The 122756-nt window shown below is 43.7% G+C and overlaps 3 protein-coding genes and 1 pseudogene across 8 annotated transcripts in view; 2 read left to right on the top strand and 2 right to left on the bottom strand.

Moving 5' to 3' along the window:
* Positions 1 to 21890, top strand: part of OPTN (optineurin) — a 27758-nt gene extending 5868 nt beyond the window's left edge. Inside the window, exons 3-12 of the mRNA XM_058435710.1 lie at positions 696 to 808; positions 3621 to 3773; positions 7088 to 7190; positions 8995 to 9110; positions 10415 to 10564; positions 10941 to 11034; positions 12727 to 12885; positions 17035 to 17165; positions 18473 to 18552; positions 21713 to 21890. Of these exons, the coding sequence (XP_058291693.1) occupies positions 696 to 808; positions 3621 to 3773; positions 7088 to 7190; positions 8995 to 9110; positions 10415 to 10564; positions 10941 to 11034; positions 12727 to 12885; positions 17035 to 17165; positions 18473 to 18552; positions 21713 to 21834 (1221 nt within the window). The 3' untranslated portion in view covers positions 21835 to 21890. The remainder of the gene's footprint in view (positions 1 to 695; positions 809 to 3620; positions 3774 to 7087; positions 7191 to 8994; positions 9111 to 10414; positions 10565 to 10940; positions 11035 to 12726; positions 12886 to 17034; positions 17166 to 18472; positions 18553 to 21712) is intronic.
* Positions 21891 to 50276: 28386 nt separating this feature from the next.
* On the bottom strand, positions 50277 to 51733 carry LOC116474521 (BTB/POZ domain-containing protein 7-like; annotated as a pseudogene).
* A 3656-nt stretch (positions 51734 to 55389) lies between these two features.
* Positions 55390 to 104402, top strand: MCM10 (minichromosome maintenance 10 replication initiation factor). Of its 2 annotated transcripts, none has more exons than XM_032159954.2 (20): positions 55390 to 55438; positions 57971 to 58052; positions 65057 to 65395; positions 66505 to 66609; positions 66757 to 66894; positions 69667 to 69838; positions 73610 to 73775; positions 76108 to 76275; positions 79070 to 79186; positions 81758 to 81957; positions 84168 to 84268; positions 85128 to 85238; positions 85326 to 85443; positions 87895 to 88123; positions 90796 to 90940; positions 91865 to 91983; positions 94755 to 94868; positions 97343 to 97488; positions 102348 to 102390; positions 102484 to 104402. In XM_032159954.2, the coding sequence occupies exons 2-20, from the start codon at positions 58046 to 58048 to the stop codon at positions 102565 to 102567; spliced, it is 2622 nt and encodes an 873-aa protein (XP_032015845.1). In that variant the 5' UTR covers positions 55390 to 55438; positions 57971 to 58045; the 3' UTR covers positions 102568 to 104402. The 2 variants fall into 2 exon arrangements, with proteins under 2 accessions (XP_032015845.1, XP_032015756.1); XM_032159865.2 differs by having other exon boundaries at positions 66754 to 66894.
* A 15444-nt stretch (positions 104403 to 119846) lies between these two features.
* The window catches only part of LOC116472859 (phytanoyl-CoA dioxygenase, peroxisomal), a 77824-nt gene continuing 74914 nt past the window's right edge, over positions 119847 to 122756 (bottom strand). For 3 of the 5 annotated variants that reach the window (XM_058431826.1, XM_058431836.1, XM_058431845.1), the window contains one exon: positions 119847 to 120282. In XM_058431826.1, the coding sequence (XP_058287809.1) occupies positions 120185 to 120282 (98 nt within the window). In that variant the 3' untranslated portion in view covers positions 119847 to 120184. Of the gene's footprint in view, positions 120283 to 120378; positions 120575 to 122367; positions 122465 to 122756 lie in introns of those variants that run through there. The other 2 variants (XR_009211178.1, XR_009211179.1) reach the window with 2 other exon arrangements.

Below are 122756 nucleotides of genomic sequence, written 5' to 3'. Positions count from 1 at the left end.
ATAATGTTGTATATATAACATAACATTATATATTTATATATAATGTTGTATATATAATATAACATTATATATTTATATATTATAATATATATCTATATTTCTATATATACATATATATATTTATACATATATATCTAGAACCATCTTTGTGCATTTTTGAAGATTTTCCCTGGGAGCTTATTGGAATATAAATGTCTTTCAAATCCTGTGGGTCTTAGACTATCTTGTTCCCTAACTGACCTGCGGTGCATACACATTTCTAATGGGAACCAACTTGGCGAAGATGGCGCTTTGTGAATCTCATTCACAGAAACTGCCTCTTTTTTAACTTTACCTCAGTGAGTTATAGCATTTTGCATTTTAAAGGAAGGATATGTGGAGTTGTCACCAGCTCTGTATGACCTTAACCTTGAGAAAGAGGGAACTGCCAAGGAAAGAGAGGAGCAGATAAGCTTTCATGTTTACAGAGTCAGGTAGAATGTGTATGGCCAGAGGAAACTGACCTTCACGCCTTAGCTGGGGTATTTATAATCCCGACAGGGTGTGCCAGGTGAGGGGAGGGTACGTTTCCATTGCATTTGAGCCACCCAGTTTAAACAGTGCACATCTGAATGTTTGGAAGGTTCTTTGGGTTGCATGTCACAAAAATTCATCTTTTGTCTTTTTTTTCTTTTGACAAAGAATTTGTCTTGTAGACATATTGTGTTAAATCCCTTGCATTTCTGTTTTTACAGGAAGGAGAAGCAGAAGGGTCAGTAAAAGAAATCAAGCATAGTCCTGGGCCCACGAGAACAGTCTCCAGTGGCACGTATGTGAAGGAAGACTTGGGCTGTCAGGCAGACAGGCTGGGCAGGCTTGTCACTGGGTGCTTGTCACTGGAGGTCAAATGTAGTGACCTGCGGAAGTAACTTCTTTATGATTTATACCAGGATCTTTCAAGAATATTTGATTTGAATGCTATTTAATGTTGCAGCTCAAACTGGCAAAGATTAAAAACTGTCTGGTTCCTGTTTGGCTCACACTGACTGCTCTGTTCTGGTGGTGTCTCACCTCCAGCAGATGAAGAGTGAAAGCAAACTGGTTCTCAATCAAGTCAATGATTTGTTCCTAATCAAAGACATGTTTGCTCATTGGTTCCCCAGTGCCATTTGACCCAGACCAGCCTGCCCAGCTTCCATAAGTGAAATATTTTCATTTTCTTTCCCCTCCTACTTCCCGGTTATAAGCTAGCATGACCAATACTGGAACATCTTTTGTAACAATGACTGATAGCACTCTCAGTCATTGTGGGTGTCGCCTGAAAGTGCCCAGATTTCTTACCTGTGGAGTCTCAAGTGTACCTGTCCTACGTAGACGTGAGGAAACAGACATCTTAAATAGTGGCGCGGCCTTGGGGAGGGAGGCAGACCTAGAACTGAGCGCCTGAACCTCTTGACTCTCACAAGCAGTGCTCATCGAGGAGACTGCTAGCTCGCCTTCTGCAAGCTGCTTACTCCTGTAATCATCTATTCAAGAGATGATTGTCTGAAAAGAACTCAAAAGATCTCTCTCTTTTTTTTTTTTGAGACGGAGTCTTGCTCTGTTGCCCGGGCTGGAGTGCAGTGGTGTGATCTTGGCTCACTGCAAGCTCCGCCTCCTGGGTTCACACCATTCTCCTGCCTCAGCCTCCTGAGTAGCTGGAACTACAGGCGTCCGCCACCACACCCAGCTAACTTTGTATTTTTAGTAGAGATAGGGTTTCACCGTGTTAGCTAGGATGGTCTCGATCTCCTGACCTCGTGATCCACCCGCCTCTGACTCCCAAAGTGCTGGGATTACAGGCGTGAGCCACTGCGCCCTGCCGGGATCTCTTATCTCATAGATTTTTTTTTTTTTTTTTTTTTTTTTGAGATGGAGTTTCACTCTGCCACCAAGGCTGGAGTGAAGTGGCGCAATCTCACCTCACTGCAACGTCCGCCTCCCGGGTACAAGCAATTCTCCTGCCTCAGCCTTCTGAGTAGCTGGGATTACAGGTGGCCGCCACCACGCCCAGCTAACTTTTTGTGTCTTATTTTTTTTTGAGAAGGAGTCTCGCTCTTTCACCCAGGCTGGAGTGCAGTGGCGCGATCTCGGCCGGCTCACTGCAGGCTCCGCCCCCCGGGGTTCACACCATTCTCCTGCCTCAGCCTCCCACGTAGCTGGGACTACAGTCGCCCGCCACCACGCCTGGCTAATTTTTTGGATTTTTAGTAGAGACGGGGTTTCACCGTGTTAGCCAGGATGGTCTCGATCTCCTGACCTCATGATCCGCCCGCCTCGGCCTCCCAAAGTGCTGGGATTACAGGCATGAGCCACTGCGCCTGGCCAACTTTTTGTGTTTTTAATAGAGACAGGGTTTCACTATGTTGACCAGGCTGATCTCGAACTCCTGACCTCTGGTGATCCGCCCGTCTCAGCCTCCCAAAGTGCTGGGATTACAGGCGTGAGCCACTGCGCCCAGCCATCTCATAGATTTTTAAAACCTTCTTTGTATAACTTGACGAATGTGCATATAGATTGACTTACAAAACGTGAAAAAAATTGTCTTCCATTATGTTTCTAAGCCCTTGTATAAGGAAGAAAGTAAATATTAGATAATATTCTTTCATCAAACAGAGTAACTGGCATAAACAAAAGTAATTCCCGTTTTTGGTTAAAAATTCCTCACGTTTCCCCCAAATTGCTTTTTAATATTTAAAGACGTTCCTGGAAGTAGTGGGAAATAAAAAAGCCCTGGTTGAAAGATCAAAGCCACTTCCTCATCGTTCATATCCAGATGCAAAGACCGCTTCCTCTTTTAAGCCACATGGCTATTTTTAAAATAACAGCTCTGTACCATTTGTGAGTATCGTAATTAGTCTGAGATTGATTTCCAGGTTTGGAGTTGGAGCTTCAGAGTCCTGGAAACTGGGATTTAATCCTGGCTGTTTATTAGCTATGTGAACCCGAGTCGGTGACTGAAAGAGTAGCTGCCATTAGCATCATCATAGTCATCCCTCATGTTTTGTAACAGTGATCATGATTCTGTTTGTCACTGATATGTCTCTTGATTTAGTCAGATTTTGAAATCAAGAAAAATACTTGACATATCAACAGCGCTTCCATTTCTCTGCTCTCATTATTCGAAACCACAAGTGAAAAAGGTTTTCTCCCCTTGACTTAAGCTGTGATGGTCTCTGTTAACTTGGAGAAAGGCTAGTGGTCTGTACAATGTGCCTTTATCTTTTGTCTGACTGCAGTCCCCTTTGAGACTAGATCTCTGGAAAGCTGGGCACCTTCAGCCACAGCTGCCTCTGCTGAACTGTTCCGTGGGTTTTGTGGTCTGGTGTCAGGTATACAGTGACTGTTTGGAGGAAGTGGGTGTGTGCAGTGTAAGGCTGGCCTCTCCAGAGACTCACTGAGTCTCCACAACTTCCCTAGGAAGCATGGAGGAGCTTGGCACTGGGGGTCCAGGACAGCTTTGCTTGTTCACTAGTTGAGAATCAGTTGGAGAATGTTCTGGAAAGCAGTTCCTTTAAGCTGGTCCCAGTTATATTGGGTTACTCTCTTCTTAGGCTTTGGTATTTTTCTGATGAAAATCTTTTAACCTTTATACTGAACAGGGCATTGTCTAAATATAGGAGCAGATCTGCAGAGGGGGCCAAGAATTACTTGGAACATGAGGAGTTAACTGTGAGCCAGCTCCTGCTGTGCCTAAGGGAAGGGAATCAGAAGGTGGAGAGACTTGAAATTGCACTCAAGGAGGCCAAAGAAAGGTATGAAATAGGTTAACTTGAAATATGTGTTTTTTAAAACAGCTTTCCTGAGGTATAATGAAGATACCATACAGTTCACCCATTTAAAGTATACATTTCAGTGTTTTTTAGAATATTCCCAGGATTGTGCAACCACTGTTACTACAATGTAATTTTAGAACATTTTTTTCCCCAAACAGCACTCACTGTCTGCTCCTCCAAGCAATGTGCTTTCTGTCTCTATAGACTTGGCCATTCTGGACATTTCATATAAATGGAATTATACAGTCTGTGGTCTGTTGTGACTGGCTTCTTTCACGTAGCATAATGTTTTTGAGGTTCTTCTACAATGTAGCATGTATCAGTACTTCCTTTTCCTTGCTGAATAGCCTTCCATTATCTATATATACAACATTTTGTTTACTCATTCATCAGCTGATAAACATTAGAGTTGTTGCCACTTTTTACCTATTAGGAATAATGCTGCTATGAACATTGTGTACAAGTTTTTGCTTGGATATGTGTTTTTAATTCTCTGGGGTATATCGTTATGGGTGGAATTGCTGGGTCATATGGTACCTCTATTTCATATTCTAAGGAACCAGCAGATCATTTTCCAAAGCAGCTGCGCCATTTCGCATTCCCACCAGCAGTGCATGAGCATTCCACTTTCTCCACGTCCATACCAATGCTTGTTTCCTATTGTCTTTCACTTTGACTTCAGCCATCCTAGTGGATGTGAATTGGTATCTCATAGTTCTGATTTGTATTTCCCTAGTGACAGCGACGTTGAGCATCTTTTCATGTTGACCATTGTTTGCTTTGGAGAAAAGTCTATTCAGAGCCTTTGCCCATTTTTAAAAATTGGGTTGTCTTTTTATGTTGAATTATAAGAGTTCATTTTACATTCTGGATACAAGTCCGTTATTAAATGTATGACCTGCAACTATTTTCTTTTTTTTTTTTTTTTTTGAGATGGAGTCCTGTTCTGTCACCCAGGCTGGAGTGCAGTGGCACAATCTCGGCTCACTGCAAGCTCCGCCTCCCGGGTTCACGCCATTCTCCTGCCTTAGCCTCCCGAATAGCCGGGACTACAGGCGCCCACCACCACGCCCGGCTAATTTTTTTTTTTTGTATTTTTAGTACAGACAGGGTTTCACCCTGTTAGCCAGGATGGTCTCGATCTCCTGACCTCGTGATCTGCCCGCCTCAGCCTCCCAAAGTGCTGGGATTACAGGCGTAAGCCACCGCACCCAGCAGATCCGCAACTATTTTCTCCCATTCTGTGGATCGTCTTTTCACTTGATGGTATCATTTGCAGCACACTTGTTTTTATTTTGATGTAATACAGTTTATCTCCTTTTTCTTTTGTCACCTGTGCTTTTGATGTCCCATCTGAGAAACCGTTGCCTAACCCAAGGTCGCAAAGATTTACTCCTATGTTTTTCTCTTAAGAATTTTGTAGTTTTGGCCTGGCGCAGTGGCCAAAACTACAGTTGGCCACTGCACTGCAGCCTGGGTGACAGAGCGAGACTCTGTCTCAAAAAAAAAAAAAAGAATTTTGTAATTTCATCTCTGACATTTAAGCCTGTGGTCCATTTTGAGTCTGTTTGCATGTATGTTGTGATATAGGAGTCCAACTTCATTAGACTCTCAGTTCTGTTTCATTGATCTATGTTTGTCCTTATGCCAGTACCACGATGTCTTGAGTACTATAGCTTTGTAGTAAGTTTTGAAATCAGGAAGTGTATTAGCCTGTTTTCATACTTCTATGAAGAACTGCCTGAGACTGAGTAATTTATAAAAGAAAGAGGTTTAACTGACTCACAGTTCAGCATGGCTGGAGAGGCCTCGGGAAACTTACAATCCTGGCAGAAGGCGAAGGGGAAGCAAGGCACCTTCTTCACAAGGCGGCAGGAAGGAGAAGGAACGCAGGAGGCACTACCACGCACTTAGAAAACCATCAGATCTAGTGAGAACTCACTATCACCAGAACAGCATGGGGAAAACTGCCCCCGTGATTCAGTTACCTCCACCTGGTCTCTCCCTTGAAACGTGGGGATTATGGGGATTACAATTCAAGATGAGATCTGGGTGGGGACACAAAGCCTAACTGTATGAGGAAGGAGTTAACTGTGAGCCAGCTCCTGCTGTGCCTAAGGGAAGGGAATCAGAAGGTGGAGAGACTTGAAATTGCACTCAAGAGATAGTGCCTTCCAACTTTGTTCTTCTTTTTAAAGACTGTTGGCTCTTCTGGATTCTTTGCTGTTCGATAAGAATTTTAGGATCAGCTTGTTAATTTGTGAAAAAGGCCAGCTGGGATCTTACTAGGGATTGCACTGTATCCCCATATCATTTGGGGAGAATTGCCATCTTTGGGATTGTGCCATCGCAGAGATAGTCTTGCTGCTTCCTTTCCAGTCTGAATGCCTTTTATTTCTTTTTCTTGCCTGATTATCTTGTAAAAAAAAAAAAAAAAAAGGTGTTACGTAGAAATGGAGAGAGCAGGCATCCTTGTCTTGTTCCTAATCTTAGGGGGAAAGCTAAGGCCCCACCTTTGTCGTCACTTTCAGAGGTTCCTGGTATCACTTATGCTTGAGTGTCCTGGAGTTCCCACAGTGTGAATCTGGTTGCTTCTTGGCTGTGCCTACTGTTGGCTCAAAGGTCGGCCTTCTTGGGCTGGTAAGGCCCCACTCAGACCTGTACTTCTATATTTTCCTACTATTATTTCCTCTCCCTTTTTCTTTGTTCCTGTAGGCACATGGCTTTTTGAAGGTCCTATTAGTAGAGTTTGGGCTGGAAAAAAATTATATGCATCTATTCAACCCATTATCTTTAACCACAGTCTCTATTGTTTCACTTGGATTGGGATGGCTTTCCTGTGGTTATGATTTGGTGTTAAGAATGGTGTTACTTTTTTTGTTGTTGTTTATTCGGTGACTTTTAAACTTAGCTGTGTCCTAAAAGGAAAAGTCTTTCCTTCTCCACTGAATTCTTATAAATGAGATACCATGTTCATGGAACACACATGCATCCACATGTATAAACACACAATTTCAAAAACATTGCTGCATAGTACAGTTACATGAAAACAGATGGTGTTCAAGATGAGTTTCACTTGCCTTTTACCTCTGTGTGTATTCATCTGTGAATCAATTCTAGCCAATTTTAGGATGAAAAATAAAACTAATGCTAATATAGTGAATGTGTAGAGATTTTGAAAACCCTGATCCTTTATCCCAATTGTAAGCAATCTTCTTTTTAGTGCTTCTGTAATTGCTATTTCTCTTAAAGCCAAAGAGAAAGTAACTTTTCTACCTTCTGTGATTTTCCAGAGTTTTAGATTTTGAAAAGAAAGCAAGTAATCGTTCTGAGATTGAAACCCAGACAGAGGGGAGCACAGAGAAAGAGAATGATGAAGAGAAAGGCCCAGAGACTGTGAGTCCTAAGCTTCCACGGCCACTGTCACACCCATACACACGACAGTAGTCCAGCCACTGAATTTGAATCTCGTGATGTGTTATTTGCTTTAGAAATATAAAAATCATGTTGATGTTGAATATTATCTATCTGTTCCTTTTGTATTTCCTTGTCCTGGTCTGTGTCAATTGTAGCGAGATGTATTTCTTTTTTTTTTTTTTTTTGGAGATGGAGTCTGACTGCCTACCAGGCTGGAGTGCAGTGGCGATCTCAGCTCACTGCAACCTCCGCCTCCCAGGTTCAAGCAGTTCTCCTGCCTCAGCCTCCCAGGTAGCTGGGATTACAGGTGCCCGCCACCACGCCCAGCTAATTTTTGTATTTTTAATAGAGACAGAGGCCGGGCGCGGTGGCTCACGCTTGTAATCCCAGCACTTTGGGAGGCCGAGGTGGGCAGATCACAAGGTCAGGAGATTGAGACCACGGTGAAACCCCGTCTCTACTAAAAATACAAAAAAAAATTAGCCAGGCGTGGTGGCGGGCGCCTGTAGTCCCAGCTACTCGGAGAGGCTGCGGCAGGAGAATGGCGTGAACCCGGGAGGCGGAGCTTGCAGTGAGCCGAGATTGCGCCACTGCACTCCAGCCTGGGCAACAGAGCGAGACTCCGTCTCAAAAAAAAAAAAAAAAAAAATAGAGACAGAGTTTCACCATGTTGGCCAGGATGGTCTCGATCTCTTGACCTCATGATCCTCCCACCTCGGCCTCCCAGAGTGCTGAGATTACAGACATGAGCCACTGCACCCAGCTGCGAGATGTATTTCTATCAGTATTCTACAAAACCATTTCCTATGTCTCTTCTTGACTGATTTCTTCTCCTCAGTCCTTCAATGAACAAGCCTACTGTAGGAAAAGGAATGTTGTCCACTTTATAATGAGATCATTTGAGGATATGACTCAGAAACTTGAGGGAGAATTGAAAGATTTGGGTTCTATCCCATTACTGGTTTGAATAAAGTAGTTTGAAAGAAAAAGGTTCAGTGTTGTCTTGTTCAGTGTTGTCTGGTAATTGAGAGAGGTGCCTTTGAGTCTGCAGAGAGTCTTCAGCTTTGAGAAGTTAATGAAGCCGTGAAGGTTGATAGCCATAGTGGCCCACGTGAAAGGCATTTACATAAAATACTCACTTTAGGTAATTAATTTATTCAACAAATATGTACATTGAATGCCTACCATATGCCAGGAGACTGAGACCTTACTGTTGAAAGAAGAGAGAACATTTAGAAAACAGATGAAGAGACCACCAGTGAATAATAGTTCCCTGTTGACTAAAACGAATTCTACAGCCAATAGCAGGGAAGTATGGCCTTTCAAGGCATCAGAAACTCATTTACAAAAATTATAGAGCTGCCAGGAAAAAGGCTGCACAACAAAAATACTTGAGTAAACTAGAAACACACTGGGAAGGGAGTATGGGGGCAAGTTGTTAGCTGGATAGATAGGACTGTGCTTTGACACCTCTGTGGTCTATGATCTCTGAACCTGGAATAGGGTTCATTTTAATAGCGATAAAGTCATTATCACAGTGCATCCAAATTGATTAGTTCATGCTTTATTAGGAAACAGAAGTTACCCAAAACTTAGCAAACCTAAGTACCAAGTATCCAAAACATTCTTTTCCTACACTATGTTTGGGGTATTTTCAAAGTTGGATCAATTCACCAGCCAGTCTTAACTGGCTACTAATGGTTCAGCCTGTTTTCTCCCAAAGAGGTTTGTTTAATCTCTGATAATAATTGTACACATATGTTTGGGATTTCCCGTATGATAGGTTGGAAGCGAAGTGGAAGCACTGAACCTTCAGGTGACATCTCTGTTTAAGGAGCTTCAAGAGGCTCATACAAAACTCAGCGAAGCTGAGCTAATGAAGAAGAGACTTCAAGAAAAGTAAGAACGCGAGAGCAATTTTATCCTCCTTTGAAATACACATTTTTACAAATTATCCTACCATATAAAAACATAGTTTTTTTAACTATGTTATGACTAAAAGAAAAATAGACACCTAATTAAAATATGAATTCAGAAAATACTTATGTTCCAGTTAATGTGTGAGCATGAAATACTTGTAAGATGGGGGGTTGGGGACTGGAGAACTTTAATTCTGCCATTTAGGGGCATTTGTTAAATGTACGAGCCTGTGTGAGATCTCTACAAAGCTGTGAGCTAGTTTTCCTGTTACTGACGTAAGCTGATGACATTGATGTGAGTAAGCATAAAGAAAGATGAAAAGAGCATAAAGATCTTGAGTGACATTTATTTGGAAAAAGGTCAATTTCAATTTGTTATTTCAATCAGTTAATTATTTCAGGCTAACATGTAGATTGAGAGTTTGGCATGTGTTTGTTTCTCTTGATGTAAGAAGTTACCCAAAACTTAGCAAACCTAAGTTGATGTTGTTCTATTGGATTCATTGGCAAACATGTTTCTAGCACAATACGGAGGTGTGTGTGTTTTCTTGAGGTTATAATTCCCAACACTCTGTAGTATTATGGTAACATGATACAACATGGCAGCTACAACTAAGGACTTTGGACAAACAGACCTAGATTTGACATATGAGTCTGCAACTTATTTGTGTTGGGCAAGGTATTTATTTCACTTCTCTGAGCCTGTCTTGTCATTTGTAAACTGTGTGTTATAATTTCTTCTACATACATTGTGTTAAATGATATGTCCAATGTGCTGGGCATTAATGCTTTGTGCATAGCTGTCATTTATTTGTATTATATTGAAATTCTCTTTCTGCTCTTTAAGAAGAGTTAGGGGAACTTCCTTTTTCCCTTATTGAATCTTTGTCGGAAACTAAAGTCTTTGCAATTGACAGAACCTATAACTTTTTTTTAATATAAAAGATATCCACTCATCACTACATGAGAAGCACCTTTAGCTAATTACTACTGTGGTCTGTGTTTAAATACTAAAAATGTATCTGTATGACTAGTTAAAACAATTATTCAAAGAGGACAGTACTGCATGTGAGCTTAGATCTATACTTTTTTATGTTTAGGCGTAAGGGTTCAGAAATACGGCCAGGTCTAGTGAAGAAGCAAGGAGGAGTATGTATTTCATTTTGCATTCATAAACCCTATAGCCCTAAAATTCTTGTATTGTACATAACCTTGGGGTTTGTTTAAAAACCACTGAGCATAAAGGAGCATTGTTTATCCTCATGAAACCTTGACCTTTCTTAGGTGTCAGGCCCTTGAAAGGAAAAATTCTGCAACTCCATCAGAGTTGAATGAAAAGCAAGAGCTTGTTTATACTAACAAAAAGTTAGAGCTACAAGTGGAAAGCATGCTATCAGAAATCAAAATGGAACAGGCTAAAACAGAGGATGAAAAGTGAGTATGCTGAGTCAGAAGGGCAGCGATGGGGCAGAGGAGGGAGAATCGCCTTTTTATACGGATTGGAATTCGCCTTTGAGAATAAATTTTTAAAAATTTCTTTTTCACTTATCTGAAGGAGTCCTAGGAGACTTCTTCAGAGGGGATAAAGTTTAAAAGTTTTGTCATAATAAAATTATGCTGATTGTTTGCACTCTGTCTTGATTTTTCAGAAAAGATTTTTTTTGAGAGTAAGAAATGCTAGTAGGTGGTGGGATGATAAAGGTAGGCGAGAAGATTTTTCTACTTGAGTGTTCAGAACGTTGGGAGGCAAGACTGTAAGTTTCTATGATATTTTCCCCAGGATTCCATTTTTTAATATCTTTTTTAATAGGTCCAAATTAGCTGTGCTACAGATGACACACAACAAGCTTCTTCAAGAACATAATAATGCATTGAAAACAATTGAGGAACTAACAAGAAAAGAGGTATTCACTGAAAAAAATTACTTCCATAGCCTAATAATGAACAGAAACTGTTGAACCTTTTGTATATAAAATAGTTGCATGAATCCTTCACTAAATCTGGTTTCAGAGGTGGTTTTCCAGTGTATCATTATTTCTTGCATCTAGGGTTTATAACTTCTGATGTTCCACATATGTGTAATGTGCTTTATTGCGTACAAAGATGATGTTAATGTCCTATGGTCAGGGATTAAGCACTTCGTATTTCTTTTTTTTTTTTTTGAGACGGAGTCTCGCTCTGTCGCCCAGGCTGGAGTGCAGTGGCGCGATCTCGGCTCACTGCAAGCTCCGCCTCCCGGGTTCACGCCATTCTCCTGCCTCAGCCTCTCCGAGTAGCCGGGACTACAGGCGCCCCACCACACCCGGCTAATTTTTTGTATTTTTAGTAGAGACGGGGTTTCACCGTGGTCTCGATCTCCTGACCTCGTGATCCGCCCGCCTCGGCCTTCCAAAGTGCTGGGATTACAAGCGTGAGCCACCACGCCTGGCCAAGCACTTCGTGTTTCTAAGGGTAGGTTTGTAGGAGAGCTAAGAGCATGGGCTTCTATGGGTAGGAAGGGCCATCTGCTTTGGGGAATTGTGCAAGACCAGCGTGCCTGTTGTCAGTGAATTTAGGACACTGGAATCATCAGCCTGCAGTTTAAATTCATAATAATGGGCCAGGTGTGGTAGCTCATGCCTGTAATCCCAGCACTTTGGGAGGCCAAGGCTGGAGGATCATTTGAACCCAGGAGTCTGAGACCAGCCTGGGCAACGGGGAGGCCCTATCTCTGCAAAAAATAAAGAGTTAACCAAGTGTGATGTTCGTGCCTGTGGTCCCAGCTCCTTGGGAGGCTGAGGCAGGAGGATCACTTGAGCCTAGGAGGTCAAGGCTGCAGTGAGCTGTGATCACACCACTGCACTCCAGCCTGTGACAGAGTGAGAACCTATCTCTAAAAAAAGAAAAAAATAAATAAATTAGTAATAATGCCAGCATGGTGTGATAGAGACCACAGAAGCTTGTGAATTAGAAGGGATCTTTGAATTTTTAGCCTCGTAAATATACTCTTTGTTTTTCATTTATTCTCTTTTAAAGAGGAAGTTTTGCCATGTTGCCCAGAATGGTTTTGAACTCCTGATCTTAGGCAATGCACATGCCTCAGCCTCCCAAAGTGCTAGGATTACAGGTGTGAGCTATCATGCCCAGCAGTAGTGTTCCTCTCTTGAACCTAATAATTTTAAATTTAAAACATGTTTTTTCTTTTCCACTGACTTCAAGAAGTAAGAGTAACAAGTGGAAAAATAACAGTATCAATGAGTCACATCCTTATCAAAATTGGAGTTTGTTATTGTATCCCTGATTTTGGCGTTATCTTCTTTTTTTTAGGAATTCATTATTTGCAAGCCACAACTTAAATACAACTTTCTGAATAAGTTAGCATTGCTGATGAACAGACTGGTTAGAGCTGATACATTTTTTAGATCTCACGGTGTTGCCCAGGCTTGTCTCCCGCTCCTGGGCTCAAACGATCTTCCCACCTCAGCCTCTCAATTCCGGCATGAGCCACCACACCCAGCCAGAGCTGATAATTCAAAAAATAAACCTTTTCCTAATATTTTACTAAAATAGGCAGAATTACTTCAAAACCATTTTTAGAATAAATGTTTCTTTTTCAGTCAGAAAAAGTGGACAGGGCAGTGCTGAAGGAACTGAGTGAAAAACTGGAACTGGCAGAGAAGGCTCTGGCTTCCAAACAGCTGCAAATGGATGAAATGAAGCAAACCATTGCCAAGCAGGAGGAGGACCTGGAAACCATGGCCGTCCTCAGGGCTCAGGTGAGGCACCTTCTGAAACCCCAGCTGAGCGAGGCCAGCCCTGACTGTATTCTCGCATTGGAAAGTGATGGGGTTTAGAATGTTTCTAATTTTCCATTTTATATTTTTTTCACCCGTGAATGTATTAAAACTTTAAAACTGAAGCATTTGGAAAGTGTTCAGTGGATCTTATCTGTTCTACATTTAATAGGTAATTGGATTCTTTCCAGTTTGTGGCATTATGATTAATGTTGCTAAGACATTCGTGTGCATGTTGCTGTGTTCACATGTGGGTATTTTATATTTCTGTTGGGTACACACCTAGGAGTAGAGTCGCTGGATCATAGGCTCTGCATGTTATTCACTTTTAACAGGTAATGCCAAACAGTTTTCCAAAGTGGTTGGACCAGTTTCCACTCCCATCAACAGAGAGTTTCCATGGCTCTACATCTTACCAACACTTCTATTATCAGTCATTTTCCTTTAACCACTCTGGAGGGTATATAGTGGTATCTCATTTAATTTGCATTTCCCTGATGACTAATGGGAAAGAGTACTTTTTCAAGTGTTTTTGGCCTTTGAGGTATCCTCTTTTGTGAAGTGCCTGATCAACCCTGCCTATTTTTTTTTTATTTTTTTTTTTTGGTTTAGTTTGCCTGGATTTTTTTTTTTTTTTTTTTTGAAACAGAGTCTTGCTCTATCGCCCAGGCTGGAGTGCAGTGGTGTGATCTCGGCTCATTGCAACCTCTGCCTCCTGGGTTCAGGCGATTCTCCTGCCTCAGCCTCCCATGTAGCTAGCACTACAGGCACGTGCCAACATGCCCTGCTAATTTTTGTGTTCTTAATAGAGATGGGGTTTCACCATGTTGGCCAGGCTGGTCTCAAACTCCTGACCTCAGGTGATCCACCCACTTCCATCTCCCAGAGTGCTGGGATTACAGGCATGAGCCACCACGCCTGGCCTGGGTTTTTTAAAAAATGTAAGGACTTCTGTATATACTGCACATATAAGCCCTTGTCAGTTATTTTTGCCTTTTCACTCTCATGAAGGTGTCATTTGAGGAACAAAAGTTCTTAGTTTTAAGGTAGTCTAGTATGTCAGCCTTCTTATTTATGATTAGTACTTTTTGTGTCCTGTTTAAGAAACTTGTACTACCCCAAGGCCAGGAAGATATTCCCTGTGTTGTCTTCTAAAAATTTTGTTGTTTTACCTTTTACATTAAGATGTACAAACCATTTGAAAATGGCTCTTGTGTATAGAAAGTGAGGTAAGGGTAAATATTTATTTTTTTCCTATATCAATATCCAGTTAACTTGGTACCATTTAAATCATCTTTTCTTAAGTGCTCTGCTGCCCTCTTCATCATAACTTGTGTCCATGTATGCATGGGTCTGTTTCTGGATTTTGTTCTATTTTATTGGTCTACTCATGTATCTTTGCTCTGGTACCATGCTGTCTTATTATAAAGCATCAAATTTTTTTTATTTTTTTGAGACAGAGTCTAGCTGTGTCACCAGGCTGGAGTGCAGTGGCACGATCTCGACTCACTGCAACCTCCACCTCCCGGGTTCAAGCCATTCTCCTGCCTCAGCCTTCCGAGTAGCTGGGAGTACAGGCACGCACCACCATGCCCAGCTAATTTTTGTATTTTTAGTAGAGATGGGGTTTCACCATGTTAGCCATGATGGTCTCGAACACTTGACCTCATGATCTGCCCCGGCTGGGGTTACAGGCGTGAGCCACCGTGCCCGGCCAGCATCCAATTGAATGGTTGGATCATAAGTTATGTCCATTTCTCAGTTAAATAAATATTACCAAGCTGTCTTCTAAAAATGCCTAACCAAAATTATACTCTCACCAAAAGATAAGCACTCCTATGTCCTCGCATTCTTGCGTTATTTTAAAAACCTTGGCCAATCTGATGAACATACTATTTTTAATATAATAATGTCAGCAGTTTGTTATCCCCTACATACAGCTTCATTATCACCAGCTGCCCAGAGTGGCTGACCCCTGTGAAATGCAGCCAGTTGACTGGTACTTATAGCTTCAGTTTTATTTCTCCAGGAATAGAGCCTCAACCTGCATTCTCAGCTCTTCAGAGCATTTCCTTGCTTGGGTAACTCATGTTGTTGGGTTCTTCCACTCTGCTGCAGTCATGTATTTTCACTCATTCTAGACATAGACATTTGTTTTCTCTTGATGGATACTCCTGCTCGTTCATTCAATAACTTCTTTTTTGAGCACTTATAATATGTCAGACACGGCCGGGCATGGTGCTGTAATCCCAGCACTTTGGGAGGCCGAGGCAGGCAGATCACAAGGTCAGGAGTTCGAGACCAACCTGGCCAATATGGTGAAACCCCGTCTCCACTAAAAATACAAAAATTAGCCGAGCGTGTTGGGGGGCATCTGTAGTCCCAGCTACTCGGGAGGCTAAGGCAGGAGAATTGCTTGAACCTGGGAGGCAGAGGTTTCAGTGAGCCAAGATCATGCCAGCCTAGGTAACAGAGCGAGACTCTATCCAAAAAAAAAAAAAAAAAATATATATATATATATATATCTATATATCTATATATCTATGTCAGACACTGTTCTTACTGCCTGGGATATAGGAATGGACAAAACAAAGACTCTATCCTTACTGGCTCAGAGCTAGTAAGTGACAGAAGTGAGACTAAATCGAATTTAAGTCATACTCCAAAACACCCATGATCCACCGCCAACACTGTGAGATGCTGGACCACTCACAATTGATAGGAAATCCCTTAAAATGATCTCTTTATTACATACGTTTAAGTAACCATAGTTTTGATAGAAGATTTAGATTTTTAATTTTACTTTTAAAATAATGGATAATAATTTATATCTCAGAACCAGCAAATTTGAAAAGAAAAAATTAATTTTAAACATAGAACGTTAAAAATTAGTATTAAATTCCAATACCAATGGAACAGTTCACTCAATTAGCTGACACCATTAAATATTAAAGCACTATTAAGTGTTTTGTTATTTATAATTTTAAAAAAGTATTTGATTTTTAAAATGTTGTGTTGTTTTGTTTTGTTTTTTGAGGCAGGTTCGCACTCCTGTCACCCAGGCTACAGTGCAGTCACGTGATCGTGGTTCACTGCAGCCTCAACTTCCTGGGCTCAGGTGATCCTCGTGCGTCAGCATCCCAAGTAGCTAGAACTACAAGTGCATGCCATCATGCCCAGCTAATTTTTTGTATTTTTAGTAGAGATGAGGTTTTGCCATGTTGCCCAGGCTGTCAGCAGGAGGCCTTAGTTCCTCACCATGTGGTCCCCTCCAGAGGGATGCTTGGGTGCCCTCATGTCATGGCAAGTGATCCAACAGAGAGCAAGGAGTGACAGTGTCTTTTGTGACCTAGTCTCAGAAGCCATACACCATCACTTCTGCAGTATCCTAGAGGTTACACAGGTTGGCCTTATTCATTGTGGGAGGGAAACATACAAGGTGATGAATTCCAAGAGGCAAGGATCACCGGAACCATCTTAGGAGGCTGGTGACCACACATGGGACGTGGATTGAATATGGAAAAGTCCATGGGAAATGGTCTTCTGTCTGGTTCAAATGCTGATTTGGCCACTTAACAAATTTTCTCAAGATTAAGAGCCATTAAGTTTGTAAAATGAGGATGGCAATTCTATATTCTCAGGATTTTTCATAAGGTAAAATAAGATAGTAAATGTAAAGCACCCAACATAGGACCTCACACATGTTTGGAATTTAACAAATAGCATCTATTTGTGATGATTATTCTTTTAAATTTAGCTTAAGACCAGCCTTCATAAATACACCTGGCAGAATGAATAAGCCATTTACTATATTAAGTTGATCCTGAATTGTTTATTATCTAAAAGTCCGGATAATTTTGCTGAATTAATGGTACCTACAGTATTTAAACTACCTGTATCAGTGCAGTTGCAGGATTTGTGTTGTTTAAAGCATACACAAACACAGCTTGTATCTGCTATTGGAATGTAACTGGAAAGTCATGGTCATTATACTGTTTTCTAGCAGGATTATGCATCTGTGATTCACAAGGGCTATTGAAGGATACAGCACTACCTCCTCATCGCATAAACACTGTAGAGAATCTGCATTCATCTAGGTACTAAATTCTGTATCTTTTTTTCCTCTAACAGATGGAAGTTTACTGTTCTGATTTTCATGCTGAAAGAGCAGCGAGAGAAAAAATTCATGAGCAAAAGGAGCAACTGGCATTGCAGCTGGCAGTTCTGCTGAAAGAGAATGATGCTTTTGAAGACGGAGGCAGGTAAGGAAAAGAGAGAGGAGGACCCAGAGCTCACATCGGCATGGCTGTAGAAGAGGTGCCTGTCCAGATATTCCTGATATGAACTATAAGAATAGCTGTGTTCACACCACTACACTCCCGCCTAGGTGACAGAGCGAGTCCCCTGTCTGAAAAATGAATAATAATAATAATAATTGCTTCACTTACACTTCATGGGATCATGTTCCCAACACTTACTTTGTCTTACAGGAAAGCTTGACAGAGACTTGTGGGAGCTTGATCAAGCTCCTTGCTTACAGATAAGCAAGGATTTTGATTTTTAAAATGTTGTGTTGTTTTGTTTTGTTTTTTTGAGGCAGGGTCTCACTCTTGTCACCCAGGCTGGAGTGCAATGGCATGATCATGGTTCATTGCAGCCTCAACTTCCTGGGCTCAGGTGATCCTCATGCCTCAGCCTCCCGAGTAGCTGGAACTACAAGTGCATGCCACCATGCACTTCTAACAATAATGTTACGTGTCCCAATGACCTATCTTGCTATTGTCATGGATGAAATATTCATAGCACTTTAAATTCCTAAATATTCTTTAAAAAATATTGCCAAAAATTACTTCTGACTTTTAGAAATTTATTTTGAGAAAGTTTTAAAACACAGCAAAATTCAGAGAATAAAATAACAGACTCTACTATGTACTCCTTCCTGCACTGACAGCTGCTTTTATTTCCTTCAAGTATTTTTTTTTATTAAAGGAAAAAGGGAGTTGTAGTTAGAGTTAAAGTCTCCTTTGTTCCCCATCCATCATTATATTCCTTTCTTCCTTTACCTTGTGCTGTTAGGAATTTGGTGGGTAGCTTCCCCATCTATTTTATACTTTTACATATCACACACACACCTACCCCTATATCATGTCTCAAAACCAGATAATATTGATTTTTCTGTGTTTAAGTTACAAAATGATCACTATAGGTATTGTTCTGCAACTTACTTTACATTATATTGTGATTTTGAGCTCTGTTGATATGTGCGGATGTAATTTATTATACTTCATTGCTGTGAGTATTTTGATTTATAAATATGCCACTTCTTTCTAATCTGTTTCCTATTGATGACAGTTTGATTATTTCCTGATTTTTTTAACCGTAATTATTTACTTTCACAACGTAGTCTCCTAGTGCCAATAGTATTTAAAACTAAAATTAGTCTGGTTTTTATGAACCTTGGCAGCGTAGTTTGAGTCTTTTTTCCCTACTTCTGTTGACTGTCTGCTCAGCGTTGTCATGTTTCGGGGTTGTAGAACATCACACGGCGTGTTGCTTTTCGTCCCGGCAGGCAGTCCTTGATGGAGATGCAGAGTCGTCACGGGGCGAGAACAGGTGACCCTGACCAGCAGGCTTACCTTGTTCAAAGAGGTGAGTCCCGTGTGAGCCTGGATTTTCAGGAAACAGCTATCCTATGAAAAAGATGCCTGAAGGAAAATTCCACTTCATTCTCTACAATGGATTCCAAATCAAGGCACCAAAAATATAGCACCCGTCTGTCTCATTTCCACAGCACTCCCATCTCCATCCATTACCCACCGAATCCAGACCAGACCCTTCAACCTGCCAGAAGGTGCCTGGCATGGCCACACTTTTTCTTTTCTTTTTTTTGAGACAGAATCTCACTCTGTTGTCCAGGCTGGAGTGCAGTGGCGAGATCTCGGCTCACTGCACCCTCCGCTTCCCGGGTTCAAACAGTTCTCCTTCCACAGCCTCCCAAGTGGCTGGAATTACAGGCGTGTGCTGCCACACCCAGCTAATTTTTGTATTTTTAATAGAGATGGGGTTTCACCGTGTTGGCCAGGCTGGTCTCGAACGCCTGACCTCAGCTGATCTGCCTGTCTCAGTCTCCCAAAGTACCGGGATTACAGGTGCAAGCCACTGTGCCCAGCCTACAGCCACACTTTTAAACCGTGTCTCCCTCTGTTCTCTTACAGATATTAGCCAGACTGAATCATCCGCTTGAACTTGTCCTAAGCTTGTATTTGCTTGTATTAGTGCCCTTCACATAGGCGCCCTTTTCTTTTGCATATTCCTGTTTTCCTCCAGTCTCTTTCCAGTGACCTCTTACCCCATCTTTAAAATCTATTTCAAACTCCATCTCCATGAACTGTTTCCATTTTGAACTTCCAAAGTACTTTATTCCTCTATGTTGATACCTGTCTGCTATTTTATAGGTGTTTGTGTGTTCTAGGTAGATATTTAAGTACTTTATTTTTATTTCTATTTTTATTTTGAGACAGGGTCCCACTCTCTTAACCAGGCTGGACTGCAGCGGCATGATCGTGGATCACTGCAACCTCCACCTCCCGGGTTCAAGCGATTCTCCTGGCTCAGCCTCCCAAGTAGCTGGGACTACAGGTGCACGCCACCACGCCTGGCTAATTTTTGTATTTTTAGTAGAGGCAGCGTTTCGCCATGTTGGCCAGGCTGGTCTCAAATTCCTGACCCCAGGTGATCTGCCCACGTCGGCCTCCCAAAGTGCTGGGATTATAGGCATGAGCCACCACACCCGGCTAATTTTGTGTTTTCAGTAGAGACAGAGTTTCGCCATGTTGGCCAGGCTGGTCTCAAACTCCTGACCTCAGGTGATCCACCCACCCAGGAGAGGTCTCCTAGAACAGAATGTACCTTCTCAGAAGCAGAGGCAATGGTCTCATTTATTCAGCAGATACTTTTGAGTCCTCCAGGATGTGCAAGACGTACTGCTTATGCTAGGAGTCAGAGAGCAGAGGCAGCCCTGCATCCTGACCCCTCTTCTCTGGCAGTGGGGTGATTAGAAAGCTCCTTGCTTTGGAAATCATCCTCTATGATCAATACATATCTCTTCAGAAATGCTTCTTAAGGCTGCTGAACACAATCTCAAATATTCATACATGTTACTACATCCAAGTAATGTACTTAGAAGCAAATAAAGGTTGCCTCCAGAAACAAACATTTTGAGAGCCTAACCAAAGTCTAGGCTGAGACCAAAAAACCAAGATGGTTTGCATTGGTCCAGAAAGGTCCGAACAGAGAGATGCCTGGGAGCCAGAAATAATTTCCTGCATCAATCACAGTTTGTATGGATCCAGGACCTAGCTAGGGTCAGGGTTTATTTTGAACATGCTGTGATTGAGGCTTGAACCTCAGTACTACTCCAAAACTGGGGGAAATGATAGAGTGCATTCTTCCATCATTCCTCCTTGTTAACTTCCTGTTCATTCTCAAGGCCCCTCTCAAGTTAATTGGTTTCATCTAGGAGGCCTTTCTGCACCAAGATCTAAACTAGGGGCCCTTCCCTTTCTCCCCTGGATGCCCTTGCAGCTAACACTCACCTGGCCTAACACTCATGCCTAACACCTTGCCATGACACTGCTGCCACATCTCTCACCTGGCTTCTCCACCATGTCTGTCTCCTGGCACACAGCAGTGTCTCTATACATCCCAGAGAACTCAAAAGTGTCTGCTGAACAAATGGGATGATTGCCTCTGCTGCTGGGAAGGTACACTCTGTTCTAGGAGACCTGTCCTGGGCTCTGGTGGATTTCTTTCTCCACATTCCCTCCCTCTTTTGCTATATCCTCATTCATCCCTTTTCTTCTCCCAGATATCCTAGTATTTACTAGAACATGCGTTGTCCTGTACCTAGAACTGAAACCATGTATTTTCACATACCTTGAAACTGGGATACAGTTTAAATCCTAAAAGAATGCACCAACGCACCTGTAATCCCAGTACATGGGAGGCCGAGATGGGAGGATCAGTTGAGGCCAGGAGTTCAGAACCAGCCTGGGCAACATAGTGAGATCCCATCACTACAAAAATTGTAAAAACTAGCCAGGTGTGGTGACATGTGCCTATAGTCCCAGCTATTCAGGAGGCTGAGGCAGGAGGGTCACTGGATCCCAGGAGTTAGAGGCTGCAGTGAGCTATGATTGTGCCACTGCACTCTATCCTGGGAGACAGAGCGAGACTCCATCTGTCAAGAAAAAAAAAAAAAGAAAGAAAAGAAAAAAAATCCTAAAACAGGCCAGGCATGGTGGCTCACACCAGTAAGCCTAGCACTTTGGGACACTGAGGCGGGCAGATCATGAGGTCAGGAGTTCAAGACCAGTCTGGCCAACAGTGCAAAACCCCATCTCTACTAAAAATACAAAAATTAGCTGGGTGTAGTGGCACGCACCTGTAATCCCAGCTACTCAGGAGGCCAAAGCAGGAGGATCACTTGAACCTGGGAGGCAGAGGTTGTAGTGAGCCAAGATTGTGCCACTGCCCTCCAGCCTGGATGACAGCGAGACTCCATCTCAAAAAAAAAAAAAAAAAAAAACTAAAATAATAGGGAAGCAGGTATCACTTGGAGAGATTTTTCTCTATGTGCATCGTGATGACTTCAGTTAAAGACCAAACACCTGTGCTGATGTCCCACTACGTGTTGAATACAAAGTTGAACTGATGTTAAAACTCACCATCTGTTCTTCAAGTGAAACAAACAAAACTGCCTGCAAAATGGAACTAATGGAATGATATTTCATTTCATACTTATTACCAGGAGCTGAGGACTGGGACCGGCGGCCACAGCTGAATATTCCGATTCATTCCTGCCCCAAGTGTGGAGAGGTTCTGCCTGACATAGACACGTTACAGATTCACGTGATGGATTGCATCATTTAAGTGTTGATGTGTCACCTCCCCAAAACTGTTGGTAAATGTCAGATTTTTTCCTCCAAGAGTTGTCCTTTTGTGTTATTTGTTTTCACTCAAATATTTTGCCTCATTATTCTTGTTTTAAAAGAAAGAAAACAGGCCAGGCGCGGTGGGTCATGCCTGTAATCCCAGCACTTTGGGAGGTCGAGGTGGGTGGATCGCTTGGGGTCAGGAGTTTGAGACCACCCTGGCCAACATAGCAGAACCCTGTCTCTACCAAAATTACAAAAATTAGCCGAGCATGGTGGTGCATGCCTGTAGTCCCAGCTACTCAGGAGGTTGAGGCAGGAGAATTGCTTGAACCCAGGAAGTGGCGGTTGCAGTGAGCCGAGACGACACCACAGCACTCCAGTCTGGGTGACAGAGCGAGACTCTGTCTTGAAAGAAAGAAAGAAAGAGAGAGAGAGAGAGAGAGAAAAGAAAGAAAGAAAAAGAAAAGGAAGGAAGGAAGGAAGGAGAAGGAAGGAGAAGAAAAGGTACTTGTTCTACTTAGAACACCTTTGGTGGAGTTCTGTCAACTCGCAAAGTAGAATCCTTACCTACTACTCTTCTGATAATAACTTTAGTATTTTTTATGTTTGGTTGATGCGAGCAGCTGCACTGCTCATGCAGTTAGCTAGCATGTGACATCATGCAACAAAGTTCATGTAATTAGATGGAAGAAACCTCACTGATTAATTTTAAGAACCTTTTAGGGATGCAGGAACAATGAAGTAGCCACAGATTTAATCAAGAAAAATGTTTTTGAAGCATTTTTAAAAATAAACTGTAGTTATTTTTCTTCATTTAAAATGGATCTATTGGAGGTTATGTATGTTGTAGTTTTATTACAGCCACAATAATTGTACCAAAGTTTTCACATAGGCACTGTGAGCCTTCACTTAATATCAAGACAAGTGAAAAAATATTGGCATCGATGAAACAGATAACATTGGCCTCACTGGATTTCTTTACCCATTCACAGTGTAAAGAAGTTACCTTCCTTCTTTCATTGTACCTGCAGGCCTATGGGCTTGTACAGTAGATAATTAATTTCTAAAAAGAACAGCTGCCTATTTCTTCCTAGGTTAGGTTATATCTTCATAATCACAAGAATTAGTGATTGCAAAATAAAATTTTGCTTGTGAATCTGTTACTTTTTTTTTTTTTTTTTTGAGACGGAGTCTTGCTCTGTCGCCCAGGCTGGAGTGCAGTGGCGCAATCTCGGCTCACTGCAAGCTCCGCCTCCCGGGTTCACGCCATTCTCCTGCCTCAGCATCTCCAAGTAGCTGGGACTACAGGCGCCCGCCACCACGCCCGGCTAATTTTTTTGTATTTTTAGTAGAGACGGGGTTTCACTGTGGTCTCGATCTCCTGACCTTGTGATCCGCCCGCCTCAGCCTCCCAAAGTGCTGGGATTACAAGCGTGAGCCACTGCGCCCGGCCTACATTTTTTATGTATGATTAATATCATCATATATATTTTCTGTATTAAGCTCATTTGGCTTCATTTAAGCTGAATACTTAGTCATATATCTTTCATTAGTTCTATGAATATGAGCAGATCCCTTTACTAGAGCCCAGTATGTGCTGTTTGAATTAGAAGTCATTCTTGCTGAGAAGGTGAATAGGTAGGGATTTGCCTTGTTTTGTAAGTCTACAATTTGCCAAGAGTAAGTAACACTGGACCAGCTGTAAAAGTAAACAGTGTGTTTATGCATTGAGATACTAAAGCATATAAGAAAAAATTAAAAGATCTCTTTTGTTTAAATTTGTCTTAAGAGTCTCTCCTAGACAAACTTGACTATACACACACACACACTTCAATAAGAATCAAAATAGTTCATTATATCTTCATGCCAAGAGAACACATGACACAAATTCAACAGTAATTTCAATTAAACGAGTCCCCTACCACACCTCAGGGAGAATATTTGTTAAAGACATTTCTAAAGTAACTCTGACATTTTTACTTTTCTTCGTTATGGTTTCTAATGTACATTTTTTCCCTTATCATCTTATACTGGAGGAAATATATTTCTATAGTCTCCTAAATAGAGAAGGAAATCAGTTGGTTTCACATTTAAAGTTATTGGACATAATCCTTTTACTTTGTTCAAGTCAAAATATTCAGCAAAGCCAGACTGAAATAATAACATGAATGGGCTTATTAAGCTTGTGACCAAATCGTTTGTTTAATAGTTGGAAGAATTACAAATGAAGGCAATTTCATGTAGTCAGTTTAAATTAAGGCTGTTGTTTCCAGCTTGGTAAATAGCTTATATAACTGTGCACATCTTACCTCATTTATTTAGTCTGATATCCCTTCAAAGGCTCTGTTCCATGTGACCAGTTAACTATACCTCCTAGGAATTTTGTGTCTATGTGTGGTAAAAATACATGGTTGAGGCCGGGCGTGGTGGCTCACGCCTGTAATCCTAGCACTTTGGGAGGCCGAGACGGGCGGATCATGAGGTCAGGAGATCAAGACCATCCTGGCTAACACGGTGAAACCCCATCTCTACTAAAAATACAAAAAAAAAAAAAAAAAAAAAATTAGCCGGGTGTGGTGGCAGGTGCCTGTAGTCCCAGTTACTCAGGAGGCTGAGGCGGGAGAATGGCGTGAACCCGGGAGGCAGAGCTTGCAGTGAGCCGAGATCGCGCCACTGCACTCCATCCTGGGTGACAGAGCGAGATTGTGTCTCAAAAAAAAAAAAAAAAAAAATACATGGTTGAAGATTACACTCTTAACAGGTTTACAACTATCCTGGATAGTATCGTTAACTGTGTGCACATTGTTGCACAGCAGATCTCTAGAACTTTTTCATCCTGCGTGAATGAAACTCTATACCCATTCAACTGCAGCCCCCATTCTCCCCTCCCCAATCCCTGGCAACCACCACTCTCCTTTCTGCTTCTGAGTTTCACTACTTTACATACCTCCTATAAGTGGGATTACATAGTATTTTTCCTTCTGTAACTGGCTTATTTCATTTAACATAGCTCCCTCATTCAAACCATAACTTCCTGGATGAAAGTTGCAGGCAAAAGCACCTGGGAAACCACGCCTTTGCCACTCGTTTACCCCCTGCCCCAGTCCCATGCCTCCACCTGCTGAGCACCGTTCCATTTGCTGACACTCTCATGTTATCCTGAGAAACATAAGGTAGAAGAGCCATGGGGATGCTGCTCGAAGGTGGTATAAGGTATTTGAAACTAAGCCTCTTCATTAACCCAATCCATATCACAGAGAGGCAACATGGGTGCCCCTAGCCCAGTGGCCAGGCTATTTGCTGCTGCAATAATAGGTTTCTTATAAACCGTCAGCCTCTGGAGTAGCTGGCACCACAGGGACACCACAGGCTATTTTTAAAAAAATTTATGTAGAAGTGGATTGTCACTGTTTCTCAGGCTGGTCTCAAATTTCTAGGCTCAAGCAGTCCTCTGGCCTCAGCCTCCCAAAGTGCTAGGATTATTGGTGTGAGAGGAATCCCTTTCAACCCTTGAAGATAAATCAAGTGGTGATGAACTCCCTGAGCTTATATTTGCCTAGGAAAGTCTTTATTTTTCTTTCATTTTTGAAGGACAGTTTGGCTGGACATAGTATGTCTTATTTGGCAGTTTGTCTCCTTCTGCACTGTGAATATATTGTCTCAGTCCCTTCTGGCCATCTGGCAAGGTTTCTGCTACGAAATCCAGTGTTTCATGAAGGATCCCTTGTTCGTGACAAGTTGCTTTTTGATTTTAAAATGACTCAATGCGGATGTCTTTGGGTTCATTCTAGTTGGAGTCCTTTGGAATTCTCAAATCAGGATGTCTATTTTCTTCCCCAGATTTGGGAAATTTTGAGCCATTATTTTTTTAAAGAAATTTTCTGTCCCTTTTTCTATTTCTTCTTAAATTCCCATTGTGTTTATATTGGTCCACTTAATGGTGTCCCAGAAGTTCCTTAGACTTCCATCGTTTTAAAATTATTTTCCCTTTTTGATCCACTGACTGGATAATTTCAAATAACCTGTCTCTGAGTTCATTCTTTCTTCTGCTTTATCAAATCTGCTGTTGAACCCCTCTAATAAATTTTTCAATTTATTTTATTCTTCACTGCCAACATTTCTGTTTGGTTCTTTTTTATACTCTCTCTTTGTTGATATTCTCATTTTGTTCATACATCATTTTCCCGAGCTCACTGAACATCTTTTGAATTCTTTTTCAGGTAATTCATATACCTCTAGTTCTTGGGGTCAGTCTCTAGAGATTTCATTTGCCTCTTTGGGCCGTATTTTTACATGTTTCTTCATGTGTCTTGTGATTTTGTGTCGGGATCCATGTATTTGAAAAACAACTCTGTCTTCCAGTCTTTAGGGACTGGCTTCATACAGGGAAAGATCTTTACCAATTATCTTGGCTAGAGATTCCGAGATCTCCCAGACCTCTTCCATAGATATATCCCCCCAGACCTGTGCGTGCAAATGTTCAATTAGATTTGCTAGTCTCGTTTTTCAGAATCTGTAGCCTCTTGTTCCTTCTGGTGTCTGCCTGCAGCCCTGCATATTCCCTGGAGCTGCCACAAGCCATCCCGCACTCATCTTATTCTCAGCAGCCTCCAGGTTTCTCTCTAGAGCATTCTGGGTTCTGTCAAAACTCTTTAAGTTGGGCGAGATAGAACCAGTTCCCTGGGCAGCAGCTTAAAAGCCAGAACATTTGAAACACACTCCACTAGTCTCTTTCCCTCCACAAGGGAGAGGCTGGCTGAGCTGTATCAACCTCTGTATGCTGCACCATGAGTCCTGAAGCAGTAGCAGGTCAGGTCACCCAGCTCTCTCTCTTTCCCAGTGTCCTCCAGGCATCTAGAGTATGCTGTGTTCCATCAGCACTCCAAGACAAAACAGAAACGAGTCCCTCAGACAGCCTCCCAAAAGGGCAGAATGTTGGACACACTTTGCTCTTCTCTTTTCCCCTGTATAGGAGAGGCTGCCAAGATGTACTGGCCTCTGTTGGACTGCAAGATCCTCTACAGCAGCAGCAAGCTGCCATGCTCTTGTTCTCAGTAGTCCCCAGGCATCTATGGTATATCAAGCCTTTCAGTGCTCAAGACAAGAGAAACAGTCCCTTGAGAACCCCCCTGAAAAACTGGAAATTGGATTCAGGCTCCAACTCTCTCCCTCCCCAGGGAAAGCCAAAAGCCAGGTGTTTTCTCCCACTTGTTTCACACTGAGCTGGGGCAGTGGGTATGGTGACAGAGTACATGCCAATCCCAGTCTCCTCTTTTGTTCTGAGTGGTCCCTAGACTGATACCCTTTTCAGTCAGTTCCTAAATTCAGGCAAGATAGAAACTAATCCCTCAGGCAGCCCCCTGAAAAGTCTGCACATTGGGCATAGGTATTAGGCTTCTCTTTGCCTTCCCAGGGAGAGCTCGGGAGCTGGGAGCTTTCTCCTGATTGTGCCACGCTGAGCCACAGGAGGTACTATGGCAAGGGAGTGCCACGGGTTCTCCTCCATGGCTGGTTTCATGCTCATCTGGAGTGGAGGAGCCTGTTAACTATTTTCTTGATTTCTTACAAAGGGAATTCATCCATGTATTATTGAACCAGTGTCTTCCCGGCAGGGAAGGAGGGCCTGGGGCTTCCTGTTCTGCCATCTCCCTTTTGTAAATGCTGCCATGCTGTATTCTTTTTTTTTTTTTTTTAAAGCAGGATAAACATTCAACTTTAACTGGAAATGAAAAGGAGATGATTTTTAGTCTGATACTTGTAACGCAATATTATTTGCAATTCTGTATAAATAGATTTCAGAAACTTTGATTTCAAATCCCAATTAAAGAGAGGAAAATTACTGAGAGGAACTGCAGTTCCAAATTTTTCCTTTCAGGGCAGTCAATAAAATTAGCTTTTTGTTTAACTAAAAGTAAGATTTCAACTCTCTAACTATATCAGAAAAACAAAGTACCTGTTTGTGATTTTGGGTAGTCAAGCCACAATTCCTTGCAAATCATCCACATGCACCTTCATCTCTTTCCATTGCTTTTCTTTTTTGTCTCTTTTCCTACATCTATTGAAACTAGGCCAGGTGCAGTGGCTCACGCCTGTAATCTCAGCACTTTGGGAGGCCGAGGTGGGTGGATCACCTGAGGTCAGGGGTTCAAGACCAGCCCAGCCAACATGGTGAAATCCCTGTATCTACTAAAAATATAAAAATTAGCTGAGCGTGGTGGTATGCACCTGTAATCCCAGCTATTTGGGAGGCTGAGGCAGGTGAATCGCTTGAACTCAGGAGACAGAGGTTGCAGTGAACTGAGATTGTACCACTGCACTTCAGCCTAGGTGACAGAACAAAACTCTGTCTCAAAAAAAGAAAAAGAAACTGTAATTACTGAGGCACACTCTATTTCTGTCAATTCCTTTTCATTTGGCTTTCTGGATGAAGATAGGCTAGGAGCTGGAAGAAGTCTTCTCTAATGTATTTCTGGTTTTGCTTGACCCGAAGACGTTTTTTGCAAGGCAAGGAGATGCTACTGGTTCTGGCCTGGTTCTACTTGCTGGTTGAGGCTTCTGTTCAGCTGTGTGACATATCTGCATTTGAGGAAGCTAAAGTGCTGAAATGTAATCCACTTCTTACTGGCATTCCTAAAAAGATGCATGAACTTGTGAGGGGATTCCTGCATGGCTCTTCTTCTGAGATACCAGACACATCCTCCTACTCAACCTGTCAGGAGGTGTGAGGAGAGCATCTGAAGGGCTATGGCCATAACACAAGAGACTGGCCACTCCTCAGATCCCCATGTCCCTCTCTCCTCACTGGCTGTTGGGTGCCACCATCTTCCTTCCCTACCCCGATCCATGCCGTACATATTCTTGAAGTCTTGTTAAATGGGAGCAATAGAAAGATTGGGAACTGGGAAATATGAATGAGCCAGTGAAAATTTAACTGAGTTACAGCCAGGCACAGTGGCTATGCCTGTAATCCCAGCACTTTGGAGGCGGAAGCAGGCGGATCACTTGAAGTCAGGTGTTTGAGTCGAGCCTGGCCAACATGGTGAAACCCTGTCTCTACTAAAAATACAAAAATTAGCCAGGTATGGTGGTGCACACTTGTAATCCCAGCTACTTGGGAGGCTGAGGTGGGAGGATCACCTGAACCCAGCAGGTGGAGGTTTCAGTGAGCTGAGAGCCAAGATTGCATCACTGCATTCCAGCCTGGGTGACAGAGTGAGACTCTGTCTCAAAAAAAAAAAAAAGAAAGAAAAAAATTTAACACAATTATTTTAAAATATTATCTTAAACTTTTATATTTGAAAATAACTTTGACTCAGTCTAAGTGAGGAGCTGAGAAGTCATCATTCCTGTTCTCATAGCAAGAAAAAGGCTGAACAAATTGCGTATCAACAACTCATTTTTAAGTCTGTCAGTGAATTGAGCTTGCAGGGCAAACCACTATCCCCAAAATTGGAAAGACAGGATAATACAGAGAGTTGCAGGATATCAAATCCGAAGCTCAGAAGCAGAAACCACCACTGGAGCCAGTGCCATGGTAGAAAAACTTAAGCTAGCTTAATTGGTAAATGGCTGGAAGTTCTGTGTGGACAAGCTTGAGAGTTAGAAACTCCTGGAGGGCCAAGTCTTAGAAGAACTCTTACACTTTTGTGATTTTTACCTCCAGGAGTCCTGCCAGATTCTTAAGTGAAGACTGGAGAAAAATCCCCTCATGCATCTGGGTGGGAGTAGCCATTTGGAAATATGCCAGAGCATTCTGTTCCTCTTAAAAAGGCCTACTGTTGTGAGAAATTGTTTTATCAAACCCTGTTGACCTGGAGGAAGGGAAATATCCAACCCAGCCCTGCATAGGCTTCCTCCTGTCACCTAAGAGGGAGTGGGGAGAAACCTAAGACGTACTGTTGAAGGTCACAGCCTGGAGGCACAGGCTCACTAAAAGACTGAGACCTTACTTATCATAGGATTGTAGAATGTTTCTCCTCCCCTCTACACCTTATCACCACATCAGTAGGGCTCCTGTATAATAACAGGGTTACAAATGAAAAAATTGTGTGTCTCAGATCTTATTTAAGAAGATACCTGTATGGAAACCCAAATCAACAAGGGAAACAAAAACAATAACTTCAGAGGAAATTCTAGCCTCTGATACTTGTGGAAAAAGCAAATAGTAAACACATCCTAACTCCTGGCCAAATAAATGTAAAACCTCACACTGAAGGCCTATTTACTTACATTCCTTTTAACCAGTGTATCTTGCCAGGCTTTCAACAGATATTGTAAGGCATCATAAAGACAAAAACACCCCACACCATTTGAAAAGATAGACCAAGCATCAGAACCAGACTCAGTTATGACAGCTATGAGATTGGGTATTTAAAATAACTATGATGTATACTCTTAAGCATTCTAATGGGAAAAGTGTTTAAAATGCAAGGAAAGATGGGTAACATAACCAGAGATGGAAATTTTAAGAAAGAATCAAAAAGAAGTACTAGAAATCAAAACATTGATGGGAATGAAGAGTGGTTCTGATGCACTCATCAATAGACTGGACACGGCCAAGGAAAGAATCAGTGAGCTTGAAGAAATATCAATAGAAACTTCTAAAACTGAAATTCACAGAGAAGAATGAATGAAAAGAGCAGAATATTCAGGAACCATGGGTTAATTATAAAAGTTATGCATGTAATGGAAATATCAGAAGGAGAAGAAAACAAAGGAAGTATCTGAAGTAATAATGGCTGAGAATTTTCGAAAATTAATGACAGACACCAATCCACAGATCCAGGAAGCTCAGAGAATACCAAGCATGATAAATACAAAACAAAATCTATACCTAGGCATATCATATTCAAACCATAGAAAAGCAAAGACAGAAAATCTTGAAAGAAGCCAGAGAGGGAAAAAACCTTACCTGTAGAGAGGAGAAAGGACAAGAACTATCAGACCTATGTTCAGAAACCACACAAGCAAGAAGAGAATAAAGTGAAATAAGTGTTGAGCAAGAACAACCACCAATTTAGAATTCTCTATATATGGACATAATCCTTCAAAGGTGATGGAGGAATAGACTTTTTCAAACCGTAATTAAGAGGATTTAGTGCCATTAGTTCTTCCCTTCCAAGAAATGTTAGAAGAAGTTATTCAGAGTGAGGGAAACTGATATATATTAGAATGATTGATATGCTAAAAGAGGAGAGAAAATTATATAAAATGCTCAGTTGAAACCATAAAAGGCAGAAATACAGTGGAAGACAATAAAAAAGATTAAAGGCAACAAATAGAAAACAGCAATAAATATGGTAGACGTTATTCAAGTTATATCAATAGTAACTTTAAACATCAGTAGTCTAAAGATACCAATTAAAAGAGACTGTTAGAGTGGATTAAAAAAAAAAAAAAAAAAAACAAGACTAGGCTGGGCACGGTGGCTCACGCCTGTAATCCCAACACTTTGGGAGGCCGAGGCAGGTGGACCATGAGGTCAGGAATTCAAGACCAGCCTGGCCAACATAGTGAAACCCTGTCTCTACTAAAAATACAAAAATTAGCCAGGCATGGTGCTGCACACCTGCAGTCCCAGCTACTTGGGAGGCTTAAGGCAGGAGAATCACTTGAACTTGGGAGGCAGAGGTTGTGGTGAGCCAAAATCACGCCACTGCACTCCAGCCTGGGCAACAGAGTGAGACTCCATCTCAAAAAAAAAAAAAAGACAAAAAAAAACAAGACCCAACTATAAGTCGTTGACAAGAAACTCACTTTTAATATAAAGACATACATAGATGAAAAAGGTGGAAAAAGATATGTTATACTAACACTAATCAAAACAAACCTGGAGTAGTTAACATTAATCTCAGATATGCCTCAGAGCAAAGAAAATTACCAAGGATAAAGAGGGACATTACATAATGATAAAGGGGTCAGTTCTCCAAGAAGACACAACAATCATGAGTGTGTTTTCACCTAACAATGGAATGTCAAGACATATGAGGCAAAAACTGATAGAACTGCAAGGAAAAATAGATGAATTCACTAGTATAGTTGGTATTATGGACTAAAATGTGTCCCCCAGAATTAATATGTTGAACCCCTAACCCCAGTGTGATGATATTTGGAGATGGGAGGTTTGAGAGTTAATTATGTTTAGATAAGGTCACAAGGGTGGGGCCTTGATGATGGAGTTAGTGCCCTTACAGGAAGACATACCAGAGAACCCTCTCTTCCTCCCTCTCTGTGTGCATGCACCAAGGAAAAGCCATGTGAGGACACAGCAAGAAGCAGCCATCTGCAACCCAAGGAAAGAGCCCTCACCAGACTCTGACCCTGCCCACACCCTGAGCTCTGATATCTAGTCCCCAGAGTTGTGAAAAATAAATTCCTGTTGTTTAAGCCACCCAGACTATGGTATTTTGTTATGGCAGCTTGAGGAGACTGACAGTTGGAGGCTTTAAAACCCCTCTGTGAGTAATATCACAGGTATAGGAGGCGGAAAACCAGTAAGGACAGAGTTGAACTGAACAACACTGTCTTAGTTTGTGTTGCTATAAAGGAATGTGTGGGACTGGGTAATTTATAAAGAAAAGAGGTTTATTTGGCTCACATTTCTGCAGACTGTAGAAGCATGGCATCAGCATCTGCTTCTTTTTTTTTTTTTTTTTTTTTTTGACACAGAGTCTTGCGCTATCGCCAAGGCTGGAGTACAGTGGTGTGATCTCGGCTCACTGAAACCTCCACCTCCTGGGTTCAAGCAATTCTCCTGCCTCAGCCTCCTAAGTAGCTAGGATTACAGGTGCATGCCACCACACCTGGCTAATTTTTATATTTTTAGTAGAGATGGGGTTTTGCCATGGGTGGTCCCAAACTCCTGATCTCAGGTGATCCACCTACGTCAGCCTCCTAAAGTGCTGGGATTACAGATGTGAGCCACTGTGCCCGGCCAGCATCTGCTTCTATGAGGACCTCAGGCTGCTTCCACTCATGGCAGAAGGCAAAGGGGAGCAGGCATTGCATGGTGAGAGGAAGAAAGAGAGAGAAGGGAGGTACGTGCCAGGCTCTTTTTAACAATCAGTTTTCCCAGAGACTATTAGAGTCAGAACTCATTACCATGAGGATGGCACCAAGCCATTGATGAAGGATCCACCTCCATGACCCAGACACTCCCACTAGGCCCCACCTCCAGCACCAGGGATCAAACTTCAACATGAAATTTGGAGGGGACAGGTATCCAAACTACATTAAACACCATCAGTCTACTAGATCTAATTTACACCTATAGAATACTTCATACCCTGCATATAGCAGAATTTATATTCTTCTCATGTTCATATAGAATATTCACCAAGATAGGCCACATTCTGGGCCATAAAATGCAGCTTAACAAATTTAAAACAATGGAACTCAAAGTATGCTGTCACATCAAAATGCAATTAAATGAGAAATCAATAACAGAAAGAGCTGGAAACTCCAAAAATACATGGAGATTAAACAATACACCTATAGGCCAGGCATGGTGGCTCACACCTGTAATCCTTAGCACTTTGGGAGGCTGAGCAGGCAGATTGCCTGAGTTCAGGAGTTCGAGACCAGCCTGGACAACACAGTGAAACCCTGTCTACTAAAATACAAAAAAAATTAGCTGGGTGTGGCAGTGTGCACCTGTAGTCCCAGCTACTTGGGAGGCTGAGGCAAGAGAATTGCTTGAACCTGGGAGGCAGAGGTTGCAATGAGCCAAGATTGCACCACTGCACTCCAGCGTGGGCAACAGAGCAAGAGTCTGTCTAAAAAAAAAAAAAAACACCTACAAACAATACATGGTTTAAGGAAGAAGTCCCAAGCAATATTGTAAGCTAAATGAAAATATAACCTATTAAAATTTGTGGGATTCAGAGAAGACAGTGTTTTGAGGGAAATTTGTAGCATTGAATATATATATATATATAGAAAAGAAGAAAGACTAAAATCAGTAATATAAGCTTCCGCCTAGGAAACTAGGAAAGAATAGCAAAGTACAAAATAAGCAGGAGAAAAGAAATAGTAAAAATTAGAGCATAAATTAATGAAACAAACAAGGAAATCAACAGAGAAACCAGAAGCTGGTTATCTGAAATAAATCAATAAAATTGATGAACTTCTAGCCAGGTTAACTAAGAAAAAGAGACAAGGTACAAATTACCAATACCAGTATACCAACAATGAATCATTGCCCCTTGATATATAAAAACATAGTACTACTAGCATTAGCACCAAAAAAATGGAACACTTTGGTATTCCTAAGTATTCATTTAAGATCTATATGAGGAAAACTACAAAACTCTGATGAAATAAATCAAATAGGCTGGGCGTGGTGGCTCACGCCTGTAATCCCAGCACTTTCAGAGTCTGAGGCAGGCAGATCACCTGAAGTCAGGAGTTGGAAACCAGCCTGGCCAACATGATGAAACGCCGTCTCTACTAAATATACAAAAATTAGCTGGGCATGGTGGCAGGCACTTGTAATCCCAGCTACTTGGGAGGCTGAGGCAGGAGAATCGCTTGAATACAGTAGGTGGAAGTTGCAGTGAGCCGAGATTGCGCCACTGCACTCCAGCCTGGGCAACAAGAGTTCTGTCTCAAAAAAAAAAAAAAAAAAGAGAGTAAATAAACCAAATAAAGTCTATTAAATGGAGAGATATTCCATGTTCATAGATAGGAAGACTCAATATAATCAAGATGTCAGTTCTTCCAGCTTGGTCTATAGATTCAATGTAATTCCAGTCAAAATCTCAACAAGTTATTTTGTGGGTATCAACAAACTGATTCTAAAGTTTATATGGAAAAGCAAAAGACCTAAAATAGCCAACACAGTATTGAAGGAGAACAAAGTTGGGAAAGTGACACCACCGGCTTAAAGACTTACTATAAAGCTACAATTATCAAGACAGTGTGGCATTGCCAAAAGGACAGGCAAATAGATCAGTGGACGAGAATTGAGAGCTGAGAAATAGGCCCACGTGAATACAGGCAACTAATCTTTGACAAAGGAGCAAATCCAATTCAGTGGAGAAAGGATTTTCGATAAATGTTTCTGGCATAACTGGACATCCACATGCAAAAAAAAATTAAAAAGAACCTAGACATAGTCTTTACATCTTTTATAAAAACTAGCACAAGCCACAGACTGCGTGAAAATGTTTACAGGATACATATCTAATAAAAGACTGGTGTCCAAAATATACAAAGAATTCTTAAAACTCAACAGTAAGAAAACTCAATTTTAAAATGTGCAGCCAGGTACAGTGGTTCACACCTGTAATCCTAGCACTGTGAGAGGTCAAGATGGGAGGAAAACTTCAGGCCAGGAGTTCAAGACCAGCTTGAGCAACATAGGGAGACCCCCATCTTTACTAAAAATTAAAAAATTAGCAAGGTGTGGTGGTGCATGCCTGTAGTCCCATCTACTCTGGAGGCTGAGGTGGGAGAAGCATTTGAGCCCAGGAATTTGAGGTTGCCATGAGCTATAATTGCCACTGCATTCCAGCCTGGGCAACAGAGCAAAACCCTACCTCAAAAAAATAAACAAAAATGGGCAATAGATCTGAACAGATACCTCACCAAAGAAGATGTACAGTTGGAAAATAAGCATATGACAAAGATGCTCAACCTCTTATGTCATTAGGGAATTGCTAATTAAAACAAGAAGATACCACCACACACCTATTAGAATGGCTAAAGTTCAAAACATCGACAAGACTAAATGATGAAGATGCGGAGCAACTGGAATTCTCATTTATTGCTGGTGGATATGCAAAATGGTACAGCCACCTACTGTAGAAGAAAATTTGGCAGTTTCTTTAAAAAAACCAAGCATACTCTTACCATATAATCCATCGATCATGCTCCTTGGTATTCACTGAAATCAGTTGGAAACTATGTCCACACAAAACCTGCACATGAATATTTATAGCAGCTTTATTCATACTGGCCAAAATTTGGAAGCAACTAAGATGTCCTTCAATAGGTGAATGGATAACCAAACCGTAGTGCATCCATAAAAAGGAATATTATTCAGCAATAAAAATAAATTAGTTAGCAGGACATGAGAAAACATGGAGGAGACTTACATGTGTTGGGGTGAAGGGAAAGCTTCCCCTTCACCCTCGAAAGATTCGCTGAAAAAATCAACTCAGAATAAAGCAGATTAATAAAAGGCAAGCCAGGTGCGGTGGCTCACGCCTGTAATCCCAGCACTTTGGAGGCTGAGGTGGGCAGATCACCTGAGGTCGGGAGTTCGAGACCAGCCTGACCAACATGGAGAAACCCCGTCTCTACTAAAAATTCAAAATTAGCTGAGCATGGTGGTGCATGCCTGTAATCCCAGCTACTCAGGAGGCTGAGGCAGGAGAATTGCTTGAACCTGGGAGGCAGAGGTTGCGGTGAGCCAAGATCGCACCATTGCACTCCAGCCTGGGCAATAAGAGCAAAACTCCATCTCAAAAAAATTAAATAAATAAATAAAAATAAAGGAAAAGCATACAAATTTATTTAACCATGCATGTGGAGAGAATCACAGAGTGATTACCCAATATCCCAGTGGGGCCCAAATACTTACATAACCTCATGCTAAAAGGGAGGTAGGGATGAGGAATATAGGTAATTCCGTTGAGGGGCAGTAAATGATTACTAGGGAGAATGAGTGGATACTTAGGAGGGTGAATAGATAAGGGAACAGAGACTGATTTGTAATTGGTTCTCTCTGGAAAATGAATGAGCCTGAGAGACAGACATTATTTTGTAAAAAGGTTGGGCCAAGTCTGGTTATATTCTTGATCATCATTCCTGCAATAGACAATGAAATGACATGGCAGAAAAAAACCATTGTTCTTCTTGGTGTATCTGTCAGGTCTTTGTGTAGCTAGGAGAAAAGTCTCTTCCAAGTCCTATCAATCTGTAAGGACTTTTAATTCAAAATGCTTATTATGCCAAGGAGTCATATTTTGGGGTGGAATTCCTTGCACTTTTTAAAATGCAGATTGCTAAGTGAAAGAAGCCATTCTGAAAAAGTATGATTTCTGTATGATTCCAACCATCTGACAATGCAAAAAGCAAAACTATGGAGATGGTAGTGGTTGCCAAGGATTGCAGGGAGGGAGGCATGAGAGTATGGGAGACTTTTAGGGCAGTGAAACTACACTGTAGGATACTGTAATAGTGGACGCCATTGTCAAAACCCATAGAACTGTACAACATAAAGAGTGAACCCTAATGAACTGTAGACTGTCGTTAATAATAATGTATCAATGTTGATTTATCAATTGTAACAAATGTCCCACACGAATGCAAGATGTTGGTAACTAGGGAAACTGTGTGTGAGGAAGGGGCTATTTGGGGACTCTCTGTTCTTTCCAGCTGATTTCTCTGTAATCCTGAAGCTGCTCTAAAAAAAAAAAGTCTATTATTTTTTTAAATGAAAAAAACTTTGAACTATAAGATTATTTAATATGAACACACCTAAAATTTATGTTTGCATCAGAAAATCAAGGTTGTTGTAAAGATTAGTTAACACTTCCATGTGACCCATAAGGAATGGGCTAACTTGGATTATTTTTAATGAAATATTAAATTTATTATGCTATCATTAATTCAGTGGGGGAAAATGGATATGACACCTAGTTGCAGCTATTTTTTTTTTTTGAGACAGAGTCTTGCTCTGTTGCCCAGGCTGGAGTGCAATGGTATCATCTTGGCTCACTGCAACCTCCACCTCCCAGGTTCAAGCAACTCTCCTGCCTCAGCCTCCCAAGTAGCTGGGATTACAGGCGTCTGCCACCATGCCCAGCTGATTTTTTTTTTTTTTTTTGAGACAGAGTCTCTCTCTGTCACCCAGGCTGGAGTGCAGTGGCGTGATCTTGGCTCACTGCAACCTCCGCCTTCCTGCCTCAGCCTCCTGAGTAGCTGGGATTACAGGTGCGCACCACCACACCTGGCTAATTTTTTTTTTTTTGTATTTTTAGTAGTTATAGGGTTTCACCACGTTAGCCAGGATGGTCTCCATCTCCTGACCTCGTGATCCACCCACCTCGGCCTCCCAAAGTGCTGGGATTACAGGCGTGAGCCACCGCACCCAGCCACGCCCAGCTAATTTTTGTATTTTTAGCAGAGACAGGGTTTCACCATGTTGGTCAGGGTGGTCGCGAACTCTTGACCTCAGGTGATCCACCTGCCTCAGCCTCCCAAAGTGCTGGGATTACAGGTGTGAGCCACTGTGCCTGGCCTAGTTGCAGCTTTTAAGTCATAAACCAAAAATAAAATACTAAGCCCCCCAACCAGCTGGATGGAAACTCCTCTTGGCCAACTGGATTCCAAAGTAAACCTGAAAAACTAGTTCAAGCCATGAGGGGAAGCAGAGATCTTATGACTGATGAAGCAGACTCTTTGTAGCAATAAGATACAAGATTCCAACCTGAATCTAGTATAGCATCACATGACAGCAGGCCTGGACAGAAACTTAAGTATTTTACCCGAAAATGTGTTTCTTTGACATATTTTGAAGTGGCCCTGCAAAGCTGTCTCTTGTGGGGTAATTTACATTCTGTAGAGAATCCCCTTCCCTTTCCAGGTCTTTTTCTGATCCTGAACAGATTAACCGAGACTCTGGCCTTTTAAAAGATCTGAATAGGAAACGTGCCATCTGTTGCCTCTAAGGGTGGCTAGACTCTTTATTGGCTTCCTTTTGCAAAACATCAGTCAAGGTAACTAGATGGAAGTAACCTCCAGGTTGGCTGAAGAGCAATAGACATCTATTTGGGCAACAAAGACAATATTCTGTTATGAAAATTAAAGAGGTTGGGTTTTCTTCTTTCTCAAGAAGGCCACTTATCTCTAAGCAGAGATATAGGTCTTTGTCCAGTCAGCTGGAAAAATTCAAGTTTGGGATAAAACTCTAGAGATTTCTGCACCATCCAGCATGGAAGATGTGAAGTCAGACATATACAGGGGCCTACAAGAGATGGTGGCGGCAGGGTGGGTTGCAGAAACCAGGCTATTACTCCCAGTAGGTCTGACTCTGAATAACATTGCCTCCTGCTGGGCCTAAGGATGGAATCATTGTTTTAACGATCTGGTGCATTAGCTAAGGAAACACATTCAGAGATACTCTGCAATGTCTACTTGGAGAACTCAACTACGTTCTCTTTTTTTTTTTTTTTTTTTTATGGAATTTCGCTTATTGCCCAAGCTGGAGTGCAATGGCTCAGTCTCGGTTCCTGGGTTCAAGTGATTCTCCTGTCTCAGCCTCCCAAGTAGCTGGGACTACAGGTGCACACCACCACGCCCGGCTAATTTTTTGTATTTTTAGTAGAAATGGGGTTTCACCATGTTAGCCAGGCTGGTCTTGGACTCCTGACCTTAAGTGATCTGCCCGCCTCAGCCTCCCAAAGTGCTGGGATTACAGGCGTGAGCCACTGCACCAGCCTCAACTATGTTCTCTAAACCCACACCCCAGACCTACATTTGAAACCCAGATCCCCCTGGCTTCAGTCACAAACCTGAAGGAGGAAATCTCCACGCCACAGCCTGGGACTGAATCCCCGTCTGGTCCACAGTAAGCTCCTCTGTCAGACTCCTCATCTATTTCCATGGTTCTGCCAGTCTCCTGGGCATTGCCAACCTGCCCACTGTCCTCTCCTTTTCCTACCCAAGGTAACTTTCCTTTGGTCAGTTACCAAAGCAGATAGGCTTTCCCAGATACATTTTCCATTTGTCTCTTCCTTTCTCTGCCTCCAGTCTGTTGTGTTTTCAGTGCCTGAGCACCTGCCTTTGTTAGCTTAATCTCCCTAAACAGTGCCTGATGGAGCAATGAGAACATAAATGAACACACATTTAATGCTTACAAGTGCCAGGCACACTATTGCGTATTTCCAAATTTTTCTCATCTAATCCTCATGATGGCCTATGAAATAACTGTTACTGTCCCCATTAAGCAGATGAATAAGTGGAGGCTTTGAGAGGTTAAGTAGCTTACCCAAGGTTGCGCATCCCTATTGTATGTGACAGTTAAAAACGTGCAGTCTTGGCCAGGCTCGGTGGCTCACGTCTGTAATCCCAGCACTTTGGGAGGCTGAGCTGGGCAGATCGCTTGAGCCCAGGAAGTCGAAACCAGCCTGTTCAACATGGGGAAACCCCGTATCTACTAAAAAATACAAAAATTAGCTGGACATGGTGGTGCACACCTGTAATCCCAGCTACTCAGGAGGCTGAGGCAGGAAAATGGCTTGAATCCGGGAGGCAGAGGTTGCAGTGAGCCGAGATGGTGCCGCTGCACTGCAGCCTGGGTGACACAGTGAGACTCTGCCTCAAAAAAAAAAAAAAAAAAAAAAGTGCAGTCTTGGACCAGGTGCCAGTAGCTCACACCTGTAATCCCAGCACTTTGGGAGGCGGGGGCAGGAGGATTGCTTGAACCCAGGAGTTCAAGACCAGCCTGGGCAACATAGAGAGACTTCAACATAAGGAGATAAATAACAGCTGTGTGAAAACGTCCTGGAAAGTCTCATTTGATCTTCCCCAAAACCCTCAAATCCAGGTATTGCTGTCATCAGCTCAGTGGAAAAACCGAGCTCCCAGATGCTAAGTGACTTGTCCAGGAGCAAATATGCTATTCAGTTCTTTCTTTCTATTAGCATCTATTGTGTGCCAGGCACTGTGGGCAAGACAGAAGACAGAGGGAGAGAGAGAGGAAGAGGAGCAAGACATAGTTCCCTTTTCTCTAGGTGCCCATGTTATAGAGGGAAGAAGCAGAAGTCGTGAAGAATTAGGGTGGGTTGTGGAAAGGTCTGTGTGCGAGCTGCTTGTGCGCAAGCACTGTGTGCAAGCTCTAGAGCTCCAGGAAGTAGGAAATGCTTAGCCCAGGGGATCCAGGAGAGCTTTGTAAAGGAGAGGAGGCCCCAACGGAGCTTAGGTGGGAGAGGAGGAGTCGACAGGTCATTGGGAGTTGACCTCATGGTTAAAGGCATTCCGGGCAGATGGATTGGCAAATACGAAGGCTCAGATGCATGCTAGAGCCTAGAACATTTGAGGAAGAGGGAATAGTTCAGTATGGCTGGAAGACTCATTCAGTGGGGAAAGACGAGAGTTGAGGTTAGTGGAAAAGCAGGCAGGAATCAGGTCTGTAAGGAAAGATCTTCAGTGGTGAGAAGTTTGGAATTAATAGGACCTGAGAAGTTATTAGCAGATTTATTTTATTTTATTGAGACAGGGTCTCACTCTGTCACCCAGGCTGGAGTGCAGTGGCACAATCTCAGCTCACTGCAGCCTCTACCTCGCAGCCTCAAGCCATCCTCCCACCTCAGTCTCTCGAGTAGCTGGGACTATAGACGCTTGCCACCACACCTGACTAATTTTTGTAATTTTTGTACAGATGGGGTTTCTCCATGTTGCCCAGTCTGGTCTTGAACTCCCGGGCTCAAGTGATCCACTTGCCTTGGCCACCCAAAGTGCTGGGATTACAGGCATGAGCCACCACACCTGGCCTATTAACAGATTTTAAACAGAAAAAGGCCATGCCAAGATTTTGTTGTTAGTGGAGGCAACAAGAGAAGTGGATTGAAGGTGGGTGAGATTGGAAACAGGCCAGTTGGAGGTAAAAAGGAGAGAGATGACAAGAGCCTGAAGAGGCTTAGGCCCTCACCTCTGGACCCATCCACCCATAGCAAGCATGGCGCGATCTCAGCTCACTGCAACCTCCACCTCTGGGGTTCAAGCAATTCTCCTGCCTCAGCCTCCTGAGTAGCTGGGATTACAGGCACCCGCCAGCACGCCTGGCTAATTTTTGTATTTTTAGTAGAAATGGGGTTTTGCCATAGCAAGGAGGTAGAGGAGTGGATGGGTTCCAGAGGAAAGAGACACACAGTCTGTGAGGCAGGATAATTGGATGCAAGGATGAGGAACTTCCCCATATTGGCAGAGGTGACAAGGAGAGGGGCTTAGCAATATAAGCCAGAGGCATTTGGGGGAAGGAGACCTGAAGCCAACTCACCTTCTCCCCCCTCCTGCCTGTTTCACTGTCTTGCACCATGCCATGTTTCCAAGGCCCTCCTGGTGATTCTGATGCACTCTGAAGTTTTATGAACCACCGCTGTACAGCAACAAAACCTTCCAAAGGCGGAACATGCAATGCTGGGTCCCACCCCAGAGTCAGTGCTTCCGAGGCTCTGGAATGAGGCCAAGCATGGGACTTCTAACAGGTTCCCAGGTGACACTGCTCCTGCTGGCCCAAAGACCAGGCTCCAGGATGCACCGCTGTCCTGCTGCAGTGACGTTTGTCATGTCCTTCCTAAAACTCTCCTTCCCTGGCATCCTGTGCCATCATTTTCCCGCAGGCCCACACCTTTACATTGGAAAAACCCCGGGGCAAGAATACAGACATAGGCCCACATCCTCTATGTGTAAAATTTTTAAGTTTATAGATAAAGCTAACAATCTCCTTGGAGTTACACACTGAAACATAACAGCTTAAGGAGAAGGGGGCCCCAGCCCTGCAAACCCTTCTTCCCTTCCTACCAGTGTCAAAGGCATGTGAACCAGAGCAACTCCATCTTGAATGGGAGCTGGGTAGAATGAGGCGGAGACCTATTGGGCTGCATTCCCAGATGGTTAAGGCATTCTAAGTCACAGGGTGAGATGAGAGGTCAGCACAAGATACAGGTCATAAAGACCTTACTGATAAAACAGGTTGCAGTAAAGAAGCCGGCCAAAACCCACCAAAACCAAGATGGCAACAAGAGTGACCTCTGGTGGTCCTCACTGCTACACTCCCGCCAGCACCAGGACAGTTTACAAATGCCATGGTAACATTAGGAAGTTGCCCTATGTGGTCTAAAAGGGGGAGACATGAAGCATCCAGTCTTTGTTTAGCATATCATCAATAAATAACCATAAAAATAGGCCATCAGCAGCCTTCGGAGCTCCTCTATTTATGGAATATCCATTCTTTTCTTTTCCTTTTTGAGACGGAGTCTTGCTCTGTTGCCCTGGCTAGAGTGCAGTGGCGCAATCTTGGCTCACTGGAACCTCTGCCTACCGGGTTCAAGCAATTCTGCCTCAGCCTCCTGAGTAGCTGGGATTATAGGCACCCGCCACTGCGCCTGGCTAATTTTTGTATTTGCAGTAGAGATGGGGTTTCACTACATTGGCAAGGCTGGTCTCAAACTTCTAACCTCGTGATCCACCCGCCTTGGACTCCCAAAGTGCTGGAATTGCAGGCGTGAGCCATGGCGCCCTGCCTATTCCTTTATTTTCTTAATAAACTTGCTCTCACTTTACTCTGAGGACTCACCCTGAATTATTTCTTTCGTGAGATCCAAGAACCATCTCTGGGGGTCTGGATCGGGACCCCTTTCCTGTAACACCAGGGCTGAGTTCTGTCCAGCCTTTGCTGGCCTCTCTCCCAATTGTAGGGATACCCCAGACTGCTGTCCAAGCTCCCTTCCCTCACTCAACCCTCCAATCACACCAAATGGCCACTCCTTAGAACGATAACCAGAGAGAGGGGCCCACACAGGTCTCTGAAGCAGGCTGAGGGCTGTCTGGGTAAAACATCCCAGGGTCCCAGGACCTAGAGCGTTGACCACATGGAGCTGCCCAGGATCCAGATGGATACATCCCCTTGGCCCTGGGACTGGTCATCCCAAGGGGAGGAATGCAGCTGGAAGAGGAGGAGAGCTGGGCCCTGTGAAAGGCAGGCCCAGGCCAGGGTGCTAGAGCTGGTTCTGCTTTCTGAACCACCCTGGCTGCTCCCGCTTGGTTCCTGTCTTTGGCTTCTCTTCTTTGCCTTGGCTGCTTGACCCTCAAATGTTTGTGCTCCCCAGGGTTCTGGCCTTTTGCACCAGAAGTTCTTAATTTGGAGGGGTGTCTGTAGATGGGCTTCAGGAGAACACATGTATCCCTTGAAAGGGCATACAGAAACTTGAGTGTATGGGTGTGCATTTTTCTGGGAGAAAAAAAAAAATTTCACTTTCATCACATATATATCTATATAGATATATAGATCTAGATCTATAGATATATAGGGGGAGGAGCCAAGATGGCCAAATAGGAACAGCTCCGGTCTACAGCTACCAGTGTGAGCGATGCAGAAGACAGGTGATTTCTGCATTTCCAACTGAGGTACCAGGTTCATCTCACTGGGGAGTGCCAGACAATAGGTGCAGGACAGTGGGTGCAGCGCACCGTGCATGAGCCGAAGCAGGGCAAGGCATTGCCTCACCCGGGAGGCACAAGGGGTCAGGTAATTCCCTTTCCTAGTCAAAGAAAGGGGTGACAGACGGCACCTGGAAAATCAGGTCACTCCCACCCTAATACTGCACGTTTCCAACCGGCTTAAAAAACGGCACACCAGGAGATTATATCCCGCACCTGGCTCAGAGGGTCCTACGCCCATGGAGTCTCACTCATTGCTAGCACAGCAGCCCAAGATCAAACTGTAAGGCGGCAGCGAGGCTGGGGGAGGGGTGCCTGCTATTGAGTTAGTTGTTTGATTAGGTAAACAAAGCAGCCAGGAAGCTCAAACTGGGTGGAGCCCACCACAGCTCAAGGAGGCCTGCCTGCTTCTGTAGGCTCCACCTCTGGGGGCAGGGCATAGACAAACAAAAAGACAGCAGTAACCTCTGCAGACTTAAATGTCCCCCTCTGACAGCTTTGAAGAGAGTAGTGGTTCTCCCAGCACGCAGCTTGAGATCTGAGAATGGGCAGACTGCCTCCTCAAGTGGGTCCCTGATCCCCGAGTAGCCTAACTGGGATGCACCCCCCAGTAGGGGCAGACTGACACCTCACACAGACGGGTACTCCTCTGAGACAAAACTTCCAGAGGAACGATCAGGCAGCAGCATTTGCGGTTCACCAATATCCGCTGTTCTGCAGCCACCGCTGCTGATACCCAGGCAAACAGGGTCTGGAGTGGACCTCTAGCAAACTCCAACAGACCTGCAGCTGAGGGTCCTGTCTGTTAGAAGGAAAACTAACAAACAGAAAGGACATCAACACCAAAAACCAATCTGTACATCACCATCATCAAAGACCAAAGGTAGATAAAACCACAAAGATGGAAAAAAAACAGAGCAGAAAAACTGGAAACTCTAAAAATCAGAGCGCCTCTCCTCCTCCAAAGGAATGCAGCTCCTCACCAGCAACGGAACAAAGCTGGATAGAGGATGACTTTGATGAGTTGAGAGAAGAAGGCTTCAGGCAATCAAACTACTCTGAGCTACAGGAGGAAATTCAAACCAATGGCAAAGAAGTTAAAAGCTTTGAAAAAAAATCAGACGATTGGATAACTAGAATAACCAATGCCGAGAAGTCCTTAAAGGACCTGATGGAGCTGAAAACCAAGGCACGAGAGCTACGTGACAAATGCAGAAGCCTCAGTAGCTGATGTGATCAACTGGAAGAAAGGGTATCAGTGATGGAAGACGAAATGAATGAAATGAAGCGAGAAGAGAAGTTTAGAGAAAAAAGAATAAAAAGAAACAAAGCCTCCAAGAAATAAGGGACTATGTGACAAGACCAAATCTACATCTGATTGCTGTACCTGAAAGTGACGGGGAGAATGGAACCAAGTTGGAAAACACTCTGCAGGATATTATCCAGGAGAACTTCCCCAATTTAGCAAGGCAGGCCAACATTCAAATTCAGGAAATACAGAGAACGCCACAAAGATACTCCTCGAGAAGAGCAACTCCAAGACACATAATTGTCAGGTTCACCAAAGTTGAAATGAAGGAAAAAATGTTAAGGGCGGCCAGAGAGAAAGGTCGGGTTACCCACAAAGGGAAGCCCATCAGACTAACAGCTGATCTCTCAGCAGAAACTCTACAAGCCAGAAGAGAGTGGGGACCGATATTCAACATTCTTAAAGAAAAGAATTTTCAACCCAGAATTTCATATCCAGCCAAACTAAGCTTCATAAGTGAAGGAGAAATAAAATACTTTACAGACAAGCAAATGCTGAGAGATTTTGTCACCACCAGGCCTGCCCTAAAAGAGCTCCTGAAGGAAGCACTAAACATGGAAAGGAACAACCGGTACCAGCCACTGCAAAAACATGCCAAATTGTAAAGACCATCAAGGCTAGGAAGAAACTGCATCAACTAATGAGCAAAATAACCAGCTAACATCATAATGACAGGATCAAATTCACACATAACAATATTAACTTTAAATGTAAATGGGCTAAATGCTCCAATTAAAAGACATAGACTGGTAAGTTGGATGAAGAGTCAAGACTCATCAGTGTGCTGTATTCAGGAAACCCATCTCATGTGCAGAGACACACATAGGCTCAAAATAAAGGGATGGAGGAACATCTACCAAGCAAATGGAAACCAAAAAAAGGCAGGGGTTGCAATCCTAATCTCTGATAAAACAGACTTTAAACCAACAAAGATCAAAAGAGACAAAGAAGGCCATTACATAATGGTAAAGGGATCTATTCAACAAGAAGTGCTAACTATCCTAAATATATATGCACCCAATACAGGAGCACCCAGATTCAAAAAGCAAGTCCTTAGTGACCTACAAAGAGACTTAGACTCCCACACAATAATAATGGGAGACTTTAACATACCACTGTCAACATTAGACAGATCAACGAGACAGAAAGGTAACAAGGATACCCAGGAATTGAACTCAGCTCTGCACCAAGCAGACCTAATAGACATCTACAGAACTCTCCACCCCAAATCAACAGAATATACCTTCTTTTCAGCACCACACCACACCTACTCCAAAATCGACCACATAGTTGGAAGTAAAGCACTCCTCAGCAAATGTAAAAGAACAGAAATTATAACAAACTGTCAGACCACAGTGCAATCAAACTAGAACTCAGGATTAAGAAACTCACTCAAAACCGCTCGACTACATGGAAACTGAACAACCTGCTCCTGAATGACTACTGGGTAAATAAAGAAATGAAGGCAGAAATAAAGATATTCTTTGAAACCAAGGAGAACAAAGACACAACATACCAGAATCTCTGGGACACATTCAAAGCAGTGTGTAGAGGGAAATTTATAGCACTAAATGCCCACAAAAGAAAGCAGGAAAGATCTAAAATTGACACCCTATCATCACAACTAAAAGAACTAGAAAAGCAAGAGCACACACATTCAAAAGCTAGCAGAAGGCAAGAAATAACTAAGATCAGAGCAGAATTGAAGGAAATAGAGACACAAAAAACCCTTCAAAAAATTAATGAATCCAGGAGCTGGTTTTTTGAAAAGATCAACAAAATTGATAGACCGCTAGCAAGACTAATAAAGAAGAAAAGAGAGAAGAATCAAATAGAGCAATAAAAAATGATAAAGGGGATATCACCACTGATCCCACAGAAATACAAACTACCATCAGAGAACACTATAAACACCTCTACACAAATAAACTAGAAAACCTATGAGAAATGGATACATTCCTCGACACATACATCCTCCCAAGACTAAACCAGGAAGAAGTTGAATCTCTGAATAGACCAATAACAGGCTCTGAAATTGAGGCAATAATCAATAGCTTACCAACCGAAAAAAGTCAAGGACCAGATGGTTTCACAGCCGAATTCTACCAGAGGTACAAAGAGGAGCTGGTACCATTCCTTCTGAAACTATTCCAATCAATAGAAGAAGAGGGAATCCTCCCTAACTCATTTTATGAGGCCGGCATCATCCTGATACCAAAGCCTGGCAGAGACACAACCAAAAAAGAGAATTTTAGACGAATATCCTTGATGAACATTGATGCAAAAATCCTCAATAAAATACTGGCAAACCGAATCCAGCAGTACATCAAAAAGCTTATCCACCATGATCAAGTGGGCTTCATCCCTGGGATGCAAGGCTGGTTCAACATACACAAATCAATAAATGTAATCCAGCATATAAACAGAACCAAAGACAAAAACCACATGATTATCTCAATAGATGCAGAAAAGGCCTTTGACAAAATTCAACAACTCTTCATGCTAAAAACTCTCAATAAATTAGGTATTGATGGGACGTATCTCAAAATAATAAGAGCTATCTATGACAAACCCACAGCCAATATCATACTGAATGGGCAAAAACTGGAAGCATTCCCTTTGAAAACTGGCATAAGACAGGGATGCCCTCTTTCACCACTCCTATTCAACATAGTGTTGGAAGTTCTGGTCAGGGCAATCAGGCAGGAGAAGGAAATAAAGGGTATTCAATTAGGAAAAGAGGAAGTCAAATTGTCCCTGTTTGCAGATGACATGATTGTATATCTAGAAAACCCCATTGTCTCAGCCCAAAATCTCCTCAAGCTGATAAGCAACTTCAGCAAAGTCTCAGGATACAAAATCAATGTACAAAAATCACAAGCATTCTTATATACCAATAACAGACAAACAGAGAGCCAAATCATGAGTGAACTCCCATTCACAGTTGCTTCAGAAAGAATAAAATACCTAGGAATCCAACTTGCAAGGGATGTGAAGGACCTCTTCAAGGAGAACTACAAACCACTGCTCAGTGAAATCAAAGAGGATACAAACAAATGGAAGAACATTCCATGCTCATGGGTAGGAAGAATCAGTACCGTGAAAATGACCATACTGCCCAAGGTAATTTATAGATTCAATGCCATCCCCATCAAGCTACTAATGACTTTCTTCACAGAATTGGAAAAAACTACTTTAAAGTTCATATGGAACCAAAAAAGAGCCCGCATTGCCAAGTCAATCCTAAGCCAAAAGAACAAAGCTGGAGGCATCACACTACCTGACTTCAAACTATACTACAAGGCTACAGTAACCAAAATAGCATGGTACTGGTACCAAAACAGAGATATAGACCAATGGAACAGACAGAGCCCTCAGAAATAATGCCACATATCTACAACTATCTGATCTTTGGCAAACCTGACAAAAACAAGCAATGGGGAAAGGATTCCCTATTTAATAAATGGTGCTGGGAAAACTGGCTAGCCATATGTAGAAAGCTGAAACTGGATCCCTTCCTTACACCTTATACAAAAATTAATTCAAGATGGATTAAAGACTTACATGTTAGACCTAAAACCATAAAAACCCTAGAAGAAAACCTAGGCAATACCATTCAGGACATAGGCATGCGCAAGGACTTCATGTCTAAAACACCAAAAGCAATGGCAACAAAAGCCAAAATTGACAAATGGGATCTAATTAAACTAAAGAGCTTCTGCACAGCAGAAGAAACTACCATCAGAGTGAACAGGCAACCTAGAGAATGGGAGAAAATTTTTGCAACCTACTCATCTGACAAAGGGCTAATATCCAGAATCTGCAATGAATTCAAACAAATTTACAAGAAAAAAACAAACAACCCCATCAACAAGTGGGCAAAGATATGAACAGACACGTCTCAAAAGAAGACATTTATGCAGCCAAAAGACACATGAAAAAATGCTCATCATCACTGGCCATCAGAGAGATGCAAATCAAAACCACAATGAGATACCATCTCACACCAGTTAGAATGGCGATCATTAAAAAGTCAGGAAACAACAGGTGCTGGAGGGGATGTGGAGAAATAGGAACACTTTTACACTGTTGGTGGGACTGTAAACTAGTTCAACCACTGTGGAAGTCAGTGTGGCGATTCCTCAGGGATCTAGAACTAGAAATACCATTTGACCCAGCCATCCCATTACTGGGTATATACCCAAAGGACTATAAATCATGCTGCTATAAAGACACATGCACACATATGTTTATTGCGGCACTATTCACAATAGCAAAGACTTGGAACCAACCTAAATGTCCAACGATTGTCTGGATTAAGAAAATGTGGGACATATACACCATGAAATACTATGCAGCCATAAAAAATGATGAGTTCATGTCCTTTGTAGGGACATGGATGAAACTGGAAACTATCGTTCTCAGCAAACTATCGCAAGGACAAAAAAACAAACACCGCATGTTCTCATTCATAGGTGGGAATTGAACCATGAGAACACATGGACACAGGAAGGGGAGCATCACACACCGGGGCCTGTTGTGGGGTTGGGGGAGGGGAGAGGGATAGCATTAGGAGATATACCTAATGCTAAATGACGAGTTAATGGGTGCAGCACACCAACATGGCACATGTATACATATGTAACAAACCTGCACGTTGTGCACATGTACCCTAAAACTTAAAGTATAATAATAAAATTTTAAAAAGATATATAGTTATCTATATAGATATAGATGTATAGAGAGATAGACATATAAAATATTTTGTAGTATTGAGTGCTTGATTTTCATAGTAAATAAAGAACCACATTAATACTGATGCTCAATCTGTCTCAGATGTCGTAACCGAAGGTTCAAAAAAACTGACCCTGTAACATCCCAAACACTGAAATCATAGATTATGCTAGTTGTGTTTTCAGTTTGGAAGATAAATACATAATTCTAGAAATCAAAATTAAAAATCAGAACTTCATACCTTGTGTAAGCATGTTAAATTCCAAGAACGGTGCTGTGTGGTAAAGTTCCATGGCTTTTTCTGCCCTGGTCATGTTTGGCTTCCCTGCGACGAGATCCTGAACTTCACTGAGACTCCCCACAGAGGGGCTACAGTGCCAGACAGAGATGTCCACCGCGTCGGTATACATACAGTGTAATATGACTTTTGGATTTTTTTTGGTATAATGGACTCATCTAATATAATCCTTGTGCGAGTCCTCAAAGTTCCATCTGTGATTTCTTCAACAGTTGGTATTCTCCTTTGTAATAAATTTTGAAAAAATGGGGACCATGCAGAAATAACAGCCTTGTGGGCTTTGAGGTCTTCATCTAAACAGTTCTGATTTCCACCAAAAGCTTCAACCAGTTCAGAGTATGAAGAAAAACTAAGGACGACATCATAATAACACATGTAATCAAAGAGTCCAGGCATATCTACATCAAGGGAATTCTTCACTAAGCTGAACAAGGATAATGACATTTTGAAACCCTGAGTCTTCCATTCCAAACTCTCCTGTATAAAGATAGTGTAACAAAGCAGAAAACATGGGCATATGAATACCAGCTGTATTGATGTCCATTATTATCTCTGCCCCATACTCAGGTGAGGAAGACAGCATTGTTTTAAAAAATGGACACCTTGCTGCCAAAATGGCACGATGAACAGGATAACAAGTTTCTTGAAATATGAAATCTATATCAGTACGATACTTGTACTCATAAAGATCAGCCATATCTTTCTGCAATGTCCGGGCTTCCGGTCTAGCCAAACTGGCTTGTAGGGAAAGCTCCTTTAATGCTGACCTTCCCTCATATTCCTCCACTAATGCATTTACGTCTCTAATATCCCACCCAGAGAGGAGTTCTCGCATCTGCTTGGCATGATTGGCAGACCTATCAGATTTTCGACGCTTAATTAAGTTCTTTCTGAAGGTAGAAGGGCCAGAGGTCCTCTTTTTTTTTTTTGAGACAGAGTCTGGCTCTGTCGCCCAGGCTGGAGTGCAGTGGCGCGACCTCGGCTCACTGCAAGCTCTGCCTCCCGGGTTCCCGCCATTCTCCTGCCTCAGCCTCCCGAGTAGCTGGGACTACAGGCGCCCGCCACCACGCCCAGCTAATATTTTGTATTTTTTAGTAGAGACGGGGTTTCACCATATTAGCCAGGATGGTCTCGATCTCCTGACGTCGTGATCTGCCCGTCTGGGCCTCCCAAAGCGCTGGGATTACAGGCGTGAGCCACGGCGCCCGGCCTCTTTTTTTTGTCTTGTGGTTTCTCATGGCCATGGTCAAGGCTATACAATTTTGGTTCACAACCATAGCCTTGCTGAGAATAGGATGACGTTCCTATAAAAGTCTGTTGGGCCTGTGAATTTCCCCCTACCTTTGCGGAACATGAATGAAGATAATGAGATGCATTAGCACCCATTTTCTTCAGTCACTCAGGCATTCCGTCTGCGGATTCTTCAGAGTATAATCCCGGAGGCCATTACGAACCTTCAACCCTGGATCCAGCAGCCTCTTTCCATGTATTTCTATGAGAACAGGGCCATTAGACCTTACTTCAGTGCATACTACTGGAAGTATGAAAGGCTGTGGGCAGCCAGACACACGGACAGTGCGTTCTGTAAGAACCACACAGCAAGGATCCTAAAGGGTTTACTATACAGTCTGCCCTTCGTATTCCGTAGGTTCCGCATCCATAGTTCAACCAACCCGGAGGCTCCTCCCGCCGCTGCTTCTGCTGCCGCAGGGACCTCTGCCGTCGCCCCCGCCGCCTCCGCCACCAGCACCGCCGTAGGCACCGGCGCCAGCACACCGCCGCCATCCTCCTCCCACCGCCGCCGCCGCCCTCTCCTCTCCTGTCAGTGGCTCAGGCTCCGGGACTGCGCCGGGTTTCCCTCGCCGCCATTTTGATTCCTAGAGGGAGCAGGAGGGGCTCGGCTTGGCCTTTTTGTGTGTGTTTTTTGTTTTTTTGAGACGGAGTTTTGCTCTTGTTGCCTAGGCTGGAGTGCAATGGCCGATCTCGGCTCACTGCAACCTCCGTCTCCCGGGTTCAAGCGATTCTCCTGCCTCAGCCTCCCGAGTAGCTGGGATTACAGGCATGCGCCACTACGTCCGGCTCATTTTTGTATTTTTTAGTAGGGAAGAGGTTTCACCGTGTTGGCCAGGCTGGTCTCGAACTCCTGACCTCAGGTGATCTGCCTGCTTCGGCCTCCCAAAGTCCTGGGATTACAGACATGAGCTACCGTGCCCAGCCCACCTTTATTACATCAAAGGGCTCTGTGATAAACACCCTCCTACCGCCCAAAAAAGGATAAGGACCACTGCAATATGGGCTGTTTGCTTTAGATTTCATTTTAGATAGGTGTTGATGACTGTCAGAGCTGTTCTTTTTTGGCCTTCGTTTGTATTTTAAGGAGAGTCCAGGCCTCTCCTTAGAACCCCAGATCTGGAGATCAAGCTGGCTACCGTGCCTTTCTTAATCAGTATCCCTCATACATCTCATTCTGAAATAGAAAACTAAATCTATCTTCTCCCCTAAACCTGTTGCGTTCTTCCTGTGTCTCCTACTTCAGTGCACAACCTCAAAAACTACCCTATTGTATAAATCAGAAACCTAACAGTCATCCTAAACCTGTCTCCCCATCCCCTCTCTGCTTCCTTCTCGCTAATATCTCCACATTCAATGGATTTTTTTTTTGTTTGTTTGTTTTTTGAGACGGAGTCTCGCTCTGTCGCCCGGGCTGGAGTGCAGTGGCGCAATCTCGGCTCACTGCAAGCACCGCCTCCTGGGTTCACGCCATTCTCCTGCCTCAGCCTCTCCGAGTAGCTGGGACTACAGGCGCCCGCCACCACGCCCGGCTAATTTTTTGTATTTTTAGTAGAGACGGGGTTTCACCGTGGTCTCGATCTCCTGACCTCGTGATCCGCCCGCCTCAGCCTCCCAAAGTGCTGGGATTACAAGCGTGAGCCACCGCGCCCGGCCGGATGTTTTTAAAATATAAACTCAAGATTTTATAGTCTTCATAATAAAAGAAAATATGACACTTAGAACTGGATCACTTGGCCGTTTCTCTTCTTATCTCTTTCCAGTTCAAAATGCTTGCATATTTTAATAGCCAGCACTCTCTTAGAGCTGCAGCTGGGCTCAACGCACTCAAGCCTTGGCACAATTTTCTGTAGTTTTAGCCTTTTCCCGGAAAATCGGCTTAGTTTGCCCACGATAGCCACGCTGCTTCCTGTCATAACGCCGCTTTCCCTGGGCATACAGAGAATCCTTGGCCTTCGTGTACTGTGTCACTTTGTGGGGTTGGTGCTTGCCACACTTCTTACAGAAAGCCTGGCGGGTTTTAGAAACGTTCATAATGTTTGTGTGAGCACTATCGGCACGGAAAAGCCACATTCAATGGAGTTTTAAAAATCTGTATGCCTAATTGTTTCTCAAAATCACCTCCACTTCTTTTCTCAAAGTCACCACCATACTAATTCCAATAAAAACTGCTTGATTCCTCACTTAAGGAAGGTTTGCGGGCTTAGATTGGTTCTGTTTCTGACTCCTTGCACGGAACTGGATGCAAAGAGGACCTGGAAAGTGAAGGTGAAGAAAAGAACTTCAGAGTACTGATCAGAATTGGTCAAGGAATTTCTGCATAATGGCTAAGAATAAATCTATGACAAGCCTTTTTTTTTAAATAACTAGATGTAGTGATGCATTTATTTATTTATTTATTTAGACAGAGTCTGGCTCTGTCGCCAGGCCAGAGTGTAGTGGCGAGATCTCGGCTCATCACTGCAACCTCCACCTCCCGGGTTCAAGCGATTCTCCCGCCTCAGCCTCCCCAGTAGCTGGGATTACGGACGCGCACCACTACGCCCAGCTAATTTTTGTATGTGAGTGTTTTTAGTAGAGACGGGGTTTCACCGTTTTGGCCAGGCTGGTCTCGAACTCCCAACCTCGTGATCCGCCCACCTCGGCCTCCCAAAGTGCTGAGATTACAGGGGTGAGCCACCGCGCCCGGCCGTAGTGATGCATTTAAACATACTTTTTCAATTTGATTACTAGAGTTCCTCCATTACTATGAATTTTTAACACTAGCAGCTCTCAGAAATGGTTTTATTCCTATTCCTCAGCCAATATAGGTTTAAATAATAGGGCTGAGCTCATAAATGGAGCAGTAATATTCCACTAGGACAGAGAAAAAAGTCAACGTAGATGGCATCAGGACTGTTTATCCTCAGTCTTCCTAAAGTCGATTTTAATTGTTCTGAAAATGAAAGTAGGTAGTGGATAGAGATAGGATCTTATACCAAAGGGATTATTACTGTGGGAACTGCAGTGCCTGAATACTGTCTGCAAGGAGGGAAAGGGGGGAAAGACTTAAAGTGGTCTTTTGGTCCATCAAAGTCTCTTCTGCTATCAATCCCTTGAAATTATGTAAAAGCTAAGTGTTATTTTGCATTTAGAAACTCTGTTGTTAGTATTATGTACAAACACTATTTTTTAGAATGTAAATACATAAAGAGGCCTGAATTTTACTGAAAAACACTTATGTGAAAGATATGGGCTGCTGATAAGTTCTCTTCAGCCCTGACGCCCCTTAGAAGTCCCAAAATCTATGGACCAGGAATTACTCGGGAAACAGTGGTTTCAGTGTAAAAGATGTCATCCACCCTTTCCCTCACTGCACAGATGGTGAAGGGGAAACTCAGAGAGATGTCACGTCCCCAAGGTCAGACGGTAAAAGTGGACCGGATCTGTTTGGTCCTGAGCCCAAACATTTCATAAGGCTGACAAAGGAATAGTCGGTCCCAGAGCGTCAGGAGTTGAGGTGGGACCGCAGGGAAAATACTGGGTGGGACGACTTAAACCTCCCGGCACCAGGGAGCGCCAGACACTCTATTTTACCTAAAGGAGACTGGCTTCTACCGACAGGAAGGTCCCTTGCCCCCAACGAAGACGGCGCCGAATGACGTAAACCAATCCGATTGCTCTGCGCGGGGGCGGGGGTTCGCTGACGTAGCCAGTCAGTGCGGCCCCAGAGCCGCGTGCGTCTGACGTCAAGGGAGGGGCGGAATCCGGTTGGAATTTTGGCGGGTTCGGCTGTGAACCAAGAAGGCGTCCCGGCACCGGGTGAGCAGAGTGGGGCTCTGGCGTGCGGGTGACCTTCGGGCAGCGGGGCCGGGGCCGCCTCGCACGTCTCTGCGCGGGTTGCAAGGGGTCCTAGGGCTAGAGGCGCGGGGTCCCGGGAGCTCGGGTGGGCGCGATCTGGATTTGGCAGCAGCTCGGGACCGCGCGGGGCTGGCATGGCCGGGCCGGGGGCTGGGAGTTGCCGGCCGTCTACTAAGGAATCGGGTTCTTCCTTTTAAAAGCAGCCAAGTGCTTGCCAAGTGCATGCCGCCTGGGCTTTCTTTTATTCATTCATTCTTTCATTCATTGATTTCTCGTATTCATGATTTGCCAATGATTATTGAACGCGGACGGTGTGCAGGGTTCGGATCACATTTCCGCTGCCTTCACGGCGCTTACAGTTTAAAGGGACGAGCAGGTAATAAACAAATGCACGACAGTGGACGACTCAGGGTGGTCCAGAAAGTCTCAGAAAGATGAATAAGTGGAGATCAAAGGGCGAGAAGGACCTGGGGGTAGCTTTCTTCCGACAGAGCCTGAGACCTCAAATCAGCTTAGTGTGTTCCAGAAGGTGGAAGCGGGCTGGCTCGGCTGGAGCATCGTTTTGGGTGTCGGGGTGGGTAGAATTGGACGTGGTGGATTGTGGAAAAGGGGAGGGAGTAGAAAGCTTGGAAAGAGAGAGAGAGAATATGAATCATTGCCTCGCAGGCTTTGTAGATTTTTTTTCTAAGGGCAATGGAAAATCATTAAAGAATTTCAATGAAGGGACCCCCATGATCTGATTTATGTTCCTAAAAGTTACTAAGGAAAGGGAAGATTACTGTGGCTGTTGTATGCAAAACAGATTGCAGGGGGAGAAAGAGACCAAGATAGAAAGCTAACACAGTCAGTGGGTGAAAGGTTGATGGTGGCTTGGCCTAGGGTTCTGGCAGTGAAGTTGGAGAGAAGTGGTAGATTTGAGCAGTGTTTTGGAGATGGAACCACAGTACTTGTCAGTGGCCCTGGATGTGAGGGCGAGGGAGGGTGCATAGTTTCATTTTGGGGGAAGGCGAGGCAGGTTATAGACTTGAACAAGACAGTTTGCTCCTAACCCTCAGGAAGCTTACTGTCCAATAGATTCCCCAGTAGATAGCACAGTGTGTGGCACCTGAAGCATCCGTGGAAATGTTTGTTGAATGAATTTTTAAAAAGCGGCCAGGCGCAGTGGCTCACACCTGTAATCCCAGCGCTTTGGGAGGCCAAGGCGGACGGATCACCAGGTCAGGAGATCGAGACCATCCTGGCTAATACGGTGAAACCCCGTCTCTACTAAAAATAGAAAAAATTAGCAGAGCATGGTGGCGGGCGCCTGTAGTCCCAGCTACTCGGGAGGCTGAGGCAGGAGAATGGCGTGAACCGGGGAGGCGGAGCTTGCAGTGAGCCAAGATGGGGCCCTTTCCCCCCAGCGGGGGGGAAAAAAGACTCCGTTCAAAAAAAAAAAAAAAAAAAGCACCTTTGGGAGTCCAAGGCAGATGGATCACTTGACGTCAGGAGTTCAAGACCAGCCTGGGCACCATGGTGAAACCCTGTCTCTACAGAAAACACAAACATTAGCCAGGTGTGGTAGTGCACGCTTGTAATCCCAGCTACTCGGGAGGCTGGGGCAGGAGAATCGCTGGAGCCTGGGAGGCGGAGGTTGTAGTGAGCCGATAGCACCACTGCACTCCAGCCCCAGCGACAGAGCAAGATCCTGTCTAAAAAAAGAAAAGAAAGCACCATAATCACTGTAATTAGTTCCTTGACACTGAACTTGCCAAAGAGCACATGTAAGTTAAATAAGAGCCTAGAAAAGTTTATACTTTTTTACTTGCAGTTTAAAGAAATCATCTTAAATGAAAAGAGAAGTACGTAGAGTGATACAACTTTGTCTTAATTAGCTATGCTGTTGCTCAGTGCTTTGCTGACTAGTATTGAATCAAAATCGTGATTGTCACCAAGGCTGCAACTAAGTAGAATCATACAGTAGCTGTTGTGGATAACGCAGATGTCAGGTGTATTACAGTGAATACAATGAAAGAATAGCCTAATTTAGATCAACCCCAATAATTCGTGTGTGTGTGTGTGTGTAATTCTTTAAAAAGACAAGGTCTTGCTCTGTGACCAGGCTGCTCTCAAACTTCTGGCCTAAAGTGATGCCCCCACCTTAGCTTCCCAAAGTGCTGCTATTATAGGCGTTAAGCCACTGTACCCAGCCAAGCCCAGTAGTTCTTCCTCATAATTTATCGCATCCACGTAATCTGGTGTGATTTACAAACTGTTCTGCATCTCAATAAGTTTGTGTAACCTTAGTTTAAAGACAAGTAAAAGTGAGCTTCTTACATCCAAGGAGGGAGATGGCATTGGCGGTGTGGAGAGAGGAGGTGACAAATGGTCAGATTCTGGATGAATTCCGAGGTTAAAGCCCATAGGAGTGGTAGGATTCTGGGTTTGTTGGATGTGTGTTGTGAGAGAAAGAGAAGAATTAAAAGTGACATTTCTAATATTGATTTCACACAGCCAAGGTTCTACATTGCTCATCTGGACACCTGAGCCTCCTTTGAAGTTTCCTGTCACAACTGTCCTCTTGACAGCATGGATGGTAAGGCCTGGCAGTTTTCTGTTTCTCTGTTTCACGGAAAACTAACCTTTTGTCCATGGACTTGTTATTTATTCCACTTGTAAAATCGTGAAAATGCTCCCCAGCCCTCAGGTGTTGTCTTAGTGGTTCTGAAGCAATCTCACATCTCACAGAGGTCACTGAATGTTACTTGCTTTTATCAGATGACATTTCTTCTGGCAACAGTGATTGTCTTTCATAATTACAATAGCTGGTAGGTGTACAGTGGGCCAGGCACTGCTCCAAGATCCTTGTGGAAGTTAACTGATTCAGTCCTCGGGCAAAAATATTTTATAGGCAGGAAAACAGGGATGTTTAGTAACTTGTCACAGTTCAAGCTGGCAGATCAGGGCGTTGAACCAGGCAGTCTGACTTCAGGGTTTACATTTGATAATGAAATCTGTTGAAGCGATTTTAGTCTAGCTCTGACTTAAGTTTTTATTAACATAATCCTTTCCAATTTTGTTCATTTTGCAAGGATGTGTACAAAATGTTTACCTAGAAAATAGATGTTGCACTAATTAGCAATCACCTAAAATGAATGTGCTGGGCGGGGCGCAGTGGCTCACACCTGTGATCTCAACACTTTGGGAGGCCGGGGTGGGAGGATTGCTTGAGCCCAAGAGTTCAAGACCAGCCTGGGCAATAGAATGAGACCTCATTTCTGTTTTTAAAAAATTAAAGTGATTGTGCTCGTTGTGAAGAGATCTAGTTGCATAATTGAACTCATAATCTGAAACTGGATTTTTTTTAAAAATTCAAACATATTACACTTTGCCCTTTAAAAAAAAAACTTGAAATTCCTCACACTGTGATGCACAGTGGCCCCCCATTGCCCCTGAGAGATGTGTTTCCACACTCCCAGCAGATGCCTGAAACTGAGGATGGTACCAAACCCTAGGCATGCTGTGTTTTTTCCTGTACATACATACCTGTGATAAAGTATAATTTATGAATTAGGCACAGTGAGAGATGAACAACAATAATAAAATGGAACAATTATGACAATATACTGTAATAAAAGTTATGTGAATGTGGTCTCTCTCTAAAGTATCTATTGCACTCTCAAAATATCCATTGTACTGTCCTCAACCACAGTGACCATGGAAAATCAAAACCACAGAAAATAAACCCTCAGAAAAGGGGTTTTTCCTTATGTGAAACTCATTGCCTGATGGTATCATGGTAGTTTCCTGTTTCTTAAAATTGGCAAATTGCCTACAGGGCAGGTTATATAATACAAAGCGTCACTTTTTGCTATGAGATTGACATGAAAATAAGAGGCGAATGGATACATGTTCTCTAAGAAATCATAGTATCTATCTGGAAACAGTATAGGTCAAGAAAAAAGAAAAGATGCCGGGCGCGGTGGCTCAAGCCTGTAATCCCAGCACTTTGGGAGGCCGAGGCGGGCGGATCACGAGGTCAGGAGATCGAGACCATCCTGGCTAACACGGTGAAACCCCGTCTCCACTAAAAATACAAAAAATTAGCCGGGCGTGTTGGCGGGCGCCTGTAGTCCCAGCTACTCGGGAGGCTGAAGCAGGAGAATGGCGTGAACCCGGGAGCCGGAGCTTGCAGTGAGCCAAGATCGCGCCACTGCACTCCAGCCTGGGCAACAGAGCGAGACTCCGTCTCAAAAAAAAAAAAAAAAAAAGAAAAAAAAGAAAAGAAATCATAATGTTTAGGCTGGGTGCGGTGGCTCATGCCTGTAATCTCAGCACTTTGGGAGGCCAAGGTGGGTGGATCACCTGAGGTCAGGAGTTCGAGGCCAGCCTGGCTAACATAGTGAAACCCCATTTCTACAAAAACTACAAAAATTAACCTGGTGTGGTGGCATGTGCCTGTAATCCCAGCTACTCAGGAGGCTGAGGCTGGAGGATCGCTTGAATCTGGGAGGCAGAGCTTGCATTGCATGAGATCCCACCACTGCACCTCCAGCCTGGGTGACAGAGTAAGACTCTGTCTCAAAAAAAAAAAAAAAAAAAAAAAGGAAAAAGAAATCATAATATTTAGTAAGAAAATCTCATTTGATTGGCATGGGTTCACAATTTGGCTGGTGTAGAGGAAATCGGAAAGTGTATGGTACTTGGGATATACTGTTGAACAATGTTCCTGCTTATATTTTAGTGGAGGGAGCAAGATAACAAAACAATAAACGGGTAGTTAGTAGATGGGAGACACTGCTATGTCTTTGTATGCTGACAGGAGTGATTCAGAGGAGAGGGAGAAATTGGGGATACAGGAGCCAGAGAGGTGGTAATTGTAGAATGAAGTCTTTGAGAAGCTGAGAAGTGGGACCCAGTGTAAGAGTGTAAGTGGAAGAATTGGCTGTGAATAGCACTAGATACTTAGTCCTAGGAGGGAAAGCAGAGAAGATATGTTCAGAGATGGGAGTGAAGGATGAGGAAGTCTGATTGCATCTATTTTTTCTGTAAAATGTAAGCCAAGGGCTGGGCGCTGTGGCTCATGCCTGTAATCCCAGCACGTTGAAAGGCCAAGGCAGGTGGATCACTTGAGGTCAGCAGTTCGAGACCAGCCTGACCAACATGGAGAAACCCCATCTCTACTAAAAATACAAAATTAGCTGGGCGTGGTGGTGCATGCCTGTAATCCCAGCTACTCGGGAGGCTGAGGCAGGAGAATCACTTGAACCTGGGAGGTGGAAGTTGCAGTGAGCCGAGATCACGCCATTGCACTCCAGCCTGGGCAACAAGAGCGAAACTCTGTCTCAAAAAAAAATATATATATATATATATATGTGTGTGTGTGTGTGTGTATAATCAGCTAAGAATAAAGAGTGGGGAGTGGGCATAGGAGGTTTGAGGAGAGACAGTGTGAAGTGGTCAGAGCCTGGGAAAGTGAATGAATTGGGGAAGTGTGGGAATCTTTAAGCAGTGCTGAATGCTTGTTTGTTATGGGTGTGCAAAAATTTAAAGTTAGACTGAGGCAGGGTCTTGTTGATCACGCTTGTAGTCCCAGCACTTTAGGAGGCCAAGGCAGGAGCATCGCTTGAGGCCAGGAGTTCAAGACCAGACTGGGCAACATGGCAAGACCCCATCTCTACAAAAAAATTTTTAATAAGCTGGGCGTGGTGGTGTGCACCTCTAGTCCCTGCTGCTTGGGAGGCTAAGGCAGGAGGATCGCTTGAGCCCAGGAGTTTGAGGCTACAGTGAGCTAAGATCGCGACACTGCACTCCAGCCTGTGTGACCCTGTCTTGAAAAAAAAAATAAATAAATAAATAAACAAAAAAGACCAGTCAGCATGGTAGCGAGTCTTTCTCCAGGGCCATTCACCAGCCAGGGAGCTGAGTCTTTAGAAGGCAGTGATGATGGTGTTGAACATGGATCCACAGGGAAGGCATTAGGGACAGGGGGTGATGGACAGGAAACACATTGTAGGTAGGTTGATGGATTAGACACGTGGATGAAGCTGAAGAGCTACTGGATGTGAATACTAGAGTGAGCGGGCTGAAAGGATGGGAGGCTGGATCACAGAGGGATGTTCAGAGGTCAGTTGTGCTTTGCTGTGTGATGAGTTGGAGTTACTATGGGAGTGGGTAGCTAAGATGGGGAGTGGATGAGAAACCCAGTGACCAAGATGTTGGCTGGATCATCCTTGCGGAGGTTGAAGTGCCCCGGGAGGATGATTGCAGTAGAGATGGAGGGGAGGACCGGGGAGCATGTATGATACACACATTATGATCAACACATGACAGTGCCATGAGGGGTTCTTGATGCCAGCGTCTGGTGTCTTGAACTTCAGAGAGCTGTGATCTGGAAGAAGACTGAATCATTCCAAAGTGACAGTGATAAAGAAGACATCAGGAACCTGAAGTTGATCAACAAGTATTTATTGCAAGCCTAATACACGCCAAACACTATTCTAGACATTGCCATGTGAGGTGTGAACAATTAAACGCTTTCCATTCAAGAGGGTTCCAGGGGTAGCCAGATTTCTGTTGTAAGAGCCACTGGGGATCCGGGAGACGTGCTGATAGTAGATTTCACATCCCAGGGGTTTGAGAACAAAGAGGCTGGGAGATTGAGTCAGCACAATACAGAGAAGACATGATTTTTGGTGGTGACTGAGGTAAACGGGGTTGTGAGGCACCATGGGATTAGCCCTGGTTCTCTTGTGAACGGTTCAAAGTGAATGGTATGGGGTCCCCAGGCAGCATTTTCCACCTGTGGCCCCCAGTGGTGTGAGCCAGAGCCTCTTCCCGGGGTGTGCCCTCTTTGGCAGATGGGAACAAGAGATGGTTGAGGCCTCTTTGCTTCCTTGCAGGCATGTGACATTCTCACTTAGAGCACAGGGGGCTGCCTGGCCTCTTCTCTCTTGCACTGTGCAGTCTTGGAGTCTTCGTGGACTAAGCAACTCAAGCTAATCCTCATACAACCTCTGACTCTGAGCATTAGGCCCCGTCAACAGATTCTAGGCCTGAAGTTTGGCTACTGGCTTTTTCCTTCTGGTAAGGGAGTGCAGAGTGGTAGAAAGGACATTGGTTTGCTGATCTGGAGATTCCTTATTAACCCAGCTCCTGCACTGATCTGTTTCTCCATGTGATCCTGAACAAGCCCTCACCCTCTCATACTCTAGCCCCTGAATTTCAGACAAGGAGAGTAGGTCAGATATTCTTAATATTTTTCCATTGAATACCTCTGATTTTATAAACAAATAGTGCCCAAATAGGGGGGCAAAAAAGAGCAAAGAAAATAGACAAATCAAGAAAGAAGAAATCCGATTGGCAAATAAACATAAACAACTCTTAACCTCACCAGTAATCCAAGAAATGCAAATCAAAACAGTGAGATGCGTTTTTAAATCGTCCATCAGATTGACAAAAAAAATTTAGGTGACACATCAGATATTGATGAGGTGGTGGGGAGAAGTGGCCCTTGTGTACAGCTCTAGTGAGAGTGATACGAGAGATAGCAATTATTTAGGGAGATAGTAAGGGCAACAGAGTCCTCAGCAGAATTTCCCTTTTAACAAAAAGCAGCCCCCAAGTAATTTCTAACAAAGGCCAGCCTGAAAAATCAAGCTGCAGACATACAAAAGCAAGCTAGTAATTTGCAGGGTGAATACCTGCAGCTGTGCTGATAGGAAAAGGCTCCCTGGGGGCCAGGAATGTTCAACATGGCGGCCCCTTTTCTTTGTCAACCACGTGTACAGTAAAGAAACGGACAACATGGCACTGGCCAGGTAGAGAACCACCTGTATAATAAAAGACTAGGGTGGGGCAGCCAGGTTTTCCACCCTATGCAAATGGCATACCTAGTCCAGCCAATCTTTTATGTCCTATGTAAATCAGACAGTGTGTCCTCAAGCTCATCTACGAAACCCCATGCATTTCTCCATGGAAGCGGCAACCCATTTTTCTGGGACCCCTCTCTGCTGCTGAGAGCCCTTCTTTCTCTTTTGCCTATTAAATCTCTGCACTTAACCTTACTCCTTGTGTGTCAGCGTCCTTGATTTCCTTTGCGTGAGACAACGAACCTCGGGTATTACCCCAGACGAACGATGCCATTTCAAGAGCGCATCCACTTTGCGAACAACTTGGCAGTATCTAGCAAAATTGGAAAACGTGGATACCCAGCAATCCAGCAATTCCATTTCTGATAGATATTCCCAAGAAACACACGTGCAAGAAGACGGATACACGATTACAGCGTATTTAGTAGTGGGGAAAATTAGAAATAGCCCATATTGTCCTTTATTGGAAAATGGATTAGTAAGGTGTGATGCAGTCTTATTATAGGATACAATATAGCAACGAAAAGAAATAAACTAGAACTATATGGGGGTTTTTGTTTGTTTTTGAGATGGAGTCTCGCCCTGTCACCTATGCTGGAATGCAGTGGTGTGATCTCGGCTCACTGCAACCTCCACCTCCCAGGTTCCATCAATTCTCCTGCCTTAGCCTCCTGAATAGCTGGGATTACAGGCACAGGCCACCACGCCCAGCTAATTTTTGTATTATTAGTAGAGACGGGGTTTCACTTTCTTGGCCAGAATGGTCTTGAGCTCCTGATCTCAGGTGATCCTCCCGCCTTGGCCTCCCCAAGTGCTGGGATTACAGGCGTGAGCCACCGCACCTGGCTAGAACTATATGTTTTGATTTGGCTTAATCTTACAAGCAATGTTGAAAGAACGTGGAATGCAGAGTAATGCAGTGTGGAATATTTATGTAAATATTTTTAAAACCATCTATATATTGACTATGACTGCCTATATATTTATGTAGAAGCATAAGAATGGACTGGAATGATGCCTCAAAATTATGAAAGTGATTACAATGGGAAGTGGGGGCAGTGGTCAGGAGTTGGGATAAGATTTGGCATGACAGACTTCATCTGGAAGGTGTTATTTAATGTTAAAGGCAAGAAGCAAACAACAAAATGTTAATGATGGCTAATTCTGGGTGATGGGATCTTAGTATTTTTTATAGAGTTTGTATTTTTTTAATCCCAAATAATTTAAAGGTCAGGAGTTATATATATCTAAAGCCTAAATCTATGTTTGGTGTTTTAAAATTATTCCCTTGTTGGTTGAATTTCATGGAAGTCGGTGTGCGGGAAGCTGTCTCATTGATTGGAGTAGAATGCTTGAGGACATTTGGCCCCGTGGCTGGCCCACTCTACTCACTAAGCAGTATTGGCTCCTTCTTAGCCCAGTGTCCCCTAAGAAGCACCTGGGGACAGGAAAGATGGCGACAAGGAGAGTAAAGACCAGGCAAAATGGTGCATCTGTAGGTTTTTTTTTTTTTTTTTAGTTTCAGCTTTCATTTTAGATTCAGGCTTGTTACAGAGGTGTATAGTGTGATGCTGAAGTTTGGAGTATGGTTGAACCCATCACCCAGGTAATGAGCATTGTACCCATTAGGTAGTTTCTCTTACCCCCATGGGGTCATTTAAATTGCCTAAAGTTGAATGTTTGGAATTAGCTGTGCTTATTCTCTGTCCTTTCTCTTCTTTTCCCATAGAGGAGGAAGACAATCTGTCTCTGCTGACCGCACTGCTGGAAGAAAATGAGTCAGCCTTGGATTGTAATTCAGAAGAAAGTAACTTCTTGACGCAGGAAAATGGCGAGCCCGACTCATTTGATGAGCTCTTTGATGCCGACGGCGATGGTGAATCTTATACAGAAGAGGCTGATGATGGAGAAACAGGAAAGACCAAAGATGAAAAGGAAAATTTGGCCACTCTCTTTGGAGACATGGAGGACTTAACAGATGAAGAAGTTCCTGCATCACTGTCAACTGAAAATAGGGTCCTCCCTGCTCCTGCCCCCAGGCGAGAGAAAACGAATGAAGAGTTGCAAGGTGCCCTAACTACTTGCCTTCCTTATTTCTTTCGGATAAGTTGGATGAAGACCACCAATCTGACAGTTGTCATCAAAATAGCTGCTGATTCAAGGGTAGAGATAAATGACTTTGCAAAAAAAGAAAGAAAATTATATGAGTTGGTAGATGAAATGTTTAAGGCCAGCATTTTAGCACAAACTACAGACTCTATCAGTGTCAGCCAGCTGCACTTGATCCTGTACGGAGTGGCGCTGAAACTTTTCATGTTTCTTATGGAATAGTAGTACTTTGGGATTTATGTGGATGTGGAGCCAGAGACAAGGCTGCAAAGCTGCCACATATCTATTTGAGCAGAGCATTCCTAAACAGAAGCTTTGACACATGTTCTTTTCTTATTCCTGGCATCTCATACATGTTTAAGCTATAATAAAATTCGATGGTTAGCTGTTTCTTCTAATACAGAAGCCAGCATTTATTATATTAGTTATGATATCCAATTTATGAAGTAAATATAATTTTTTTTTTTTTTGAGACAGATTCTTGCTGTGTCACCCAGGCTAGAGTACAGTGGTGCAATCTTGGCTTACTGTAGCCTCCACCTCCCAGGCTCAAGTGATCTTCCTGCCATAGCCTCCCTAGTAGCTGGGACCATAGGCATGCACCCCCATGCCCAGCTAATTTTTTTTTTTTTTTTTTTTCATTTTTTGTAGATACAAGATCTCCTTATATTGCCCATGCTGGTCTCGAACTCCTGAGCTCATGCAGTCCTCCTGCCTCAGCCTCCCAAAATGCTGTGATTACAGGCACGAGCCACCATGCCTGGCCTATAATTATTTCTCAGCTCCTAAAAACTTATTAACTGTGGATTTGTATTTGATATCTCTTAATAGTACAGATTTATAACTAGTTTGACTCTTGGGTGCTTCATTACTTTAAATAAAATATGTATTTCTCTAAGGGACCTCTTTGAAGTACAAAAGTTAATCATGAGCTTTGGGTATGTGATTATATTGTGAGTCTCAAGGTATTGGGGCAGGGAGTGGACAACAAAAATATTGCCAGCATTTTTGTCGTGTAGAACATTTTCTCCTGCCTGGTTCTTAAATTAACATATTTTCATTTCCTAGAGGAATTAAGGAATTTGCAAGAGCAAATGAAGTCCCTACAAGAACAGCTAAAAGTAACAACAATTAAACAGACAGCAAGCCCAGCCCGTCTGCAAAAATCCCCTGGTAAGAAGACTGTCATTCTGGCAATCGTGTGCATTTCTTTTATTAGAAATTATCACATTATTTCTGCATCCAACTCCTGTCCAAACAGCCCTTTGAACCTCTTTCTGAATGGGTTTTTACTCACTTATTTTACTTTTGATTAAGTAGAGAAGTCTCCCCGGCCACCTCTTAAGGAGAGGAGAGTTCAGAGAATTCAGGAGTCGACATGCTTTTCTGCGGAGCTTGATGTCCCTGCACTACCAAGAGCCAAGCGGGTGGCCCGGACACCAAAGGCTTCACCTCCAGGTGTGGGACTTGCGGTCTCAGTATCTTGGCACTATTGTATGTGTTCATGTGTGTGTGGGTGTTCGTGTGTGTGGGGGTGTCTGTGTCTTTTGGTCTGTCTTATCTCTCCATTGAGGAAGAAAGAAAGTTTCTTGGGAATGGGAGCCACATGATGTATTTTGTGTTCTTCGTCTACATCTCAAAGTGCCTAGAAAATTATTAGGGCCAAGGCACGAGGCAGGAGGATTGCTTGATCCTAGGAGTTTGAGACCAGGCTGGGTAGTATAGCAAGACCCTATCTCTACAGTAATAAAAAAATTAGCCAGGTGTGGTGCTTGCCTGCAGTCTCAGCTACCTGAGAGGCTGAGGTGGGAGGATCATTTGGGCTCAGGCTAGAGTGAGGCTAGATCATTTGGGTTGGGGCTAGAGTGAGCTGTCATCACACCACTGCACTCCATCCTGTTCCACAGAGCAAGACCCTGTCTGAAAAAAGGAAAATCCTTAGGTACAGAGTAGCTATTTACTAAGTACTTAACAGGTTGAATTTTTTTTTTTAACTCTGTAGTCTCATAGTTTTACCTGGGTTGTAGTAAGTAAAGCCACCGGTTATGTTCTCACGCTTTAGGCTTGTGAGGTTATTTCCCTAGAAAATGGTCAAGTTTTATTTGAAGCCAGGTTGTATTAAATCAAAAGTGCTGTTTTTTAGAAAAGACTTCTTTGCACGAGTAGAGGATAGTATTCAAATACAGTCCTAGTTCAGCACACACATGTATATGCACAAAACAGCAGTGAAAAGGCTTTCTACCCTATGTATTGCTTTTCTTGTATTGCCGGGAGACCTAAGACAAGATGGTCCTGATAAAACATGGTGGGTTGGAGGACACAGCATTTTATTGGCTGCATGTGTTTGGAAAAGCCCCTTTGAATAGTATGGGTCTGTGCCACAGTCGTAGAGAACTACTTCTGCCTGAGTGTTCATATTAATCTGACAGCAAGTTATATATTCAGATATCCATTCAGGAGTAGCATCCATCCCCTCAGGACTTTTGGCATTACTAGGGTGTTGCATTAGGTAATGTCCAAAGTTTGTTTTTGAGGGGTGGGGAATGGGCCTGGTCTCTAGGTTCTAAAGTTCTAGGGTCACCCTGGCCCCCAGTGTGAGAGCAGTGATCCAAAGTCCCTTTGAGGGCAAACAACAATCTTATGAAAGAGAGAGTGATATTTTATTAAGGAAAATACCCAAGCATCTGACTTTCAGGAGAATTATCAAACACTTCTAAAATATGAAAAGTAACTCCATCAGGGATATTTAATGAAGCAATAGTGAATAGAATACCAGACCTCGAACTCTCCTTGGCCCCACAAATAAAATCGAATGGAATGAAATGAAACAAGAAAGAAGAAAAGGGGAGCTAGTTTTGGAATTTTTTTTGTTTTTGAGACAGAGTCTCACTCTTGTCACCCAGGTTGGAGTGCAGTAGCATGATCTGGGCTCACTGCAACCTCCACCTCCTGGGTTCAAGTGATTCTCCTGCCTCAGCCTCCCGAGTAGCATGCCCCACCATGCCCAGCTAATGTTGTATTTTTAGTAGAGACAGGGTTTCATCATGATGGCCAGGCTGATCTTGAACTCTTGACCTGAAGTGATCTGCCCACTTCAGCCACCCAAAGTGCTGGGATTACAGGTTCTTAAAGTAGAATTTGAACTGTACACAAATCTCCACTAATTACTCATTCCGGAGGAGGTCTTGTCCTCCCTTTGAGAATCTGCCCCAGTGCTCTGTATCTTGATGAATACCTAGTAAACATCATTGCATAGAGAATCAGTATTTTAGAGCGGCACTATCTAGTACAGTAGCCACTAGCCACATGTGGATATTTAAGTTTAAATTAGATTAAATTTAGTTAGAAATGTATTTCCTTAAAAGCACAGGGTTACATTAAGTGACCAGTGGCCACATGTGTCTGTTAGCTAGCACCCTATTGGACAGCACCAATGTAGAACACTGTTATCATCAGAGAAAGTTCTGTTGGACTGTAAGGCCAAGAAATGGTCTTGTGGGACATGCTTTGTTCCCAAGATTTGATTATTGCATGTGTTGCTTTAAAAAAGGAACAATCCTGGCCGGGGGCGGTGGTTCATGCCTGTAATCCCAGCACTTTAGGAAGCTGAGGCAGGCGGATCACCTGAGGTCAGGAGTTCGAGACCAGCCTGACCAACATGGAGAAACCCCATCCCTACTGAAAATACAAAATTAGCTGGGCATGGTGGCGCATGCCTGTAATCCCAGCTACTTGGGAGGCTGAGGCAGGAGAATCGCTTGAACCCGGGAGGCAGAGGTTGTGGTGAGCCGAGATTGCCCCACTGTACTCTGGGCAACAAGAGTGAAACTCCATCTCAAAAAATAAAAAGAAAAAGGAACAGTATGGGCCGTGTGCATGTGCAGTGTCTCACGCCTGTAATCCCAGCATTTTGGGAGGCCTAGGCGGGTGGATTGCTTGGGCTCAGGGGGTTGAGACCAGCCTGGGCAACATGGCAAAACCCGTCTCTACAAAAAATACAAAAATTAGCCGAGCATGGTGGCACATACCTGTGGTCCCAGCTACTCAGAAATCGCTTAGACCCAGGAGATGGAGGTTGCAGTGATCCCAGATCACGCCACCACTGCACTTCTGCCTAGGTGACACAGTGAGTCCCTATCTCAAAGGAACGAATCTGTAAAAACAAATTTCCAAATTTCATTCGTGATTATTGGTGTGGTTGCCTTTTCATTAATTGTGTTAACTTTCTAGAGCCCAAAAGCTCATCTTCAAGGATGACAAGTGCACCCTCCCAACCACTCCAGACGATTTCTCGGAACAAACCTAGTGGGATAACTAGAGGTCAAATTGTGGGAACCCCAGGAAGCTCTGGGGAAACAACTCAACCCATCTGTGTGGAAGCCTTCTCCGGCCTGCGGCTCAGGTCAGTAGCTATGCTGTCTATTCATGTGCGCCACTGCATAGCTTTTTGTGCCTCTCGGAGTCTTTTAGAAGTAGTGTGTTTATACATCAGGATCCACAAAACAGCAGCAGCTCTTGAACAGGACAACACACCGCCAGAAGACTAGCAGTAGTCCTGGGTTTGACTAAGTACAGTTGCATATAAAATGTTTAAGAAAGACTTTTTCTTGTGTATATAATCAACAAAGAATATGTATCTATAAAAAGAAATGGACAAGTGGTAGTATATTTAATCAGAAATTGACAGACGGAAATAGTAGATTTAAAATTTTCACCATCTCTATTGAGGTGTAATTTAGACTATTTTTAAATACACAGACAGTTTAACCAGGATAATATTTATGCAATTAAGCAATTACTGGATTGCTTTGGCTCTTCTGGGTCTTTTGTGGTTCTGTATAAATTTTAGGATCATTTTTTCTGTTTCTATTGATTCTTGTAATTGATGTTAAGAAAAATAGCTATGCTGTTTTTCTTTCTTATAGCCTTTTTAAGGCAAATTTATATCCTTTGCATCTGTTATAGGGATACATTTAAGATAGCCTGTTATAATAGGAATATATTCCAAGCTCAATTCAATTAAAAGCTATATTCAAATCCTGTACCTTTTTTTTAACTTTAATTTTTTTAATTATCTATACTCTGTATCACTACTCCATTGCATCTCCATCATTACATCTGGATAATCCTAGGGCAGAACAGTAATCCTTACTGTGAGACTGGATTGCTTTCAGCACTGTCCATTTGAGGAACCCGTGAAACCCTCTAAAACTCTTAAACCTTGTCAGTCTAAATATCAGCCAACAACTAAAACTGCTAAGCTCTTAAAGTATATATTATTAGCAGAGGAGAACAAGTGTTGCCAACATACAATAAAAGTGTATTATAAGGCTGGCCGTGGTAGCTCACACCTGCTATCCCAACCCTTTGGGAGGCCAAGGCAGGAGGATTGCTTGAAGTCAGGAGCTCGAGACTAGCCGGGGTAACATAGTGAGACCTCATCTCTACAAAAAGTAAATTAGCTGGACACAGTGGTGTGCACCTGTAGTCCTAGCTACTTGGGGGTGCTGAGGCAGGAAGTTCACTTGAGCCCAGGAGTTCAAGACTGCAGTGAGCTATGATCATACCACAGCATTCCAGCCTGGGCAACAGAGCAAGACCTTGTTTCCGAGTTCAAGTGATTCTCTTGCCTCAGCCTCCCGAGTAGCTCAGACTACAAGCACGCACCACAATGCCTGGCTAATTTTTGTATTTTTAGTAGAAACCGCCATGCTGGCCAGGCTGGTCTCAAACTCCTGACTTCAGGTGATCCACCTGCCTTGGCCTTCCAAAGTGGGATTACAGGCGTGAGCCACCGTGCCCAGCCTCTTGAATACATTTTGATTTGATTTTTGTATATGGCAAGAGATAGGGGTCTAGTTTCATTCTCCTGCATATGGATATCCAGTTTTCCCCACACCATTTGTTGAAGAGACTGTCCTTTCCCCAGTGTATGTTCTTTGCACCTTTGTTGAAAATGAGTTCATTGCAGATTTATGGATTTGTTTCTGGGTTCTCTATGCCGGTACCATGCTGTTTTGGTTACTATAGCTTTCATATAATTTGAAGTCAGGTAATGTGATTCCACCAGTTTTGTTCTTTTTGCTCGGGATTGCTTTGGCTATGTTGGGTCTTTTGTGGTTCCATATACCTTTAGGATTGTTTTTTCTATTTCTGTGAAGACTGTCATTGGTACTTTGATGGGGATTGCATTGACGCTCTAGATTGCTTTGGATAGTATGGACAATTGAACAACATTGATTCTTTCAATCCATGAACATGGGCTATTTTTCCATATTTGGTATCCTCTTTAATTTCTTGCGTCAATGTTTTTTAGTTTTTATTGTAGAGATCTTTCACTTCTTTAGTTAAGTGTATTCCTAGGTGTTTTCTTTGGAGCAGTTGTAAATGGGATTACTTTCTTGATTTTTCAGATTGTTCGTTGTTGGCATCTAGAAATGCTACTGATTTTTGAATACTGATTTTGTATCCTGCAACTTTATTGAATTTGTTTATCGGTGCTAACAGTTTTTTGGTGGAGTCTTCAGGTTTTTCCAAATATAAGATCATATCATCTGCAAACAGGGATAATTTGACTTTTTCTTTTCCAATTTGGATGCCCTTTATTTCTTTCTCATCTGATTGCTCTAGCTAGGACTCCCCTAAGCTGTTTGCCTACTGTGTGTGTGTGATGAGGCTCTTTTCTTAGTGTGTTCCCATATATGCTCCAGAATGGTTGGGTTCTTAGGGACACCTGCTCCTCGGCTGGGCACCATGGCTGTGGCCCCCTACCCGGCCTTCGGGGTTCAGGCAGCTGACATACACCCTTAAGTAACTTGGGGTGGGGGGGAACCTATCACACTACAATCACAGAAATCAGACAAAGGAAAGAATTTTCCCACTGAAGTCAATGTTTTGCTTCCTGAATGTTCTTCATTGTTCAAACTTAGCTCTGGGACTTTCTGTTCCAGAAGACTCATTAAATAGTGAAGAAGCATGTTTTTCTGTGAGTGTCTTTTCTCGTCTGCAAATATATAATGCGATCAAAGATGGAACAAATGTTAATAACCCTGAGAGTTTTTTGACCCAGTCATTAGGAATAAGAATATATTAATTGAAGCTACATTCAAAAGCCTTTATTGTATGTCAAAATGTTGTCTTTTAAAAAAATTCAATTAGAATAGTAGAACCTGTGAAATTCTTGCATAATCAATGAAATTTGTGTCTTATTTATGAATATTAATTCATGGTTTTGTAGTAAAGTAAAAAAGGATTGTTTGCAGAAGAATATTAAAATTTGCATAGTTTAAGAGCTTAAAGGATTTGTGATCTTTCTTGTATTCTATATAAGCCCTCGATCTATATCCAAAGAAAGGCAAACCTAGCTTTAAAAATTATCTTAGGCCGGGCGCGGTGGCTCATGCCTGTAATCCCAGCACTGTGGGAGGCCGAGGCGGGTGGATCACGAGGTCAGGAGATCGAGACCATCTTGGCTAACATGGTGAAACCCCGTTTCTACTAAAAATACAAAAAATTAGCCGGGCGCGGGGGCGGGCGCCTGTAGTCCCAGCTACTCGGAGAGGCTGAGGCAGGAGAATGGTGTGAACCCGGGAGGCGGAGGTTGCAGTGAGCCGAGATTGCGCCACTGCACTCCAGCCTGGGCAACAGAGCGAGACTCTGTCTCAAAAAAAAAAAAAAAAAAAAAAAAAGATCTTAGAGGCCAGGTGCAGTGGTTCACACCTGTAATCCCCGCACTTTGGGAGGCCGAGGCGAGCAGATCGCTTGAGGCCAGGAGTTTGAGACCAGCCTGGCCAACATGGCAAAACCCCATCTCTACTAAAAATACAAACATTAGCACATGATGGCACGTGCCTGTAGTCCCAGCTACTCAGGAGGCTGAGGCAGGAGAATCAGTTGAACCCGGGAGGTGGAGGCTGCAGTGAGCCGAAATTGCGCCACTGCACTCCAGCCTGGGCAACAGACTGAGACTCCATCTTTAAAAAAGAAAGAAAGAAAGAAAGAATTATTTATTATTTCCTATAAAAATGGATGCCTTGGTCATACTATATAACTAAGCTTCCCAAGAACAGGTACTGTAGAGGTTTCTGACCATCACACTCCCTTACCACCTGCTAAGGTGCCAGGTAATTTTTTAGTAGAATCATAATTACTAATCGCTGGTTTCTTAACCCAGGCGGCCTCGAGTATCCTCCACAGAAATGAACAAGAAAATGACCGGCCGAAAACTGATCAGACTGTCTCAGATCAAGGAAAAGATGGCCAGAGAGAAGCTGGAAGAAATAGACTGGGTGACATTTGGGGTTATATTGAAGAAGGTTACGCCACAGAGTATGAATAGTGTGAGCCATTGTATTGGTTTCTTAGCTGTTTTACTACAAACTAACAGTGGGAATTCAATGTCCTGAATTTGTTAACTGGAACCTGTTGGTGTTTCATTTAGAAATAAGTATAGTGAGTTCCAGAATCGCCACACATCACTGAGTTGGTATCCAGCGGGTATAAGCAAAGGATGCCCTGTTTAAATAAGACCTGGTGGTACAGGTTTCTTGGGCTTTCCATTGTCCAAATCATCCTTACTGCATTTCACTTGTCACTTTTTTTGGTGACACATATAGTTGTCCCCGTGACATTGTGATCTCTTCCATGGAGGAGAGGCGCAAGTACCCAAACAGGCTGAGTTCACAGATTGTTTGGAGGCCCCTTTAGATGTAAGATACCAACCACAGAAGTGCTGAAATTGCTGGCCTGTGTCAGTGCCTTATGGTATATTTAATTTGATGGTTATTACCAAAGATCTAACAAGTTTCAAAATCACTTTTGACTGAGTCATAAATGGGAAAGTTATTCTGTGACCTGGCAAGTCAGATAGCCTGGCTTCTAAGTCTTGTGCCTTTAACTAGCGATGTTACCTTAGGTTGGCTGTTAATCTTTCCTTACCAGCTTCCATTTCCTTATTTATAAAATGAAGGAACTGACTTTGATTAGATTGAAAATCTCTCCTATCTCTAAAATACTATGATTGATCATGCTCAATCATGATGTTATTCTCTAATTTAGATCTTGGCCAACCTTTGGTTTTTTGTTAGAGCTGACATGGAGTTGAATTTTAAGAGAACCCGGTCCTAAGCCATTATCCTCAGCAAACTAATGGAGGAACAGAAAACCAAACACTGCATGTTCTTACTTATAAGTGGGAGCTAAATAAATGAGATCACATGGACACAAGGAGGGGAACAACACACACTGGGGTCTGTTGGGGGAGGGCAGGGAGCGGGAGAGCATTAGGGAAAAGAGCTAATGCATGGCGGGCTTCATACCTACGTGATGGGTTGATAAGTGCAACAAACCACCGTGACACACATTTACCTATGTAACAAACCTGCACATCCTGCACATGTACCCCAGAACTTAAAAAATTAAAAGAAAAATTAAAGATTACCCGGTCCTACACTAGCCCTATTACTGTTGAGGTAAATGTGGACAGGTCTGGTTTTCCTTTGATCAAATTCTTAGTTACCTCATAAGTGGCTGTAATGACATGATAATAATAGACACGAGAATTTATCTGAACTCTTCCAAGACAGGCACTGCACAAATCCATGGAAGATGGATGCCAGCTCAGAGTCCGGGCAGTAGATTCCATGCTGTAACCCATAACCATACCCAGCCCGGATGCCTCTATGAGATAGTGCAAGTCAAGATTATTCACAGTATTCTGGTTTTAAAAACAACTGTAAAAGTGGAGGTTTTTCACATTATAATCGGTCAGCATTTTGAGCCGTATTTCTTCAGATACTTAATCATACTTCTGAAATGTTAAGGTTAAACTCAACCAGTTTTCTTGAAATGATGCTTTGGTAAGCTAAGCAAAGATTTAATAGCCTAGAAAGGAAACTTCTTTATTCATATTAATAATAGACTTAGGCCAGGCTTGGTGGCTCACATCTGTAACCCCAACGCTTTGAGAGGATGGGGTGGGAGGATCACTTGAGCCCAGGAATTCATGACCAGCCTGGGCAACATAGTGAGACCTTATCTCTATGAAAAGAAAAAAAAAACTAGCTGGGGCTGGTAGCACATGCCTGTAGTCCCAGCTGCTTGGGAGGCTGAGGGTGGAGGATTCTTTGAGCCCAGGAGTTGGAGTGAGCAATGGGACGTGATTGCACCATTGCACTCCAGCCTGGGTGACAGAGCAAGACTCTGTCTCTAAAAATAATAATCATCATATAATTAACCAATGATATGGAACAGATTTACTCATTTACCTAATATTGATTCATATCAGTAAGTTATTAAATGGTAGTGTCATACCTTCCACTGTCCTTTTAATGATGTGCGTGTCTCTGTGTCATTAGAAAGGCAGTGCTATCCCACTCCCTCTGCTTAGACCCGAGATAATTAGAGACTCTGCTAACAAGTTTGCCACTGGCTTGCTTTATTTCACCTTCATCTCTAAAATGAGAAGGGTAATAGAATGCGAAAGCCTAGAGAATGGGTTAATTTAAAGTCATCACACATGTTGATGATACATATTTGAATAATAACAAAAAAACTTGGATTTAATGGATTATAGGCGTATAGTTTTCCATAGTAAAACTCTTGAACCATAAATGGGGACAGGATAACCTACAGTTCAAAATTATAAAAAATAAAAATAACTATTTGTTCCAGGGAAAAACCTTCAGCATCTGGAAACTGAATGATCTTCGTGACCTGACACAATGTGTGTCCTTGTTCTTATTTGGAGAAGTTCACAAAGCACTCTGGAAGACGGAGCAGGGGACTGTCGTAGGGATCCTCAATGCCAACCCCATGAAGCCCAAGGATGGTTCAGAGGAGGTAAGAGCCTGTTTCTGGGATTTGATTGATGATTGTCTTTACAAGTTAACTGAGTTTTATCAAAGACGTTTGAGGCTGCACACAGTGGCTCACACCTGTAATCCTAACACTTTGGGGAGGCCAAAGCAGGAGGATCACTTGAGCCCAGGAGTTCAAGACCAGCCTGGGCAACATAGTGAGACCCCCATCTCTACAAAAAATGTAAAAATTGGCTGTGAGTAGGGGCGCACAACTGTAGTTCCATCTATTCAGGAGGCTGTGGTGGGAGGTTGAGGCTGTAGTGAGCCCTGATTGTGCCACTGCACTCCAACCTAGGTAACAAAGTAAGACCCCATCTCAAAAAAAAAGACAAGAAAAGAAAAAAGTTTGTATTAGTCTACCTCCAGAAAGTAAGTCATGCTTTTATGTGCTTGTGTCTCCGTGAATCTGGCTTTTCATTTTTTGTTCATTCATTACCCATCAGTATTCTGAATTTCCACCTATTCTAAAGTGTTTTGTAACAACTACTTTTATTCCATCTTTTCAAATTAGTTACAAAGTTCCTTGAGTTTTTTGAACTATTGTACTCAGATTTCCTTAGATTCATACCTTCTTTTTTTTTTTTTTGAGAGTGAGTCTTGCTCTGTTGCCCAGGCTGGAGTACAGTGATGTGTTCTTGACTCATTGCAAACTCCGTCTCCTGGGCGTAAGTGATACTTCCACTTCTGCCTCCTGAGTGGCTGGAACTACATGTGCATGCCACCATGCTCTGCTAATTTTTGTGGGTTTTTGTGTGTGTATGTGACGGAGTTTTGCTCTTGTTGCCTAGGCTGGAGTGCAATGGTGCGATCTTGACTCACTTCAACCTATACTTCCCAGGTTCAAGTGGTTCTCCTGCCTCCCTCAGCAGCTGGGATTACAGGCATGCGCCACCATACCTAGCTAATTTTTTTGCATTTTTATTAGAGACGAGGTTTCACCATGTTGGCCAGGCTGGTTTCGAACTCCTGACCTCAGGTGATCCACCTGTCTCAGCCTCTTAAAGTGCTGGGATTATAGCCATGAGCCACCACGCCCAGCCTATTTTTGTGTTTTTTGTAGAGACAGGGTTTCACTATGTTGCCCAGGTTTGTCTCAAACCCCTAGGCTCAAGTGATCTACCTGCCTTGGTCTCCCAAAGTGCTAGGATTACAAGTGTGAGCCACCGTGCCCAGCATGATTCCTTACATAAATTTTTATGGTGGCATCAAGAAAGCAGTGTTTTATAGCTGAAGGAATTTTGCTCCGTTGACTATGACAACCATAGCTGCAGTTTAAAATGAAAGTGAATTTTCATCTTCTCAAATACTAGAGTTTTGGCACTACTGCTTCTCTAGGAAATCGTAAACCTAGACACAGTGTGAATAGGAACTGGCAGTTTCTCTACTCTGACCCAGCACGGAGCTTTACTCTGTTGTAGTCAGAGAAGTGTGAAGTGGCATACCGTGGAAGGTGCCAATTTCTCGGAGAGGAATGAATACCATGCACTGTTTACCAGTCCCGTGGGAGGGCTCTAAACACCTTGCCAATTTCTACTATTTCTAGATCTGGTAGGTTCCCAGGTCTGGCTGGAAGCTTTGTACAAACCCAGCTGCCAGTGGTTCAGCATAAACCAAGCTACCCGCAGCTTTGCACAAGCCTGCCTGCGGGAGTATGCATCTGGGAGACAAAACACTTACACAAGTTGGGCAAAGCACCTTAGGCAGCGAGAGTCCACAGAAGCCTAGGATCCGAGTTGAGCCAGTCCTGAGCCAGGCTCAGGAAAGGCACTCCAGGCAGGCAGAGTCCTGTCTGCTCATGGCTCTCTTCACCATGCAGCGGAGGGATTATGAAAGCACCCTGATCTGGGTTTTATAACCTGGAGGCCACTTGGCTTATTGAGCTCAAGTGTTGTAAGAGATCTTGTCCTAGGAGGGGTGAGGACAAAGCCCGAGCTATTCGGGACAGTCCCTCTTGGTACAATCTCTCCAAGAAGAGAATTGCAAACAAGAAGGGAGAGAGCTGAATTCAGCAAGGCCCTTCAGGGACTTGTCTCCCTCCAGTCATCTCCATTCAAGGCAAGAAGTGAGGAGTAAGGGGGAGCCAGCCTCCTAACTCATTTTATCAGGAAAGCAGAAGCTTCCCTGCCAATTCCTGTTTATGTCTGAGCATCTAGAACTTATCACATAACCAATGCTAACTCTAAGGAGTGCTGGGAAAACAGGGAACAGGATCTATTACTTGAGGCTGAGAACTCGGCCAGCCCAGACAAAATCAGGATTCCAATCACAAAGATGAAGGAAAGGATGGAAAATGGGAAGAGAACTGAAGGTGCCTTCGGCACCCCTGTTCCTAAAACAGTCATAGAGCACTGGCTTCGAATTCCTTTAGACTAGTAAAACCTCTCTCCTTTTGAGACAGCCTCACTCTGTTGCCCAGGCTGGAGTGCAGTGGTATGATCACAGCTCACTTCAGCCTGGACTTCCCAGGCTCTAGTGATCCTCCCACTTCAGCCCCCCCAAGTAACTGGGGCTACACGCACACACTACCATGCCTGGCTAATTGTTGTGTTTTTTTTGTAGAGACAGGGTTTTGCCACATTGCCTAGGCTAGTCAAACTCTTGGCCTCAAGCGATCCACCTGCCTCAGCCTCCCAGAGTGCTAGAATTATAGGTGTGAGCCGCTGCGCCTGGCAATAACCTTCTTAAATCAGCACCAACCATTCTTTTTTCTATTTCTGCTAATAAAAGGCCATAATTTTGTCCACCTCTAACTCCTGCCCCACCTCTTCTTACAGGTGTGTTTATCTATCGATCATCCTCAGAAGGTCTTAATTATGGGTGAAGCTCTTGACCTGGGAACCTGTAAAGCTAAGAAGAAGAATGGAGAGCCGTGCACGCAGACTGTGAATTTGGTTAGTTTCAGCCTTGTTAGGATGGTTTCTGCTAAATAAAAGAACAGTTAGGAATAAACTGTAGGTGCTTTAGCTGTGATGACCAGTTTGGAACTGAGTTTCCCACGTAAAGGAAGAGTCAAAATGAGAAAATTTAATGTGTAGTTAATAATTGCCAGTTTAAAAAAGTGAGGGCAGGGGAAAGGTGGGGGGATTTAACCTCTTAGGAAAGTGATCTTTTATCTGACCAAGAGATTTAAGACAGAATTTTTGTTTGCCTTTAATTCTTGTAATTCCACAGAGCAAACGTGATGAAATACAAAGAAAATTGTATTTTAGCCTATATTTTAACTCCATTATGCCTTTTCTTAGGGCTTTTTTAAAAATAATAGCTTCATTTAGGTATAATTCACATACCATGCAATTCACTCTTTTAAAGTAAGCAATTCAGGCCAGGTGTGGTGGCTCACTCTTGTAATCGCAATACTTCGGGAGGTCGAGCCGGACAGATCATCTGAGGTCACGAGTTTGAGACTAGCCTGGCCACCATGGTGAAACCCCATCTCTACTGAAAATACAAAAATTAGCCGGGCATGGTGGTGGGCGCCTGTAGTCCCAGCTACTCAGGAGGCTGAGGCAAGAGAATCACTTGAACTCGGGAGGCAGAAGTTTCAGTGAGCCGAGATCGCACTATTATACTCCAGCCTGGGCGAAAGAGTGAGATTCTGTCTCCAAAAAAGTATATAAATAAATAAAGCCAACAATTCAGTAATTTCTAGTACATTCACAGAGTTGTGCAGCCATCACCACTGTGTAATTTCAGAACCCTTTCATTGCCCCAGAAAGAAACCCAGTACCCACTAGCAATCACTCCCCAGTCTCCTCTCCCCCATCGCCTGGTAAACACTAACCTACTTTCTGTCTCTATGGATTTGCCTCTTCTAGACATTTCATACAATGGGATCACAATATGTGACCTTTTCTGTCTGGCTTCTTTTGCTTAGCATAATTTTTCTCACAATCGATCCATGCCATAGCATTTATCAACACTTTATTCCTTTTTGTGGGTAAATAATATTCCATTATATGGATATAACACATGTTGTTTATTCTTTTTCATCAGTTGATACACACTTGGGTTGTTGCCACATTTAGCTATTATGAATAATACTGCTAAAACACTCACATACAAGTTTTCATGTGGATGTATGTTTTCCACTCCCTTGGGCATATACCTGGGAGTGGGATTGCTGGGTCAACATGGTAACTGTCCAGATTTTGGAGGAACTGCCAGACTGGTTTCCCAAGTGGTCCACTAGCAATGGATGAACTTTCAAGTTTCTCCCTGTCCTCATCGGCACCTGTTACTGTATTTCTTTTTTGTTACAGCCATTGTAGTAGGTGTGAAGAGGTACTTCTCAGAGTTCTTTGAAAAGATTAAATGACAGGTTTTGGTTTCATCTTTTTTTATTTCCTTATTCCTTCCTATTAGATGAATTAGTGGGCAGGAAAGAATAAGGTGGGAGACGGTTGGAAAATGAGGTTTCAGAGTGAAGTACGTAACAGATCTCTCCGGGAGAACTAGATTCTTAAAAATCCATTGTCTGGACAGGGGCGGTGGCTCACGCCTGTAATCCCAGCATTTTGGGTGGCCGAAGTGGGCTGATCACTTGAGGCCAGGAGTTCGAGACCAGCCTGGCCAACATGGTAAAACCCCGTCTTTAGTAAAAATACAAAAATTAGCTGGGCGTGGTGGTGCACACCTGTAATCCCAGCTACTTGGGAGACTGAGGCACAAGAATCACTTGAACCCAGGAGGCGGAGGTTGCAGTGAGCCATGATCACACCACTGCACTCCAGCCTGGGTGACAGCGAGATTCTGTCTCCAAAAAAAATCCACTGTCGCCGTAACTACTGTTCACCCAGTAGAACAATGGTGCACCATCTCTCTTTGTTTCTTTCACTGAAAGGATCGCACTTGTCCGAGGATCAACCAGAGAAACAGCTAGAAAAACCTCGCTGGGAGCTGATTTTGTTTTTAAATTATTTTTTATTGGGGCAAAATTCAAAATATACAGTTAACCAATTTACAATATATATATAAAATTCAGTGATATTTAGTTGTGTAACCACCAGCTCCCTGGTTTCAGAATTCCATCACCCTGTAAAAACACTGGTACCATAAAGTCATCACTCCCATCCCCACTCCCTCCATCTCCTGGTGATGTCTAATCTGCTTTCGTCTCTATGGATTTTCCTCTTAAGTAAAAGGACTTAAATAACATGGGACCTTGTGTGTCTGACTTCTCTCACCTAACTTGTTTTCAAGGTTCATCCTAGAAGCTGATTTCCTTTGTAGAAAGAGGGCAAGGGGTATTTCATCAGAACAGTGCTTTCAGGGGACTCGAAGGGAAGAACTTCTTCCCCTTAGGGACTGAGTAGCCCTTCCACATTGGGAACAGTCATGGAGGTCAGCAGGGAGGACTCTGCATGCGTCATGTTCCGGGAAGTGGGGAGAAGGAACTGTGTCTGCTCACTGCTGTTTCCTGGCCTGTTGCCCTCATCCTGATGCCACTGCTCTGCCTTTTGCAGCGTGACTGTGAGTACTGTCAGTACCATATCCAGACGCAGTACAAGAAGCTCAGTGCAAAGCGTGCGGATTTGCAGTCCACCTTCTCTGGAGGACGAATTCCAAAGAAGTTTGCCCGCAAAGGCACCAGCCTCAAAGAACGGCTGTGCCAAGATGGCTTTTACTACGGAGGGGTTTCTTCTGCCTCGTATGCAGCTTCAATGTAAGACGTTCTCGGGGCTTCTTTTGGGCAGAGGATTTTGCTTATCAAAGACTAAACCTACCGGTTGTACCTTCCTGTAACCATCATAGGATACTTGTACAGGCTTTATCTTTCATAACTCATTGCCTGAAACAAGTGGGTTAAAGACCGCTTTTATTCCCAGGTAGACAGAAAAATTTTCAGGAGAGAGAGAGAGAGATTGACTTGTGTTGGACTTTAAGAGAGCCCACTCTTCCTCTTCAACTTTTTTTTTTTTTTTTTGAGACGGAGTCTCATTCTATCACCCAGGCTGGAGTGCAGTAGTGCAGTCTCAACTCACTGCAACCTCCACCCGCTGGGTTCAGGTGATTCTTCTGCCTCAGCCTCCTGAGTAGCTGGGACTACAGATGCGTGCCACCATGCCTGGCTAATTTTTGCATTTTTAGTACAGACAGGGTTTCACCATGATGGCCAGGCTGGTCTCAAAATCCTGACCTCAGGTGATCTGCCTGCCTCGGCCTCCCAAAGTGCTGGGATTACAGGCATGAGCCACTGCTCCCGGCTCCTCTTTGACTTCTAATGTAAATAGTGCACCTTTGTCAGGGCCATTAAAAATGTGTTAATTACAGTGTTAACACCTTTTAATTATTTCTTGTACGACTATTTGAGTGAAGCTACAGACCTCGTGGAACCCAGATTTCATTCAGTGAGTGAATATACTATGAAGCCTCACATGGGGAGTGGGCGATGCTGGGCAGGCATACATGGCCCCTTGCCTGGGGATTCAGAGTCACTAGAGTCCCTGACACTGTAATCCAGTGGTGTCCAATCTTTTGGCTTCCCTGGGCCCCTTTGGAAGAATTGTCTTGGACTACACATAAAATATACTGATAGCTGATAAGCTTAAAAAAAAGAAAAAAGAAAAATCTCTTAATATTTTAAGAAAGTTTATGAATTTGTGGTGGGCCGCATTCAAAGCCATCCTGGGCTGCGTGTGGCCCGTGGGCTATGGTTTGGACAAGCTTGTAATCAGTGGCCTCGTCACCACATTATATAAAGCATATCTGAGGACTTGGCACGAGGCAGCTACAGTTGGTCCAAGAATAAAACACAGATTTCTGTTCCCAATCCAACAGGAATGGGGCAAGAGGACTCACTTCCTGTTTCTTTTTTAACAGTAAGCATGTTTTTGAGATTTAAAATGATTTCTGAATTTTTCCAATGTAAAAGCAATACATGTATATTAGTCTTTTAAAAGAACATACAATCCAACCAATGGAAAATAAAAACCAACTATAATCCTACCACCTGAAAAACTGTTAGTTCTAGGCCAGGCACGGTAGCTTACACCTGTAATCCCAGCACTTTGGGAATGGAGGCCAAGGCAGGAGGATTGCTTAAGCCTAGGAATTTGAGACCCACCTGAGCAACATGGCAAAATCCCATCTCTACAAAATGCAAAAAAATTAGCTGGGCATGGTGGCACACGCCTGTAGTCCCAGCTATTTGGGAGGCTGAGATGGGAGAATTGCTTGAGCCTGGGGAAGTTGAGGCTGCAGTGAGTCACGATTGCTCCATTGCACTCCAGGCTGGACAACAGAGTGAGATCTTGTCTCACAAAAAACCCCAAACTGTTAGTTTCTTGGTATATATACTCCTAGGTGTTGTGTTTTGTTTTTTCATATGTATAAATTTTTAGTAATATAAAATGAGATCATATTGTTCCTATTCTTTGTATCCACTTGTTTTCAGTGTGAAATAATTAATGTTTTTCTTGTGTATTTTTAGCAGCTACATAGTGTTCTTTTACATACTCTGCCTTAATTCATGTAAACAATTCCCTATGGGTGAACGTTAATGGTGTTTCCAATGTGTGACATTATAAACAAAGCCGCCATTAATATCCTAAATTTTTGCATAATCCTTAATTATTTTAAGATAAATATCCAGATTGCTAGATCAAAGCATTGGCTTTTTTTTTATTTCTTTTGCCAAATTTCTTTCCAGAATGGCCTCAAGCGGATTTGTAGGCTGCCTCTAGCTTTTCCTCTGTGACACAGTGCATAAACCAGTTATGCTATTGGGCCGTGACATTAAGAAAGCCTACTTAGATGGTGTTTTGAGAAACTTTGATGGTGTGTGTAATAAATGATTATATCTATGCCTTCTTTACCTCATCAGAGCATTGGGGCTTTAGTGATTCTCCTTTTGGGCGTGACTTGTCATTTCAGTGCAGCAGCTGTGGCTCCTAAGAAGAAGATTCAAACCACTCTGAGTAATCTGGTTGTTAAGGGCACAAACTTGATCATCCAGGAAACACGGCAAAAACTCGGTAACTCTGTTTTTCCATAAGAAATTTCTTTCTCCAGTTTAATTATGCAGTCTTAGAGATAAAAGACTACACATTGGGTACAGTGTACACTGCTCCGGTGATGGGTACACCAAAATCTCAGAAATCACCACTAAGAACTTATTCATGCACAAACATAAATGAATAAATAAGCAAGCAAGCAAGCAGTCTTTAGGGTTGAAAATGGATAGAGCTCATACTCTTAAGTAATAAGAATCCAGTCATCACCTGTACTTAGTGAGTGGTGTGGTCTAACCTAAAGGAATCAAGCCAGGTTCGCAGGACCTTAAGAAAAAAACAGCATATTGATTTTAGCTGTGTCTGACCTAAGTATGCTTTTTAAAATTTCTTGGTGTATCTGGGTCCAACTCTTTACATCCAGCATTAGAATCAGCAGTATTATCTTCCTGGCCAAACTTATTGGTTATCTTTTGTTAAAATGGGTCTTGGTGATAAAAACAAAAAAATTTTTAATAAAATAAAAATAAATAAAAACATGTCTTGATCAGAGAATGCAGCCCCCATCCTGGGCTTATGGTCATAAACAGTGGTCAGGGACCCTTATCCTTAGTGGATATTCCAGAAACAGGGTATAGAATGACCCCCAGATTTAAGGGCTTAATATTCTAATCATTACTAGAAATAAAATATACTCAAGATACCCTGCCATCCTATGAGTCTGATGATAGAGGTTAAGGATTCTTTTCTTTCCTCTTGGTATTCCGTCTTCTTCATTTACATATGACTAAAATTATGAGTGGAGAGTTTACAAAGTGGTGTGTCATATGACCTCAAACTATCTGAATGTGAATCCTCTAAAGCTGGTGTTGACCTGGCACAGGAATACCCCAGAAGAGCCTGTCTTGCTCCGAGGAGTTTAGGGAACTGATGGACCTGCCGACGTGTGGAGCCAGGAACTTAAAACAACATTTAGCCAAAGCCACAGCTTCAGGTACCATCAGCTGCACAGCCACACGTGTGTCCCTGTGTTCCCTCAGACGCCCAGGGCACCCCCTCAGTCTGTGGGCTTCTGTTTCAGGGATCATGGGGAGCCCAAAACCGACCATCCAGTCCATCTCGGCCTCAGCACTCTTGAAGCAACAGAAGCAGCGTATGTTGGAGATGAGGAGAAGGAAATCAGAAGAAATAGAGAAGCGGTAAGAGGAGCAGATTTAATATTCCCCGCTTGGGTCATCCATCTCAGGTGTCCTCAGAATGTCTTCGTCGATTTCCAAAATGTGACTTCAGGTTTCGGTTGGCTGCGTTTTAACTCTGAAAGTTTAAAATAGTTTTCCCATAACCTGAATAGCATTTAAGGCTGTATTATTTCTTACACTGGTGACTCCCAACACCAAATGGTACAGGTTAGAGTCGTTATCACCATGGAGAAGGGAAAGGAGTGAAATGTATGTAAAGAGGGTTTTTGTGAAGGGGGAGAGCATAGGTTCACCTGCTGGCTGTCATTTTCTCTCTTTTTTTTTTTCTGAGACAGGTTTTCACTCTGTCGCCCCAGCTGAAGTGCAATGCCGCAGTGTCAGCTCACTGCAACCTCCATGTCCCAGGCTCAAATGATCCTCCTGCCTTGGCCTCCCAAGTAGTTGGGACTACAGGCATGTGCCACTGGCTAATTTTTGCATTTTTTTTATAGAGACTGGGTTTTACCATGTTGCCCAAGCTGGTCTCAAACTCCTGGATGCGAGTGGTTTGCCTGGCTGCCATTTCTGGGTTTTGCCACAATTCAGTTTTTTATGACAGGCAGAGCCAGTGGGTGGAGTACAGTTCTTTGGATAAAGGATAAAACTGAAGCGCTAAAAATGGAGTCATTTTAGAGGCAAACGCAAGTGGAAATGTGTTACTTGGCTTCAGCTAATAATTAAAAAAAAAAAAAATCAAGTGGAAATGCATACGGTAGGTGGACAAATGAACGATTCCTGAACTCAGGTCACCTGAATACTAATGAGAGCTGCGGTTCACAGGCACTTCATACGTACTCCATAAACACAGCATCTGAGCCTCCGGAGGCTTCTCAGCCTTGTTTTACTAATAGTGTGCCTGGAGGTCAGAGAGCTAGTTTATGGTGGGGCTGAGTTTTGGGCTCACACATGTGCTCTGGTGCTGAACCTTTTGCCATCCCGAATCTGGGCTGCTGAAAGGCAGCTGCATCCATGAAAGGGAGTCAATGATAAGACAAGAGGAAATTCTTTGGGAAAGTAAGAGAATGGGTTTGGTCTCAGGCAGATTAGTTTGAAGTGCTGGTGGGATATCTATAAAGCTATTCATCTTGAGCCTACAGGTGACATAAATTATATACGTGGACATAGAAATATGTACAGAGTTGGGGGCCTCGTGGGAAATAGAGAATGCCCATCAGCTTGAAGGCATTGCGTAATGAAAATTTTCAGAATTCTGTTGGCCAAGGAAACCTTATCTTTGCGCAGGATTTGATAGGCAGTTTGCAAACACATCCTAGAGCTTGCAAGAGTGGCTGTGGGGTTGGGAAGAGTACTGCTCTGGCATGGCCTGGCTCCCCTCCTGAGTCTGGCCGTTGTGAGTAATGTGATCCTAGGCCTCAGTTTCTTCATCGATCAAATGAGAAGTTTGGACTAGATGATTTCTGAGGTTTGTTATTTGTTTTTAAATATCTCTTACGAGACTGGCTCAGTGGCCCATGTCTGTAATCCTAGCACTTTGGGAGGCCGAGGCAGGCAGATCGCCTGAGGCCAGGAGTTCGAGACCAACCTGAGCAACATGGCGAAATCCTGTCTCTACAAACAATACAGGTGTTTGTAGGCATGGTGGTGCACACTGTGGTCCCAGCTACTCGGGAGGCTGAGGTGGGAGGATCACCTGAGCCTGGGAGGCAGAGGTGGCAGTGAGCCGCAATCGTGCCAGTGCACTCTAGTCTGGGTGACAGAGCAAGACCCTGTCTCCAAAAATAAAAGTAAAATGCTCTTAAAACTATTTTTTGCCAGGCGTGATGGCTCACGCCTGTAATCCCAACACTTGGGAGGCTGAGGCACGAGAATCACCTGAACGCAGGAGGCAGAGGTTGCAGTGAGCCAAGATCATGCCACTGCACTCCAGGCTAGGTGACACAGCGAGACTCTGTCTCAAAAAAATTAAAAAAATTAAAAAAAGAGATGTAAAATAATCGCTGCAAGTGACAGTGTTTTTCATTAATGACTTCCAAATGTCTCACATGTTTTGTTTCTTCCCAGTAGCGTAAACGAAGATGCAGGGATGTGTAATGAGTTCCTACAGGCCCTAGAGCTGACGGTAGGGGTGGGAATACAGTTCACACCGCATTTTCAGCTGTGTGCCTTGTGGATGACATCCACTGGACAGCCGATTGATAAAAAGTTATCAGTTCTAAAGTGTTAGGACAATTACAGCTTATTCAAAGAAAACTCAATTCAGGAGGAGTTAGTAAAGCTAGTATTGCTCTTATCATGTGCACATTTGAATTACCAGCCTAGAAGGGGACATTATTTTGCTAACAACTAGCTCCCAACTGGTGGCCTGCCTGCCACCTCCCAGTCCACTTTGAGTTCTAGAGTTTTTATTTTCGGAAACCCTGTTTGCATATTTTGACTGTATGTTCTTTAAAGATTTCTGCAGAGCTCAAGTGAAGTTGAGAGCCCAGCTGTGCCATCCTCATCAAGACAGCCCCCTGCTCAGCCTGCACGGACAGGATCCGAGTTCCCCAGGCTGGAGGGAGCCCTGGCCACAATGACGCCCAAGCTGGGGCGAGGTGTCTTGGAAGGAGATGATGTTCTCTTTTATGATGAGTCACCACCACCAAGACCAAAACTGAGTGCTTTAGCAGAAGCCAAAAAGGTAACTGGCATCTTTTCTCTTGAACACTTGAGTCTGCATTCTGTAGGGCAGAGCTGGAGGAAAGACAGACACCTAATAGCTGTTGATTGATCGTGATCATTAGAGTCAGTGTAATTTGAAAACATGGTAGTGTCAACATAATATTAAAAGAAAGTTAGATCTGTTATCTCAACACTTTTTCTTGTCAGGCTACAAGAGGTAGCCTAGAGGAAGATAGTGTTTTATAACCAGAGGCATTGACAGTAGGAAAACAATTCTTGGAATTGTTGAGGTGAGACTGTAAAATGGTGGTTTAAGGAATCCTTCTTTTTTAATGTTTTATTTATTTATTTATTTATTTATTGAGATGGAGTCTCACTCTATCACCCAGACTGGAGTGCAGTGGCGCAATCTTGGCTCACTGCAACCTCCGCCTCCTGGATTCAAGCAATTCTCCTGCCTCAGCCTCCCGAGTACCTGGGATTACAGGTGCCCACCACCACACGCGGCTAATTTTTGTATTTTTAGTAGAGACAGCGTTTCACCATATTGGCCAGACTGGTGGTCTCGAACTCCTGACCTCAAATGATCCGCCCACCTCGGCCTCCCAAAGTACTAGGATTATAGGTGCGAGCCACCATGCCTGGCGGTTTTATTTTTTATTTTTTGAGACAGAGTCTCCTCCTGTCACCCATGCTAGAGTGCAGTGGTGCAGTTTGGTTCACTGCAGCCTCAACCTCCCAGGATCGATTGATCCACCTGCCTCAGCCTCCCAAGTAGTAGCTGGGACTGCAGGCACACGCCACCACGCCTTGGCTAATTTTTGTATTTTTTATAGAGATGGGGGCCTCCCTTTGTTGCCCAGGCTGGTCTTGCACTCCTGGACTCAAGCAGTCCCACCTCAGCCTCCCAAGTGCTGGGACTACAGGCATGAGCCACTGTGCCTAACCAAGACTCCTTTAAAAGAAATCTTACACAAAAGTCCAGTCCCATGACAGGTAAAAGCTGAGTTGCTGTGGCTGAAGTAGGGGTAGGGCACCCAGAGCCCCACCTGCCCACTTCCTGAGTGCCCTGATCGAGCCTCTCTCTTCCCTCAAGTTAGCAGCTGCAGCCAAATGAAGGGCAAAGCTTGCTGTATGTCAAAACCTTACCTATAATAATAACAACAGTAATACCTATAATAACCATGGCACATGTCCATATTACTCTGTACTTGTGATATGTGTGTGCCGTGTATTTACTATGTTTATTTATTTATTTATTTATTTATTTTTATTTATTTTTTTTTGAGATGGAGTCTCGCTCTGTCACCCAGGCTGGAGTGCAGTAGTCCGATCTCGCCTCACTGCAGCCTCCGCCTCCTGGGTTCAATTGGTTCTCCTGCCTCAGCCTCCCGAATAGCTGGGATTACAGGTGCCCACCACCACGCCTGACTAATTTTTATATTTTTAGTAGAGACAGGGTTTCACCATGTTGGCCAGGCTGCTTTCGAACTCCTGACCTCAAGTGATCCACTTGCCTCAGCCTCCCAAAGTGCTAGGATTACAGGCATGAGCCATTGCGCCTGGCCAGGAATGTATTTACTATGTAAAGATTCATACTTTGCAGATGTTATCTTATTTCATCCATACAACCATGACCTTCAAAGGTAAATCAATGCTATATCATCATTTCCTTCTCTTTTTTTGTGTGTTTGTTTTGAGACAGGGTCTCACTCTGTCTCCCAGGCTGGTGTACAGTGGTGCAATCACAGCTTACTGAAACCTCCACCTCCCTGGGCTCAGGTGATCCTCCCACCTCAGTCCCCTAAGTAGCTGGGACTACAGGCATGCACTACCATGCCCAGCTAATTTTTTGCTTTTTTTTTTTTTTTTTGAGACAGAGTCTGGCTTTGTCGCCCAGGCTGGAGTGTAGTGGCACGATCTGGGCCCACGGCAAGCTCTGCCTCCTGGGTTCACGCCATTCTCCTGCCTCAGCCTCCCGAGTAGCTGGGACTACAGGCACCCGCCACCACGCCCAGCTAATTTTTTTGTATTTTTTAGTAGAGATGGGGTTTCACCATGTTAGCCAGGATGGTCTCGATCTCCTGACCTTGTGATCCGCCCGCCTTAGCCTCCCAAAGTGCTGGGATTACAGGCATGAGCCACCGCGCCCAGCCAATTTTTGTATTTCTTGTAGAGATGAAGTCTCGCTATGTTGCTCAGGCTGGTTTTAAACTCCCAAGCTCAAGAAATCCGCCTGCTTCGGCCTCCCAAAGGGCTGGGTTTACAAACAGCCACCATGCCAAGCCCCATTTCCGTTTTATAAATGAAAAATTAAGTAATTTTCCTTGGGTTACAAGCTAGTCCATGGCAGAGCTGGATGGAACTGTATCTTAATTCTCTCTGATTCTAAAACTTCCAAAATGGTAATGTGGCTCCTTTATGGATCTGGAAGCCTGCAGTCTTGCTGATGTCAAACTTGTTATATTTAAATAAACTAAGATTTTATTGGTCAACACATAGACCTGTCTCCCATGCTATTATATTCTAGTAATTGTGTTAATAACACTAAGTAAAATTAAGATATGTTCTGCCAGTTTCTGTCAGAGAACAGCTAGAATTCACTGGTTAATAATAAAAAAGGGATCCAGGTCTATAAGTGCCTCTGTCATCTTTTAGATCTTTACCTCCCTCTCATTCCCTTTTTTCTAGTTAGCTGCTATCACCAAATTAAGGGCAAAAGGCCAGGTTCTTACAAAAACAAACCCAAACAGCATTAAGAAGAAGCAAAAGGACCCTCAGGACATCCTGGAGGTGAAGGAACGTGTAGAAAAAAACACCATGTTTTCTTCTCAAGGTACTGCAGTTTCACAGTTAACAGTGGGAAAGAGAAACTGTTTCTAAGGGAAATATGTTCTAAACCCAAACCAGCACCCAGATATCAAGCAATTACTTCCATTTCCTCCTATATTGAATACCTATATAGAATTTCTACAGGTGGAACTGATTTTTTTTTTTTTTTTTGATGGAGTCTTGCTCTGTTGCCAGGCTGGAGTGCAGTGGCGCAGTCTTGGCTCACTGCAGCCTCTGCCTCCTGGGTTCAAGCGATCCTCCTGCCTCAGCCTCATGAGTAAGTGGGACTACAAGCGCGCGCCACCGCACCCAGCTAAATTTTTTGCATTTTTAGTATAGATGGGGTTTCACCATGTTGGCCAGGATGATCTCGATCTCTTGACCTCGTGATCTGCCCGCCTTGGCCTCCCAAAGTGCTGGGATTACAGACGTGAGCTGGAACTGATTTTTTTATAATCACATTAAATTGGAATGAAATTGGGCACAATTTGAATACTTGGGAATAGGATTGCTCATTGGATCTTTGTACATATATATATTAGCATAAAGATTTACTTTGACAGAACTAGAATTCCTTTGTTTTAAATTGCCGTATCTTTATTTTTAAAACTCTGAAGTTGGCAATATCATTTTAACATAATTGTCAACATTATTTAACATTGTTGTTATCTGTTATTATCGTCAGCTGCCTATTTGAAGGTGAAAAAGAGATTCTATTTAGTGGTAAAATCTGCCACCACCCCACATTCTAGGCTCAGCTTCTTGGCTCACCTCTGAGAGCTTTTCCCTGCTGGGACCAGCTGGGGTAGGTCAAGTTTGAAGGGCTGGTAGGCAGAGGAGGAGGGAGTGGGAGGGAGTGGAGTTGATGAGGCGCACTGGCTTTCTGAAATTTCTTGGTCACTGCTGCTGTTTGTTCCTTGTGCCCTAGCTGAGGATGAATTGGAGCCTGCCAGGAAAAAAAGGAGAGAACAACTTGCCTACCTGGAATCTGAGGAATTTCAGAAAATCCTAAAAGCAAAATCAAAACACACAGGCATCCTGAAAGAGGTAAGAGCCCAAAAGCTCAAGGATGGTGTTGATGTCTGATGTCCTTCAAAGCCAAGGTGCTAGCTGTAGGACCAAGAATCTGTTGTTTGTTTTATTTTGTTTTTCTGAGACAGAGTCTCAGTCTGTCACCCAGGCTGGAGTGCAGTGGCGCAATCTCGGCTCACTGCAAGCTCCGCCTCCCAGGTTCAAGCGATTCTCCTGCCTCAGCCTCCCAAGTAGCTGGGATTACAGGCGCCTGCCACCACACCAAGCAAATTTTTGTGTTTTTAGTACAGACAGAGTTTCACCATGTTGGCCCGGCTGATCTCTAACTCCTGACCTCAAGTAATCCTCCCGCCTTGGCCTCCCAAAGTGCTGGGATTACAGGCGTGAGCCACCGTGCCCGTACCCAGCCAAGAATCTGTTTTTTACATAAATCTAGAAGTAGGTACATGTCAGTTTGTTTGAGTTTGCTTTGAAGAACAGGAGAATTTCTAATAGATTTTAGCTTTGTCCTTGTCTCTTTACTGAAGAATATCATTTGATTTAACATGACTTAAATAGATATCAATATTATAAAAATGTTTGCATTTTGTTATGGCTGTGAAATTATGTTTAAATGGCTCTACACTGTTGCTCTTTTCTGCCTTGCAATATGCAAAAAGAGTTTTCCCATTCCAGTATTTTTATATTGGCATTTCAAATGCTCTAAATCAGTAGTTAACCCCATCACACCCAAGGACCCTTTTTAATAACAAGTATTTTGTTTTGCTTCTTTATCTTGAAATAAAATTCATAGATAATATGAATTACCTATACTAGTCATTTCAAAAAAATCAATAAATATCCTAATGCAAATAAGAAAAAATGAAAATATTTGTGATAAAGATACAGATTTCATTATGGATTCATAAATGCAGAGGCAGAACTAGCTTAGGAGAAGTAATAAAGTCATCAGAGGCTTGGACCTATCAGTGTAAATGAGCCAGAAATGGAGGCTCACATAGGTTTGTGTCTTGGTAAATAGCATGGACCTATTGCTTTGAGAATGTAGGGCTTTTGTCAGGGGTTGGAGGGGTGTTCAGACAGGGTTTCCATATGTTCCCCAAGCTGGTCTTCAACTCCTGGGCTCAAGCAATTCTCATACCTCAGCCTCCTGAGTAGCTAGGACTAGATAATGTACTTTTTGGGGGGGCGGTTGGGGAGGTTTTGTTTTTTCTGAGACAAGGTCTTTTTCTGTCCCCCAGGCTGGAGTGCAGTGGCACCATCAGGGCTCACTGCAGCCTCGAACTTCTGGGCTCAAGTGATGTTCCCACCTCAGCCTCCCAAGTAGCTGGGACTACAGGTGCATCACCATGACTCGCTAATTTTTTTTTAATTAATTTTTTTTTTTAGAGATAGGGTTTATCAATGTTGCCCAGGCTGGATTGTGTGTGTGTGTGTGTGTGTGTGTGTGTGTGTGTGTGTGTGTTTAAGTAAATAATCCTTAGAAGCCAAAGTACCATTGTCCCTCAGTATACACAGGAGTCTAGTTTTACTCTTGGAATAGTCAACATAGGTTAAAACCATGCACAAATGTTGTAGGGTTGTGTAGAAAGCAGTTAGATTCTAGGGTTTTAATCAGGTTCCCCATCCACACAGATGTCTCATAGAGCACACAGAAGCCAGGCAGGATGAGAAGCAATCCTTGGTTGTGCTAGTGACTGTCGCATGCATTGCAGACAGTGCAGCACCCCTGGTCCCCGCCAGCCGCAGAGGTAGCAATCATTGCAATGAAAAAGAAAGTGCTGCCACCAGTTTTCAAAATATCCCCATTCAGTATCACTACTCCGAATGATCTGCTCTTCCTTTGATTAACAAATAATTAACGAGACAGTTCTGCATCATATCTTTTCACTGGACTTGAAACTCAGGAGAGATGCCAGAGCTGACTCTGCAGCCTACAGAGTTGAGCTCCTCGCCTCTGTGGCACCCGAGGCCCCGGGCCCTCCTGTCTGTGGGGCAGCACTAACCCCATCGCTGCACCCACATTCTGCCACAAGCATCTCTGCCCTCAGGGCTGTTCCCTGATGTTCCGTGCACCCAGGAAACTCATCAGTGGGGGCCTGGAATACCTTGTGTATGTGGAGTCTGTATTAGAACAGTAGAAATAACTGCCTTCAGGCACACACTTGACATACTGATACTGTCATGTTAGGAGTGTTTATTTGTATTTGGTGCTTTAAAAATCACCAAATGGGCCAGGCGCGATGACTCATGCCTGTAATCCTAGCACTTTGGGAGGCCAAGGCAGGCGGATCACCTGAGGTCAGGAGTTTGAGACCAGCCTAGCCAACAGGGTGAAACCCCATCTCTACTGAAAATCCAAAAATTTAGCTGGGCATCGTGGCAGGAACCTGTAGTCCCCACTACTCAGGAGGCTGGTGCAGGAGAATTGCTTGAACCCAGGAGGCGGAGGTTGCAGTAAGGTAGAGATTGCACCACTGCACTCTAGCCTGGGTGACAGCGAGTCTCCATCTCAAAAATAAAATAAAAATAAAAATCACCAAATGCTCTCATGTCCCTTTGTTTTTGCATATTAAGAGCTCATTTCTATGCATCATCATCTTTTGCTTTGCAGCTCATGAGGTGCTATCCAGGGCCCTCTCAAACTTAGCCTGCCTCTTTCTTTCTGTTCTGTTTTGATTATTATCTGCTGAGTCATTTGAATAATCATCAAGTCACTCTTACTGCGCTGCCTGAGTGCATACTGGATTTAGTACCAGGTCTTCCATTATGCCCTGTCATTCCAGGCCGAGGCTGAGATGCAGGAGCGCTACTTTGAGCCACTGGTGAAAAAAGAACAAATGGAAGAAAAAATGAGAAGCATCAGAGAAGTGAAGTGCCGTGTCGTGACATGCAAGACGGTGGGTGAAGGCGGGGGCTGCAGCAACCCATGGGCCCTGTGTGGTGCTTTTGTGACTCGACAGCATGTGGAGAACCTGTGGGATCTGGGGCCCTATCTCGTGATGTGTCAGTTAATTAGGCTGGAAAGCAAAGGGCGCAGGTAGCCCAGGACCTGGCTTCCTGCCTGAACTGGCTGCTGTGCTCTGCTGATGGAGTGTTTGTCAAGGGGATTCTTCTCTCATTTGACCACAGCCCCCAGTTTGGATGGGCCCTAACATCTCTTCCCCTGGACCACTGGGTCTGCGTGGCTCTGACCACTCTTTCTCAGGTTCTGGTGTATCCTTGCTCAGTGTTCTCAGGCCTTGGGACCGTGGTTGAACCCCTTGGCTTCTCATGTTATGATCCACCACTGCTTCCCTATTCCTGGCTCAACCTGCTCTGTTGAGTCTCAAGCCAGAGTATGGATTATATCATCATCTGTGTTTGCAGGATTTTTATCATAAATCTGTTAGAAAAATCTAAGTCCTCTATTCTCAACATTGATTAAACGTGGGAAGAAAGGGCTGGGTGCAATGGCTCACGCCTGGAATCCCAAAGCAGGAAGATCACTTAAGGCCAGGAATTTGAGACCAACCTGGGCAACATCATGAGACCCCATCTCAACAAAACATAAAAAATTAGCCGGGTGTGGTGGTGCACACCTGTGGCTCCAGCTACTTGGGAGGCTGAGGCGGGAGGATCACTGAAGCCCAGGAATCCAAAGCTGCAGTGAGCTATGATCACGCCACTGCACCCTAGCCTGGGCAATGGAGCGAGATCCTATCTCAAAAAGAAAAAAGACAAGAAAGAAGAAACCTCTTGCTGAACACTGTTCCTTCCATTACCATTTGTTCCCATGATCCCTCTGTGGCAAATCAGCCTACTTAATAAACCTGCAAAAGAGATGGAAGTGGTGTAGCTTACCAAGTGCACTTTTCTCTGTCTTATTCCTTTTAACACTTTAGCTCTCCTATGTATTTGGGGGTCAGTTCCGAATCAGCTGCCACCAAAAGTAGGCTTCCTTGAGAAAGTTTCTGTCTTGGAGCATAAGTAAAGATGATTCTTTTAAACGTAATTTTTGGAAGACAGGAAACACAAAGCCACCCTTGCATTTCACCCCAGATGACAGCTCTTACTCTGACACAGCAGTGGACCTGCAGGCGGACTTGGTGGGTTTGTCTCCTGTTGCCGCCATAACAAACGATCACAAATGAGGTGGCCTAACACAGTGCACATTTATTGTTATTTTATTATTTATTTATTTAGTTTTGGAGACAGAGTCTCACTCGCTCGCCCAAGTTGGAGTGCAGCGGCATAATCTCGGCTCACTGCAACCTTGCCTCCCTGGTTCAAGCGATTCTCATGTCTCAGCCTCCTGAGTAGCTGGTATTACAGACATGCACCAAACTGCCCAGCGAATTTTTGTATTTTTAGTGGAGATGAGGTTTCACTCTGTTGGACATGCTGGTCTGGAACTCCTGACCTCAGATGATCTGCCTGCCTCGGCCTCCCAAAGCGCTGGGATTACAGGCATGAGCCACCATGCCTGGCCTCACAGTGTACATGTATTATCTCTTATGTAGATCAGAAGTCTGTGTGGGTCTTGCTGGGCTAAAATCAGGGTGTAGCCAGGGCCGGGTTTCCTGCAGACGGGGCTGCTGTAGGGGAGAATCATCTCCTTGCCCAGCTTCTGAGTCACAGCATTCTTGCCTTTCCTCACTTCCTCCACACAGCCACAGTAGGGTGTGCACGTTTTTGGGGGGCCATTGTCATGCCAGCCTTGGGCTCACCACTCTGCTGTGCACTTTCTGAGGTTGTCCAAGTCCCGAGTTATTGATCAAACTCAGTGTAATTCCCAGAAGTTACATTGCTGTCTCCTGCACATGTTTTGCTGTTCACCCTCCCCCTTCTCATTCTCTTTGGTCCTTCTGAGGATGGAAATTTAAAGTGAATTCCTTAATCCCTCTTTCTTGGCTTTGCTGCTAATAGGGAGTAAGAATAAGCCTATATCTTTTTTATAGATCATAGAAGAGAATGAAAGAGCTGCTGATCAGTCTTTCTAAATAGATCCCAAGCCTCAGCATCCTATATAAGCAAGGGGCCATAATGGCTCTAGCACAGACTAACCGAAGCTATTTAGGGGTTTACAGTATGTTTCCTCTCCTGCCCTTGCTATTGTCATCATGGAACATGTTACACAATAACAAAGTTATTGTGTACTTTATGCTGGATCAGAAATTGGGCCAAATGTGAGAAACGGTGGTATCAGTGTGAGGGAGTCGGGCAATCACACGGGTCACTGTAGCAAGAGGCGAAGGTGGCCCAGTCCCCTACCAAGGGCTAAGGTGGTGATGAGAGACCAGCTGGTCGTGGAGCAGATTGCCCTGACTGCAGCTGAGCATTTGTCCTCAAAGGCTCTTCAACGGAGGTGTGGGTTTTTTGTTGCTCTGTGCAGTGTGCCTACACCCACTTCAAGCTGCTGGAGACCTGCGTCAGTGAGCAGCACGAATACCACTGGCACGATGGCGTGAAGAGGTTTTTCAAATGTCCCTGTGGAAACAGAAGCATCTCCTTGGACAGACTCCCGAACAAGCACTGCAGGTATGAGAATCACCTGGAGCTCTTTGTCCCACGTGGGGATTTTCATCTCTTTTTCCAGAGTCTGTGATTCTGTTCCCTTGGAACGTTGGATGATCATTTCATGCCTTCTTATAGCTGCAGGCTACCCTTAGGACTCGAGCTGTTAACTGAAATCCCTGGAAGGAAGGGACCCTACCCTTTCACTGCTGTCCCCAACACCTAATATAGTGCCTGGCCCATAGGGGGTCCTCAGAAGTGTTTGTTGAATAAATAAGTGAAGAATCATAGGGTGGGGTGGTGAACACGTGTGTTTGTTGGGGGCTAGGATGCACATAATATTTTTTTCCTCTCTCTACTCCACAGTTATTTGATCATTTTAAATGTCTTTAGCTTGTGAGGACTGCTATTCTTCAGTATCCAAGGGGCATTTGTCCCAGGACAGCACTCTTCCCCACGGGATACCAATATCTGTGGATGCTCAAGTCTCTGATATAGTGTCATATTTGCATATAACGTGCACACATCCTTCCATATACTTTAAATCATCTCTAGATCACTTAGAATACCTAATACAATGTAAATGCTGCAAATAGTTGTTGTATTATTTTTTTCTTTCCTTTTTTTTTATTATACTTTAAGTTTTAGGGTACATGGGCACAACGTGCAGGTTAGTTACATATGTATACATGTGCCATATTTGTGTGCTGCACCCATTAACTTGTCATTTAACATTAGGTATGTCCCCCCCAAAGGCCCTGGTGGGTGTTTTCCTCTTCTCTGTTCAATTTGTTTGTACAAATGAGGTGTGGTTTTTGTTTTTTTTGTCTTTTTTTTTATTTTATTAAATCCTGTGTGTGTGTGTTGTGGTGTTTATATAATATATGTAATATATATATGTGTGTATTATATATATTTTTTTTTTTTGTGGTAAAATTTAAGGACACGGCCAATTGTACCTGGATTTTGAATGTAAAGTCCAGGCTTTTGAATGTACATTGCACCCATTAAGTAATTTCTCCTCCCTCTCCCCCTCCCACCCCTCAGTGTCTATTATTCTACCTTCTGTGTCCTTGCATACACATTAGCTTCCATTTATAAATGGGTATGTGCAGTATTTGACTTTCTGTTTTTGAGTGTTTTCACTTAGGATAATGGCCTCCAGTTCCATCCACATTGCTGTAAAAGACATGACTTCATTCTTTGTTACGGCTGAGCAGTATTCCCTTGCGTTTATGTACCACCTTTTCTTTATCCAGTCATCTCTTGATGGGCATTTAGGTTGATTCCATGTCTTTGCTATTGTGACTAGTGCTGCGATAAACATACATGCGCAGAAATCAGTATACCGATATCTTGTTCTTTAGGTAGATACCCAGTGTGGGATGGCTGGATTGAATGGTAGTTTTATTTTTAGTTCTTAGAGAAATCTTCATATGTTTTCTATACAAGGTTGTGCTAATTTGCATTCCCACCAGTGTGAGCATTCCCTTTTCACCACATCCACGCCAGCATCTGGTTATTTTTTGCCTTTTTAATAATAGCCATTCTTACTGGTATAAGATATCTGATGATGAGTGTTTTTTCGAATACTTTGGACCCGCAGATGGGATGGTTGAACCCACAGGTGTGGTGGGCTAACTGTGTGTGTTGTAAGGGTCTTTTGTTTCTCTTTTTACTTTTGGGGGCAACGTCAGATACGGAGGCAGAGCTGCCGTGTTTGACAGTCAAGGAACATCATTCACGTAGAATACGACGATGGCACCTCTGGAGCTGGGTTAAGGAACCCTCCCTGGTGCAGCATGCTGCCATCGCAGGTCCATCCAGTGCCCTCCCCGACTCATTCACGTGCTCTTCTTACCCATTCTCCCTCCATCCCATCCCTTCACACCATCCTCAGCCATTCTCCAATGGTTGCTGTGATCCTCTTGTTAATTTTCTTGTGAATGTGTACTGCTTGCTATGCAGCCATTTTTATTTCACATAGGTGGTACAGAATTAGATGTGTCATTTGATTTTGTTTCTCACTCCGCTCTGTGTTTGTAGGATGCGTCTGTGCCCGCTATGTTCATCGGGTCTGCTGTTCCTAACTGATGACAGTACCCAAGGCAGCACCCATCACATTTCACCTGCGTGCACCCTACACCCTCCCCACACATGTCCCCTGGCCTCAGCCCCTCAGTGCTTTCACCTCAATGAGTTCTTATTCTTGTCAAGAGCTCTCACTGGGATAGTATCACTGCCTTTTTGTGTGCTTGCTTATTTTCATTTGTTGTTTACTTCCTGGAATTCATACTTCACTCTCACTTCAGATTCTCCAGGGTCGATCCAGAGATCCGAGGGAGGGAGCCAGGAACCCGGGCCAGTTCATCACTTTACCAGGAGCTGGCTTGCCAATTTTTCACAATCTAGATTATAATTTTTAAGTAGTTATTTATATATTGATACTTGACTTCTTTCCAAAATAGATGACTAAAAATGTCATTATAGCAAGAGCTTACGGAAAACATTAGAAAAATTTTAAAAAAATTCTGTTCATTAAGTACAGGGCACAAATGGAAGGGCACAATGCCTTTCAGCCTCCAGATGGCACTGTGATGTTAAGAACCATGCTTTTTCTGGACTTGTCAGTTGCTTTTTTTTTTCCTTCTTTTTCTGAGATAGGGTCTCACTCTGTCATCCAGGCTGGAGTGCAGTGCCATGATCATAGCCCATTGCAGCCTTGAACTCATGGGCTCAAGCGATCCTCCTGCTTCTGCCTCCTGAGTAGCTGGGACTACAGGTGTGCACCACTACACCCAGCTAATTTTTTTAATTTACTTTTTTACAGAGACAGGGTCTCACTATGTTGTCCAGGCTGGTTTCGAACTCCTGGGCTCAAGTGGGCTCAGCTGCCCAAAGTGCTGGGATTACAGGCCTGAGCCACCATGCTTGGCTAGTTCTTGATCTAGAACAGAAGTCAGCACACATTGCCTATAAAATGTCAGTGGTGAATATACAGGCTTTGTGGGCCAGATGATCCGTCACAGCTCTGCTGGTGCAGCCTGAAAGCAACCATAGATAATACACAGGCAACTGGGCACAGCTGCGTTCAAACTGGTGATGTGCTGGATTGGGGTTGTAGTTGGCTGACTCCTGACTAGAATAGTGATTTTTTTTTTTTTCACAGTTTTATCATTGATCTACATATAGGCTACCAGAGTTCTCTCCATTGATACTGAACCAGTCTGTAGAGGTGGAAGGTGATGGTTGGGAGGCTGTAAGGGCTAAGGCCACTGGCGTGCCACCTTTCAGGGCAGGAATTGTGATACGGTTTGGCTGTGTCCCCACCCAAATCTCATCTTGAATGGTAGCTCCCATAATTCCCACAAGTTGTGAGAGGGACTCAGTGGGAGGTAATTGAATCATGGGGCAGGTCTTTCCCAGGCTGTTCTCATGATAACAGATAAGTCTCATGAGATCTGATGGTTTTATAAAGGAGAGTTCCCCTGCACATGCTGTCTTGCCTGCTGCCATGTAAGACATGCCTTTGCTCTTCCTTCGTCTTCTACCATGATTGTGAGGCCTCCCCAGCCATGTGGAACTGAGTCCATTCTACTTCTTTCCTTTATAAATTACCCAGTCTTGGGTATGTCTTTATTAGCAGCATGAGAACAGACCAATATGAATAGACTCTAAGCTAGGTAAGGGGAAGGGGAGACAGGCAGAGCATCCCCACCCCACCCCAACCCTCTAAAATCCAAGGGAGCTGGCAGACATACTTCTTTGGTTTTATTATATGTCTTCTCTCTTTCTCTCTCTTTTTCCCAGATTAAACTTTGTAGGAAATAAGTTTTCACCATAGTGTTCACATCCCTTCTCAGGGTGGAAGTCACCCACCATTTTAAAAACGAGAGCAAGAAGAGCTGGACTTGGTGATTCATGCTTGTAATCCCAGCACTTTGGGAGGCTGAGGCAGATGGAACACTTGAGCCCAGGAGTTCAAGACCAGCGTGGGCAACATAGTGAGACTCCCCATCTCTACAGAAATTTAAAAATGAGCTGGGCATGGTGGTGTACACCTTTGGTCCCAGCTACTCAAGAGGCTGAGGCAGGAGGATCACTTGATCCCTGAAGATCAAGGCTGCTGCAGTGAGCTGTGATCGCACTACTGCACTCCAGCCTGGGCCACAGAGTGAACCCTGTCTCTAAAAAAATAAGAACAAAACAAGAGTCCCTGGGCCCTTTGAATAAAAAGAGAGTAAAGAGGCTGGGCGCAGTGGCTCACGCCTGTAATCCCAGCACTTTGGGAGGCTGAGGTGGGCAGATCATTTGTGCCCAGGAGTTTGAGGCCAGCGTGGGCAGCATGGCAAAATCCCATCTCTCTAGAAAAAAAAAAAAAAAAAAGGAAAAGAAAGTGAGTAAAGGCTTTTGGGTTATAAAGAGAAAGGGAGAAGGATGATCCAGACTAGAAAGAAGATTATTCCTTTCTTAGCTCAACCTTTTTGCTCCAAAAAAAAGAGGAGAAAGGGGCCAAACATAGATTGTCTTGCACCAGAGGGCCAGCTCCTTAAATCTGAGTCTCATCCCAACCACCATCAGTTGTAAAAACCAAGGGTGCATTCATTACCTGCAGCGCGTGGATCCCTGTGGTGCCATCATTTGAAGCTCCATCTCTGAAGCCTCTAGCTTTGTAAGGACCTACAGACCACTTCCCAAGTCATTGCAGGTTTATTTTTGTCACATTCAAGCATAACCTCAGATTTGGCATACAATACGAATGTCACTTTGAACAGCTTCTCCTTGAATGGGGGCCTACTTTCCCCAGGGGAAGTGAGCACGGTCGTCTTTACATGAGTGGGCCTACACCACCCTGCTGAGTAAATCCATCTGTTCTATTTCAGTAACTGTGGCCTCTACAAATGGGAACGGGATGGAATGCTAAAGGTATGCCATTTGCGTACTAATTTTTGACTCCTTTTAGTGACCCGTGCCAGTAATGTTGAACCATCTCCTATTAAAATATTTTCATTTTTCTAGGAAAAGACTGGTCCAAAGATAGGAGGAGAAACTCTGTTACCAAGAGGAGAAGAACATGGTAAATTTCTGAACAGCCTTAAATAACCCGAACTTCAGACATTTTCCCACAGGCTTCCTGGCCTCCTGTGACTCTGGAAAGCAAAGGATTGGCTGTGTATTGTCCATTGATTCCTGATTGACGCCGTCAAAAACAAATGCTTGTTAAGCCCATAAGCTTTGCCTGCTTACTTTCTGCCACTGGGTTGGTTTGATACCACATTTAACATTGACATTTAAGTGGAAAACCAAGTTATCATTGTCTTTTCTCAGCTCAGTGTGGATGATTGCATTACTTCATTCATTGAAGTTTTTGCCCAAAAATTGGAAGGTAAACAGAGAGCTATGTTTCTGTATCTTTTGGTTATAGAGTGTTCACTTCTTTATCATAACAAAATTCTAGTGTTTATACAAACACCCAGAGGCAAAAGAATTAATTTAGCTTAATTCTTACTCCAGGTAAGTTGCTTAACTTCTGGGCTTCAGTTTTCTCATCTGTAAAATCAGGAAGATTGGACTGAGTGATCCTGAAATGTATTTTTAGCACTGGATTTCTACAAATAATAAAACTTTTTCCCATCTAGATAATGATGATCACTCCCTTTAATATAGTCAAGCCAGATTTCTTCATTCAATTCTGTTATCTCTGTTTTACTCTTTGAAATTGATCAAGCCACTGAACCACTTTGCATTTCAGCTTATATAGAGAGAAAGAAGGCTGTCTGCTCTTACATTATTGTGGAGCCCTGTGATAGAAATAGGTAAAATCTCATTTTATTTTTGTAAATTTTTTTTATTTTTTACGACAGGGTCTCGCTTTGTCACCCCGGCTGGAGCGCAGTAGTGCGATTGCGACACACTGCAGCCTCGGCTCCCCTGGGCTCAAGCGATCCTCCCACCTCAGTCTCCCAAATAGCTAGGACTACAGGCATGCATGACCAAGCCCAACGAATTTTTGTATTTTTTGTAGAGATGGAGTTTTGCCATGTTGCTCAGGCTGGTCTCAAACTCCTGAGCACTAGCAATCCACCCACCTCTGTTTCCAAAAAAAAAAGAATGAGAGGTCAACCCCTATGCAAATTACCACAGCAAAGGTTTCATTCAGGAGATTCTTCTGTCTGGGCAACCTGGGTTTCCAAATATCATTTGACCTAAGTGAATGTTGATACCAGCTAAAGATTGGGTAAATTGGTTGAATTATTGTATTGAAGCTTGAGCTCTAGCTAAAAGTAATTTAGGTTTCCCCTAAGATGTTATTATGTTAGGGACATTACACTTTTGGGAGGTTGTTGTGGGAGATGGTTGATTTAGGTTTTCAAAAGCTAGAAATAAAATTTACATATCTTAGATTTCATAAAACTCTGCTCTGATTGGGTGGAAGGTACTGTATCTAACTTGTGTTCCTCCTAAGGTTATATCCTAATAACTATTCTTTTAGGAGTATACTTCTACTTTATAGAAGGTTGCTTTTCAATTTTTTCTAAAGAAAGGAATAAAGTATTTATTAATAAGAACCAGAAAGCACTTGAAACTGATGTTTTTAATGGCTCATTTAGGGTAGATTTATTTATCTCATTAACTTAAAACAGCTATGTGTATGAAATAGGTCACAACCGAACTTGAACACCAGGTTGGTGTCTGAGCAATCCCTTTCTTATGGGAAAAACAATGTTCTTGTTTGAACAGAGGGTATCATTGCAGTCCGTATTGACTTGTATATTGTTATATAAGTTGTATAATATGCTTATAAAGGCTGAGGGCGAGCTGCATCTGGATGCCTTTTTACAATTTGATTTTAACTTTTAAAATAAATTTAAAACATAATTGTCACTTCTTAGTTTTGCTCAATCTTGGGGGACTTTGCTTTGAGGTGGTCTGTGCATGTGCTTTCTTAGCATATTTGAGGATGAGAAGCAGTCGGTAGGGGTGGGGTAGGGAAACTTGTTATTTTATTTTACTTATTTTTTTGAGACAGAGTCTTGCTCTGTCACCCAGGCTAGAGTGCAGTGGCGCAATCTGGGCTCACTGCAACCTCCACCTCGCGGGCTCAAGCAATCCTCCCACTTCAGCCTCCCAAGTAGCCGGGACTACAGGCGTGCGCCACCGTGCCTGGCTAATTTTTGTATTTTTAATAGAGAAGGAGTTTCACCATGTTGCTGAGGCTGGTCTCAAACTCCTGGCCTCAAATGATCCACCTGCCTCAGCCTCCCAAAGCACTGGGATTACAGGCATGAGCCACTGTGCCCAGCCTAATCCTGCCTTCCTTATCAACCTTTATGAAATGCTTTCATGCAAATCCAACATACGTATTTTATTTTTCTTAACCTGTCATTGGTAACGTAGGGATTAAATGTGTAATCACAGGCCACCGGCACAGGTAAGTACACAGTGATCTGAACTAGCAAACAACAACCGTGTCCTTCGAGGAGAACCTGGTTGATCTAAATTTTATAATCTTCACAATAGATTTTGTTTTTCTTTTTACTGTGCCTTTTTCTGTTTAGAGGAAATAAATGGCTTTCTAAAGAAAACCATCTTTGTCTCGAGTTTTGTTAAAATAAATTTTCCCTTTCCAAACACCAAAAGGAAATCTGAAGTATTTTAGATACCAACCATCCTGAATAGCAAATGAGGAACTTCTGAATAATAAGTGTGGAATTTTCCCCAAAGGGAACTTCAACATTCAAAGCTTCGGGCGGACTGATGGATAACAAAGTTGACAGGAAGAGATTGCATGGATTGGGTTTCTGTGTAGAAGCTGATAAAGTCAGAAGTAAAGCTTGATGTTTGTAGCAGGTGAAATCATACCTAATGACATTTTAGAAAATCTGGAGCACAAATCTGTTTGCGTAAGTATATCTCTAGTAGCAACCCATTAGGTGCAAAATAGACTTCTCTGATCCATGGCTAGAGATTTGGAAATAATACAGCTTTCAAGAATGATGGGTGAAATCTGGCTGGGCGCGGTGGCTCATGCCTGTAATCCCAGCACTTTGGGAGGCTGAGGCCGGTGGATCACCTGAGGTCAGGAGTTGGAGACCAGCCTGGCCAACGTGGTGAAACCCCGTCTCTACTAAACATACAAAAATTAGCAGGGCATGGTGATGCACACCTGTAAGTTGGTTAAGTAATTTGGAAATAAGATCTGAAACAGAACTGGAACCAAGTCTGTGGGAACGTTGCTTGACCAAGACTTCTATAGTAGGTTTTTGGTTTTTTTGGAGTGTCCCTCTTGCCCAGGCTGGAGTGCAGTGGTGTGATCTCGGTTCACTGCAACATCCGCCTCCCAGGTTCAAGCAATCCTCCTGCCTCATCCCCCCTAGTAGCTGGGATTACAGGCACGTTTATAGTGATATTTTTTAAATCAACTGTGTTAAAGTATAAATTTCATACAGTAAAAGGCACATATCTTAGGTGTACAATTGGCTACATTCAGACAAATGTATACATCTGCATAGCTGCACCACAAGCAAGATACAAGACATTGCCATCATCCCAAAAGGCCTGTGCCTCTTCCCAGCCCCAGCCCCAACCCATCACTTATCTATTTTCTGTCACTATCGTGTAGATTTGTCTTTCCTAGAGTTTCACATACACTGAGTCATACAGGACACACTTCGGCTTCTTTCACTGGGCATAATATTTGGCAATTCATGTTGCATGGATCCATGGTTTATTGTATTGTATGAATATGCCCCAGAATTTATTCACCTGTTGGTGGGCATTTGGGTTGGATTTCCAGTTTGGGGGTGTCCTGAATAAAGCTGCTATAAATATTCAGGTGTAAGTCTTTCTGTGGCTATGTTTTTGTTTCTTTTGGGTAAATATCTAGGAATGGAATTTCTAGGTTATGTGTTAAGTATATGTTAGCTTTGTAAGAAACTGCCAAACTATTTTCCAACAAAGTTGTACCATTTTCCACACTAACTAGTAATGTACGAGAGTTCCACTTACCCAACTTCCCCACCAATATCTTTTTCCTCTTAGCCACTCTGATAGGGTCTGTGGGACAGACCCAGGCTGAGCAATGGATGAAAGGAGTACTCAGACAGGTATGCAGTGTAAGAACAGCTAGGGGGCTGTGCGGCTCTAGGGGCCAAAGTGCAACAGTGAGAAGCTGGAGCTGCTTGCTTTTATTCAGTGCAGGCATAATGCAGAAAGCCTGGAGCAAACACAGTCTGTGGGTAATTAACATTTACTGTTCCCCTTTCAAGGAACGTTTGTGCGCCTGATCAAAGTTGGTCAACATAAGTAAACAAACCTGTTTAAGATAAATTCCCCTACACTCCCTTGTACCTACTCCTTGCCCTCTGCCTCAGGGTTAGAGAACAGCTGCCTTCAGCTATTCTCCCCCGAAGCTTTGCAGAGCCTTCTGACCTTTCCAAAAGCCTGTTTCTTTCCCTGTAGTTTCTCCCACCACTCTGACCAATCTCCTACAGATAGATGTGTAGTAGAATCTCATTGTGATTTTAATTTGCATTTCCCTGATGACCAATAGTATTGAGTATCTTTTCATGTGCTATTGACCATTTGATGCCTTTTTTGGTAAACTGTAACATGTTTTTCTGTATTTTGGGAATCGGAATACCTCCTTTTATTGGACTTTGCAGATACTGTGATTTTTAACCCTGCATCAAGCAAGCCTGTTGGCACCATTTTCCCAGTGACATGTGCTCATATTGTGTAGCTGTCACATACTGGTAATTTTCACAATGTTTCAAACTTTTTCATTATTATTACATCTGCTATGGTGATCTGTGATCAATGATCTTTGATGTTACTATTGTAATTGTTTTGGGGTGCCAGGAACTGTGCCCATATAAGTAGCAAACTGAATCGATAAATGTGTGTGCTGACTGTTCCATCGACCAACCATTCCCCCATTTCTCTCCCCTCCTCAAATCTCCCTATTGCCTGAGACACAACAATATTGAAATTAGTCCAATTAATAAACCTACAAGGGCCTCTAGGTGTTCAAGTGAGAGAGTCCTGCATCTCTCACTTCAAATCAAAATCTGAAAGTGATTAAGTTTGGTCAGGAAGGCACATTGAAAGCTGAGATAGGCTGAAAGCCACTCCTCTTGCACCAGTTAGCCAGGTTGTGAATGCAAAGGAAAAGTTCTTGAAGGAAATTAAAAGTTACTCCAGTGAACACACAAATGATCAGAAAGTGAAACAGCCTTATTGCTCATATGGAGAAAGTTTTAATGATTTGAGTGGAAAACAAGGCCCTAACTTTCTTCAATTCCGTGAAGGCTAAGAGAGGTGAGGAAGCTGCAGAAGAAAAGTTGGAAGCTAGCAGAGATTGGTTCATGAGATTTGATGAAGATGCTGTCTCCTAATATAAAAGTGCAAGGTGAACAGCAAGTGTAATGTAGAAGCTGCAGCAAATTATTCAGAAGATCTAAGATTATTGATCACGGCAAACTTTTTTTTTTTTTTTTTTTTGAGACTGAGTCTTGCTCTGTCACCCAGGCTGGAGTGCTGAGTGGTGCGATCTCAGCTCTCTGCAACCTCTGCCTCCCAGGCTCAAGTGATTCTCCTGCCTCAGCCTCCCAATTGGCTGGGACTACAGGTGCACACCACCACGCCCGGCTAATCTTTTGTATTTTTAGTAGAGATGGGGTTTCACCATGTTGGCCAGGCTGGTCTCAAACTCCTGACCTCAGGTGTTCTGCCTGCCTTGGCCTCCCAAAGTGCTGGGCGCCTGGCCCACTAAACAGATTTTTAATGTACACAAAACAGCCTTCTGTTGGAAGAAGATGCCATCTAGGACTTTGATAGCTAAAAAGAAGTCAATAGGCTGAGGCAGGAGAATGGCGTGAACCCGGGAGGCGGAGCTTGTAGTGAGCCAAGATCACGCCACTGCACTCCAGGCTGGGTGACAGAGAGAGACTCTGTCTCAAAAAAAAAAAAAAAAAGAAGAAGAAGTCAATGCCTGTTTTCAAAGGACAGGCTGACTCTCCTTTTGGAGACTAAGACCACTGGTGACTATAAGTTGAAGTCAGTACTCATTTATTATTCCCCAAATCCTAGAACTGGTAAGAAGATTTATGCTAAATCTACTCTGTGCTCTATAAATGGAAAAATAAAGCGTGGATTGGAGCACATCTATCTACAGCATGGTTTATGGAATACATTAAGCCCACCGTAGAGACCTCTTGCTCAGAAAACGATTCCTTTCAAAATGTTGCTGCTTGTTGACAATACACCTGGTCATCCAAGAGCTCTGACAGAGACGTACAAAGAGATGAATGTTTTCATGCCTGCTAATACGACCTCCATTCTGCAACCCATGGATCGAGAAGTCATTCTGACTTTCAAGTCTTATTTTTATGACTTTTTAAAATTTATTCTTTTATATTTAGATGGAGTCTTGCTCTGTCACCCAGGCTGGAGTGCAGTGGTGTCATTTCGGCTCACTATAACCTCTGCCCCCCAGGTTCAAGTGATTCTCTTGCCTCAGCCTCCTGAGTAGCTGGGGTTACAGACACCCACTGACACTCCCGGCTAATTTTTGTGTTTTTAGTGGAGACTGCGTTTCACCATGTTAGCCAGACTGGTCTGGAACTCCCGACCTCACGTGATCCACCTGCCTCAGCCTCCAGAGTGTTGGGATTACAGGTGTGAGCCACCACACCCCAGCCACATCTGCAGTGACTTTCTAAAGGACATGCTACACTATTTTTTTCAGTAATGATTTCAGGATACCATTCTAATTGTGTAAATCACTTTAGTTTAAAAGTTCTGTCTCTAGCAGTTAAGGGATTTGTCCATAAGCAAATTTGTTAAATATGAATGTTCTAGTCTACAACTGATGGTTTTGATATACTCTGTGATCTTACAATGTACTAACACTTTTTTAAAAAGTTTTGCCACTTTCCATATTATCTTGAGTTTTGTAATTAAAAATAGTTTGAATACACATGGTTTAAGATGTTTAAAGGACAGAGGAATATAACACAAAATATAAATATAGAATATCTTGCCCCTCAGTGCCCTACTGTTCTGTACTGAGTGCATGAAAAATTACAATTGAGAACATGAGCTAATAAAATCATAAGCTAGTACTCCAGACCTCAGTGCCTCGGAGGAATGGGATCATCATCTTTATTTCTGCAAGTCTTTAACTTGGGGGTTTACACACTAAATGATCCAGACTCACTAGTGTGTTATTTGAGACTCAAAAGTATTATTAGAGTGTCTAAACTAATGAGACATTATCTAGAAAAATGTTCACTTTTGTTTGCGTGTGAAATCAGGGTTCTTTTCAGACACATCCCCTTCAAACATTGCCATTCCTGTAGGAAGGTGTTTTTTTTTGTTGTTTTTTGGGTGTTTTTTTTTTTTTTGGAAAGCTTTACAAAAACTGCTTAACTATAAATTAACTATACAGGTTTTTATTCGTGGTAGAAAGTTGGTTTAATAACTAAACCAACTGGCATTAAACCAGGCATGGCATCCAACCAGGAGGACAGTTTTTTTTTTGTTTTTTTTTTTTTTTTGAGACGGAGTCTTGCTCTGTCACCCAGGCTGGAGTGCAGTGGCGCAATCTCGGCTCACTGCAAGCTCCGCCTCCCGGGTTCACGCCATTCTCCTGCCTCAGCCTCTCCGAGTAGCTGGGACTACAGGCACCCGCCACCACGCCCGGCTAATTTTTTGTATTTTTAGTAGAGACGGGGTTTCACCGTGGTCTCGATCTCCTGACCTCGTGATCCGCCTGCCTCGGCCTCCCAAAGTGCTGGGATTACAAGCGTGAGCCACCGCGCCCGGCCGACAGTTTTGTGTGAATACAGTGCAACCTTCCTGGTGTCACTGGCTGAACAGCCTTCAGGGCTGACTCAGGATCTGAGCTAGCAGCAGGCTAAGCTTGCACTCCTGCCCAAAAACGTATCACTGGTCAAAAATAAATTCTAAAGTTTTTTAAAAAATAAAAATGGTCAGCACAGTGTTCCTGGCAGAAAAATAAATAAATAATAAAAATGGAAAAAAGTTCATATACTTAGATGTGTACATATCACTCGAAGGAAACTCAAGACAATGGTGATAATGGTTTCTTTCAGCAGACTCAGGAGGGACTACCTTTCTACTGTATTCCTTTCTGTTCTTTAAAAATATTAAACCTGGCCGGGTGCAGTGGCTCACGCTTGTAATCCCAGCACTTTGGGAGGCCGAGGCGGGCGGATCACGAGGTCAGGAAATCGAGACCACGGTGAAACCCCGTCTCTACTAAAAAAAATACAAAAAAAATTAGCCGGGCGTGGTGGCGGGCGCCTGTAGTCCCAGCTACTCGGAGAGGCTGAGGCAGGAGAATGGCGTGAACCCGGGAGGCGGAGCTTGCAGTGAGCCGAGATTGCGCCACTGCACTCCAGCCTGGGCGACAGAGCGAGACTCCGTCTCAAAAAAAAAAAAAAAAAAAAAAAAATTAAACCATTGGTGTGCATTACCTGTTAGACTATTTTTTTTTTTGAGATGGAGTCTCGCTCTGTACCTGTTAGACTATTTTTAATTTTAAAAAGCCAAGATAATGTGGAAAGTGAATAAAACATTTTTAAACATTTATAATTTTAAACATTATAAGATCACAGAGTATATCAGAGTTCTCAATTGTAGACTAGAACATTTGTATTTAACCAGTTTGTTTTTAGAGAAATCCCTTAAAGGCTAGAGACAGAAGTTTTTTTAGAGACAGCGTCTTACTCTCTTGCCCAGTCTGGAGTGCAGTGGTGTCATATAGCTCACTATACCCTCAACCTCCTGGGCTCAAGCAATCCTCCCACCTCAGTCTCCCAAGTAGCTGGAACTACAGGCATGTGTCATCATGCCCAACTAATTTTTAATTTTTTTTTTTTAGAGATGGGATCTCACTATGTTGCCCAGGCCAGTCTCAAACTCCTGGGCTCAAGTGACGCTCCCACCTCGGCCTCTGAAAGTGCTGGGATTACAGGTGTGGCTCACCACACCCAGCCTTTTAAATTATGAAAAACTTCCCAAAGAATTAGAAATAATTGGCGGAAAATGAATTAGAAATAAAATAACCCAACTCAATGTAACTGATAAAAACCACATAAGTTAAAAAAATTTTTTAATCATTCTGTGGCTCACAAAACTTATCACCTCCTTCTAAAAAATCTAAATAAACAAAGGCACATGATAATAAATTGTAAAATCTCTCCTGGAACACACAAAAACTTTGTTTTTTCCTTGTACCTTTAACCTGCACTGGGAAAATGAAATTCCAAAGTATGCAAAATTGGTGAATAAAAATGAGTGACAGATATATCCTTTGACAAATTTGTTTTCAACCACTTAGCTGGAACCCACTAAGAACTATAGGAAAGTAATGAAAGAACAGAAAAGCCCAAGCAAAAGAAGCCCCAAAGGCCACACTTTTGACAAGGCCAGTCTCCAAAATACAAACTGCCCTGTTCTAATTTCCTGTGAACTGTGGCTGTCCAGACCCAGGTCGCATTACCTCTGTTATGCTTCTCCTGCCCAAGGAAATGACCGCAGCTGGCATTTGGTGAAGGAATTCTGGACTGAATTTGAAAACCCTGAAGTATAATGGAGCCCTTGTTAAGGATGGGGGTAGAACAAGGTAATGGAATTCTTATTCAGCTCCTTTCTGCCAAAGTTCTGTATCTAGAGCCACCATGCTAAGCATGAGCAGGGAAGAGGCAACAACAGGCTGTTTTACTTTTTTAAAGCAAGCCACTGGTTTTTGACATCTGAAAAGCCCCGCATTCCTTCCTGTGGACACACAACAGGCAGGTGGTGCATGGTGTGGCTGTGAATCAATTTATCGGTTGACATCCACCTGATCACTACCATGCAGCAAAAGCAAAAAACGCTTTCTGCCCTCTACCTACCTCAGGGCCCAACTTGGCATCCAACCAGAAGGTCAGTTATGTGCAAATACAGTGCACCCTCCCTAGTATCGCTAGCTGAACAGCCTGCACACCTGACTCAGGATCTGAGCTAGCAGTGGTTAAGCTTTCACTGCTGCCCAACTATCAACCCCAGTTGGCAGGCTCACCATCCACTTGGTAACTGATCTAGAGATAGACACATGTTCTCAAATTTCATTTTTTCTTTTTCTTTCCTTTTTTTTTTTTGTTTAGATAGGGTCTCACTCTGTCTGACAGGCTGGAATGCAGTGGTCTGATCATAGCTCACTGCACCCTCAAACTCCTGGCCTCAAACAATGCTCCTGCCTCAGCTTCCCAAAGCACTGGGATTACAGGTATGAGCCACCACACCTGGCCTTAAAAGTTTTTCTGTTATACCAGTCTCTTCCCCTGCTAGAACATTGCTTACTGAAAGCTGCATGACACTTTCAAGGAGGTTTGTGGAGAGCTGCGGGTTCCTAAACAGCCTTTCTGTTTAGCCAGGCCTGAAGGCAATGGGGTAGGTGGTAGAAGTACATGGATCACATAGCTAGGGTCTGCACTAGGAACCTGGTTAAGTCTGACTTGGTTAAATTTAATGGAGCTAGAGGTAAGATTTGCCGTCTGAAAAGACACCATGAATAGTGTATATTTCAAACACCCCTGTCCCCTACCCAGGACTTTTCTGGTCTTAATTTACTTGCTTTCAGAAAGGATTGGCAAAGATGCCCAGCAATAGGAAGTGTCAGGCCTCTGAGCCCAAGCCAAGCCATTGCATCCCCTGTGACTTGCACATATACATCCAGATGGCCTGAAGTAACTGAAGATCCACAAAAGAAGTAAAAATAGCCTTAACTGATGACATTCCACCATTGTGATTTGTTTCTGCCCCACCCTAACTGATCAATGTACTTTGTAATCTCCCCCACCCTTAAGAAGATTCTTTGTAATTCTCCCCACCCTTGAGAATGTACTTTGTGAGAGCCACCCCTGCCCGCAAAACATTGCTCTTAACTTCACCGCCTATCCCCAAACCTGTAAGAACTAATGATAATCCACCACCCTTTGCTGACTCTCTTTTCGGACTCAGCCCACCTGCACCCAGGTGAAATAAACAGTCATGTTGGTCACACAAAGCCTGTTTGGTGATCTCTTCACACGGACGCAAATGAAATTTGGTGCTGTGACTCGGATCGGGGGACCTCCCTTGGGAGATCAATCCCCTGTCCTCCTGTTCTTTGCTCCGTGAGAAAGATCCACCTACGACCTCAGGTCCTCAGACCGACCAGCCCAAGAAACATCTCACGAATTTCAAATCCGGTAAGCAGCCTTTTTTTACACTCTTCTCCAACCTCCCTCACTATCCCTCAACCTCTTTCTCCTTTCAATCTTGGTGCCACACTTCAATCTCTCCCTTCTCTTAATTTCAATTCCTTTCATTTTCTGGTAGAGACAAAGGAGACATGTTTTATCCGTGGACCCAAAACTCCGGCGCCGGTCACGGACTGGGAAGGCAGCCTTCCCTTGGTGTTTAATTGTTGCAGGGACGCCTCTGATTATTCACCCATGTTTCAAAGGTGTCAGACCACGCAGGGATGCCTGCCTTGGTCCTTCACCCTTAGCAGCAAGTCCTGCTTTTCTGGGGGACGGGCAAGTACCCCAACCCCTTGTCTCCATGTCTCTACCCCTTCTCTGCTTTTCTGGGGGAGGGGGAAGTACCCCTCAACCCCTTCTCCTTCCCCCTTAGCAGCAAGTCCCGCTTTTCTAGGGAAGGGGCAAGTACCCCAACCTCGTATCTCTGCACCCCGATCCCTTATTTCCGTGCCCCAATCCCTTATTTCTGCACCCCAACCTCTTATATCTCTGCGCCCCGATCCCTTATTTCCGTGCCCCAACCTCTTATATGTCTGCACCCCGACCCCTTCTCTGCTTTTCTGGAGGGCAAGAACCCCCCCACCCCTTCTCCGTGTCTCTATTCTTTTTCTCTGGGCTTGCCTCCTTCACTATGGGCAAGCTTCCACCTTCCATTTCTCCTTCTTCTCCCTTAGCCTGTGTTCTTAAGAACTTAAAACCTCTTCAACTCTCACCTGACCTAAAATCTAAGCACCTTATTTTCTTCTGCAATGCCGCTTGACCCCAATACAAACTCAAGAGTAGTTCCAAAGAGCCGGAAAATGGCACTTTCGATTTTTCCATCCTACAAGATCTAAATAATTCTTGTCGTAAAATGGGCAAATGGTCTGAGGTGCCTGACGTCCAGGTATTCTTTTACACATCGGTCCCTCTCTAGTCTCTGTTCCCAATGCGATTCCTCCCAAATCCTCCTTCTTTCCCTCCCTCCTGTCCCCTCAGTCCCAACCCCAAGCGTCGCTGAGTCTTTCCAGTCTTCCCTTTCTACAGACCCATCTGATCTTTCCCCTCCTCCTCAGGCTGCTCGTCACCAGGCTGAGCTAGGTCCCAATTCTTCCTCAGCCTCTGCTCCTCCACTCTATAATCTTTTTATCACCTCCCCTCCTCACACCGGGTCCGGTTTGCAGTTTCATTCCGTGAGTAGCCCTCCCCCACCTGCCCAGCAATTTCCTCTTAAAAAGGTGGCTGGAGTTAAAGGCATAATCAAGGTTAATGCTCCTTTTTCTTTATCCGACCTCTCCCAAATTAGTTAGCGTTTAGGCTCTTTTTCATCAAATATAAAAAACCCAGCCCAGTTCATGGCTGGTTCGGCAGCAACCCTGAGACGCTTTACAGCCCTAGACCCTAAAAGGTCAAAAGGCCGTCTTATTCTCAATGTACATTTTATTACCCAATCTGCTCCCGACATTAAATAAAACTCCAAAAATTAAATTCCAGCTCTCAAACCCCACAACAGGATTTAATTAACCTCACCTTCAATGTGTACAATAATAGAAAAACGTTGCAATTCCTTGCCTCCACTGTGAGACAAACCCCAGCCACATCTCCAGCACATAAGAACTTCCAAACACCTGAACCGCAGCTGCCAGGCATTCCTCCAGAACCTCCTCCCCCAGGAGCTTGCTACAAGTGCCAGAAATCTGGCCCCTAGGCCAAGGAATGCCTGCAGCCCAAGATTCCTCCTAAGCTGCATCCCATCTGTGCGGGACCCCACTGGAAATCGGACTGTTCAACTCACCTGGCAGCCACTCCCAGAGCCCCTGGAACTCTGGCCCAAGGCTCTCTGACTCCTTCCCAGATCTTCTTGGCTTAGTGGCTGAAGACTGACGCTGCCCAATCGCCTCGGAAGCCCCCTAGGCCATCACGGACGCCGAGCTTCAGGTAACTCTCACAGTGGAGGGTACACATCCAGATGGCCGGTTCCTGCCTTAACTGATGACATTGTCTTGTGAAATTCCTTCTCCTGGCTCATCCTGGCTCAAAAGCTCCCCTACTGAGCACCTTGTGACCCCCACTCCTGCCTGCCAGAGAACCCCCCTTTGACTGTATTTTCCTTTACCTACCCAAATCTTATAAAATGGCCCCACCCCATCTCTCTTCGCTGACTCTTTTCGGACTCAGCCCACCTGCACCCAGGTGAAATAAACAGCTTTATTGCTCACATGAAGCCTGTTTGGTGGTCTCTTCACACAGACGCACATGAAATTTGGTGCCGTGACTCAGGTAACTCTCACAGTGGAAGGTAAGCCCGTCCCCTTCTTAATCAATATGGAAGCTACCCACTCCACATTACCTTCTTTTCAAGGGCCTGTTTCCCTTGCCTCCCTAACTGTTGTGGGTATTGACGGCCAGGCTTCTAAACCTCTTAAAACTCCCCAACTGTGGTGCCAACTTAGACAATACTCTTTTAAGCACTCCTTTTAGTTATCCCCACCTGCCCAGTTCCCTTATTAGGCCAAGACACTTTAACTAAATTATCTGCTTCCCTGACTATTCCTGGACTACAGCCACTTCTCACTGCCGCCCTTCAACCCAAAGCCTCCTTCGCGTCCTCCTCTCATATCCCCCCACCTTAACCCACAAGTATGGGACATCGCTACTCCTTCCCTGGCAACCAATCACATGCCTATTACCATCCCATTAAAACCTAATCACCCTTACCCCGCTCAATGCCAGTATCATCCCACAGCACACTTTAAAAGGATTAAAGCCTGTTATCACTCGCCTGCTACAGCATGGGCTTCTAAAACCTATAAACTCTCCTTACAATTCCCCCGTTTTACCTGTTCAAAAATCAGACAAAGCTTACAAGTTAGTTCAGAATCTGCGCCTTACCAACCAAATTGTTTTGCCTATCCACCCCATGGTGCCAAACCCATATACTCTCCTATCCTCAATACCTCCCTCTACTACCCACTATTCTGTTCTGGATCTCAAACATGCTTTTTTTTTACTATTCCTTTGCACCCTTCATCCCAGCCTCTCTTTGCTTTCACTTAGACTGACCCTGACACCCATTAGGCTCAGCAAATTACCTGGGCTGTACTGCCACAAGGCTTCACAGACAGCCCCCATTACTTCAGTCAAGCCCAAATTTCATCCTCATCTGTTACTTATCTCGGCGTAATTCTCATAAAAACACACGTGCTCTCCCTGCTGATCATGTCAGATTAATCTCCCAAACCTCAATCCCTTACAAAACAACAACTCCTTTCCTTCCTAGGCATGGTTAGTGCAGTCAGAATTCTTACACAAGAGCCAGGACCGCACCCTGTAGCCTTTCTGTCCAAACAACTTGACCTTACTGTTTTAGCCTAGCCCTCATGTCTGCGTGCAGCGGCTGCCACTGCTTTAATACTTTTAGAGGCCCTAAAAATCAAAAACTATGCTCAACTCACTCTCTACAGCTCTCATAATTTCCAAAATCTGTTTTCTTCCTCACACCTGAAGCATATACTTCCTGCTCCCCAGCTCCTTCAGCTGTACTCACTCTTTGTTAAGTCCCACAATTACCATTGTTCCTGGCCCGGACCTCAATCTGGCCTTCCACATTATTCCTGATACCACACCTGACCCCATGACTGTATCTCTCTGATCCACCTGACATTCACCCCATTTCCGCATATTTCCTTCTTTGCTGTTCCTCACCCTGATCACGCTTGATTTATTGATGGCAGTTCCACCAGGCCTAATCGCCACACACCAGCAAAGGCAGGCTATGCTACAGTACAAGCCACTAGCCTGCCTCTTAGAACCTCTCATTTCCTTTCCATTGTGGAAATCTATCCTCAAGGAAATAACTTCTCAGTGTCCCATCTGCTATTCTACTACTCCTCAGGAATTATTCAGGCCCCCTCCCTTCCCTACACATCAAGCTTGAAGATTTGCCCCCACCCAGGACTGGCAAATTAGCTTTACTCACATGCCCCGAGTCAGATAACTAAAATACCTCTTAGTCTAGGTAGACACTTTCACTAGATAAGTAGAGAGGCCTTTCCTACAGGGTCTGAGAAGGCCACCGCAGTCATTTCTTCCCTTCTGTCAGACATAATTCCTCAGTTTAGCCTTCCCACCTCTATACAGTCTGATAACAGACCAGCCTTTATTAGTCAAATCAGCCAAGCAGTTTTTCAGGCTCCTAGTATTCAGTGAAACCTTTGTATCCCTTACGGTCCTCCGTCTTCAAGAAAAGTAGAACGGACTAAAGGTCTTTTAAAAACACACCTCGCCAATCTCAGCCACCAACTTAAAAAGGACTGGACAATACTTTTACCACTTTCCCTTCTCAGAAGTCAGACCTGTCCTCAGAATGCTACAAGGTACAGCCCATTTGAGCTCCTGTATAGATGCTTCTTTTTATTAGGCCCCAGTCTCATTACAGACACCAGACCAACTTAGAATGTGCCCCAAAAAACTTGTCATCCCTACCATCTTCTGTCTAGTCATACTCCTATTCACCATTCTCAACTACTCATACATGCCCTGCTCTTGTTTACACTGCCGGTTTACACCGTTTCTCCAAGCCATCACAGCTGATATCTCCTGGTGCTATCCCCAAACTGCCACTCTAAACTCTTGAAGTAAATAAATAATCTTTGCTGGCAGGACTATGCTGAATCTCCTTAGGCACTCTCTAATCAGATGTCCTAGGTCTTCTCAATTCTTAGACCTTTTATACCTGTTTTTTCCTTCTCTTATTCCATCTAGTTTCTGAATTCATCCAAAACCATATCCAGGCCATCACCAATCATTCTATATGACAAATGTTTCTTCTAACATCCCCACACTATCACCCCTTACCACAAGACCTCCCTTCAGCTTAATCTCTCCCACTCTAGGTTCCCACACCGCCCCTAATCCCGCTTGAAGCAGTCCTGAGAAACATCACCCATTCTCTCTCCATACCATCCCCCCAAAATTTTCGTCGCCCCAACACTTCAACAGTATTTTATTTTTCTTATTAATATAAGAAGGCAGGAATGTCAGGCCTCTGAGCCCAAGCCAAGCCATTGCATCCCCTATGACTTGCATGTATACATCCAGATGGCCTGAAGTAACCGAAGATCCACAAAAGAAGTGAAAATAGCCTTAACTGATGACATTCCACCATTGTGATTTGTTTCTGCCCCACCCTAACTGATCAATGTACTTTGTAATCTCCCCCACCCTTAAGAAGATTCTTTGTAATTCTCCCCACCCTTGAGAATGTACTTTGTGAGATCCACCCCTGCCCGCAAAGCATTGCTCTTAACTTCACCGCCTATCCCCAAACCTGTAAGAACTAATGATAATCCACCACCCTTTGCTGACTCTCTTTTCGGACTCAGCCCACCTGCACCCAGGTGAAATAAATGGCTATGTTGCTCACACAAAGCCTGTTTGGTGGTCTCTTCACATGGACGCGCATGAAAGGAAGCACACAACCTCTTCAAAGAGAAATTCGATTTAGCCAGTTTAAAATATGTAGAAGTCGGCTGGGTGCAGTGGCTCGCCTGTAATCCAGCACTTTGGAAGGCCAAGGTGAGTGGATTGCTTGAGCTCAAGTGTTCAAGATCAGCCTGGACAACATGGCAAGACCCTGTCTCTCCTGAAAATACAAAAACTAGCTGGGCGTGGTGGTGCGTGCCTATAGCCCCAGATACTTGGGACAATGAAGTGGGAGGATCACCTAAGCCTGGAAGGTCGGGGCTGCAGTGAGCCATGATCTTGCCACTGCACTGCAGCCCAGGTGACAGAGTGAGACCCTGCCTCAAAAAAAAAAAAAAAAAATACACACACACACACACACACACATATATATATATATATGTTATGACCCACCGTTTCATGTCCAGAAATCGATCACACTGATAGATGACTGGGTGAGTCAACTCTAGCATATTCAGTGGCGCATGGGGCATATTGAGAAGAGTGGGCAATGCTCCTCAAGTTCAAGCTTTCAAACACCCGAGTCAGCAAGAATCACATCATCGCTCAGGGAAGACGGCATGGCACCCCTGGGTTGGAGATTTGAGAAGATAATACACATGATTGATTCAGCGTTTTTATTTGTAAGCCATAAGCAAACATGTGATTCTTGACTGTGATGCTTTTGCTTGGGAATGAAGCCGGGGAAGCCACTGTAGATATGGTGCTAGGAGGCCCTGCAGGCAGTTGCTCACCTCAGAAGATGGTCTGCAAAGAGGTGAAAGCCAGGGCACTTACATACACTGGAAGGAAAGGCATGTGTATTTTCCAGAGCTGCTGGCCACTGCAGACCCCAAGCTGAGACCTTCTGAAGGGCCGGTTTGCATGGGAAAGATTGCTGGAACACGGGGATGCCAATGTGTGCTACAAGCTTCGTCTTCTTGGCTGGCTTCAGGATGGGATCAGATGTGGTGGCGGTTGTAGAGATAGGATGGGTGCAGGCCGTCATAGTGCCACTGGCGCCACTGCTCCACAGCCTCCCGGCTCCTCTCTTCCTGCTCTGGGGAGGAAAGACAAAGCCACCTGTTAGGACAGGGGGACTCTGACCTGCCACTGAGCCCAGCAGCCATCAGCCAAACCCCTGCCCTGTGGTGACCTGCACTGAGAGTGTTTGTGAGCCCTGGTGAGACAAGGCCAGGACTGGTGAGGATCCAGAGCATGTGAGTTGACAGGCCTTGTATATAAGTCAGGCCCAGACGGGCGAAGGTCACAGGCAGGTGTAGACCAGGGCTGGGCATCTCAGGCTCTTCTGCCTGCACAGCCAGTGTAGGAGGGCAGAGGCTTATGCAGCCCTGTTTCAAAGACATAACAACCAAGACACAAGACGAAAAAGTAACAACACAGTAGCAGGAATGGGCTATTGGAAGGACATGCAAGAAAAATAAGGGACTACAAACCATGCCTTGAAAACATGAAGGAAATAATTGTCGACTTGGAGTTTTTATCCTCCATACTGTTCTGAATTAATTTTCAGGGCCAATTCCTGGATCAAAGAAGCTCTCCAAGACCTCTATGCATTTGCTCATCCTTGATTTCCAAGAACAGGCGCTTTGCTGGCAAATAAGCCTTGGGGCTCCAATGCTAGGGCTATCTACTAGCCTCGTCTCCTTGGGTATACACGTATCCTTTCTAAGCCTCAGTTTTTTATTTTTGTTGTGGACCATTTTTTTTTTTTTTTTTTTTTTTTGAGACAGGGTCTTGCTCTGTTGCCCAGGCTGGAGTGCAGTGGCATGATCGTAGTCACTCTAGCCTTGAGCTCCCCAGGATCAAGTGATCCTCTCTCAACCACCCAAGTAGCTGGGACTACAGGCACATGCCACCAGCCAAGTTAATTTTCTCATTTTCTATGTTGCTCAGGCTGGTCTCGAACTCCTGGGCTGAAGCCATCCTGCTGCCTCAGCCTCCAGTGTAGCTGGGACTACAGGCACATGCCACCATGCCCAGCTTATGTTTTTTAATTGAAAAATTTTTTTTTCTTTTGTAGAGACAGGGCCTCACTTAGTTGCCCAAGCTGGTCTTGAACTCCTGGCTTCAAGCAATGCTCCCACTTTGGCCTCCCAAAGTGCTGGGATTACAGGTGAGCCACGGTGCCCAGCCTGAGCCTCAATTTTTGAAACATGAGCTGGAAATTACAAGACCTGTCTCAGAGGCAGTTCGTGAGGATTAGGCGACCACTTACAGTGCCTGGCAGAGCAAGGGCTCAAGGACAACAGCTTCTGGAACTGCATTCCCCAAAGGCCTGTGTTTTCTCCATGTGTGTGGGCGAGACCTAGGGTCTCCTGTCTTCCTATCCTGTAAGAGGACCTGCAGATGCCCAACCCTGCATCCTGAATTCATCAAGAAAGGGAAAAACAGTGAATGTTTTTCCATCTACATGCTAGAGCTTTGGACCTAAAACATTTAAAACTGCTCAAAATAAAGTGCTATTTTAATAGTATGAGTCAAAATCACACTGAAGGAATTTTGAAGGCCACATTCTCAACTTTTAAATGCTTCTCCCCAAGCTGCCCACCAAGATAAACACATCTCTAACAGAAGTGTGTGCTTCCAAGCTGTGACGGCCTGAAGTTTTCCCAGTATGTTCCTAAGACAGTTTGATTTGCCAGGATCCAAGCCCAGCACCTGTTTGCAGGGCTCAGCCAGGTGCACCTGCAGGGCAATGGGCACAGCCTGCAGCATCTGACCCAGGGGTGGTTTCCTTTTCACTAGGAGATGCCTTCTGAGGGTGCTGCCTCCCGAGGGTGCTGCCTCCCCAATCCATCAGAGCAAACAGCCAGGAGAACTGAAAGAGTTGACTCTCTCCAACAAAGGCGACCTAAACTGGGGCTCACATCCAAGTTCACGTGCACCCAGGAGGTACCAGGTGATTTTCCTCAGGAGCATTACAATCTTGAAATTTGGAGAAAGACCAAATAAATAAACAAACAGGGTTAGGTGCGATGGCCCACGCCTGTAATCCCAGCACTTTGGGAGACTGACATGGGCAGATTACTTGATGTCAGGAGTTCGTGACCAGCCTGGTCAACATAGTAAATCCCCGTGTCTACCCAAAATACAAAAATTAGCTGGGCATAGCGGTGCACACCTGTAATCCCAGCTACTTGGGAGGCTGAGACAGGAGAATCGCTTGAACTCGGAGCGGGATTTTGCGGTGAGCTGAGATCATGCCACTGCACTCCAGCCTGGGCAACAGAATGAGACTCTGTCTCAAAAAAAAAAGGAAAAGAAATACACACACACACAGACACACACACACACACTCTCTGGTATGCTGGTGTGATCCCCATTATACGGTCCTAAGGATGTTTGCTGTGGGTGACCCTTGAGGGTACTTCACAGCAAAATTAAATCCCACTCCGTGGGAGGCTGTGGCTCAAAGACAGAGCATCCTCTATCCGTGTGCCCAGCCGCACCATCCTCCACTGAGCCCTGGCACAGCCAGCACTTTCTTTTTTTTTTTTTTTTTTTTTTTTT

The sequence above is a fragment of the Hylobates moloch genome, unplaced genomic scaffold, assembly GCF_009828535.3.
Source record: "Hylobates moloch isolate HMO894 unplaced genomic scaffold, HMol_V3 SCAFFOLD_2, whole genome shotgun sequence".
NCBI classification, from domain to species: Eukaryota; Metazoa; Chordata; class Mammalia; order Primates; family Hylobatidae; genus Hylobates; species Hylobates moloch.
The sequence above is the reverse complement of the archived record's forward strand: the minus strand, read 5'-3'. Positions and strand labels throughout refer to the sequence as shown.

Bases quoted from the DNA above. Each gene is read 5' to 3' on its own strand.
- MCM10 (XM_032159865.2), top strand. The intron at 73,776-76,107 runs GTGAGCCATTGT...TATTTGTTCCAG, and splicing joins CGCCACAGAGTATGAATAGT to GGAAAAACCTTCAGCATCTG. The intron at 81,958-84,167 runs GTAAGACGTTCT...TTGTCATTTCAG, and splicing joins GCCTCGTATGCAGCTTCAAT to TGCAGCAGCTGTGGCTCCTA.